The sequence below is a fragment of the Marmota flaviventris genome, chromosome 2 (assembly GCF_047511675.1).
Source record: "Marmota flaviventris isolate mMarFla1 chromosome 2, mMarFla1.hap1, whole genome shotgun sequence".
Taxonomy (NCBI): domain Eukaryota; kingdom Metazoa; phylum Chordata; class Mammalia; order Rodentia; family Sciuridae; genus Marmota; species Marmota flaviventris.
Window position 1 is genome coordinate 177,451,378 of NC_092499.1, and position 144,179 is coordinate 177,595,556.

General features: G+C 43.4%; 6 protein-coding genes across 6 annotated transcripts; 3 read left to right on the forward strand and 3 right to left on the reverse strand.

Moving 5' to 3' along the window:
• Positions 1–1,104: 1,104 nt before the first annotated feature.
• Positions 1,105–3,929, reverse strand: Zcchc3 (zinc finger CCHC-type containing 3). The gene has a single exon (XM_027945341.2). It carries the CDS (start codon positions 3,839–3,841, stop codon positions 2,636–2,638), a length of 1,206 nt encoding a protein of 401 aa, XP_027801142.1. The 5' UTR covers positions 3,842–3,929; the 3' UTR covers positions 1,105–2,635.
• Positions 3,930–12,610: 8,681 nt separating this feature from the next.
• On the forward strand, positions 12,611–33,373 carry C2H20orf96 (chromosome 2 C20orf96 homolog; the record flags this gene model as incomplete). Its single annotated transcript, XM_027945255.2, has 9 exons — positions 12,611–12,719; positions 21,117–21,232; positions 25,796–25,954; positions 27,833–27,932; positions 28,898–29,055; positions 29,135–29,236; positions 29,383–29,469; positions 29,768–29,886; positions 33,316–33,373. Coding segments are annotated over 9 exons (1,008 nt in total), but the record flags the coding sequence as incomplete, so codon positions are not given.
• LOC114100505 (MORN repeat-containing protein 4) lies at positions 17,057–18,051 on the forward strand. The gene has a single exon (XM_071607374.1). It carries the CDS (start codon positions 17,526–17,528, stop codon positions 17,964–17,966), a length of 441 nt encoding a protein of 146 aa, XP_071463475.1. The 5' UTR covers positions 17,057–17,525; the 3' UTR covers positions 17,967–18,051.
• A 6,414-nt stretch (positions 33,374–39,787) lies between the features above and the next one.
• On the reverse strand, positions 39,788–62,336 carry Defb132 (defensin beta 132). The gene is made up of 3 exons (XM_027945109.2): positions 62,279–62,336; positions 60,935–61,117; positions 39,788–39,852 (listed from the first exon to the last, which is right to left on the reverse strand). The coding sequence occupies exons 1-3, from the start codon at positions 62,334–62,336 to the stop codon at positions 39,788–39,790; spliced, it is 306 nt and encodes a 101-aa protein (XP_027800910.2).
• Positions 62,337–92,820: 30,484 nt separating this feature from the next.
• Positions 92,821–95,022, forward strand: Defb128 (defensin beta 128). The gene is made up of 2 exons (XM_027945166.1): positions 92,821–92,869; positions 94,778–95,022. The coding sequence occupies exons 1-2, from the start codon at positions 92,821–92,823 to the stop codon at positions 95,020–95,022; spliced, it is 294 nt and encodes a 97-aa protein (XP_027800967.1).
• A 15,386-nt stretch (positions 95,023–110,408) lies between these two features.
• On the reverse strand, positions 110,409–112,143 carry Defb127 (defensin beta 127). Its single transcript, XM_027945110.2, has 2 exons — positions 112,095–112,143; positions 110,409–110,668 (listed from the first exon to the last, which is right to left on the reverse strand). Exons 1-2 carry the CDS (start codon positions 112,141–112,143, stop codon positions 110,409–110,411), a joined length of 309 nt encoding a protein of 102 aa, XP_027800911.2.
• Positions 112,144–144,179: the final 32,036 nt, after the last annotated feature.

The window sequence follows — 144,179 nt, forward strand, 5'->3', positions numbered from 1 at the left end:
GGCAGGGGCTCCCACGAACAGTGAAGAATTGTAACTTGGGGGCTGCCTGATCTGGGGAGGAAGCCGGGGGAGGCTAGCTGGGCTCCAGCCCCTGGCTCAGTCCCTGGGTTGCTGGGCAGGCGGCCCTGGAGCGGATCCTGTGGGGGATGGGCAGGGAAACAGTTTCTTCCCCGGCTGCTCCTGGAGAGTGGGGGGCGGAGCGCGGGAGGGAAGGTCCCTTCCACCGTGGCGGTGTCTTGGCGCTGAGCCAGCTGCACGGAAGGGGGTGGGGAGTCTGGTGAAAGCAGGCTTTCTCCCGGCCAGCGGCCTCCAGGGCTGTCAGAGGGAGGGAAACTGCTGGCGGAGGAGGGGGAAATGGGGGAACCGGGAGGGCGGGTCTGGTTGCTGTGGGACACAGGAAGGAGAGGGGCTGAGCTGGCCCTGGAATCTCAAGAGCCTGCCTACCAGGCCCCAGATCAGCTCAAATCACTGAGCCAGAGAATCAATATACTGGAAAAATTTTAACTCTTTATCAGAGCTAGAAAGTCCTTCGGAGGGTTTTTCTAGGGTCTGCAGAGAACTGAACCCAGGAGTCCAGACGTGGACCCTATTCTGCCCACAGGCCCAAAGGTCTGGGAGAGGAGTTCGCAAAAAGTGTCAGCTGAGATATTTCTCCCTCTCCACCAGAACCCCTTCTCCTGTTCAGCTGGAAGAGATGGCATTTTTCTAACAGCCAAGATGCTTTGTATCCCATTCATGGCACCTAAGATAATTGCCCACATCTCATTTTCCTCTTCCCCACTGGTCTGCAGTCCCTGAGGGCAGTCCAGTCATCAAACCTAGCCGTCCATCAGAAATGCTTGCGGAAGCTTGCTCCAGTGAGTCAGTCTTTGGACCTGGGTCGGGGCTTGAAACGTGCGTTTTAACAGTATTCCAAGTGACTGATGCTGCACTGAGTTTAGGTAAGAACTCCAGTGGGCCTGGCACAACAGTAGGTGCTAAGTGCTGCCTGCAGGGGCGGCAAATACATTTGCAGGATAAACAAATGGTGTGTAGGGAGATGCATTGAACTGGTGTCTGTGTAACTGTGCACCTAACACTTTAGAAGGAAACAGTTCACTGTGATAGCAATACAAAAGATAAATATTTATTTAGAACAAAACTTTTTAACAATTGATTTTACATTCTAAGCCACAAGGAAATAGCAAAACATATAGCAAAAGAAGACAAAAACTAAAAAGCAGTGTATTGTCTTTTCTACTTCAACTTGATAACACTTAGTTGGCCCATGCCCTCTTGCTTGGCCTATCTCCCAAGTACGTTTTACAGTTAACAGCTCACTCATAACTGGTAAACCGCCTTTCTCCTGAGGGTCAGGAGGTTGCAGATGAGCTCCAGCTAGCTCCTTCTGTAGGGTTCCTAGCTACTGAGGCTAAGGTGCAAATGTAAACCTTTGGTAGGTGTCTTTACTCAGGGGCACCCCCGTTTCTCACTGGTGTCAATGAATGAGGAAGGAGGAGGCTTCCAAAGGACCTGGCACATTTAATTCAGATATGACCCTCCAGGGAGCAATGAATACACCGTGGAGTTTGTGCCTTGGTCCCTTCCCTATCTTCCAAATATTCCAAAAACCCTGCCAAACCTTCTCTTTCTGTTCCCTCCCCCAGATTGCTCAGCTTTGCTCTGGGTTTGTCACTGTGGAGAGATCAGACTTTCTGGGCCCTCAAGTGTTGAGGAAATTGTTGTGAAGTGTGAGAGGTAGTGGGATGAGCACCGGGCTTGGGGTCGGGGGACTCTACTATGGGCTGGCTCTGGCACCAGACAGCTATGCAACTTTGACCCAGTCATTTAATCTTCATGGGTATGTTTCATCTGCTGAAAAACCAAGGAATTGGTCTAAACCAACTCTGAGGTCCTTTCCAAGTAGGAAAAATTCTAGATTCCATGACTCTATGAAAAATGGTTTCTGAGCCACCAGAAGAGCTGCCACAAAGTCCATGCATTTTTATGCCATAAGAGAGGCCCTCAGCCACCATTCAGAGCTTATTGGTTCAGATTATATACACTTCTAACAACACTGGTTCCACAAATTCTCAGACCACAGAGATTAGAAGCAGCAAATTAAAAAGGGGACGAGGGAGAGCTGCAGAAGGTAGACACTCTGACAGAAGCCATGGTCAACAATGTTTTCAATTCAACAAACACTGATGGAGCGCCTACCGGTGTTGGGCCCCGCACCTGATGCTGGGGCATAAAGATGGGCAAAGGCAGCCCGAAGGGTAAAAATCCGGGGAGAAAAAAAGGTATGGGGAGGGGCCAGTAAAATGTACAAGAAAAAAACAAAACAAAACCCAAAAAACAAATGGAAAAAAAAAGGAATTAAAAAAAACCTTCAAATACAAAAATGAAAATAAATTTAAAAAAAGGGGGTGGGGGCGACATATCTGCACGCTACATTTCTGGTAAGAGCCACCAATTCAGAACAGCCTGAAATGGAGTAAACTCGGTTTAAGAAGGCATAGAGAGATGTCTCTGGTAGGTTTTAAAAAGATCTCCTTCAAAAACGATAAAAAATGGTTTAAAAAAAAGTTTTGGCACTTAAGAGGGGTAAGCTGGCTGTGTGTTCACCCTGGCAGGCAGGCGAGCGGGCGGGCGTTCAGTGCCCCGCCACGCCGGTTAGCTGAGCCGCCACGGCATTGTGAACTGCTTTGGGACACTGGGCAAAGGCGTGTCCCCGCTTGCCACAGAGGTTGCACACGATGCCCTTCCGGCAGTAAGGGCTCAGGTGTCCCTCTTCCCCACACCTGAAACACCTGTCCTGCGTGCAGCTGCCGCTCATGTGGGTGCGGGAACCACACTTGAAGCACGTCTTGGGTTGCCCCTTGTACCAGCTGTACCCCCTCTCGGCCCCCAGGAAGAAAGCCCCCGGCAGGTGCCTGACCCCGCCCTCCCCCTGGCGCAGCTCGATCTCGCACTTGTATTCCCCGGTCCAGATCCCAAACCTGTCGGTCACTTTCACGGGCACCGCCAGCACGTCGCAGTGGCGCTTGAGCCAGGTCACGATGTCCTCCACGTCCACCGTCTCGTTCCGGAAGAGGATGAAGAGCGTTTTCAGGCTGGACTTGCTCCGCCCCAGCACCACAAAGTTCTCCCAGCAGTCCTCCTGCTCGCGCTTCTCCTCGTAGACGCGGAGGAACAGGGCCAGCTTCTCCGCCGAGCGGAAGCTCACGTCGAACTCGCGGCTGCCGGGGATCTGGATGACCGCGTAGATGTCGCTCGGGTCCATGCCGATGGAGCGCAGGATGAGCGCGCCCACTACGAAGTCCCGGGTCGGGCAGGAGCCCTCGTCACCCTGGAAACAGATGCGCACGAGGAAGCGACCTTTGCCCGGGCCCGCGACCGCCGCCTGCTCATCCTGGAGGGGCCGCTCGGCCGCGTCCTCCGCCGCGCCGGGCCTGGCGGGGACCGCCATGGCCGCCCCCGCCTCGGCCTTCTTCCTTCTGCCCGGCTCGGCTGCGCCCTTCTTCTTGCGGGGGTCGGCCGCCTCCCCCGCCGGGTCTCTCCGGCGGCCTTTCGGGTCCCCGCGACCGGCCGGGGGGAAGTCGCCTAGGCCCGGCGTCGCCAGGCCCGCGGGAGCGCTGAGTCCGCCTCCCGCGTTGCCGCCGCCTTCTTCCTCGCGCCGCGGCGCCCGCGATTCGCGGAACTCGCCCTTCTTCTCGGCCAGGTTCTTCACCACCTGGGCCCAGCCCATCTTCTCGCGCGTGCCCTCGGCGTCCTCGCTCCGGGCCGCGGGCCGCGCGGGGGGCAGAAGCTGCGGCCGGCCCCGCTTCCTCTCCTCCTCCGCGCCGCCGCCGGTGGCCATTTTACCTCCTTCCCAGCATCCTCCACTCGCTCCCGCAGCCAAAGGGCGCCCATCGCGCGCGCCCGCCCGCCCGGGGCTGTGGGGTTTGGAGTTTTTTTTTTTTTTGAAATTCGACGCTTCTCTCCCCCGCCCCCCCGCAGGAGTGTTTACGTGCAGCGCATATTGGACGGCGCCGGCCCCGGGCCCGCAGCGGCTGAGCCCTGTTTCCGCAGGCGCCGGCTCCGGCCCCTCCTCCCGCCGCGGGACGGGGAGCTCGGCGGCCCTGCGCCCGGGCCAGCTTGGCAGCCTCGGCCTCGCTCTCGAGGATTTGGCATTTCGCAAGCGGTCCTCGATGGTTTCATTCAAGCCGCGATGTTTAACGGCCCAGGCCGAAAGGCGGGACGGTGTAGAGGGAGATCTCGCTCATTTTGTTTGTTTTTTGGTGACTTTCAAATTTAAAAACAAACAAAAGCCACACTTAGCTGTCCCTTCCCCCGAAGTGTACCACAATGCACGATTCCCCCTCCTAACGTTGGATCAAGAGCATTTAAAAACAGAAAGAAAAAAAAAGAAACAAAGAAATTTGCCGCTTTAACAACTTTGTTATTAACTACTGGGAATTCATCCAAGGGTTGCATTACCACCGAGCTGCATCCCAGTCTTTTTTATTCTTTGAGATGGGTCTTGCTAAATTGCTGAGGCTGGCCTCCAACTTGGAATCTTCCTGCCTCAGTCTCCCCAGTCACTGGTATTACAGGTGTGCCCCACCACATCTGTCAAAACTTTTACTGTACCTAATCCCATTATCCATTTGTCCGTCCTTATTTTTTGATGCATTTTTTCAAGTAAGTCATTGCATTTTTGTTTTTAAAAACCATCTCTTGTACTTATGATGATTATGATATATTGAGTGCTTTTTAAGTGCCCCATATTACGCTGAACATACTGCATGCAGACTTTAACACATGGACTCTTCGAAATACAGTGCTGTAAATACACTTATTTTACAAATAAGAAGGCAGGAGTTTGAAGAGAGGAGTTTGATCACTTGGCAGATTTAGGCAGTCCCATGTGTAGATAACTCTCAATAGCTACTCTCAAAGGACTACTATTAATATGTTAATAACTATCATACTAATAAATTTATCTATTCATGCATTATAGGTTCAGGTGATCACCTATGTCAAAGAGCTTGGTCCAAAGTGGATTCCTAGGAAAGTTAGTTAATTCTTCCTTTCTTCCACTGTTAAGAGTCTTTCCTGTTTCTCTAAAACATTTTCCAAATTCTACTTAGCTTTTTTTTTTTTTTTTAAAGGGGATTAAATCTAGGGGGCATTCTTATCACTGAGCTATACTACCAGCCCTTTTTAATTTTTTTGGTACAGGGATTGAACCCAGGGGTGCTTAATCACTGAGCCATATCCCTAGTCCTTTTTATTTTAGACAAGATCTAGCTAAGTTGCTAAGGATCTTGCCAAATTGCTGAAGCTGGCCTCAGACTTGCAGTCTTCGTGCCTCAGCCTCTGGAGCCACTGGGAAGGATTATAGGCATGGCACTGCACCTGGCACCCCCCCCCCCCCAGTCCTTTTCAAAAAACTTTTTTGAAACAGGGTCTTGCTAAGTTGCCTAGTCTGGCCTCCAACTGAGATCCTACTGCCTCAGTCTCCCATCTTGCTGGAATTATACATATGTGCCACCACACCCAAGTTCTTCTTAGTATTTTGAGTCTTTATTACTAGCTTACCATCTTTTCCTTTGCCTCCAACACCAGGTCTCAGAAAAGTCAATAATCCCTGACTCTTGTGCCACTTGCACTTTCCAGTTCCCTTGCTTTATATCCCTAGATGCACGTTCCTCCATCCCTTCTCAGCCACTCATTCATGGTCATGTTCAGAACCTCAATATCACCATAAATATCAGTCTTAGATCCATACCTCCCACTCTCTTACTCTTTCTGCTTGCCTGCTCAAGTCTTCCCATGTGAGGATATTTACAAAACCAGCAGAACATGTATTCTAAATCACTTATGATCTTACCTAAGTCCAGGTAACAATCACATTGAAAATCCACAAGAGTCAAGGTCGGGGTCCACTGTGGCCAGATCATCCATTTCTAAAGAAGAACTTGAACTTTAGTTTCTTCTTTTATGGGAAACGTTTTTCTCCTTATGATTCTTAAGCTATATCTGGAACCTCCATATAAGTTTTAAAACTAGTCTATTAAATTCCAGAAAACCATAGCATTTTAGTTGGAATCACATTGCATTTATACAGAACTGGCATTTTATAATGCTGAGTCTCGTCATCTATGACCCTACTTGATTTATCGTTTATTTAGATCTCTTTTTTATGAAAAAATTTTTTTTTTGTATTGGGGAATGAACCCAGGGGCACTCAACCACTGAGTCACATCCCCAGCCCTTTTCTGTATTTTATTTAGAGATAGGGTCTCACTGAGTTGCTGAGCTCCTCGTTTTTGCTGAGACTGACTCTGAAATTGTGATCTTCCTGCCTCAGCCTCCTGAGCCACTGGGATTACAGATGTGGGCCACTGCACACAGGTTGAATTTCAGTAGCATAGTTTTTTTTTTTTTTCCCAGAAAAATCTCTTTAATTTTGGGATACGTTCCAAGATGTTATATGGATTAGATGCTACTGTAAGTGAAATTATCATAAATGTAAATATATTGTTTGTTGATGGTAGTTAGAGGGAACACAATTGAACTTTGAGTACTGACCCCATATTTAGCAACAAAGGTGAAACCTGAAAAATTTTCCATGGTTTCTTTCTGCCTCCTTTTTGTACTGCCATAATGGTGTGCATGCAGGTCCTAGCTGATGCTCTCAAGAGCGTTCACAGAGCTGAAAAGAGAGGCAGACGTCAAGTCCTTATTAGGCCACGCTCCAGAGTCATCTTGGGTTTCTGACTGTGATGAGGAAGTGTGGTTACATTGGCAAATTGGAAACCACTGATGATCACAGAGCTGGGAAAATGGCTGTGAACCTTACACATAGGTGGAACAAGCGAGGAGTGATCAGCCCCAGAGTTGATGTGCAGCTCAAAGACCTAGAAAAGTGGCAGAGTCACCTGTTCCCTTTTTTTTTTGGTACCTGGGATTGAATTCAGGGGCACTCAACCACTGAGCCTCATCCCCAGCCCTATGTTGTATTTTATTTAGAGACAGGGTCTCACTGAGTTACTTAGGGCCTTGCTAAGTTGCTGAGGTTGGCTTTGAATTTGGGATCCTCCTGCCTCAGCCTCCCAAGCTGCTGGGAGTGTGTGCCAGCCATACCCGGGTCACCTGCTCCCATTTTGTCAGTTCAGGTTCATCCTATTGACACCCTCAGCTGGCATCCTGGACCATGAAAACATAGGAGGGATAATCCTGAGATCCTTTTTCCAGGGATGTAAAACATACATACAAATTAAATGCCTCAATGAAGATAAATGCCTCAAAGTAGGTTCCAGTGGTTTTGGAATCTGCTTTTCTATGTTAACAGTCCTGTTATCTGTGAATAACGAAGGTTTTGTTTTTCTTTTTAGTTGTCATGCTTTTTCTTGTCTTACTGCATCAGCCAGGACCTTCCATACTCTGCATATTTTGGACATTTTTTGCATCGTCTCTGACTTTAAAGATATCCATTTGTTGTTTGAAGAGATTTGACTTGTGGATTGGGTTCACTATATCTTTTTTTTTCCCCCCAGTACTGGGGTCTGAACCCATGCCTGAAATCTGAGGGACTTGGGAGGCTGAGGCAGAATGATTGCAAGTTTGAGATCAGTCTGGGCAACTTAGTGAGACCCTGTCTCCAAATTAAAAATAAAAAGGGCTGGGGATGTAGCTCAGTGGTAGAGCACTTATCATGTGCAAGGCCCTGGGTTCATTCCCTAACACCACAACAAACAACAGCAACAACCCAGGACAGACAGATGTGTGCAGGCTAGGCCAGGCCAACAAGTTTGCCATCTTTGGCTAAGGTATCATTATTTCCACTTTACACAGGAAACTGAGGGGGTAAAGGGACCTATCTCAGGAGTATCTCTGAGATCTTTGAGATCTAGGCCATGTCTTCCCCTCTGTCTTCACAGATGATTGCAGGGGAGACAACAGTTACCTAGTGCTCTGTAAGCACTTATCGACAGCTGGTTTTTGAGTTCTTAGGAAACTCACTATGTTAGAAAATTCTAGAATAATGGAAAGATAAGAATGAGACTACTCTCTATCATAAGTCTGGAGGTACACAGCTCAGACCTGGTGTTGTGGCTTCACAGTCTCAGGAACAGGCTGGAGCCAAGCAGACCCGATCCGTCCTCTGTCACACTTCACCTTCACACCTGCAGGAAAGAAAGGCCACTTCATCTTGCCCAACTATGGTGAGATAGGAGATAAGTACAGATGGGCTGTATCTTCAATCTTAGTTCCAACATCAGCTTTGATGTTACAACAGTGATCATCAATGGCCCCTCAAATATGTTTTGGCCTTGATTACAAGGGCAGCATTTTACACATGCTTAAGTGTATTCATTTCTAAAATGTGAAAATGTTTATTTTGAGACAGGGTCTCGTTGAGTTGCTGAGGGTCCCAAACTTGGAATTATCTTGCTTCAGCCCCCTGAGTTGCTGGGAATACAGGCATGTGCCCAGCTGGGAGTTTACTTCTTTTTGATGAAACGGCATAGAATTTGGCCGGCAGGCAGCGTAGGCAGCTAATTGTATGTTGCAAGATTGTCAGGGGCCCAGATTTCTTCTATCTTGATCTTCTATATGTAGACTTTAGTAGGATGTTTTTGGCCTGCACGTGTCAGAAAACTCAACTCTAAATGATTCACCTAGCAAGATGATTTGTTATTTAATCTTGAGTAATTTCTAGATAGGTGACAGCGTTGGCTAACTTAATGACCCAGAAACACTATCAAGGAACAGGTTTCTGGGGCTGGGGATGTGGCTCAAGCGGTAGGGCGCTCGCCTGGCATGCGTGCGGCTGGGGTTCAATCCTCAGCACCACATACAAACAAAGATGTTGTGTCTGCCGAAAACTAAAATAAATAAATAAATAAAAATTCTCTCTCTCTCTCTCTAAAAAAAAAAAGGAACAGGTTTCTCCAACTTTCCCCTGTACCATTCTCAGTATATCCTCTTTGGCCAACTCTCCTTACAATTCCACAATCCAGGAATCCTGAGAAGACATGACAATATTTACTAGCAGATAAAGGATGATTTTCTGCACCTTTTTTTTCATTTTAGGTTGACACAATATCTTTATTTCATATTTATGTAGTGCTGAGGATTGAACCCAGTGCCTCATGCATACTAGGTGAGCGCTCTACCACTGAGCCACAATCCCAGCCCCTCTGCACTGTATTTTAAAAAGAGTGTTTAAAACCTTTCCCCAAAGTCTCTGAGTAGACTTCTCTCCCTGCCTCCTTGGCCGGACTCTGATTGCCTATGACTAGCTCTGAATCTGGTAAGGGTAATGGGCCTACAGAGCCTATCTCAGACCAATCATAACTACTGGAGCTGGGACTGGGGCTGGGGCCACCTTCTCTAAAAAAAAAATGCATAATGGACAAGGTCAGGGTCTATTAATTGGGATGGAGTAGAAAACAGTTGTTGGGTAGGCCGCCACCTGGGTCTACCATATATTGCTAACTGCTTTTTTTTTTTTTTTCCTTTGGTACCAGGGGTTGAACTCAGGGGCACTTGACCACTGAGCCACATCCCCAGCCCAATTTTATATTTTATTTAGAGACAAGGTCTCACTGAGAGTCTTGGTACCTTGCTTTTGCTGAGGCTGGCTTTGAACTCACGATCCTCCTACCTCAGCCTCCTGAGCCACTGGGGTTTTAGGTGTTCGCCACCACGCCTGACGCTACTTGCTATTTTTTAATGGTTTCCTGGTACAGAGAGCTTTCCAGTCAGAGTGCTGTAGTACAGTGGGCTCTGCAAATGGGAGTACCCCAAATAGTGATTCCCTCACATTCAGGGGCAGCCAAGAGGGGCCTGGGTAGCTGGAATGCCCAGGCTTGTTGCTTTTGCCATAGTAGCCTTTTCTGTTTACCCTGGTGGGCAGTGCCATTTGAAACATTCTCCCAAGATTTTTACTTTTTTTTTTTTTTTGATACTTGGGATTGAATCCAGGGGTGCTTAACTACTGAGCCACATCTCCACCCCCTTTTTGTATTTTATTTAGAGATACAGGCTCGCTGAATTACTTAAGGCCTTGCTAAATTGCCGAGGCTGGCTTTGAATTAGTGATCCTCCTGCCTCAGCCTCCAAGGCTGCTGGGATTACAGGCATGCACCACCATGCCCGGCTTCTCCCATGATTTTCAAGAGGTATAAAGGTTGGAGCTGGCCATAGTGGTGCACGCCTTTAATCTCAATGACTTGGGAGGGTGAGGCAGGAAGATTACAAATTCAAGGCCAGTCCAGCAACTTGAGGAGGCCCTACGCAATTTCGACCTCATCTCAAACAAACAAGCAAGCAAACAAATAAACAAATGGGCTGGGGAGGTAGCTCTGTGACAAAGTTCTCCTTTGTTCAATCACCCCCTTTTGCATGTGCAGGTTAGAGATTTCTATTAGACACCCAAGTGGAGATGTCAAGTAGGGGGTTGGATGTTCGTGGATGGAATTCATGGGGGAGTTCTGGGCTGGAGAAGTGAGTTTGTGTGAATACAGATGACATCCACAGTCAAGACCCTGGAAGGGAGCAGGAATGAAGTAAGAGAAAAAGAGGGAGAGGGTGGAGACTGAGCCCTGGGATGCTTTAATAATAAAAGAGAAGGAGCCAGCAAGGAAACTGAAGGGAGAGTGACTTCCTGGACACCACATAAAGAAAATATGTCAAGGGAGGGAGTAATCTGCCATGTTCAATGCTGAAGGCAGGCTAAATTAGGGGAGAACTGGAAAGTGACCAAGGGATTTAGGAAAGAGGAGGCCACTGATTTGTTGACAAGGGTAATTCCAGTGATGAGGTAGGGAGTGAAAATCCTGAATTTTGGGGAAAGGAATAGGAATCCACAGGCAAACCTCTTTAGGAGTTTTGCTGTAAAGTGAAGCAGAAAAGAGGGTACAGCTGGAGAAGTGGTTCGTATTTATTTTTTTCATTCTGTTGGAGGGATGAACCCAGGGCCTGTGCATGCTGGGCAATCACTCTACCACAGAACTACAATCCCACCTCTCACTGTTTTTTTTAAATACAAGAAATGAAAACATTCGCTATACCAATGGGATGATGAAAAGGAGACGGAAAACGATGATGCAGGAGAAAGAGGGGGCAAATGTTGGGCTTATGTATTTGAGAAAATGACAGTGTGTAAGATTAAGTGTAGAAATAGGTTTTAGTAGGCAATTAATACATAGTTAAGAAAAGGAGGCTGCAGGTATGGCTTAGGGATACAGCGCTTGTCTAGCATCTGTGAAACCCTGGGTTTGATCCCCAGCAACACACACACACACACACACACACACACACACAGTTAAGAGAAGGGAGGCAAGTGGGAAGGTAAATGAAACGTGACTTTGTGTTTACTATTTTCCACGATTTTCTTAGTAAAATTGGGAATGAGGATGAGGGAGAAAGTGATGGAAGTTCGATGAGAGTGGAGAAATATAATTTTTTAGAATTGCGGGCGGGGCAAGGTGAGAAATATTTGAAACCGAGCTGCGATGAATGCGGGGTGTGCTATTAGCTTGCGCGATTAGTCCCTCTAGGCACTCCGTAGTCGGTTTCCTTGGAAACCGAGACGCGCGAGCGCGAGAAAGCACACTGTGGGAAATTTGATTGGCTTGGGTTGCCGCGATCCGCTCCAGATAAAAAAAGCTGGAGAAGCCGAACAGGCATCTCAGAGATCAAGGACCCACGGACTCAGAACTCTACACTTTTCCTCAATGGAGTACGACTTTCAGAAGTAGAAAGGAGCGGGGTGGCGGCGGGGGTGGACTGCGCATGCGCATCCCATTCGCTAACCCCGCCTTCTCCTTGAAGGGCCCAAGTCCTCTGGCCACGCCCCCACCCCGCCCACACCTGAGAGCCCCGCCTCGCTCATTCTGGCGATCTCCCAGCTCTGCTCCGCTGTGGTACCTGGTCCCCCGGGTTGTAGGGTAGAGACTGCACACCAATTTCAAGTGTGTTGCATACTCCTCCTTGGGCTGGGGATGATGGAAGTTCTTTCTCGCCCCAACTCTTTCCAGATCTAGCCAGAATGGGAGTCAGTCCAAACCCAAGTCCCACGTTCTGGTGAGTCCGGGAGGTCTGGGCGGGAAGGGAGGGTTTACGATGCTGCAGCCCGCCTGCCTTCACCTCCCACGGCTGGGACTGCCCGCGTGGTAGGGTCTGGAGACCTGAATTCCGGTCTCAGCTGTGTCACACTTTTGCTGTGGGACCCTGAGCAAGGCTCTGAACCTCATTTTTCTCTAGTCACTACTTTATCAGAATGTAAGGGTATATTCATGTCTACTCTTCTGGTTCCCTAAGAGGTGGGTATTGGGTCTTCCCATACATTCTGTTTCTTGGCACCTCACAGCCTGGATATGCTCAGTAAATTCAGGGTGACCCATAAAATTTATGGAGCACGCACTACGAGCTTTAAGAATATCATCTCTTGGAATTCTTGCATCAACCCATAGTTAGGTTGTGTTATTAGATCCACTTTGCCGACGAGGAAATTGAGGCTCAGAGAACTAACATCACTTGCTCGAGGTCATGGATACCTATAAAGGGTAGAGTGAAACTTGAATTCACCGTGCTGTGTGACTGATTGTGTTTTGTCTGGTTGCATTGGGTCCCATGGCAGTGGTCCACGCAGAAAACCAAGCCATCTACTCTACCTCCACTTGGACAAGCCAGCATCCACGCTAAAAGAAAAACGAAGAGTTTGACTAAAGTCCAGTCAGGTGAGCAGAGGCACTTGGGGGCTGGTGTGGGTAATGGGGACAAATTAGAGTGGCTGCTCTTGGCCCTTGGTGACACTATTCATATTAAGATAGGCTCACTGATGTAACAGACAACCTCCAGATTTCAAGTATTAATACAGAAGCTTATTTCTTATTAAGGTCAAAGCACCTTTGAAGATCCGAGGAGAATCTATTCCATGTGGTCTTCTGTTCTCCTTGACCTTATACCTCTGATATTTTATGAGGCTTTGAAGTCGTCTGTAGGATATTTCTGTGTCTAGTTGGTAGAGAGGGAAGGGAGAGGGCAAGAACTTGAATGGTTTTGTGGGTAGTTGTTTTAGGGGCCCAGACATGAAGTGACCTATTTCCACACATGTCCCAGAGCCATAACTCAGTCACATGACCCCTAACCATAAGAAAAAATGGGAAATGCAGTCCAGCTGTGTGTCCAGGAGCAGGGAAAAGACAGGGTTTGGTGAACTCATGGGATCATCTCTGCCATATTGTTGTCATGCTTTCCAGGAAGTTTTGAGGCTTGGGATCAGACAGGTGTAGGTTCAGATCTTGACTTTGAAATTTAAACATTTAGAAAGTCACTCATCTCATTGAGCCTCAGGCTTCTCATTTGTGGAATGGGGACACCAAAAGGTTTGTATTAAGAATATCCATGTAAAACATTATTGCTCAGCCTTATCACACTCAACATTCCTTTTAATAACAGATATTTTGAAATTTTTCTTTCTTTTTTTTTTTTTTTTTTTTGGTACTGGGATTGAACTCAGGGGCACTTGACCACTGAGCCACATCCCCAGCCCTATTTTGTATTTTATTTAGAGACAGGGTTTCACTGAGTTGCTAGGCACCTCGCTGTTGCTGAGGCTGGCTTTGAACCTGCCGTCCTCCTGCCTCAGCCTCATGAGTTGCTGGGATTACAGGCATGTGCCACCATGCCCGGTTTGAAATATTTCTTGAGTATCCTGAATGAACTGCATACTTGTTAAAACCTACCTGTGCACACCTGCATGTACAACTGCTCACACCTCCTCACTGCCCCTGAGTGAGGAACAGAAGGTCAGTTTCCTGGGGCAACACTGATGTCTACCACCTTGTGCCTTATTGATGCTGCATGGGGGTAGAGGCTCAGATTCCCACTGGGCTCTGCTGACCTGTGGGCAGAGGGAAGGAATGAAGCTCAGAGGTGACAAGTCTTACCTCACACCACTTTTTTCAGTCTCCTTAGTACTAGGTAGGAGTAGAGGCTAGAATTCCTGCTGGACCCTGTGATGCTACCCTTAGTCAGCACCAAAAAACCTGCTTCTGCCATGCTGGGGTTAGAAGCTCAGTTGCCCAACCAACTCTGTCAGCGCTGTTCCAGGTGAGGATTGCAGCACTTCCAGGCAGGGGTGAAGGATCAGCTCTCTGCTGTGCCCAGCCAGCTCTACCCAGGGAGGGAAAGGGAATGCCTCCATACAAATATGCTCCACTAATTTTGAAAAAGGTGCAAAAACAATTCAGGGAGGAAATAATTCAGATGGGGTGGAGCAATTGGACTTCTATGGACAGAAAGAAGGAACCTCACCTTTCCCAGACCTGTGAACCTCAAGTTAAGCCTCGCTACTTAATAAAAAAATTAACTCAAAATATAAATGTAGAAATGCATAAAAATTAAATGTAAAACATAAAATGTTAACCTAGAAAAAGGCAGGAGAAAACAATCTTTGGAGCCTGTGGCTAAGTGAAGAATTCTTGGACACCACACCAGCAGCCTAGTTTATGAACTGAAAAATGAAAAATGGAAAGTGGGCTTCATCGAAATGAACAATTTTTGTTCTATGAAAAAAATAATTTTTAACCTTTATTTCATTTATTTTTATTTTTGTGTGGTGCTGAGGATCAAATCCAGGGCCTCACATGTGCTAGGCAAGTGCTCTACCACTGAGCTACACCACCAGTACCCCCCACTTTTTCATGGTACTGAGGATTGAACCCAGGGACGCTCTGCCCCTGAGCTGCATCCCCAGCCCCTCATTTTATTTTTTATTTTTTTTTTTGAGACAAAGGGTGTTGCTAAGTTGCCCAGGCTGGCCTCCAATTGGTAACCCTCCTGCTTCTGCCTCCCAAGTCACTGATATTACAGGCATTTACCACTGTGCTGGGCTTAAAAAATCCTTTTACGTGAATGAAAAGACCACCTACAAATCTGGAAAAGATATTTGCAAACGATGTATCTATAAAGGACTTGTATTTGGTAGACTATTATCCAGAACTCTCAAAACAGTAAAATAGCTGGGTGTGGTGGCGCAAGCCTGTAATACCAGCAGCTCGGGAGGCTGAGGCAGGAGGATCACAAGTTCAAATCCAGCCTCAGCAACGGCAAGGCTCTGAGCAATTCAGTGAGACCTTGTTTTTAAATAAAATACAAAACCGGGCTGGGGATGTGGCTTAGTGGTTGAGTGCCCCTGAGTTCAATCCCTGGTACCTATTGCCCTTCCCCCCAAAAAGATCCCAGTAAAATAGACATTTCAATTAGACAGTTGGCAAAAGACGTGAAGAAACATTTCACCAAAGAGGATTTGCTGATAGTAAATAAGCACATGAAAAGATTCTCAACGTCATAGCCACTAGGGAAATGCAAATGAACCACAATGAAATATCACTGTGTACCTATCAGAATGGCTAAAATAAAAATAGTGAAAACATCAAATGCTTATGAATGAGGAGAAACTGGATTGGGCATAAATTGTTGGTGGGGCTATGAAATGGCTCAGGGAATGAGTATAGTAGTTTCCAACACAATTCAGCATGCGATTTCCAGATGACCCAGCAATTGCACTCTTGGGGATTTATTCCAGAAAATTGAAAGCTTCTGTTCACACAAAAGCTGGTCCATGAATGCTCGTGTCTTAGCACCCTTATCCATAATCCTCCAGTCTGGGTTGGACATCTCCAAGCCCAGATGACCTTCCATAGGTGAGTGTGTGGACAGACGAAGGGGGCTCTGTTCCATGGACTGCCGAGCAGCAGTCATCAGGAAGAAGGATGATGCCTTCAGCAACCCCCATGACTCTCCAGAGAGTTCTGTTGAGTGAAAAAGCCAACCAAACCTTCCATGTTGTATGATGCCACTTATGTAACATTGTGGGAATGACACTCTTATAGAAATGGAGAGCGGATTAGTGATGGCCAGGGGTTAGGGACAGAGTTGGTGGGGGGTGATAATGGGAGGGGAAGTGGGTGTGGTTATAAAAAGCCGCAGTTGGGACCCTCCTGGTTATGGAAGAGTTCTGTCTGTATCTTCATGTCCATATCCTGTTTGGGATATTGTACTGTATTTGTTCAAGATGTTTGTTGCCATTGGGAGACTGGGTAGAGTGCACAAAAGATCTCTCTTTTTCATTTCTTAAAACTGCAGTGTTGGGCTGTAGCTGTAGCTCAGTAGTAGAGCGCTTGCTCAGCATGTGTGAGGCACTGGGTCTGATTCTCAGCACCCCATGTGAATAAATGAATAAAATACAGGACCATCAACAATTAAAAAACAAAAACAAAAACAAAACTGCCATGTCGCACTCCTGTAATTGTAGCGACTCAGGAAGCTAAGACAGGAGGGTTGCAAGTTAGAGGCCAGCCTCAGCAGTTTAGTGAGGCCCTAAGCAACTTAGTGAGACCCTGTCTCAAAAAAATTAAAAAGGGTTGGGGTTGTGGCTCAGTGGTAAAGCGCTCCTGGGTTCAATCCCCAGGACCAAAACAAACACCTCTCCAAGGCCCCCCCACCAAAAAAGAGCCCCAAACCCCAAACAAGCATGTGAATCTGAATTTATGTGAACATAAAAAATTTAATTATAAAAGATAAGTCATGGGGCTGGGGATATAGCTCAGTTGGTAGAGTGCTTGCCTCGCATGCACAAGGCCCTGGGTTCAATCCCCAGCACCACACACACAAAAAGATAAGTCATGGCTACTTAGTAGTGATAAAAATAAGCAAATAAGTATTATTAAATCTACAAATCTTCCTTAAGCATTTAGGAAGATTTAGAATCTTATAATTTTTATAAACACTTGTAAGAGGGATTTTGGAACTTGGTTAATTAAATTTCCCTAAACCTTTTTAAGCCACATTAAAAAATTTAATATTTTAATTTTCAAATAGTTCATGCATGTGATTAACAAAAACCATTGGGTATTTAAATAATTCTTGTTTATCTAATAAATAAACTTCTAAATATGGGTAATGTTATGTTCTCTTGAAAGTTTCTGTAATTTATACACATTTAATTATTAACTTTAAGGCAAAAATCTCATTTATACCTTTAAGATTGGAATCATAGGGAAGGGGGAGAGCCAGGCGGAGTCAAGGTCTCTGCCGCCGAAGCCCCGCGTTGGGGCGTGACAGTAGTCCCGAAAGGCCTAGCCCCAGTCGGCTGGCAGCACGGGTGAGAGGGGGCTGCGAGAGAATGGTCAGCCAGGTAGGGACAGAGGAGCCAAGCGGAAGACCCGGGCTGGGGAGCGCGGCTTCATCCTGATGCCCTGACCCGAGGGCGGCTGCCTGGGGTGGGTACCAAGCCCAGCTCGAGTTTAGACCACTCGTCAAGTCTTGGGAGAGCGCGCAGCACCCGGGTTAGCGGTCAGAGCATGAGGGGCTGCGTCTGGAGGGAATGACAGAACTGTGTGAACAGAAGAACCTGCGGGGCTGGAGAGCAAACCCAGGGACCTTATACTAGTTTCTCTGGAACAAGATGGGATACCACTCTGGAAGTTTCGTGTAGCCTTTAGGAAAAATTTCATCTTTTTCTTCTGTAAGCTGTCACCATGACCCTGACAAAAGGTTCTTTCACCTACTCCAGTGGGGAGGAATATCGTGGAGAGTGGAAGGAGGGCCGCAGGCATGGTTTTGGTCAACTGCTGTTTGCAGATGGTGGGACCTATCTGGGTCATTTTGAGAATGGGCTCTTTAATGGCTTTGGGGTACTGACCTTTTCAGATGGTTCAAGGTATGAGGGGGAGTTTGCCCAGGGCAAGTTTAATGGCGTCGGAGTCTTCATTCGGCATGACAACATGACCTTTGAGGGGGAATTTAAAAATGGTAGAGTAGATGGTTTTGGCCTGCTGACTTTCCCTGATGGTTCTCATGGAATACCCCGCAACGAAGGTCTATTTGAGAACAATAAGCTGCTGCGGAGGGAGAAGTGTTCTGCGGTAGTTCAGCGGGCCCAGAGTGCCTCCAAGTCCGCCAGAAATCTCACTGCTTGATGAGGCAGTGGGCACAGCTGGAATAGTGTCAGTAAAGCCCATGACCACCTGAGATGAACAGAATGAGCCAGATTTCAGATGAGATGAGGATGACCACGGAGCCAAAGCCTGTGATGTGCCCCATCACCTGCCAATCAGCAATTTGATCACAGAAAGTGCTAAGGATTTTGGCCAAAAGACCCCTCAGTGGTTAGCAGTTCTGTCTTTTCTTGATGCTTATTTGCTGAAGACAGGAGCTGTGTTTTCTTACTTGTCGACATTTCCTATTCCTGAGACCTGGGGTTACCCAGTACAGAGTGGCTGCAGCCTTCACTCCATTTACTGCCAAGTGATTCAGAATCTCCTCATTCTGCCTATGTTTGGGGCACATGACCCTAGCCCCCATAGGGCCAATGCTGTGTGCTGCCCTGGCAAAATGAGGTACAAGATAGACAGTACAGTGACCCTGTGAAAGTCGGGCCAGAACTTCTCTGTACATGAGCCCCTCATTCAGTGCAGTTTGAATCCTGACTCCAGGCTCCAACTTTGTCTGATCAGACTAGTCTTTGTGTCTGCTTATTTCCCCTGTGAAGGATCTGGTAAGAGTGTTGTTTTCTTCTTTCTTGACTTTACAAGTCATGTTCCTTACCTGAGTTAGGGCATATAATCCAATCTCCATTTGTGTCTCTCCGTTCTTAGAGTCTATCAGAGAGAATTCCTTTGTGGCATAGTCAAGAAAGAAACTGATGTAATAGTAACCTCATAAGTTGTATTCATTACTCACTCCAGGTCAAGGGGCAGACATATCCAGCCTCAAGGCCTTCCTGGGGAGTGGACTAAGTGCTGGGGAAGGCCTGCATCGACACAGTTCTTTCCCTGTAGGTGGTGGATCAGACTCACCTACACCCCTGGGTGTAGGTAGACTTACACCCACCCTGGGACTGTGGTGAACTAAAAGCATTGGCTGTTCCTCGCATTTGACTTGCTATAACTCTCCCACCAAGAGCCTTGATCTTCAGGCCTTGGTCAGATTTTGGAAGGTGGAATCCCTATACAGTTCATCATGAGGCCTCCAGTTACCACAGGACCCAGACATACCCCCAGCTCCCATCCTCACACCGAATCTCCCTCAACAGCAGACTATGGTGGAAATTATAACCGTGTGCCTCTATTTATTCTGTGAACTGTATTGTAGAATCAAGTGTTCATAGAAATAAACAAATCACCAGATCTGCCTATAAAAAAAAAAAAGAAAGATTGGAATCATAGGATTTAACCTATTAGTAATTGTGTCCCTTAAAAATACAATTAAATCCCAGATATGTACAGATAATTCATACATTTGACAGAAAATTAATTTATTTCATGATTTCAGTTCTTTTTTTTTTTTTGGTAGTTGCACACAATCCCTTTATTTATTTATTTATTTTTTGTGTGGTGCTGAGGATCAAACCCAGGGCCTCACACGTGATAGGCAAACCTCTACCACTGAGCCACAACCTCAGCTCCTTCAGTTCTTAATTTTAAAATATTCCAGGATTAAGGATCTTAATCTTTTCTGGGCTTTTAAAAAAATATATATATTTTTAAAGATTTGATGGACCTTTATTTTATTCATTTATTTATATGCAGTGCTAAGAATCAAATCCAGTGCTTCACACATGCTAGGCAAGTGCTCTACCACTGAGCCACAACCATGGCCCTTTTCTGGGCTTTAAAAAAAAATATTGTTTTGGTGCTGGGGGATTTGAACCCAGGACCTCATGCATGCCAGGCAAGCACCTGACCAGTGAGCCCCATCCCCAGCCCAGGATCTTGAGTTTTTTAAAGAAATAATAAATTCTTTCCCCAAATGAACTGAGTTGTACCTGGAATCGAGGTTTTGGTGGAGACTGAGAAAGGAGCTGTAGCCATCTGGGTGGTTTGTCAAGAGTTAGTTTGCGACAGGCTGCAGGAAAGCAGGGATCCTAAGGACCTGCCCTCCAAATTCCTTTATTCCCTGAAGGGAGAACTGCAGCTTGTACAATGCCTTGTCTGATGCTGTGGTCCCAGTTACCAGGTCACTGGAAATAATAGTGTGCCCAGCGTGGAAGGCGTGGCAGGCACTGTCCCTAACACCTTAAGGCACAGTAACTTAGTTAATCTTCAAGACAACTCCAAGAGGCAGGCATGACGATGATTCCCATCTTACAGATGGAGGAACCCAGGGACAGAGAGGTCTTGTGACCCCTTGGGTCATAGAGCTCTTAGAAGGCTCTGTCTTCTTAATTAGTTCTTCATTTTTTTGGTGGGGAGTACTGGGGCTTGACCTCAGGGGCACTCGACCACTGAGCCACATCCCAGCCCTGTTTTGTATTTTATTTAGAGATAGTTGAGTTGCTTAGCGCCTCACTTGTGCTGAGGCTGGCTTTGAACTCAGGATCCTCCTACCTCAGCCTCCTGAGCCTCTGGGATTACAGGCGTGCGCCACTGTGCCCGGCCCTCAATAGTTCTTCTTTACTCCAAACTCACCTGGCCTGTTCCATCAGCCAGGTTGGTGAGAGACCAGGTGTTCAGAGCTGGGCCACCAGGCTCTGGTCTCTGGCTGTGCCCAGCTGCATCAGCAACTGGCGGAATAAAAAAGGGGGCGTTTCCAACTCTCTACCTGGAAGCCTCAGAGTGGCCTTCTGTATAATGCAATCAGCTTTTCATAGAATACAGCACCTCTGTAGCTCTCTCTGAAAGGGGCCGACCCTCTTTAATGGAGATGCACTGTGGAAGCTCCCTATGAAAGGGGATTCTGCCCTGGCTGCCTGGTCTTGCTACCCTCATCCTCCCCTCTGGGTATCCTGTGGTCTCTGCTTTCCCTGGGCTCCTCCCTCCTTTATATCAAGGCTCAGGGTGGAGCCTGGGAACTTCTTGGTGGGTGTGACTTTCAGCCTCTGTCTAGTGTCACCGTCTCAGGGTCTGGGCCTGGGGTCTGGGCTCCCTCTCCTGCATTCTCTGGGAGGATGGACCTTCTTTCTTTCTTTTTTGTTAATATATATTTTTTGGTTGTTGATGGACCTTTATTTTATTTATTAATATGCGGTGCTGAGAATCGAACCCAGAGCCTCACAAGTGCCAGGCAAGTGCGCCACCGCGGAGCCCCAGCCCCGGCCCTGGACCCTCTTTCTTTCCATATGTCTCCAGCGACCTACTACCAGCCCACGGTGGTGACGACATACCAGCCGAGGGAGCCAGAAGATTCGCACCTGAAGGACAAGTTCAACTCTGGGAAGATTCAGGCCAAAGTCCGGTTCATGAGGGTATGAGGGGGCCTCTCCGCAGGCCCCTGAGCAGGGAGGGGCACCGAGGAGGCTCAGCGACCAGCTCTGAGCACCTCAGGGGGCCAGACTCACTTCTGCCTCACAGCAACTCCTGGGCACTCTGATCACTCCTGTTTTACAGGTGGGGACACTGAGGGACAGTAAGGTAAATGACTTGCAGCATGTCACACAGCAAGAAAATAGCATCCTAGGGGTCAAAGTCAGTTAAACTAAGCGCTTGCTCTTGTGATGAGACTCAGGGAAACAATCAGAATCACCTTTTATTTTGGTGCATTAGGAATCCCATCGAGTGGCTTTTTAAGGAATTTCCCATATGTTAACCTCATGGGTACAGTGAACACTGAGGCCCAGCTTAGAAGCTGACCCTTAAGATGTCCAATCAACTGATAGCATGGTCGTTAATTAATATTCCCATCATAGATTGTTTTGTGGTTTCTTTTATTATCTGAACAGCATTTCAAAGTATTTGAAAATGACTGAAGAGAGAGGAGTCTGCAGTATTCACAGCAGAAAGGGAAACACTGTTTTATAAATAGTACAAAATACTGCAGAAAAATTCTTTTTTTTTTTCTTTTTCTTTTTTGGTACCAGGGTTGAACCCAGGGGTGCTTAACCACTTAGCCACATCCCAGCCCTTTTTATATTTTATTTACAGACAGGGTCTCATTGTTGCTTAGGGCCTCACTGAGTTGCTGAGGCTGGCTCTGAACTTGCAGACCTCCTGCCTCAGCCTCCCAAACCCTGGAATTATAGGCGTACAACACCATACCTGGTTAGAAGAATTCTTACTTCTTCAAGATTTTTTTTAATAGTTCAATGAATGATGACTATAAAAGAAGAGGGAAAATGTATTTGTTTTAAAACCACTTTTTGCACTTTAGGGTTTAGTTTTGCAAAATTGTTTAGAGGGGGCCCAGCATTCTCAAAAAGGAGGTTTGTAGTTTCTGATATTACTTTTATCCTGACTTTATAGAGGTTTATTGTTTTTGTCCGATACAGAATGTGAATTTAGACAATTTAGCTGTAAAACTTGGGCTCCTAACCAGTTGATAACACTGTCTCTCAATACTTTCTCATTCATTTAGTCAAAAAATATTTATTGAGCACCTGCTATGTGCCAGGCCTTGTTCTGAGTACGAGGACCACCAGTGATGTGGCCTCTGACCTTAGGGAACTGACATTCTCCTGGGGGACACAGATGATAACCAGGGTGGATACGTGATGTGTCGTGATGATGAAAGCTATGAGGAAGCATGAGAATAAGATTAGGGGACTGGGCACAGTGGCACTAACCTGTAATCCCAGCAGCTCAGGAGGCTGAGGCAGGAGGATCGTGAGTTCAAAGCCAGCCTCAGCAACAGTGAGGTGTAAGCAACTCAGTGAGACCCTGTCTCTAATAATACCAAATAGGGCTGGGAATGTGGCTCAGTGGTTGAGTGCCCTGAGTTCAATCCCCAGTACCAAAAAAAAAAAAAAAGAATAAGGGGGTGGCAGTGACTGTTGGACAGGGTGCTCAGGGAAGGCTGCTGAGGTGCTCACCTTTGAGTTGAGACCTGAAGGAAGTAAGGAAGCAGCCACGTGCACATTTGAAAGAGGAATGTTTCAGGCTGAGGAACCTCAAGTGCAAAGGCCCTGGGGTTGGCATGGCTGGAGTAATTTTTGGTGAGGCCCGATGGTGTGTTGGGGCAGAGGGACGCATGGCCCTGTAGTCATGATTAGCTCTTAAGTTCTTATGCTAAGACGGCCAGAATCTGGGGGATGTGACCTGATTTAGATTTTCAAAGGAATCCTTGGGTCGCTGCTGCCCTGTGGAGAATGGTCTGTGGGGCGAGGAGGAAGCAGGGAAAGAGCAGAAGTTGCCCAGGTGACTTGTTTTTAGAGCTAGGTTTTCAGCTGTCTTGTCCCTCAGCGTCACCAGGGGGATTAGTCATTCCATCCCGTGGAATGTGCCAGTGTTGGGATGCAGCCACCAACAAGGAGCTGAGATTTGTGCGGCCTCAGGGCTGATCCTTTTCCTGGGAGACATCATAAATGAATTAAAGGCCCCATAGAATAGTTGCCCATTCACTTACCCTACTGCAGGCATGGTTTACACGCTGGTGACACAGCTGTGACAAGACAGAGCCCCTGCCCTCCAGGCCGTGATATGCCAGGAGAAGGAGACAAGTAAGAAGAGAAAAAGAAAATGTCATGTCAGGTGATAAGTCCTAGGAGAAAAATCAGTTGGGAAAGGGGGAGACATAGTTAGGAGTCGGGTCGAATAAGTGCAAATTGAGATAAGGGTCAGAGAGAGAAACTGATCTGCCTTAGATCTGGTGGTCAGAGAGATCCTTACTAGAGCAGAGTCATTGCATTCTGTTTCCCAGGCTCACTCTGGAGTGGGTGTGTGATAATCATGCAGATTGCTGTGGCCAGCCCCATGGCGCAGGCTCAGTGGCCCGGGACTAGGAGATTGATGTTACTCCAAGACCTTGGTGGATACTTGGGTCTGGAGATGGGGAGGCAAGACAGCCAGAGGACAACAGCCCTGCTATGTGTGACCTTGAGTACGTTACTGAATCTGGTCCACGGGTTCCACTTTGTAAAGTGGGGCTAATAATAGTCCCCATCAGGGTCACTGAGGGGTGAGTGGCATGAAGTGCTGGCCTCACCCCAGACATTAGCATTATTACTGTTGTCATACAGGAGCTGAGGGCCAGGAGGGGCAGAGAAAGCAGGAGGAAAAGAAGGACTTGGAAGGAAGCCGGTCATGGTGACGCATGCCTGTAATCCCAGCAGCTCAGGAGGCTGAGGCAGGAGGATCATGAGTTCAAAGCCAGCCTCAGCAACAGCGAGGTGCTAAGCAACTCAGTGAGACCCTGTCTCTAAATAAAACACACAATAGGGCTGGGGGTCTGGCTCAGTGGTCAAGTGCCCCTGAGTTCAATCCTCAGTTACCCCCTTCCCCAAAAAGGACTATAAAATAGAGCAAAGGTTGTGCCCGGGTGGAGGCCCAGAGACCGCGATCAGTACTGTTCACTGAGCGCACCTGGGCCCTGCCATTAAGTGACTTGACTGTGAATTTATCTTCTTTCTTCTTTTTTTTTTTTTTTGGGGGGGGGAGGGGTAATTGGGGATTGAATCCAGGGATGATTTGCCACTGAGCTGCTACATCCCCAGCCCTTTTTTTAAAAATTGATTTTGTTTTTTTAGATATACAACAGTGGAATGCATTACAATTCTTATTACCATATAGAGCACAATTTTTCATATCTTTTATATAAAGTATAAAAGTATAAAGTATAAAGTATAAAAGCCAATTCATGTCTTTATACATGTACTGTTTGTTTTTTTTGCATTACAATTCTTATTACACTTATATACCACAATTTTTCTTATCTCTGTTTGTATATAAAGTATGTTGACACCCAATTCGTGTCTTTATACATGTACTTTGTATAATTTTTTATTTTGAGACAGCTCTCACTAAATTGCTTGGAGCCTCACTAAGTTGCTGAGGCTGGACTCAAACTTGGAATCCTTCTGCCTCAGCCTCCCTTAGGGTGCTGGGATTACAGGCGTGAGCCACCACACCTGGCTTCCTTTATGTTTCATAGCAGCTCTCTGAAGCAAGTCTTAGTTTCTGGCAGCTTTAGAATGAGTATAACCACGTTTTGGAAAGTTAATTAACATGTCTAAATTCCCTGAGATGGTAAGTGGCAGAGATTCGAACCAAGGTGTGTCTCGGCCTAATATCTAAGCCATAGTCACTGGTTCAGCCACTTCTTGCAGTTTTAAGCCCACTCAGTCCTTACCTTAGTGTAGTGAAAAGACCCTCTGTTTCCAATGCCAGAAGCAGCATTTCTTGGCTGTGTGACATTGAGCAAATCACTTAACCTCTCTGAGCCTCACTGAGCCTTCACAGCAAAATAGAATTAATAAACAGGGATGCTGAAGGTTGAACTGATACTATGTGCCACCTGCAGACAGGGCTCAGTGCAGAGAGGCATGCGATGATTGCTACTGATGCTGTTATTACTGTGGATTTTATGTGCCCAAGGTTGGCTGTGACCTCGGCAAGTCACTAACCTCCCTAGCCCTCGTCGTTTTCACAGGTGTGTTGCTTGAGGCTGGGGATAGTCCTTATCGTCATCCATTCTGCCCCTCCTTCCCCCGCAGACCTGGCCCATCACCTGGGGCGTTTATCCCTGTTATTTCTAGATTTCATTGATTTAAAAAGCCATGGATAGTAAGTGCACCTTTATTTTATTTAGTCACTAATGAAATCTGTCAATGAGAGGGTGACATGCCACCAACTGTAAGACGCATGCCCCCTTCAGAGGTGTGACTATGGGGAAATGTGCATTTCCGGACGGACGAAAGGGAACCCGGCCCGGGACTTGCAGGCGCTGGGCGGGCGGACAATGGGAACCTGGGAACCGCCGTCCTGCTCGGCGCACCGACCCGGGGAGGCCACAGGGGGCGGCCGATGGCGGCAGGCAGCGGTCCCCAGGTCCCTGGGCTCCGGCGTAGCGCCGCTCCCTTGCCGGCCCCCTCCCGCAGTCGATGGTCAGGAACCAGCGGACCTCGCTCCTGGAGATGCGCCAGCACAAGTTCTTCCTCGGCAAGCTGTGCGACAAGCTGGTGAGAGCCATCCAGGACACCGAGGACAGCACGGCCTTGCGCGTACGGGCGATGCTGCAGCAGCAGGACACCCTGACGGTGAGCCCGCCCATCGCGCCCTCGCCTGGTCCCCCGGGTCCTTTACAGGCCGCTTCCTCCATCCAGATGGCGCCTCTAACACGCTTGCCCCCCCGCCCGGGTTTGGAATCCCAGAGCCTCCCGTCCCAGGGCCAGCCGGAGCGCACTGGCTGACCTGTTGTGCAGGGCACAACCCAAAGCGGGTTGCAGCTGGCACACGTGGTACCCGTGCAAGAGAAGGATGTGCCACCATTGCACACAGTCAGCAGCCCTCACAGGCGACTGCCCTGTTGGGTGGGTGCTATTATTATCCCATTTTACTAAGGACCAAATGGAAAGGCAGAAAGGCTGGGTCGCCGGCTCTAGGTCACCCAGCCACCAAGGGTCAGAGTTGGAATTGGAACCCAGGCACTCTGGCACCCCCATCTGGGCCCTTCCCATCCTGCTCTTGTGAGCACCCTCAGCCCAGTGGTGGCTCTTGAGGTCCGTGGGTGAAGAATGACCTGTGGAGAACCCAGGGAGCTTCCTCGGCCTCCTCTAGGAGAGGTTGGTGACACTGTAGTGAGAGGGCAGGAGGAGAGTTAGAGAAAATGGTTGAATGGACTCATGTCCCTCAACTGTAGTCTGTCTCCCTCGGGAGGAGGGGAACTGAGCACATCCAGAGTCTGAGAGAGAAAGTTCAGACTTCTTGGGGACCCTGTTGGTCGTTGGGACTGTCGTGATGAGATTCTGTAGACCACCAGTTTATTTTCTCACAGTTCTGGAGGCTGGGGGTTCAGAACCCAGGGGCCAGCAGGCGTGGTCCCCTGCTTCACCTGGACTGGAGGTGAACCCAGGGGTGCTCCATCACTGAACTGGATCCCCAGCCCTTTTCATTTTTTAATTTGAACAGTCTTGCTAAGTTGCCTAGACTGGCCTTGAATTTGCGATCCTCCTGGCTCAGCCTCCCACGTAGCTGGGATTCCAGGCGTGCATCCCCATGCCCAGCTGGCAGGGCTGGCTTCTGGCGCAGCCCCTCTTCCTGGTTTGCAGATGGAGGTCTTGTTGCTGTGCCCTCCTTTCCTCTATGTGCAGGGAGAGTGAGCACTGGTTTCTCTCCTTATAAGGACACCAGACCTGTCGGATGAGGGCCTACCTTTGTGACCTGGTTGAGCTTTAATTACTTCCTGAAAGGCCCTGTCCTGTCTCCAAATATAGTCATTTGGGGGCTGGGGTTCTAATCTGTGAATTTTGGGGGTAAACAGTTCATCTTATAACAGGGACCAAGGCCAAGGACGTACACTTATAAGGAAACTTGGTAGAACCTTCTTCAGACCTTCCTCGGCTGGTCTGTTTATGCATCTTTTGTTCATCTTGGATGGTCCCGTGGCTCCTTGGGAATGGCCAACGGGAGACACCCTGTCTATGTCAAGCTTTTCCTTCCACTGGGGTCCCAGGCAGTTAGAAAGCCTGGAAAGTAAGAGGTAGGGGACTGGGGAACCCGGAGAGGGCCACTGACTGATACATGGGAACATTAGGGAGGCTTCTCACAGAAAATGATTCCTGAGCTGAAATCTGCAATACAGTTATGAACTGGTGGAGACCAGGTACGTGTTGCAGGCACAGAAAGAGACCTGGGAGGAGAGGGATCGGAACTGGCCCAGGAGCCATGTGAGGTGGTTGACAGTAGGTGCCAGGAAGAAATCTCAGGAGATGAGGTGGGTCCAGGCCAGATCAAGGAGGGCCCTGTCAGTCAAGGAGTCTGTGTGGGACGGGTAGGAGCTGTTCTCCAGCTTCTGGTCAGGTGGCTGGGCTGAGGAAGTGCTGGATGGCCGCAGCCTGCCATGAGCCTGAGCCAGCAGAGGCGGGCGGGGGGGGGGGGGGGGGAGGTGAGTTGACCCCACCCCACCACTCCCACAGAACATCATCGACATCCTGGAGTACTCCAACAAGAAGAGGATACAGCAATTGCAGTCTGAGCTCCAGGAGTGGGAAGATAAGGAGGAAAGCAAGATAAACTGTAAGAAGCGTTGGGATCAACGCCTTGTGCTCACCCCTGACCCCTTGGGGAGGACAGCTGGGGCATTCACCTGCACCCGCCTTTCAGAAGTCACTGGGCCCGCCCCTCCCTCCTAGGCCGATGGAGTTGCTCAGGGGTAGAGCTGATAGCTTGCTATCCAGCTCTTAGCACTTGCTAGGCCTCGTGTGTCTGCATTTTTCTGGGTGCACTCTCACACGGCCACTATAACCACCTGCAGAATGGGCTGCGTTCCCATTTTACAGATGAAGAAACCGCAGCTAAGGGAGGCAGAGTAGCCTGCTGAAGGTCACACAGCGGGGAGCCAGAACCCAGTTCTAGCCTGGCTCGCTCCATAAGGTCCCTCTGGGAGCCAGTGGTGGGCTAGGACCCAGGTCTCCTGGCTTCCAGCCCGCAGGGCTTTGAGCAGCCTAGAGGGGGCAGGGAGCAGTGTACCACGTAGGCTTAGACTTGGGGGCACCCCTCCACAGAGGAAGCAGGACAGAGCACTGGAGATTGTGTCCTGGGAGCCAGCGTGTCCTGTCTCCCTGGTCTCGGCTCCTTGGGAACATGTCTGAGGAGGTTGAAGTTCAGGGAGGAATGAGCTTGGGGGTGCCATGCCCGGCCAGCAGGGCTGGACTGCTCTAGGGATTTTTGTACGAGGGATTGAACTCAGGAGCTCACCCACGGAGCCACATCCCCAGCCCTATTTTGTATTTTATTTAGAGACAGGGTCTCACTGAGTTGCCTAAAGCCTCACTTTTGCTGAGGCTGGCTTTGAACTTGCAATCTTCCTGCCTCAGCCTCCCCAGCTGCTGGGATTACAGGCGAGATCCCCCGCAGATCCCCTGGGTCACTCTCTAGGGATGTGACTTTTCACCTCTTCCCAGGCTGTGTGAGCTCCTCTTAATGCAGACCCCAGCCTTTTGGCCTCCTGCCCCTCTGACTTTCCTCTCCACCCCTCCCAGGCCTGGAGCTGCAGGTGGAGCAGCTGAATGCCAAAGTCAAGAAGACCCAAGAGGAGGTGAACTTCCTGAGCACGTACATGGACCACGAGTACCCGGTCAGGTCTGTCCAGATCGCCAACCTTGTGCGCCAGCTTCAGCAGGCCAAAGACGACCAGCAGGTGGGGAGAGCCCTGGCCCGGCTGCGCTGGAGCCTGAGGGAGGCTGGGCGGGCGGCCAACCCCCTTGTGCTGGCCCCAGGATGAGCTGGATAACCTTGCTGAGATGCGCAGAATGGCCCTGGAGTTGCTGTCCGCCAAGATTTGGAAGAAGAAGGAAAAAATCCTGAGGTCTCTGGCGATGGTGAGTGGCCAGCTGTGGGGGGTCTCTGGGTCCCACCCCAGCCCTGCCGCCTTCCCAGTCCTCTGCCTCCAGCACCTCCATCCCTCAGCATGGCGCAGCTGCCCTGGAAGAGGTGCCCAGGGCCCAGGCCTCTCCCTTACCCACAGAGAACCCTGCAACCCCACGAGGAGGCCCTTCTGCAGAAGACCCAGGACAGCCAGTATAGGCAGAGGTGCAGAGGGATGGTCATGGAGGTGAGTGGACAGGAAGGTGATGGTCCCTCTGAGGGGTGGGGGTCCCCAGAGCCGCCCCCTGCAGCTGGTCCCTGTGCTCACTACCCCCTCAGCGTTTCCTCACCACAGGACACTGCCACTAGCTGGTGCTCTGGCCCCGTCCTGAACAGGGAGGTCTCCTCTGGAGTCCAGCCCATCCTGGGGACAAAACCCACATCGTGTTCCCAGATGTCCTTACTCCTGTGCATTCGCCCTTCTCTCCCTTTCATTGGGGGCCACCCGGCCTCTCCCTCCTCCCCCGCCATGCCCCACCCCTCAGTTCATTGACGAGCTGAAGGGGAGACTGCCCGAGCTGAAGGCCGAGGTGGAAGAGCTCCGGGCCCAGAGGCAGGAACCCCGAGAGGTCGTTTTCAAGGACGTTCTGCTTCGGAGACCCAAGTATGTGGTGCTTTTGCAGCTGGCCGTCTTTGGGGCTCCAGGAGATTCTCTGTTCTCAGGAAACTCAGCCTCGTGTGGATGGCAGGACCCGGCACAGGGAGGGAGGAGGCCTGGGTGTCCCCCTTGGCTCTGCCACTGGCCACAGGCCGACGGGACCTTTCCCATCGCGGGGTCTCATTTTCCCATGGCTAGGCAATCCCTAAGGACCCATCTGCTTCCCAGAGTCCAAGTGTCAACCTTGTGGGCTGTCGAAGAAGGCAGAGTTGAGGGGGGTGGTTGGTTGTGTCACCACGAGGAGACACGCTTGTCACTCATCCGGGAGGGAGCTGAGGCTGGAGACACAGCCTGAGGAGAGAAGGATGCCCCCAGTCCTTTCAGGCTTCTTCCCTTCCAGAACCAATTCTCTGCCTGCTCTCTTGGACCAGGCCCTCTGTGGTTGGGCTGGGGGTCCCCCGGCCAGGCTTCTCCATGTCAGCACTACAGGACTCTGGGTGGTAGAGCTGGTATTGGAGAATTATTTAATTTTCCCTCTTCATCTCTATGTCTTCATCTCTTCCTCTTCCTGAGTTTATGAAGTGCCTGTGAAGGCACCATGTGAATGAAAGGGACCTTTGGTCCTGCCACCATGGAGTTGAGGAGGGAACCAGACAGACATTAATGGACAATAAGACACAGATGTAGCCAGGCACAGTGGTGCACACTTGTAATCCCAGTGACTCAGGAGGCTGAGGCAGGAGGATTGCAAGTTCGAAGCCAGCCTCAGCAATTTGGCAAGGCCCTCAGCAACTTAGTTAGACTCTGTCTCAAAATTTAAAAACTTAATAAATAAAAAGGACTGGGGATGTGACTCAGTGATAGAGCACCCCTGGGTTCCGTCCCCAGTACCAGGTAACACCACCACCACCAACAACAACAACAAGACACAGATGTACAGAACTGTCAAGGGGAGAAGTCCATGGTCCTGGGAGAGTGTGTCCCACGGTAGTTGGCCTGGGGCAGTCGAGGAAGGTTTCCCTGAGGATGTGACATTGAACCAAGGTCTGAAGTTTGTGTAGAAGCTCACCAGGCGAAGGGCCGGAGAGGAAGCGACTCTTGGTGGCCGTGCTGGGGTCTCTGGGGTGGCACACGTAGGTGCCCACTGCCTTGACCTGGGACCTGCACACATTGAAAGGAGAGTGAGGGGGCGAGGGTGATGTGGGCTAGGGTACCAGGTTTTTTTTTTTTCTGCTGAAGCTGATTTAGAGAATGTGGCTTATATTTCCAGCCACGTTGGCTTCTGAATACTGAACCCAAAATTAGGCAGATGGAGCCACCTGGCCGTGGTGGAGCTGGACACGGGCGGGGGGGAAGCCAGTCCTTGTGGGCAGCTTGTTGCTGAGAGGAGAGCGGGTAGCCCTTGCTGTGGGCCCCCCTTGCCAGGCTCACCGTCCAGGTAGACCTACCCCCTCTGCAGGAGCAGAGGAGTAAAGGGGCAAAGAGGCCGAGGGCAGTGCCCCCACCCACATCTTCCTGAAGGAAGACACCATCAGGAACGCCCAGCAGCTTTCCCTTCCCAGAGCGTGGGCACGGCGGGCTGCCCAGCAGACATTTTCAAACTCGAAGATGCGCAGCCATCACCTGCACACCTGGACATTTTTTTTTTTTTTGTACTGGGGATTGAATCCAGGGGTGCTCTACCACTGAGCTGTATCCCTAGCCCTTTTATTTTTTCATTTTGAGACAGGGCCTTACTAAGTGGCCCAGTCTGGCCTTCCATTCTTGCGATCCCCCTCCTCAGCCTCCTGAGTAGCCGGGGTTACAGGCAAGCGCCTCTGCACCCGACTCACCCAGAGCTCTTGTTAAAAAGCAGATTCTAAACCAGGAGGCTGCGGTGGGCCCTGGGTTCTGTATCATGGAGAAATTCTTGGGTGATGCTGCTGCTGTCCCCAGCCAGTGGGCCACGGGCAAGGCTGTGAGGATCGGGTAGGCACCTCCTGGGCATTTATGCCAGGAGTGCAGCTGGAATTCAGAGTGATGGGGAGAATTTGGGAAGGAGTCAGCAGCTGTGCCCCTGGGGGCCTCCAGGCAGGGCCCAGCAGGCCACGGTTTGTACCTGATCCTACAAGCAGAGGATCTGTATCCCCAAAATGTCATTTTGAAAACAGCACGGAGGTTGGAGAAGAGCCAGAGTGGGAGCTGGGAGTCTGGCTGGGTGTGGTGGCAGTGGTCCTGGGGAGCGCTGGGAGTGGCCTGGCCAAGTGGGTGACAGAGGAGAGGGGAGGACTGGGTGGGTTGGAGAAATGTCTAAGAAGGGAACATCTGTAGGACTGGGGGTGTCTGGGAGTGGGAAGTACAGGGCGGGGAGACACCAGGAATGACCCCCAGGTTCCTGGCTCTTCTAAGAGTGGCTGCTGGTGCTGAATCTGGAGATGAGGAAGGCCAGGGGTGGGCGAGGGATGGAGGCGTCAGGGCAGCCGAGAGGTGACCTGGATGGGACCTGCACGTAGAGCCATCAAGCAACAACTGAGTAGATGAGTGCAGACTTCAGGACAGATGTGGGGAGATAGCGATTTGGGTGTTGCCAGGGTAGAGATGCACCTTTTAAAACAATCAGGACAAATTGTCCAATATATAGAAAAGCAGAGAGAATGAGACAAAGAATACCCAGCTCCCATCTCGGTTTAGAAATAGTCACATTTTTGCCATGTTAGCCTCATCTTTATTCTTTCCTTTTAAATTTTGGCTGAAGTATTGTAAATTGCAGACATCCCGACATTTCACACCTAAATGCTTTTGTGTGTGTCAAGGGATGATTGAAACTGAGTGGATGCTCTGCTTGGGAGACAGTGGAGAGAGGACCTGATCCTGCAGCCTCTTACATGGCCATTCGGTCACTGTGACAGGGAATCTGCTGCTGATGGCAACCCCCCTCTCCTGCTGCTTTCATGGGAAGAAGACTGTGTCACCTCCACTGAACAGTTGCTGTAGGCTGACACATAATTTGGTTTCATTAAATCTCTTGCCAATGACTGAGCTTGGACTTACCACCCCCACTTGACAGATGAGGAAACCCAGGCTTGCTTGTGTTCTGGCACACAGGTGCTGTCACCTTGGTGCCGACTGAAGGAGTGAGACTCCTGGGGGAGAAATAGCTCGCTCGAGGTGACACAGGGCGAGTCCTGACTTCGAAGAGAGTGGTTGTCCTGAGGAACCTCAGTGCATCTGAGTTGAGCTCCTGCCCCCTCCTGACCTTGGTCCTCTGTAGTGGAACATTAGTCCTGCCAAACTCATTTCTTCTCCATTTTTGATGTGTGTGTGTGTGTGTGTGTATGTGTAGCTGCGCACAGTTGGTCTTGGGGTGCCCCACCCCGTTCTGAGGGTTTGCTGTCCCATCCCCCAACTCTGTCCCCCGGTTGCCCTTCCACACTCCTCTTTGCTGCTTCCCTCCAGATGCACCCCAGACATGGACGTGGTCCTCAACCTTCCAGAAGAAGAGCTCCTCTTCTAGAGGATGCCGCGGCCGCCCTCCGCCCCCCTTCCCAGCACCTGGAGCCTGGATGGGTTCACTTCCAGCCTGAGTCTCCGTTCAGACCCTGCTCTGAGTCCTTCCTCACCCTCCTCCCCTCCTTTCCTGTATACAATGATTTCTTTCCCTTCTCTTTCTCTCCCTTTTCTGCAGTGGCCCTGCCCCCCAGGCCAGCTGGGGATTCCCAGTTAAAATTTCCATTCCTTTCTACCAATAAAGCCGGGTCTGCATTGCTCTGTGCTGGTGTGTGGGGTCCCAGGCCTGCAGAAGGCGGGATAGGGATGGATTTTGCCTTGAGATGAAGGGTGGCCAGCCATGGTGACTGTACTGGGGTTCAGGACTTCTCCAGAAGAAGTGCTGGAGTGACACCTCCCCTCCACCCCCGCCAGCTCTGCATCCCCATGGCTGCCACCTGGTGCAGTGGGAACCCGGCTTCCCTTGTAGTTTGTGCCTAGAGCTGCTGAGGACAGTGCCAAGGCAGAGGGGAGGCTCCTTCAGTTCAGCACACCTGGGAACTTGTCTACACGACTGGTGGCCACGCAGTCCAGCCATCTGACTGTCCACCACCTCTGCCCCAACTGCGGAGGGACACAAACCCAAACTCACGCCCAAGGGCAGAGCTCTGTGCCGCTGCAGACCCTGCTGTGGTGGACTTGGAGATGCATGGCCTGGGTCCCCCTTGGAGCAAGCACTTGAAGATCCTGTTGGCAGGTATCCTAGGCAGCCAGCCAGACCCTCAGAGACTATCTCAGCTGCAGAGAGCCACTTGCCCAAGGTCAACCCTTCCCACATCCAGTGACTGTGCAATGTGCAAGGTCAAAGGCCCAGATATCTTAGTCCAGCTTGGAACAACTCGGAGGGAAGAAATAGCTTGCTCAAGGTGACAGAGCAAGGCGTCCTGACTCCAAAGAGGATGATCGTCCTCAGGAACCTCAGGAATTGAACTCCTGCTCCTCCTTTTTTTTTTTTAATATTTATTTTTGGGGCTGGGGATGTGGCTCAAGCGGTAGCGCGCTCGCCTGGCATGCGTGCAGCCTGGGTTTGATCCTCAGCACCACATACAAAGAAAGATGTTGTGTCCACCAAAAACTAAAAAATAAATACTAAAAATTAAAAAAAATTATTTTTTAGTTGTAGTTGGACATAATACCTTTATTTTTTTTATATGGTGCTGAGGATCGAACCCAGGGCCTCGCACGTGCTAGGCGAGCGTTCTACTGCTGAGCCCCAGCCCCAGCCCTCCTGCTTCCTCTTGACCTTAATCCAAATACTTAAATGTTCTCGCCCCAGAGCTGCCTGGAGGGTTGGCAGAAGCTGTCCTGGGTCTGTGCTGCTGTCCAGCCTGTGTCTTCCTCAGCTGATGCCCAGGGTGCTGAACCACCTGCACCCTCCACTCCATCTCAGAGGACCCAGGTGCCACAACTAGGAGCTTCTGTCCTCTCTCACATCATCTTGTACATTAGGAGACTTGGTTAGAGAGAACAGAACAACTGACTTGGTCTAAATGATGACATAATCAGGCTTTATCCAGAAGTTGAATGATGGCACCAAGGACCCTGTCCAAGGTGTCGTCCTTTTTAAAAAAATTTTTTTTTTTTTTTTTGGTACTGGGACTTGAACTCAGGGGCACTTGACCACTGAGCCACATCCCCAGCCCTTTTCTGCATTTTGTTGAGAGACAGGTTCTCACTGAGTTGCTTAGCTCCTCGCTTTTGCTGAGGCTGGCTTTGAACTTGCGATCCTCCTGCCTCAGCCTGTGGAGCTGCTGGGATTTCAGGCATGTACCACCACACCAGGCCCGAAGTGTCCTCCTCCTAAGGTTGGTGCTGCTGGTGGTCCTAGTGTGCCAGCATCTCCTGCAGCTGTGCTGTTCCTTGTTCAGCCCTGCAGGAAGAGAAAGGATGCTCTGCCCCAGACTCCAGCCAACTGCTTCTATTACATGTCCATCTAGAGAGGGTGGAGGGGGGAAGGTCTAGTCCAGGTCCCATGCTCTGGAGGCCAGTAGGCCTTCTCCAGAACCATCCATCTCCAAGCAAATTGACAGTGTTGAACATAATAGCAAATACTTAAATGGAACTGACTCTTCTGTACGTGTATCAACTCACTAAATCCACAAGAGCAACCCTGGGAGACAAACATTGGTCCCGCTTCTGTTTTTTAAATGAAGAAACCTGAAGAGATGAAGTAACCCCCACCCCCCCCACCCCCACAAATCACCACTAGTAAGTGGTCGAGGCAGTTTGCTTTAACTGCTGTGCTGTCAGGAGCTCATGTGAGCTGGAGACTGTCTCTTAACACAAGCGTTCTTGACCATTAGAGTACTGCTGTGGTTTGAATGTTTGTCTCCCCCAAATTCATTGAAAATTTATTCCTAAAGTAAAGGGCTTTTGGGGAGTGGTGAAGCTATGAAGGTCTGCTCTTATGAATGTAAGTAATGCCCTTAGAAAAGGGTTTGAGGGAGCTGGGTATGGTGGGGCCCACCTGTAATCCCAGTGACTCAGGAGGCTGAGGCAGAAGGACTGCAAGTTCAAGGCCGGCCTCAGCAACTTAGTGAGGCCCTGTCTCAAAAAGATATAATAAATAGTTGGGGATGTAGCTCAGTGGTAGAACACCCTTTGGTTCAATCCCCAGGATCAAAAAACAAAGGGCTCGAGGGGAACAAGTTTGTCCCTATTGTGAGGACAGGGTTTGCCCTTTCTTTCATGAGAGGATGCAGCAAGAAGACACCATGTTGGAGAGCAAGCCTTTATGGCTGCTGAATCTCTGGCAGCAGAGATTCATCGTCAACTTCCCAGCTTCCCAGGGCTTCCCAGAACTGAGAAATAAATGTCTGTTGTTTATAAATGACTCAGTCTAATTAAAAAAAAAAATCAGCTGGGTGCGGTGATGCATACTTATAATCCTGCAGCTCCGGAGGCTGAGGCAGGAGGACTGCAAGTTTGTAGCCAGACTCAGCAAAAGTGCAGTGCTAAGCAACTCTGTGATCCAGTGCCCCTGAGTTCAATCCCTGGTACTTGCAACACCCCTACCTCACCACCACCAAAAAAAATCCACCCTAATGGATCGAGACAGGTGAGCTGAGTATTTCCAAAATCATGAAGTCCTGGTTTCAGGTCGACAGTTCCTCCCTCAATTTCTCTCTCTCCTTCCACATAAAGAAGACAGCAACCTTCACCTCCAGAACATTTCTTGGAAATCTTCTCATGTGAAATATCCAAGGTCATCACTTATCCAAGTTGTACTTTCCACATAGCAGGACACAGTGCCCTTCAGCTTTCGGCCACTATATCATAACCATCTCCTTTCCTCCTGTTTCCAATAAAACATTTCACATTTTTTTTCTGAGTCCTCCCCAGTAGCATCTTTACCATCTCATTTCTACAGTCTGTTCACAACAGTTTAGATATCTTCTAAAGGGACTGAAGTCTCCTCTGCTTTCTCGCTCTTCTGCTTTTTAAGACCAGGCACAATTGCCTTGGGCCCCCAGATAGTCCAGGAGGGTCTCAGTCATCCCACAACAGCCTTAATTTTACCTGCAACCTCAATTTCTCCTTGTCTCAAAGGTCCAGGGATTAGGATGTGAGCATCTTGAGGGGAGCGTTAATCTGCCTGTCACAGCCCTCTGACCATATCTCGCCTCAAAAGAAGCCCCTCTCCTCCACGCCAGGAGTCTCTTGTCCCCAAGGCCCTCCTAAGGCTCTGGAAACCTTTGGGGGCCTCCCGGGTCCAGGCTGGCTGGTGCCCTAGACCTTGGGCCAGGTCTGGGACACACCCTCCTTTCCTCTCTTGCTCTGCAGCAATCCAAGTTCCCAGCATCACAGAGACAGGACTTTGCCCCAGATAAATCACATCTAGATGGGCTTGTCAAATGGCGCTTGGTTTTCAGAAGTGCCACTCCCACACACCCTCTCATGGACAGTCAGGGAGCCTGCCTATATACTTCTTTTTGTTTGTTTGTGGAAACACTGCTGGGGATGGAACCCAGGGCCTTGCACATGCAAGGCAAGCTCTCTTCCGTTGAGTTATACCCCAGCCTCTGAAATATGATTGTGCAAAGCCTCTAACAGGGAGTCATCAGCTTGGGTTGGTCCACCATTTTTGTTTTCCCTTCTGTGCATCCACTTGGGAAATCAAGGTGGGAATTCTGTTCTCAGTTGCACAGAAGTGCTGAATAGAAAGGCACTTTTGGTGGGTGGTAGACACGTAGTTATAGGCTAAATGCAGAAGCTGAAGCTTAAATATGTAACGGCCCAACAGTGTCTATATGAGGCAGCAGGGTTGCAAGACAGTTGTGCCTGGATGCTACTTGTTCTGGCTGAGTATGTCTGCGCTGGCCAATGCAACCAATGGGAAACAAATGCAGATGGGTTGGGGAAATACCAAGCAACTGATACCAGTGTCACCTTGAAAGGAAAGCCCAACAGGCGGAAGAGTCTGTGGGGGGGAGGCAGCTTACATGGGGCTTGTCAGGCAGGGTTTTTTTTTAGTCCAAGTTAGGATCCCAGATCATGGTGGGGGCCCCAAGAGAGGCTGTTTCATGCACAGCCTTCTGGAGGGGTGGTTTTATCTCAGAAGTCCCATGGGTGGATAGGTGTTGTCATCTCAGGTACCACGGTTCAGAGTCTAAGTCTTTAGAATCTAGTGGGATCCAGCGCCAGAGGGGCAAGGAGAGTTAGCCTCCTCCAGGATCTTGAGGCAGAGAGCTTGGTTAGGCAGAAGGTCATAGTCATGGACACATTTACTCAGCATATTAATGAATTTGTCATTTGATCTCCATTGTTGGGAGGTCATTCCCTTAAGGGGCTCCTGCATGGGGGGGTCTTAGGCACTGTAGTGCAACTTCCAGGTGAGGTGTGGTTTCTGGTATGGGGAGGAGGAGCTCATCTTCTTGGTTCTAGAGTGTGACCAGCCCAATAAAACCTGATATCAGTGAGGATGAAAGATGAGTGTCCCACGCCCATGTCTGAAGCCAAATGAGTCCCAAGAAAGCTAAACATGGCCCACAGTTTATGCAATGACATTTTCATGGTCTTGGCCATTATGGTGGACTTCTTCCTTTTTCCACCATTTTTTGGGTGCAGAGGAAGGGAAAAGGGGGCATGGGGAGTTGTCCCTGGTTCAGCAAGAATATGGATTGGGGTGACATCCCTTTGTGGGGAGGTCCAGGGCTGTGGTATTTGAGGGTATTTCTCATGTATGTCAGTACCTATTCCATCTTGTGCGCTTGGCAGGGTACTATGACCTCCACCTTTTGTGAAAGTTCATCATTGTTATTAGCTAGGAGTTGACCCTTGTACTCACGGAATTCATGCAAAGCTTCTGGCTAGGCAATTTGGGATCATTAGGACTCTAAGTCAGTATACTTGGGGCTGTTGGGGTGGGCACTCCTTAATTAAAGGATCCTGCCCTATTATCTGTCCACCTTTCTTCCCTTTAAAAAAATGGTGTTGGGGATTGAATTCAAGACCTCACGCATGGTAGGCAAGTGCACTATTAATGAGTGACACCTCCAGTCTGCTGGCCTGTTTACTGGAGTATGGATGGCAGCAGTATCATTACGGTTTGGACGTGTGGTGTCCCCCGAAAGCTCCTCTATTAATAAAAGAATATTTGGAGGTGAAACGATTGGATTGAGAGAAATGTAATCTAACCGGTCCATCCTAGTTTGAATGGACTGATCAGGTGGTAACTGTGGGCAGGTGGGCGTGGCTGGAGGAGGTGGGTCCCTGGGGGCTGCCCTGGAAGGGAGCATTTACCCTGTGGCCCCTTTTCCTGCTCCCTCTCTCTCTGCTTCCTAATCCTGCTGGGGAGGGCTGAGCACTTCCCCCACGGGCCCTTCCTCCATGATGTGCTGTGCTGCCTGATCTTGGACCTCCAGCACCGGAGTCAGCAATCTATGGACTGAGACGTCTGTAACTGTGAGTCCCCCACGTTAGCTTCCCCTTCTCTAAGTTGTTCTGTTGAGTATTTTGGTCACAACCATGAAAAAGCTAACCGAAACAAGGAGTGAGAAAGAAGAGGTGTCTGGGGGAACTTTAATGGCAAGAGAGGCAATGGGGTGAGGGCATTTGATAAGATGCAGAGCGCCCCCAAAGTGGAGCATTTAGCATAATCAGGATTGTGGCAGGCAGGCCCCAGGCGCGAGATGAGCAAGCGTTGGTTCCTAATTTCGGTTGGAGTGTTCCAATGCAAGTTCCACGCATGTCCCTATTCTAAAGCCCATCTCTGTGTACTTTGTGGGGTGAAGTGTGAGCCTTGATCTGCGTGTGCTATGTCTGGGACACCAGTGGGAATCGGGAGGGTTTTGCCAGTCCCTGAGCCACAGCGTCCAACAAAGCACTCGGCCCTTTGCGAGTCCCAGGACGTGGTATACCGAGTATGGCCGGCAGATGGCGGTCAAGGCCGGCAAAAATCCATCAGATCGCGGCGACTCTTCAGGGCGAGCTCCAGGGGGAAACGTCCTGGTGTAAACCGACAAAGGAGCGTTTATTCCAGAGTTCGCAGCTGGAGATTGGTCATTAGTGTGGCCAGAGAAAGACGTTGTTTGCTCCCCTTACTATTGCCCGGCGCCCCACCCGGAGCTGGCCTCCAGCCTCACCTCCATCGCTCGGCTCCGCCCGGGTTTCTGCCGGCTGGAGCCCTCCTCCTCCACGGTCCGGCTCCTTGACTGCTGGCCTTTGCCCTGGCTGTCCCCTGCTCTTCACGTGGCCTCGGGGTCCTCCTCGTCACGCCGTCAGAGGCCTCGGCTGACCACCATTTCCGACCTAGTTCTGCTCCTTCCCCAGCACTCAGCATCCTTCAATCTGCCTTATTTTCCATGATTCCCTCAAACATAATATAATTTGCATGAGGGTGGCAATTTGTCCATCTTGTTTTCTGCTGTCCCCAGGGTAGGGAGCAGTTCCTGGCAGTAGCTGGTTCTCATGATATTAAATCACTGAATTAATGAGGTGATTCTGTCTATTGTAACCTGGTATCATTCAATACCAGATTTGATTTCTCCAACATTTTCAAATTTCATGAAAAATTCGAAAGAATTTTAAAGTGAATACTCTTTCCTTCACCTCTGAGATTCTACTCTGAACAATACTGTTTTTTTTTTTTTTTTTTTTTTTTGTGTGTGTGTGTGTGTGTGTATTACTGGGAATTGAATTCAGGGGTACTTAACCACTGAGCCACATCTCCAATCCCTTTTTTTATTTTTATTTATTTTTTTTGCATTTAGTAAATGTAAATTTATTTTCACTGAACATCATAGGTTAGCAACACAATACACCAGAGAGAATTGTTATGTATCCTCATGATCATATTACAGACTGGGTGCCATGCCATGGGGCTGCTTTCTATCAGAGTATCATATAACATATCACTAGGAAAAGATAAAAATTCAAAATTCAATGTATAATTTTGATCTCATATATATTGCCTTTCCGATATTATAAAGATAAAAATAAACACAAGTTGAATCATTGTAAGTTGAGGTAAATCTATAATTTGTCTTAATTTTTTTTTCCTTTGGATTCATTCTAGTCAAAGATTTTGGAGCTTCTTAAATCAGTACGTACTTTTCTTTTTTTCAGATTTAGAAGTGTTGGGATAAATTTCTTCAAATAATCTTTCTCTTTCTTCTTCTGATATTACCATAATATGTATTATTCTGCTGGATAGTGTCCCATAAACACCTTATGTTCTTGCACCTGTCAGCTTGGTTGTAGCTGGTGGGTTTTGTTCCCCAATGCCACAGAATCTCCAACAACACATGACTGACTAACCAATGGCTTTCAGTTTCAGGCCTTGGAGTCCAATCCCTTTTTTTTATATTTTATTTAGAGATAGGGTCTCGCTGAATTGCTGAGGGCCTCCTTAAGTTGCTGAGGCTGGCTTTGAACTCGAGATCCTCCTGCCTCAGCCTCTCAAGCCGCTGGGATTGCAGGCATGTCCCATGGCTCCCTGCTTGTATTGCTTTAATAGATATCTTGCCATCTGTCTACACCTTATCCATCCATCCATCCATTTTCTTGATACATTTCAAAGTAAATTGTATAATCAGTACTTTTCCTACTAAATACTTCAACAAATCATTATTTGCTAAAGGTGGATTTTTAAAAACATATTTATTTTTTAGGTTTAAGTGGACACTATCTTTATTTTACATTTATGTGGTGCTGAGGATCGAACCCAGTGCTCATGCATGCTAGGCGAGCACTCTACCACTGAGCCACCACCCCAGCCCTATAGGTTGATTTTTTTTTTAATATTTATTTTTTAGTTTTCAGCAGACACAACATCTTTGTATGTGGTGCTGAGGATCGAACCCGGGCCGCATGCGTGCCAGGCGAGCGCGCTACCGCTTGAGCCACATCCCCAGCCCCAAGGTTGATTTTTTATTGTCTTCTTCTTTTAAGGTGAATTTACATTCAATGAAATGTACAAATCCAAACATGTTCACTTGGTTTTGACAAATTCATACACCTGTACCGAACCTCTATCAAACACTTCATCAGAGAAGATATACAAATGGCAACTAAGCATCTGAAAAGAAGTCTAACATTATTAGTCATTATGAAAATGCAATTAATATCATGATGAGATACTGCCATGCACCTATTAGAATGGCTGAAATAAAAAATACTGACTTCAGGGGATATAGCTTAGTTGATAGAGTGCTTGCCTAGCAGGCACACAGCCCTGGGTTCAATGCCAGCACCACATACAGAGAGAGAGAGAGAGAGAGAGAGAGAGAGAGAGAGAGAGAGAGAGAGAGAAGAGAGAAGAAAGAAAAAAATACTGACACTCTCTGGGCATGGTGGTGCATTCCTGTAATCCCAGTGACCCCAGAGGCTGAAACAGGAGGATTGCAAGCAAGATCAAGACCAGACTGGGCAACTTGTGAGATTTGTCTCAAACAATAAAAGAAACTGGGGTAAAGTGGTAGCTCAGTGTAAGTGCCCCTAGGTTCAATCCCCAGTACTGCCAAAAACAAAAGAGAAAAAATTACTGACACTACTAAATTTTGGTGAGAATGTGAAGGAACTGAATCTCTTTGATATTGCAGGTGAGAATTTTAAGCGATTCGGCTACTCTGAAATTGAGTTTGGTAGTTTCTTTAAAAGTGAACCATACACTTGCTGTGTGCCCCAGCAATCACATTCCTGGGCATTATTCCTAGAGAAATGAAAACTTCTGTTTACACAAGAACCTGTACACAATGTTTATAGCAGGGTTTTTTTTTTTTGTTTTTTGGCAATATCCCAAATCTGGAAATAGCCTTAGTGTCATTCAATTGGTAAATGGTTAAACCAACTGGGATACCTTCATGAAATGGAACATTACTCAAATAAGAAGGAGCTAACTACCGACATGAGAGGCAACGTGGATGGATCTCAGAGAACTTACGCTGAGTGGCAAAAAAGCCCATCTCAAAAGGTCACCTACAGTAGGCTTCCCCTTAGACAGCATTCTTCAGATGACTCAGTTAAAGAAACAGAGCAGGGACCCAGGGCTCTTGCATGCTAGGCAGGCGTTCTACCACTGGGTGGCGCCCCAGGCCAAGGTGTGACTCTCAAAGGGCCTTCCTTTGTGGTCTCAGAGGTTGTGATGTTGGGTAGGAATCCGCATGTGTTCACATATGAAGCTAAACACAAAGAGGTGCACAAACGAGTCCACATGTAAGCTGGTGACACCTGAGTAAGGTCTGGAGTCTGTTGTGACACTGTCAACTTCCTGGTGTTGATGATGTGTAATTACAGATGCCTCCAAAACCACTGAGATTTTTGAGACTGTGACTTGGATGTTCCCAAGTATGGTCGTTAGACTCCTGGGGGTTCCCCAAACTACTTAAAGTGGCCCTCAGAGTTAGACTGTTTTCCTAATCACTCAAAGATGTTAGTGGCCTTCTTTGCTGTGACGATGTTTGTGCTCATTTTTGCATAAGACTGCTTGCTCCATGGCAAGAATCTGGCAGCTGTACCACGTTCTGTAAAAACACAAGCAAGGTCAAGACTCAAGCAAGCCAAAAAGCCACCTACTTTTACTTAAGAATGTTTTTGATGAAAGTTCTATTTCTTTTTTGGGTACCCGGGATTGAATTTGGGGGCACTCCACCCCTGAGTCCCATCCCCAGCCCTATTTTGTATTTTATTTAGAGACAGGGTCTCACTGAGTTGCTTAGCACCTGGCTGGCTTTGAACTCGCCATCCTCCTGTCTCAACCTCCCGATCTGCTGGGATTATAGGCATGTGCCACCATGCCCTGCTGAAAGTTGTATTTTTTAAAATCAAATTTCATCCCTCAAGAATACGCCTTCTTGGCTGGCTCAATCACTGAGTTACATCCTCAGTCCTTTTATTGTTTTAAGTTTTGAGACAGGGTCTTGCTAAGTTGCAAGACTAGCCTGATTTGTGATCCTCCTTAGCCTCCTGGGTTGCTGGGATTACAGGTGTGTGTCCCCCACACACCATGCTTTTTTTTTTTTTTTTTATTTTTTTTTTAGTTATCGGCAGACACAACATCATTGTTGGTATGTGGTGCTGAGGATCGAACCCGGGCCGCACGCATGCCAGACGAGCGCGCTACCACTTGAGCCACATCCCCAGCCCACACCATGCTTTTTGATGAAGCAGGATGTCCACAGAGAATTATTTGGAGTATAATGATCATCTCCAGGGAAACACACTAGTGCCGTTGTTTAAGCTGTGAGCTGACAGTCACTCTTCATGAAACTCTATTTTTACTTGAATGAGTAACTTTTGAACAAACCATGGCTATTCAGACTTTGGTATTTTCATAAATGACCTCTGTGAGCCAGCCAATTCAAGGAGAATGACTGTCAGAATTTGGGGCAATGATAACATTCAAACTGTTCATAGCTCTGAGGTCTTACAGACTTCTACTGAGGGAGGGGTGATGTGAACACATATGATATTTAATATAGTGTTATGAAACTTATCAAAAAGTGGAAGATCTGCATAACTCAGCGATCCAGTATTTTCTGAATGATCAAAGCATGAGGTGACCAAATCATGTGTGATTAACAGATGATTTAAAGAACAGGATAGACCAATGGATTTTATTTATTTATTTTTTTGGTACCAGGGATTGAACCCAGGGGTGCTTTACCTCAGAGCCACATCTCCAGCCCTTTTTTAAAATATTTTATTCAGAGACAGGGTCTTGCTGAGTTGCTTAGGGTCTTGCTGAATTGCTGAGGTTGGCTTTGAACTTGCAAACCTCCTTCCTTAGCTTCCTGAGCTACTGGGATTTCAGGTATGTGCCACTGCACCTGGTGCAATAGATTAAAAAATTTTTTTTTTTAGTTGTAGATAGACGGCATGTTTTACTTTATTTCTTTATTTTTATGTGATGTTAAGGATTGAACCCAGTGCGTCACACATGTTCTACCACTGAGCTATAGCCCCAGCCTCCCAATGGATTTTTTTTTTTTTTTTACCAGGGGTTGAACTCAGGGGTACTTGACCACTGAGCCACATCCCTAATCCTATTTTTTGTATTTTTATTTAGAGACAGGGTCTCACTGAGTTGTTTAGTGCCTTGCGTTTTACTGAGGCTGGCTTTGAACTCGTGATCCTCCTGTCTCAGCCTCCTGAACTGCTGGGATTATAGATATGCGCCACCACACTCCGCTCCCAGTGGATTTTTAATGTGACAGAGGATTAGAAATTTCATCAGTGTTATTTCAGATTCCGTGTTATAACTAACCTTGTTTGCTTTGGTGTAATATCAAAGAATATTATCCATAACTTTCCGAAGAGACTTCTACCCTCCTCCTCCTCTTCCAACCACACATATTTCAACCAAACAATGCCTGGTAGCAGATGGAATACATAAATGCAGGGATCCCACTTTCTTCTGTTAAATCTACTAAAGAAATTTGTAGAAATATAAAACAAAACTGTGTTTCTTATCCCATTATTTTCAAAATATGCTTTTTTTAAAAATAATGCCTTTATTTTCTTTCTTTCTTTATTGTTTCTAGGCCCTGGGGTTTCAACAGTGAATACAAGGTGGAATTTTACATTTTAGTCTATAAAGGGGAAGCAAAAATTTAAAAAAAATATGTGGCTTATTTAATGTGTTAGATGGCAGTAAATCTGTGGAGAATAATAGAACAGGAAAAAGCAGGGCTTCCTAGCTAAGAATTTTCAATTTTATTTTTTTTAATTGAAAACTGTTTTGAATTCAAATTTAAAAAATTTTTGGGGAGGGGCTGTAATGTGGGTCAAACTCAGGTCTTGGGAATGCTTGGCAAGCCCTCTACGCCCCAGCCCAGGACTTTTGGGTTTTACTGAGTGGTCAGGGACGTCATCACCAACTGACATCTGACCCAAGATCTCAGCGAAGTGAGGAAATGGGCCTCAGGAATGCTCCGGAAGGATCAGCTCAGTAATAAGAAAAGGCCCCGGACAAGGAGTACATCTGGTGTGTGCTTAATGGTACCCAGGACTGGGGACGTATCTCAGTGGAGGGCGCTTGAGGCCCTGGGTTCCATTCCCAGCACTGCCACCCCCACCAAAAACCAAACCAAAACAAAAACAATATCCAGCTCCTCCTGGGGAAGATTGAAGCTGAATCCCTGTCTCTCATCCTGTACAAAACCCAGCTCAAAATGGGCCAAAGACCTTCATGTATCTGCTGGGACTTAAGACAACTAGAGGAGACGAGAAGGGAGACACTTCAGGAGAAGGGCCCAGGCCTGGTTTCCCTAAGAACCCCAAGAGCTCAGGAGATAATAGCAAGAATCGACAAATGGGATGACGTGGAACTGAAGATCTGCACAGGGAAGGAAACCCTGGGCAGAGGGAAGAGAGAGAGAGCCTACAGAACGGGAGAATCTCTGCCAGCTACGCACAGAGGTTAATGTCCAGGAAGAGCTCAAAAAAGTGAACACTAAAACACGTAATCTAATCAGTAAGTGGGCAAATGGGCCGAACAGACAATTCTCAAAAGAAGCACAAAAATGAGCTGAGTGCGGTGGCGTGTGCCGGTAAGCCCAGAGGCTCGGGAGGCTGAGGCAGGAGGATCATGAGTTCAAAGTCAGCCTCAGCAAAAGCAAGGTGCTAAGCAACTCAGTGAGACCCTGTCTCTAAATAAAATACAAAATAGGGCTGGGGATGTGGCTTAGCCTTCGAGGGCCCCTGAGTTCAATCCCTGGTACCCCCCACCCCTCGCAAAAAAAAAGAAGTACAAAAGGCCCAAAACTTAGGAAAAGATGCTCAGCATCATTAGTCATCAGGGAAATGCAAATCAAAACTACATTGAGTTTCCTTCTCACCTCAGTCAGAATGACTGTTATCAAGAAAACAAACAAACAAACGAACAAAATGCTGGTGAAGATGCAGGGGTGTGGGGGGAGGAACACTCACACACTGTTGGTGGGAATGTAAATTAGTACGATGACTACGGAAATCAGTATGATGCTTCTTCAGAAAACTAAAACTACAGCTGCAGCTGCTCCAGCCGTACCACTCCCGGGCGCACATCTGAAGGAACCCACGTCACAGACTATGGAGATACCTGACACCCATGACTCCCGTGGCACTAGCTGCAATACCAGGTTATGAAATCAGCCTAGGTGCCCATCAGCGATGAATGGATAAAAAATGGGATGTAGGTACGTGGTGGAGTATGACCCAGGAAGAGGAGCAGAATCATGTCAATCACAGGAAAATGGAACTGGAAATCATCATGTGGAGCAAAATAAGCCAGACTCAGGAAGACAAGAATGGTGTGTGTTACGGTATGGAGATGAGGCGTCGCCCCAAGGCTCCCGAGTCACTGCAGGGATACCCAGAGGTGGAATGATCAGACTGTGAGAGCTGTCACCTGTGCAGTCCATCCTGGTTCCAGTGGGCTGACTGGTGGTGACTGTGGGCAGGTGGGGCGTGGCTGGGGGTGGAGCCCTGGGGACCCGCCCTGGAAGGGTGCATTTTCCCTGTGGCCGCTTCCCTGCTCCCTCTCTCTCTGTTCCTGACCCCACCAGGAGCTGAGCAGCTTCCCTGCCCTGGCCCTGCTTCCACGTGTGCTCCCTCACCTAGGGCCTGGGGCCATGGAGTCGGCCATCTGTGGGCTGCGGCCTCTGGACCCATAAGCTCCTCTTCCAATTTGTTGTTGTTGGGTATTTGGGTCACACTGATGCAGAGTTGACTAAAACAGCATATTTTCACTCATATGAGAAAAATCTAGAAAAAACATGACATGAATGTAGAAGGAGGGCCACCAAGGAAAAGGAGGAGGTGGGGCGAGGGGGTGGGGAGGTGGAGGGGTGAAAAAGGCAATAGGGAGGGTGGGTGAGATCAAAGCAAGTTGCAGGCATATATGAAACCGTCACACAGACTCATTGTGCTGTCAATTAGCATCACTAAAAAAATATAAGAGAAAGAGAAAAGCTTATGGGCTGGGACTGTAGGTCCGTGACAGAGTGCTTGCCTTGCATGTGTGAGGCACTAGTTCAATCCTCAGCACCACATGACAATAAAACAAAATAAAATAAAATAAAGGCATACTGTCCATCTACATCTACAAAAAAAAAAAAAAAAAGGAGGGAAAAGCTTAAAATAAAAGAGAGAGAGTGAACGTATACAGGAGGCCAGGAGGCCAGTATGGCTGGTTTGGTTTATTGGAATTGGAATTAAAGGATATTACAAGTAATAATAATATACTTTATGTACATATCCTTGTCTTTCCAATAATCTACTGGTTCCCGATTTGTATCCTAACTTTTTTTCTGGTGTAACTCGGTGAATGTTCCATTATTTTATTGGAGAATTTTGATGGACAGCATCTGTAGAACAGGACACAGGCTGTTTACCTCTGGTTGTTGAGTTATTATTCTCATCATCTCAGCAGATACTGTCATTATGAGGATACATCCCTCCGTTTTGTGAGACAAATGAGGGATCCAACACTGAGAAACATCCATGTCTTTTGTGTATGAAAGCTATGGATATAAAAAGGTTTTCATTTATCTATTCACCCATTCATTCAGGAATTTGCCTTATGCAAGGTCCTGCTCTGGGCTCTTGAGATGTATCTGGGCACAAAACAGGCAAAGAAATCCTCGGGAAGCGTGCTTATTAAGTAATGGGTGTTAGATAATAAACAATAAACAAGTAAATTACATGTTGTATATTAGAAGGTGATAAATGCCATGGGAAAAAGGTGGATAAGGGGTTCTGACTGAAGTCTTTGAAATCTTCTCACAAGGTACATAATTAAGTACAAGGCCTTTATTAATGTAGTGGCTACATTGTTTCCCTTGGATTTTGTGGCAAACGCTTCTGTGTGTGTGTGTGTGTGTGTGTGTGTGTGTTTTACTGGGTGATTGAACTGGGGGGTGCTCTACCACTGAGCCACATCCCCAGCCCTTTTAAAAATATTTTATTAGAGACAGGGTCTTGCTAATTTGCCGAGGCTGGCTTTGAACTCGTGATCCTCCTGCCTCAGCCTCCTGAGCTGCTAGGATTATAGGGGTACACCACCGTGCCCAGCTTCCCTCCCTCCCTTTTTACAGAAAATGTTTTGGTGGTACTGGGATACTGGGGGTACATCCCCATCTTTTTTTATTTTTTATTTTGAGAGATGGTCTCTCTAAGTGGGTTAACAGGAAATTTCAATGAAATTTTAGTTCACATAATTTTATGGTATTATCGTTTTTTTTTTATGTGAACCAGTTTGTAAGTTCATGAAATCAAAACACCTTTTAGTTGGAAATCTATATGAGTTTGCTACAGCTGTATAACAAATTCACCACAACCTTAGCAACTTAAAACTTTGCCTATTTATTATCTCAGAAGTCCAGGAAGGCTGGGCTGAGTTCAGGGTCCCACACGTCTGAATGTGCGGGCTGCGTTCTAACCTGGCGCCTCTCAGGGAAGAACCAGTTTCTAAACTCATCCAGTTTGACAGAATTCGGTTCCCTGTGGTGGCAGGACTGGGGTCCCCATTTCCTTGCTGGGTGCCGCTGGGGACTGCTTTCAGGTGCTGGTGAGTGCCCATTCCACAGCAGGAGCTTCTCTATGATCAAAGTAGCTCAGGGACATGAGATCCTTCCCAAGCTCGCACGAGCTCTGACTCCTGCTCCTCTGCAGTAGAAGACTCAGCTTTTGAAGGGCTCCCGGTTCGGGCCAGGCCCCTGTGGATGATCACTGTGATTAAGTCCAATGACTTGAGACTTTAATCACATCTGTGAAAATCCCTTCCCAGCAGTTCCTACATGTTTGATGGACAGGAACCTTGGGGACATTTTTAGGATTTTGCCTCCCACAAAACTCTTACATTACATGTCCTCAAGTATCATCTTAAATAATGGACAATTTAATGTCTTGTAGAGAGCTAAATTTTATCAGATACTTGTTACTGCTTGTATTGAAATACTGAGAAGAATATTTATTCTTTGGAAGAGCATACAATTGGAAAGCATTTGATTATCATGAGTAAAACAGGCTTTAGATGCCAGAGACATTAATGAACAAGGGCAAATTGTGGCAGCTGCAGTAAAACAGGCTTTAGATGCCAGGCCAAGAACATGCTACAATTGTGAACAAACAGGACATTTTAAAAGGAATTGCCCCATTGGAGGAGGGTTTAACAAAACTAGGTATCAAAGGAGTAGAATACCAGGTATTTGCCCACGATGCCGTAGAGGGAGACATTGGGCTAATGAATGCCGTTCTCAAACCACCATAGAGGGTACTCCATTATCAAAAAACGAACAAGGACCAGGTGTTTATCCACGATATCGTGGAGAAAGGCATTGGGCTCCATTGCCAAAAAATGGACAGGGGGGCCCAATGCTCCGGGGCCCAAAACCACAAATATACGGAGCACTGGAGGAACCCAGCAACCCCATCAGGGTAGTGCCCAGGACACATTGTCCATCAGATCCCTCATCAGACAAACCAGAGGGAGCGCAGGGTTGGACATCTGCGCCTCCGCTAGAGCAGTACTAACTCCAGAGATGGGAGTTCAAATCATTCCCACAGGGGTGAAAGGACCTCTTCCCAAAGGAACAGTAGGCTTATTATTGGGACGCAGCTCTTCTACTCTAAAAGGACTTATGATAAGTCCTGGGGTAATTGATCCCGATTATGAAGGTGAAATAAAAATTATAGCCAGTTCTCCAAAGGGTATATCAGTAATTTCACCAGGAGATAGAATAGCACAGTTACTAATAATACCCAGCCTACATGATAAATTTTCCAGTCGTACTGTAGAAAGAGGTTCCAAGGGATTAGGCTCCACAGGTGTAGATTGGGCTATGCTTTCTTTAAATTTAGATTCTCGCCCCATGCTAAAACTAAATATTCAAGGACATGAATTTAATGGGCTACTGGATACAGGTGCAGACCTTAGCATCATCTCTCGTCAAGAATGGCCAAAACATTGGCCATTACAACAAGCCACTCAAACGCTTCGAGGCCTAGGAGTGGCGACTAATCCCCATAGAAGTGCAATGGTATTAGATTGGAAGGATCCTGAAGGATGTGAAGGAACTATACAGCCATATGTATTGGATCATCTTCCCGTAAATTTATGGGGACGAGATGTCCTAGATCAATTAGGTTTGACATTAACAAATAACATCAACCAAAATGCACCCACTATTATGACTAGACAAGGTTTTAGGAAAGGAAAAAGATTAGAAAAACAAGAACAAGGTATAGCAGCACCAATACAAATAGATCAAGGAACAGAAAGACATGGGTTGGATTTTCAGAAAGGGCCACTGAGACAATAAAAATTACTTGGAAATCAGAAAGACCAGTATGGGTTCCTCAGTGGCCCCTGACTAAAGAAAAGATACAAGCAGCCCATGACCTGGTCAAACAACAATTAGCGGAAGGACATATACAACCTTCTGTATCTCCCCATAATACTCCCATTTTTGTCATCAAAAAGAAATCTGGTAAATGGAGATTATTGCAAGATTTAAGAGCCATTAATAATGAGATGGTTATTATGGGACCTGCTCAATCAGGGATTCCTCAGTTGTCTGCTTTGCCAAAAACCTGGTATGTTTTAGTTATAGATATTAAAGATTGTTTTTTTTCAATTCCAATTCATCCTGAGGATAGTCCACGTTTTGCATTTACTATCCCTGCACTGAATCATGAAGGGATGGCTAACAGCCCAACTATGTGTCAAATTTATGTTAACAAAGCAATCCAGCCACTTAGAAATCAAAATCCTGAACTACAAATATTTCACTATATGGATGATGTATTATTAGCACACAAAGATAAAAACACATTGCTAGAATGTTATGCCACACTTACAAACTTATTAAAAAATTATAATCTAGAGATAGCAATAGATAAAGTACAATTAAATTTTCCAATTAATTATTTAGGAGTTCTATTATCCTCAACCATGGTCCGTCCACCAAAAATTCAAATACGAGTAGATCAACTCAAATCACTTAATGACTTTCAAAAGTTATTAGGAGACATAAATTGGATAAGGCCTTATTTAGGTATACCAACAGGAGAGTTGGGACCTTTATTTGATATCCTAAAAGGTCCATCAGATCCAAATTCACCCCGAATGTTAACGCCTGAAGCAAGAAAGGCATTAAAAATCATTGAAACATATATGGAAAATATGCATTTGGATAGAATTGATATAAGTTTGCCTTTATTATTTATTGTACTACCAACAAAAAATATTCCTACAGGAGTATTTTGGCAAGAAGGTCCATTATTATGGATACATTTATCTTATTCTCCTAACACTATTCTTACTAGGTATCCTGAGGCTGTAGGACAATTAATACTCAAAGGAATAAAAGCAGCAAAGGGAGTGTTTGGAATTTCTCCCAATAAAATTATTACTCCATATACTATGAATCAAATTGATGAGTTAGCTAATGAGTTAAATACTTGGGCAATAATCATGTGCAAATCTAATGTTTCATTTGATAACCACTTACCATCTAATCCTTTATTGTCTTTTTGGTCATTGCATCCTGTAATTTTTCCAAAAATGACAAGAAAAACACCTATCATGAATGCTCCAAATGTATTCACTGATGGGTCAAATAATGGTACAGCAGCAGTAGTTACCCCTGATCAAACTTTTACATTTTTGGTACCCAAACAATCAGCTCAAAAGGTAGAGCTTAATGCAGTTTTACAAGCTTTTGTGATGTTTAAAGATTCTGTATTTAATTTATTTTCTGATAGTCAGTATGTAGTTAATGCTATAGTATCTCTTGAAGATGATGGTAGGATTTCCCCTTCTTCTACTGTTTTCTCTTTGCTTTCCACTATACAAAGTCTAATCTGGGACAGAAAAGATCCATTCTTTATAGGACATATCAGGGCACATACAGGATTGCCTGGAGCCCTTAGTTTGGGCAATGATTTAGCAGATAAAACTACACATGACATACATATTTTCTCTACACTAGAAGAAGCTATAAATTTTCATAAAAAGTTCCATGTCAATGCTAATACTTTACAAAAGCGTTTTAAAATAACTAAGGAACAAGCTAGACAAATAATAAAACAATGTCAAAATTGTGTGACCTTTTTACCACAAGTTAATCTCGGAGTCAATCCTAGAGGATTGATACCTAACCATATTTGGCAGATGGACGTCACACACTTGCCAGAATTTGGAAAATTAAAATATTTGCATGTTACAGTTGATACTTCTTCTGGATTTTTGATGGGCTCCCTTCATGCCGGAGAAAAAACTAAAGATGTTATAGCTCATTGCTTACAAAATTTTGCCACTGTGGGTGTTCCAAAACAGTTAAAAACAGATAATGCCCCTGGTTATACTTCTACCTCTTTTAAACAATTTTGCTCAACATTTGGCATTACTCATATAACAGGAATCCCATACAATCCACAGGGACAAGGCATAGTTGAAAGAGCTCATCAAACTATTAAAATGTACTTATTAAAGCAAAAAGAAGGAATTGGGAAGGGGTATATATTCCCCAAAGATAAACTTAAAATAACCCTTTTTACTCTAAACTTTTTAAATTTGGATTCATCAGGACTTAGTGCTGCGGAAAGGCATATGTGTCCAAAAAATGTGCATAAGCCCAAGGTACTTTGGAAGGATATTCTAACAGGACAATGGAAAGGTCCTGACCCAGTAATTGTCTGGAGTCGGGGGTCTGTTTGTGTGTTTCCACAGGGAGAACAGCAGCCGATTTGGATTCCAGAGAGATTAACCAAGGTCCTGACCCAGTGATTATCTGGAGTCGGGGGTCTGTTTATGTGTTTCCACAGGGAGAACAGCAGCCGATTTGGATTCCAGAAAGATTAACTAAAGCGATTTCTACAGACCAAAAAGAAGATGATTTGGCTCAAATCCATAACAACTGATATCCAAAACTCCAGTTTGGCTATTCTTACATCTGCAACAGAACCAGGATGCTTTTTTCAATATCTATTTTATTATTGCCCTTTGCCATATCATGAAGTTCTATTTTGTTTTTTGAGCTCATACAGACCTAGGTTAATGTTTTGCTGATCAGTTCTATTTTTTGACTATAGAGTTTTTAAACATTGCAATGGAGATTTCCTGTAAAAAGTTATAAGGCCTTTACTATAATGTTATGTGTTGTATGTATTATATTATGTGTGCACACTTGTGTTTTGTGTTATATGTTTGAATGTATGTATGTCCATATATCATATATGATGAGTGCTCATGATAAAATGGATCCAAATATTTTTTTTTCACCTGATTTATATGGTTTAATTTAAATTGGGTAAACAACTGTTGAGGATTGTTTTAATATGTAAACAAAAAAGAAGGTTAACAGATCTGTTTGTTTACTTTCACCTTTCCTTTTCATTATATTTAATAATTCTCTTAAAGATAATGTAAATTGTTAAGAAAATTGTTTTCTTTTAGTGCCTTCTGTAATGTTACATAATTTTTTCTTTAGCCATTATTGCCAGAATTCCTATCTTCATCCCAGTGCTGGTGAAGACAATGTAAATTGTTAAGAAAATTGTTTTCTTTTAGTGCCTTCTGTAATGTTACATAATTTTTTCTTTAGCCATTATTGCCAGAATTCCTATCTTCATCCCAGTGCTGGTGAAGTCAAAGATAAAACCAATCTACAGCTTCTACAATAGCCATCACTGAACTGCTTGCAGAACTTGCCTGGACACATTGTGAGCTCACCTGTATGCATTGTGAACTATCTGTTGGTGCAGCGACTTGTGGTAGTGTTGGGGTATTTTTGCTGATGATGTCACCGGTGGTACAATTTTTCAAAGGAGCCCTCAATTGGCTTAATGTCATGGCATTTTGCATCCTCCTCTACTTGTGATGGTCTAAAATTTGGGAGCCAACAGAGGTGAGGCAAAGAACCTCACCCCCCCCCACTGGTGCAAAGGCCTATCCACAAGTATAGCTGTATGCTGGACCGGTAGTCAGTGACGGGTATGATCCAATTGCAGTGGTACCAACCTAAGACAGGAGGCTGACGCCTAGAGGTCAGTTCATCCGATGACGGGTAAGGACCATATGTTGAATTGGACTGCCTAACAGACACGGTCCCTAAGCCACATGCTTGTTGTTTAAACAGAGAGGGGGAGATGTTGAGAGCCACAGCCGAAGGGGCCCCAGCAAACTTCCAGCTGCCAGCAATCCAGCTGCCGGCTGATGATTGGCTCACAGCGGCCCCAGCAACATCTAGCTGATTGGCTCCTCGGCCCCAGCAACATCTAGCTGATTGGCTCCTCTGCGGTGATGCTCATTGGACTGTTTCCCTGCCCTTTCAGACCACGGAGCTGCTCATTGGGGGACTTTTTGGCTCTGCCCACGTGACCTAGCCAATCGGCCTCAAGAGCAGGAGGATTGTGGGAGGTGAAGAGAAGCTTGTGTGGGAGAGACAGGCTTGTGGAAAGCCGGTGGTGGCAGTTGAGGCTCTGAGGATTTTTCCTGAGAGGCTGTTTTGTTTGGCGTGTTTGGTTCTAAAAATAAAGTTAGTTTCTTTTGACAAGTGGCTTCTGATTGTGCCCAGCCAGACTGCGGCAAATGGACAATTTAATGTCTTGTAGAGAGCTAAATTTTACAGACCATTTTGCTTTAGTGCAAAAGAGCTAATTAAAAAACAATGAAACAGGCCTTGTCTGCCACTCAAGACATTTTACATTATGTTCTCATGCGTTTCTTATTCATTTTCTCAAAACAATCACAACTATTTGTCAATAGATTTTCTTTCCACTAATGGATAAAATTAACTAATAGAATTCCAGAATGGAACGTAAGGTACTGAATGTTTGTGTCCTCCCCAAATTCACATGTTGAAGGCCTTGATCTCCATGTGACTGTATTTGGAAACAGGGCTTCTGAGGAAGTAATTAGTGTCACATGAGTTCAGGAGAGTGGGGCCCAACGCAATAGGATTAGGGTCCTTTAGGAATGAGTAGAAAATTGGAAAATGTTTTGCTAGTTTAAGTTGCGATATGATTTATAATTATCATGCCTCTGTTTGAATGCTACTTTACTTTTCTGTATATGTTTACTATAGAACAAGAAGAAAGTAAAAAAAAATTAGAAAGATAAATAATGACTAGAAATCATCATCTACAATACTCTGTCATTGTATATCCATTTATGGCCTCTCTCTCTCTCTCTTTCTTTATTTTTTGTGGTACCAGGGATCAAACCCAGAGGTGCTTTACCACTGAGCTACATCCCCAGCCCTTTAAATTTTTAAAGAATTTTGAGACAGGGTCTTGCTAAGTAGCTTAGGACCTCACTAAGTGGTCCAGGCTGGCCTTGAACTTGATCCTCCTGCCTCAGCCTCCAGAGTCACATTCATTCCTGTGTCCAGATTTATTTGGGGTCTCTTGCTATCTGAAATATATTTATGACAATAAAGAAGTCCAAGGGGAGTGAATACTAAGAAAGGTCACTGTCTGGTGGCCTGGTTAGGGATGTAAGAAGTGGAGAGAGGACACAGTGACTGTCTTATGAGAAGGAGGGCACTGGGGATGGGCAGAGAGGAGGCCTGGGAGAGGGGATGGGGGAAGGGCAGAGGGAGACCCAAAGCCTCTTTCCCTGGCTGAAAAGGAACTCAGGAAACCAAGAATGTTTGGAGGAAGCCATTGTGAAGATCTGCTGTGTGTGTTGATGCGTCGTCATAACTCCCCGCAAAGCTCTTAGTGTAAATGAGTGAGTATAACGTTTCTCGCTGACGCCTGTGGCTTTGACTCTATTTTGGGTCGCCCGGCACTTTTTCCTGAAAGGAGGGCATGATGATGGAAAATAGCAGCGATGAGGACCCCCAGGGGTGCTCTACCACCAGCCACATCCCCATCCTTTTTCTGATTTCTATTTTGAGACAGTCTCACTGAATTGCTGAGAGTGACCTCGAACTTGCAATCTTCCTGCCTCAGCTTCCGGAGTTGGTGGGATTACAGGCACGGGCTGTCATTTGGTTTTTTTTTTTTTTTTTTGACTATTTATGATATTTTTATCTTCCCCTCCCTTTGAGATTTATCTTACTTTATTTTGATAGCTTCTTGGGTATAATTGACATACAATAAAGCACTTGTGTTTAAAGTAGACGATTGAGTTAATGAACTTAGCCGTTGCTCCTCAAAGTATCTTCGTGCCCCTTTGTAAGACATCCCTCCCTCCCTCTCCACCCACCCCTCACATCTCAAAGCAACTGCTGATCTGCTTTCTGTCATTAGATCTTGCTTTGAATTTTCTATAAATGGAAAATTACAGTGTGTGTGTGTGTGTGTGTATGTGTGTGGTGACCGATTATTAAAATACAAATTAAAATTAAAATGGAACACTACCACACCTATTAGAACTATTAAAAGGAAAATGACTGAGGAAATCAAATGCTGGTAAGGACGAGGAACAACTGGAACTTTCTGCCGGTGGGCGCGTTCTATGGCACAACCATTTTGGAAAACAGTATAATATTTTCTTAGAAAGTTAAACATTTACTTACCCCGTGATCCGGTCATTCAACTCTAAGTATTTACCTCAGGGAAATGAAAGCATTGGTCCATGTAAAGTCCTGTGCATGAATGTTGGTTCAAAATTTATTTGTAACAGCAAAAACTGTAAACAACCCATTGTGTACAGCCAGAGGTATGAAAAATTGTGTTCTATATGTGTAATATAAATTGTAATGCATTCTGCTGTCGTATATAACAAATTAGAAAAAAAACTGTAAACAACTCAAATGTCCATCAACACATCAATGGATAAATGAATTGCAGAATATCTATGCAAGGGGACAGTACTCATAAATCAAAAGGAAAAAATTAGTGATATGTGCCACAAGATGGATGACTTTCAAAATGTTAAGTTTTGACATAAAGAAGTTTAATTGGGGGTCTGGGGTTGTATCAGTGGTAGAGTGCTTGCCCAGCGCGTGTGAGGCACTGGGTTTGATCCTCAGCACCAGATAAAAATAAATAAATAAAAACAAGGTATTGTGCCCATCTGCAACTTAAAGAAAAAGAAGTTTAATTTTACAATCTAATGAATTTATAATTGATTATGAATTAATCAAATTATGAATCAAAATATGAATATTGCCTTTATTGCCATGTTTATTTATTTATTCTAATTTCTTTTATATGACAGCAGAATGCATTACAAATCATATTATACATATAGAGCACAATGTTTCACATCTCTGGTTGTACATAGAGTCACACAATTTGTGTCTTCATACATGTACTTAGGGTAATGATGTCCATCTCATTCCACCGTCTTTCCTACCCCCACGACCCCTCCCTTCCCCTCTCACCCCTCTGCCCTGTCTAGAGTTCATCTATTCCTCCCATGCTCCCCCTCCCAACCCCACTATGAATCAGCCTCCTTATATCAGAGAAAACATTCAGCATTTGGTTTTTTGGGATTGGCTAACTTCACTTTGCATGATATTCTCCAGCTCCATCCATTTACCTGCAAACACCATGATTTTATTCTCTTTTATTACTGAGTAATATTCTATTGTGTATATATGCCACATTTTCTTCATCCATTCATCTACTGAGAGGCATCTAGGTTGGTTCCACAGTTTAGCTACTGTGCATTGTGCTGCTATAAACATTGATGTGGCTGTGTCCCTGTAGTATGCTGTTTTTAAGTCCTTTGGGTATAGAATAAGGAGTGGGATAGCTGGATCAAATGGTGGTTCCATACCCAGCTTTTCCAGGAATCTCCATACTGCTTTCCGTATTGACTGCACCAATTTTCAGTCCCACCAGCAATGTATGAGTGTGCCTTTTCTCCCACATCCTCGCCAACACTTATTGTCGTTTTGTTCTTAATAGCTGCCATTCTGACTGGAGTGAGATGAAATCTTAGAGTGCATTTCTCTAATTGCTAGAGCTGCTAGAGATGTTGAACTTTCTTCATATATTTGTTGATTGATTGTATATCATCTTCTGAGAGGTGTCTGTTCAGTTCCTTAGCCCATTTATTGCCATATTGTATGTCTTTATTGCCATATTTACTAAGAATGTTCTTGCTCCCAATTTAACTCTAATCAGGAATTAATTTTGGTTGATGATATGAGGTATGGAAGCAGTGTTAAATTTTTTTTGGTATGATTAGTTAGATTCCATAACTGCCTTAAATTATTTAGGCCTGACATCATTTGTTCTTGGGTAGAACACAAAATATTATACAAAATTAACAAGCATTGATTTGTAAGAAGAAATTTATGTATGACCATCTTTCCAATCAAATAAAAAAGTGATAAATTGGGGGGCTGGGTACATAGCTCAGTTGGTAGAGTGCTTGCCGTGCATGCACAAGGCCCTGGATTTAATCCACAGCACCATACACACAAAAAAAAATCATAATTTTTATGAGTTTATTGCATCATATGAATTGACAATTTTGACATAATATCAACCACAGTACAAGCTCAATTTTTTTTTTTTTTGTACCAGGGATTGACCCCAAGGGCACTTAACCACTGAGCCACATCCCCAGTCTTTTTTATTTTTTATTTTGAGACGGGGTCTTGCCAAGTTGCTTAGAGCCTCTCTAAGTTGCTGGGGCTGGCTTTGAACCTGTGATCTGCCTGCCTCAACCTCCTGAACCCTGGGATTACAGGTGTGCACCTCTGCCTGGCACAAGTTTAATTTTGGATAATTTGCAGTCTGCACCGTTATTCTATAAGCATTTCAATTTGTGTACAATTATACATTATTAGTTTGTAATATTTTATTATTTTCCCCATTTTCTCTTGAGTGGTGTCTATTTTAAATAACATGAAATTGAACATCTTTGTGCCCATAACCTTTTGTTTCTTTCACATAATTTATGATGGAGAGAGTCCAGGAGTAATGTCCAATGCCCACTGGATTCAACAAATAGAAGTTAGTTCTTTGCACTTATGACACAGATTTCCAGTCGGATCTGCCAGTTTTCCCCTGGGGGTGGACATCGGTCACCAGCATCACAAAGCCTGGCTCTCAGGGTGCCTTTCCAGTGCTGGGTCTCTGTTGTCTTATTCCCCAGAGGGCTAATGGCAGTCAGTGTCCCTGACCTGCCCTACGTTCACGTCCTGCCGCTGTGTCTCCATCCCCGTACCCTGCCACCGCCACGGGGTGTGCTGCTCACAGCTCCCTTCAAGAGAACCTGCTGAGGGGGTAGGTGGCAGGCTCTCGGGCCACACTCCCTGGTCTATGGCAGCATTACCCGTGGGCTCTTCCTGGCTGAAGGCTGAACCCAGTGGGAGAGTAGAGCCTGCCCTTCCCAGGCTGGGCCCAAGTCCTGCGAGGGGCAAGCCTTGCTTCGGGTCTTTCTATCAGCCTGGCAGAGACCTTTGTTGGGACTGAGGCTCAGCTACAGCCCAGCCCTTTTTATTTTGCGGCACGGTCTTGCTCAGGTGCCCAGCCTGCCTTGGGAACTCCAGTCCTGCTGTGCAACCTCTGGAGTCGCTGGGATTACAGGCATGCGCGCTGCTGAACCAGGTTGGAGGTCTCCTTACAACTGCAGTGCCGGCCTCCTCCTGTCCAACCCTCCTCCTGTCCCTCCCTCTCTCTCTCTTTTTAATAGCTATCAGGCCAGCACAGAGGTCAGAAGTCTCTCTGGGCTTCCTCCTTCTCCCTCTGGCCTTTGTCCATCACGGGCATTCCCCACTCCACAGCCCCCTTCCCCAATTACATTTTTTTTTTTTTTTTGCAAATCAACTTCATTTTTGCAAGTCTGATTCTGCTTTGACATTGGCTCTTTGGAGAATCCAAACGGACAGATACTCTGTGGCCGAGTCCTCGCGATGCTTGTTCTTCTTCTTTTTTTTTTTTTAATATTCTTTAGTTGTCGGTGGATCTTTTATTTATTTCTATGTGGTGTTGAGGAGGGAACCCAGGGCCTCACACATGCCAGGCAAGCGCTCTGCCACTGAGTCACAACTCCAGCCCAGCAATGGTTAATGACAGTGATGAATGAGACCCGAGCTTTGGCGTTGGGCATCCATCCAAGGTCCAGAAGGAGGTGGCCTTGGCCTTTCTCAACGCTGGGTGGGGAAATGTGAGATATGGAGATGACAGTGGCCGTTACTGGGGCAGTGTCGTAGCTGATTCTTGTGTTTTATGGTGTTTTTGATGTTTGAGGACTTGGGTAGAGACCCGTAGGGTGACACGACAGGCTCTGGCAGGAAGTTGCTTAGGACGCAGCACTGTTTGTACCTGTCACACATGAACATCGTTTGCTCTTTCTTGTGGCAATACAGCCTGCAGTGTCCTGGGAGAGCATGCCCACATCTTGTCCTGCCCCCATGTGCTGTTTGGGTGAGAAAGACACAAAGAAGTCAAGATTAGGAGCTGCACGGGGATGGGGAGGGGTCTGGGCTGGGAGCATTTTGTTAGCTATTTATTCTGAGATGTCTGCTTAGGACAACAGGCAAATGGAATACTATGCAGTCATTAAAAATGTGACGACAATGTAAGGATGCAATGTGTTTTTCCAGACTTGGGAAAGTCATGAAGAGGAGATGGAGTCTCCCTTGATTGATGGTCTCTGGGAACTCCAAGGAGGCTCTTGCTCTTCACCTGTTTCAAGCCCTTGAAGCCAGCTAAGTCCTCTCAGGGTGGTACATTTGATACCACAGAAGAGGAGGTACAGGTGCACATAGGAGGGGAGCCAGGTTTTCACTGTGCAGAAGAGCTTGAATACTCAAAAGGGGGTGTGGAGGTTCTTCTTACCCTTCTGCTCCCCTTTTATAGGCTTTTGCCTTGGTATCAGGGGATCTAAAACAGTAAATGTCCGTCAACCCTGGGGATGAAGGAGGTCAAACCATTCTCTAAAAGCAATAGAGGGAAAATAATGGTTTGCATTCCCAAACCCACCAGGATCACCTTCTGGTAAAATCTAAGGGCTTTGGTTTCCGTCGGCTCTCGGCACCAGCCCCTTCCGAGGACTCTCTTCCTTCCCTGCCCCGGGGTTCACTCTGAGCACCTTGCTCACCATCCCTTGGACACACGTCCTCTAGGGGGTCTGCTTCCTGCCCTCCCCACCAGCCCTCTGTGGGCCTGGGGATAGGACTCTAAGACTCTAAGTCTCAACTTCTCGACTCAGCTCTCATCTCTAAGATGAAAAAGGGGAAGGAAGAAGCCTGAAAAAGAGTCTTAGGAGTTTATTAAAAACTCACCTAAGGTGAAAGAGAGGATTGTGGACCAGGTTGAGGCTCTGTCATTGTAGAACAGGGAAGCTTTTGCAGGAGGTCCTATAGGGCGGTGGTGGGGTGAGGCATGGAGACCAGTGGTGACGTTGGGGGCTCCCGAGTTTACACTGGAACTCGGCGGGAGAGCCCTGCCTCCTCCTGACCTGGCCATGTGTCACCAGAGCAACCAGGTCTGCTAGCGGTCCTGACCCCGCTCTCCTTCCCCCCTCTACCCACTTTACCTGGGGCCATCTGGGCCAGGAATCCAAGGGCTGCCAGGACCAGGAGTGGGAGCTTCATGGCTGAAAGTGTAGCTGGGAGCAGGTGGTAGTGTAGCGAGCCAGGCCCTCTGTGCGATGTGCCCGGAGCTAAGGCCTTTATAAGAACCACCTGATACCAGGGAGCTGGGCGGAAGACCAGAGAGTTCTCTGTCACCTGGGGCAGTTCAATTAGATCAGAAGGTCAACTGGATGGGAGGCTGGGTTGACTTTTTGAGCACCTGTGTTCTAGGCTGTTCTGAGGGGCAGATGTGGAACAGAGTGCGTCAGTGCTCCTCCTGGACACTGGGCTTGGCAGATAGTGCTGGTGAGGTCGCGGGAAGTCGGCGCTTTCCTGTGCTGAGGCTCAGGTGTTAATCGGCTTTTCCTGGGTAGAGCAATTTGGCAATATATGTCAGAAGTCTTAAAATACGCTTTCCTTTGGACTCAGAAGTTGTTCCTTGGACTCTCGTTCAATGGAAATAATTGGAGAAGTACCTAAAGAGGTTGATTTCAACATTATTCACAAAAACAGAAAACTAAAGGCAACCTAAGTGATGATAAAACACAGATCTCATTCTACATAGAAAATGTAAGATAAGCCAGGAGTGGTGGCAGACGCCTGTAATCCCGGTGGCTCGGGAGGCTGAGGTAGGAGGATCGTGAGTTCAAACCCAGCCTCAGCGACTTAGCGAGGCACTTAGCAACTCAGTAAGATGCTGTCTCTAAATAAAATATAGAAAAGGGCTGGGGATGTGGTTCAGTGGTTAAGCACTCCTGGGTTCAATCCTCAGTACCAAAAAAAAAAAAAAGAAAATGTAAGATAAAATAGAACACCATGCAGTCATTAAAAATAACAGAAAAATGTGGGCTACAAAATGTACACCTAGTATGAGTTAATCTTTGAAAAAGAAATGTGCCCACAAACATGTATGCATGCATATGTCTGTCTGTCTGTGTAAATCGTCTTGAGTGTTCAGAAAGTTAAGTGTCACATGTGGAAGCTAGAGAGGAAAAAGGAAAAGGAAGGTGGGTCGGGGGGTCTCGTGAAAACCTAAGGGACATCAGTAGAGGAGAAGGGAGGGAGGAGGGGGAGGGAGGAGGGAGGAAGAGGGAGGAGGGAGGGGGCTACATTAGCCAAATTACATTGTTTGTTGTGAGCATGTGTGAGACGCAGCAATGAATCCCACCATTACCCACAATGACAATGCACCAATAAAAATTTTGGAAAAGAATTCTGAGTTTTGGGCGAAAGCTTGTGTGAACTTTCATGATTAGGAAAAAAAAGAGAAGATATTTCTTTTTTTATTAATTAATTTATTTGTTCTAATCAGTTATGCCTGACAGCAGAATGCTGTTGATTCATTCATTGCTCACAAAAAGAAGCTATTTCCATAGCAAACTTTTGGTTTGAGTTTTAATGTGAGTACTCTTGCTTTCTGAGTTTTGCATCTTCCTCTAAAATTCAAGGTTTCTGAGATTGTTTGCCATCTCCACGTTCCTCTCAAGAAATATTCTGCTTCTTTTCCTCCATGGTGTGTTTTGAGCTTGTTTTCCATCCTGGTTCTGGTTTCCCTGGATCCTGCGTTCCGCACAGGGCCTGGGGTGGAAGGGGATGGTCTCCGGAGCCCTGGCACTGCCTGTCCCCAGTACAGCAGAAATTCTAGCATCTGCCTTTTTCTGATCTCAAAGACCCAGGACTCAGTGGGAATGTGTTCCAAGACTCGAGGAGGTGCTTAAATTTGTAAATATCTCTTGAATTTTCTTCAATTAAATATTGGAAGTGATACCCCTGCCACACCTGCATCCCCTTCCAGCCCTTGGTAACCCTGTAGCGATGGAATCAAAGGCTTAGTGTTCCTGTGCATTTCTTCCCCACGTTGTCTTCTTGTCCCTCATTTGTTAAGCAATAACAGCACTTCATTTTTTCTTGTTTTCACTCAGCACAAATTTCATCATTAATTTGAGCCACAAGAATTTTTCCAACCCCTTGAAAAAGGTCTTTCCATTTGGAAATTAAAATTTTAAAAAGTTGCACAATTCATGGTGTACAATATCCTTTACCAGCTTTCCCCAGATCTACCTATTGTTAACATTTTATCTTTTTTGCTTCATTTTTTTACTCCCCTTTATATCTATATTTATCTTTCATTTTGTTTTTGTGGTGCTGGGGATTGAACCCAGGGCCTTGTGCATGTAAGACAAGTAATCTACTAACTGAGCTATATCTCCAGCCCTACATTTATCTTTTAAAAATATATATATATTTATTTTTTTAGTTTTAGGTGGACACAATATCTTTATTTTTTATTTTTATGTGGTGTTGAGGATGGAATCCAGCGCCCCACGCATGCCAGGCTAGCACACTATCGCTTGAGCCACACCCCCAGCCTATATTTATCTTTATACATTTTTTTCAGTACTGGGGATTAAACCCAGGGGTGCTCTACCACTGAGCTATATCCCCAGATCTTTTTATTTTTTTATTTTGAGAAAGGGCCTCATTAGGTTGCCCCTAGGCTGGCCTTGAACTTGGGATCCTCCTGCCTCAGCCTCCAAAGTAACTGAGACTGCAGGTGTGCCTCACCACGCCTGGCTCTTTCTATATCTTTATAAACCTTTTATCTCTGGAGCAGTTGAGCTTAAATTATGTGGTCTTCTATCCCTAAATAATTCAGTGTGCATTTTCTTATAGTAGGGAGATTTTCATGTGCAGTGACACTACAGTTACCAATGTCACATGTAAAAATGTGGAGTGGAATTTTAGCCTTATGACTGGCACCTAGAGGGTTGGAGAGCCATGGTCATCCGTGCAGAGGAGTGTCAATAACACAGACCTGGCGGGTGTGCACACGTGTGTGTGTGTGTGTGTGTGTGTGTGTTTGGAGCAAGCTCTGGACCTACTGCCACAAACTCCAACTTTCTTTTTTTAAACTGAGACTTAGCAGATTTTCTTGAATAAATGTGTCTCCATTTGCCACATACTTTTAAGAAACCCCTGAACTTTAAGAATTGTTTTGAATTAATTGGCTACTTAAAATATCTAGAGGAGACGGACAAGATGGCAGAATAGAGGAGGTCGCCTTCCTGCTTGCTCCATGGCATAAAAATATCTAGAAGAGAGGATTTGGAATGTTCCCAAAACACAGTCCTCCCACCACACCAAGGATTTTTACCTGAGGTGATAGGCATGCCAGTTACCCTGATCCATCACTACATATTATATTTATGTATCAACATGTCACACTGTGTCCCATAAATATATACAATAACTATAGGTCAATTAAAAATAAAAAAAGAGCTGCAGGGTAGCTCAGTGGTAGAGCACTTGCCTAGCATGCACGAGACCCTGGGTTTGATCCCTAGCAAAAAAAGTATATGTGCACACACACACACACGCACACACATGCATACACAAGAATTGTGTGTGGGAGGGGAGGGTCCACAGACCTTCTTGCACAGCCATTCTGGAAGTGCTGTCTCTTTGCAGGGCTTTATTTGCTATTTTAGAGTTCACTGCTCTTGCCTGTGGAGACCTGCAGAACTTACTGCTGTTTTTCAGGTCTTAATGCCTAACCCGGTGGTTCTCCAGCTCTAGGATATGTCAGAATTATTCAGAAGGCTTGTTAAGATACAGATCACTGGGCCTCCATTCCCAGAATTTCTGATCCAGTGGTCCAGGGTGGGCATGGGAACTGATGTTTCTAAAAGTTCTCCAGGTAAGAACACGTAACATGAGATCTACCTTCTTAACACATTTTAAGTATACAGTACCGTGGAGAGCAGCCACAGGCTGTGTGTGGGAGCTATGCGCATTTGAGCACAGGAGCGGACTAGGCTGACTCTGACTGGGCTGTGGGACGTATGTGTCCTTTTCCCTGGCTCTGCCTATGATCCCACACAGCACCTGAGATGGGTGTGGCCTTCCCAGATGCCAGTCAATCTGCTGGCCACAGCCATCACCAAGCAGCCCCCTTGGAGGGTTTCAGGTGAGCTCTCTCTCTTTTTTTGGCCTCTCTTGCCTCCTTTGTGGAAGCTGAGGTCCAGGAGCTGTCACTGAACCCCCAAAAGGTATTTTCTGTCTCTGTGTGGTTATTTAATACAAGCCCAACTCACCTGGAGTGACCCTGACTGATTCAGGACAATACTGTTGACTATGGGTTTGATGTGGATGCCAGATCTCTAGGACTTACTCTACTCGAGTAACTGAAACTTGAAGTCCATTGATACGTCTTCTCAGGTAAACTGTTCTGACCGTAATAATAAGGTCAGGTATGTGTGCACAACCCGCCCACACCGAGACTGGTAGCCCCGCCAGAGAACTCACATCTGGCCTTTTTAACCATTATCCACGTGGGAGTGACCAGATCATGACATCATTGATTTCCTTATCTGTTGAGATGGTGCTCATGTTGCATACATTCTATTGGATCTTATGAAAATTAAAAAGAAAAACACAATGGGCAAAGTTTTTTTTTTTTTTTTTCCCCTCATATAACTCCATTTACTTTCCCCTTGTTGGATTTTCCCTTATTTGAATCCCAGATGTGGTCGGACTTCTCCTGTATATTTTATGGGTATCTCGGGGGGCTCTGTCTCTTAGAAAAAAATACACCCTGAAGGAGCCCTCGCATGTCACGGGTGGGGTTGTAGGTGGGTGCAGCCACCGTGGGAAACAGCATGGAGATTCCTCAAGAAAGTAAAACAGAACCGTTGTATGACCCAGAAATCTCTCCTCTGGGTATGTACCCAGGGGAAATGAAATCGCCATGTTCACTCCACATTACATAACCAAGATATGCAAACAACCAACGTGTCCAGGATGAAGGAACAAGAAGCTATGGATATAGCACCCACAGTGGAATACTATTCAGCTTTAAAAATGGAGGTCTTGCCTTTCACCAAAACGTGGATAGACCTAGTGGACGTTATGCTAAGTGAGACGAGCCAGACACGGAAAAGAAAATACAGCAGAATCTTATTTATATATAGAATCTTAAAAAAAAAAAGTAAAGAAAAGCAAAAAAAGTTGAACACACAGAGATATAGGATAAAATATTGGGTACAGGGTCAGGGCATGGAGAATTGTAGACATTTAGAGTTCTAACATATGCTATAAAGACAATATTAGTCATATTTACATTTTTTATACCTTTATTTATTTATTTTTGTGTGGTGCTGAGGTTCAAACCCAGTGTCATACATGCTAGGCAAGTGCTCTGCCACTGAGCTACAGTTGCAGATCCCATGTTAGGCATACTGTATTGTACCGCATGTTTGTTGAAAGAGTAAATTTTAGGTTCTTTTGCCACACAAACAAAAAATGGGTAACTGTATCAGATGGCAGATATGTTAATCTGCTGGAAAAATTCATCATGTATATATATATATATATATATATATATATATATATATATATATATATATGTATTTTTTAGTTGTAGTTGAACACAATACCTTTATTTTATTTATTTATTTTTATGTGGTACTGAGGATCAAACCCAGGGCCCCACATGTGCTAGGCAAGCGCTCTACCACTGAGACACAACCCCAGCCCCTCATCATGTATATTAATATCAAAACTTCACGTTGTATACCTTAAATATATACAATTAAAAACATACTCTTAAATTGTTAACTTATCTAATAAATTAGTATTTCCTCAATATCATAAAATATACAGTTAGTATTCAAATTTCCGCATATATCTTTTTTAAAATTATTTTTGCAGATTTTTGGGATCAATTTGGATAAATCTGTAAGTTATAGTTGGTAAATATGTCTCTTAAGTCTCTTAATCTTTGTCTCTGGGGTTTTTGGAGGTGAGCCAATACTGTGATTTAAATGTCATCTCATGAAGGCAGTGAAATTTTATTCTAATGCTCCCCTTGAAGGTGAAAAGCCTTCTTCTGATTCCAGACACTTGGTCATTCTGGCCCAACATTTACTCCCCTCAAGGTTGTTCATTGCACATTGAAAAATTAATAAATTAAAGAAACAAAGAAAGAAAAGAAAAGAAAACATTTGGGAACTATTTTATAAAAGGAAAAACAATTTGGAATACATGAAAAATCGGGTTGTTTTCTTCTGGTCTGCCTTCTTACAAAGAGTTTATCTCTTGGTTTCTGGATTTTGTCACTGGAGGGCTGTCAGCACCAAGGTAGAGCCACGGGTTCACACTGTGAGGCAAGGGCAAGACTTTCCAGGAGAGGGAGCTTTCTAGAAATTCCATCTTGTCTCTCTCTCTATATATATATTCATTTTTTAGTTATAGGTAGACACAATATTTTATTTTTACGTGGTGCTGAGGGGATCGAACCCAGTGCCTCTCACATGTGAGGCGAGCGCTCTACTTCTGAGCCACAACCCCAGCCCTTAGAAATTCCATCTCATTGACTCTCATTTTTCTGATGGCTTTTCAAAAAATAACTGAACTTGGAAACTAACTCCCCTTCATGTTGGTTTGTATTTTTAGGCAGAGCGAGGCAAAGGATGGTGCTGTGTTGCAGAATTTTCTAATTGAATCCCTATGGTGGTATTTAACAATCTTCAGGTGAGCTAGAGGCTTGGTTTATTGAGAGTTTGACTTTTTTTTTTTTTCCTGGTTTTTAGGAAAACGTCTTTGAAGATGATGGTGTGTTAGGGGGTCAGATGTCTGTGATCTGAGTACCAATATTTGGGAGATGAGTGTTGGTAGCAAGGAATCTGGTTTCCTCAAGACCCACCATGAAGAAGACAGAGCAGGTAGCTCCTTCAGGCTCTCTCCCTGGGTTCAGGGGCTGGAGGGTTTTTATGGGGGAGGAGGGAGGCCTTGAGTCTGCAGATGAAGCCGAGTTTTCCTTCATGCTTTGTCCTATTGGATTCCCACTTCCTGTGGCCCGTTCTACAGGGGGTGTTACAAGGCCATCTGACCTCTGTGAATCCAAAGCTGAGGCTCTCAGAATTTAGGTTATGTGGGTGAGGACTCTCCTTAGATGTAGAACATCAGTCAAAGGAAGAGGATATCAAAGGCTTAGGAAGGAAAGATGAAAGTAATCCTTCTAAGGATGACTTCTGGTGGAGACCTCTCTGGTACCCCATTTATATCCATAGGTACACATGTCCGATTGTTCCTTTTGCAGATTTTGGCAACTATTAACGAGCACTGTCTAGATCCATTAAATTCATCAAAAGTTATGAAATGGTGATTTTTTTCACTTATTTTTTTAAATTTTTTTTTTTTAGTTGTTAATGGACTTTATTTATTTATATGTGGTGCTGAGAATCGAACCCAGTGCCTCACACATGCTAGGCAAGCGCTCTACCACTGAGCCACCACCCCAGCCCTGATTTTTAAAATTCTATCATTCCTTCCTTACTCGTTGGCTGAAAATTTTTCTGAAAAGTAAAACCCCCTCTTCAATAATTTGATTCCTCTGAGAGACTGGTTTTGCAAGAAAGCCAGGAGAGATCCTTTCTTTACCAGTTTTAAACATATTTAATATGTTTCCATTAATCGTAGTTATTTTTTTTCTAGTTCTATTGAGGTTTAGTTGACAAACAAGAATTGTGTATGTTTAAGGTGTGCAATGTGATGTTTTGATATATTGTGAAATGATCACCACTATCAAGCTAAGTAACATTAACGATCTTTAAAAGTCACTATTTTTTTTTGTGACAAGAGCAGTTAATACCTGCTCTCTTAGCAGATTTCAAGTATATAGTACAGTACTATTAACTACTCTATGCCCTAAATCTGAACTTATTAATTTAGTACAACTGAAACTCTGTATCTTTGACCATACTCATTTCCCCCAACTCCTAGCCCTTGGCAACCACCATCCCACTCTGCTTCCATGAGCTTGTCAGATTCCTGTTGTTATTGCTTGGATGTGGCTTGTCCTCTCAGGGTTCCTGTGTTGGAAGCTTGGGTCCCTGTGTGGAGATGTGAAAAGTGCTGTTGCCGATGGCAACCAAGCCAGGGAAGCTGCCTGGATCCCAGCTGGCTGGACCTAGTCACCTGCCTGCAGGAAACAAGTGAAGGATGTAAAAAAGAAGAAGAAGAAGAATAAAAAAAAGAATTTAATGCACTTTGATCAAACTGGGGAGAAGCTGCCAGGTTGTAGAAACAGAAGCCAGGAGATATGCACAGGGAGATTGAGCTAGACCGTGCTTCAGAGAACAGGTCAGTTTTAGCCTCCTGGGGGTCCTCCTGGGGGCTGGGGCCGGGTCTCAGCATGAGGAAGCTGGGAGTTCTCTGTTTCAGGGGGACCTCTGAGAGGTGGGGCCTGGTGGGTCCTGAAAACAGGAACAAGAGAGAAGCAAAAGCCAGAGGCAAGAACTTTCTGCCTGAAGGATGATGTGTGTCTGGAGAGAATGCAGCGGTGCGGGGGGGGGGGGGGGGGGGGGCGACGACACAGGGGGTAGCTATCTGCTATTTGCCTGGAGCCCCAACCTTTATTGGATTTCAAATAAGATAAAAAGCTGGGCAGTGAGCCAGATCTTTGCCATCAGGGTGAAAGCTCTGGACAGACTTTCCAGTTGGCTACTGAATAAATTGAGCACTCACAGAAAGCCAGGAGACTGGCACCTGGTGTTTGAAATGTACTTTCTGTACTTGCCAACTGTTGGCAGGGATGAGCCAAACAGGGACGATTATCCTGTTCCTGGGGGATTAAACTGCTGTAATATAAATGGGAGGGCAATTGTCAATATATATTCCCTAAATAGAACAAGTTAAGCAGAACCATGCTTGCCCTTTGACCCATAAATAACAAGCATGGAATAAAAGAACAAGTTCATGAAGGTGTAAATGTTGTCCTTCTGTCTCAGCATGACTCATAATAAGACTTGAAAAGCTAAGTGTCTAACAATAGAAAATTTGCTAATTTATGAAACATCACATTTTATCATTCCTCTAAGGTTAGAAGTCCTTTAAGATAGGCATATTCGTTCCTTCTTACAATGGGTCACCAACAAATGTAAGTCAAGCCTTCTATAGTTTCTTTGAAACTGTTGCTAAAGTATAAATGAAGTTATTCATGTGGGTCCTTTATTGTGTAACCAGCACTAAGTACATGAAGCCACAGTTTTGCTACCATTGGGTCAAGGAGACCTAGAGGTTCAGTGTAGGGGCTCTGACACTGGTCAGACGTGGAGTCAAATCCTGCTTCCACTACAGTGACCTTCAGCAATTTAACTTGAACCTTGGTTGTATTATTTATATAATGTGTGTAGCATTGTTTTAAGGACGAGATGAGATAATATTTTCAAAGTCCTCAGGGCTGGGGTTGTGGCTCAGTGGTAGAGCTCTTGCCTAGCATGCATGAGGCACTGGGTTCAATTCTGAGCATGGCATATAAATAAATGAATAAAATAAAGGTCCATCAACATCTAAGAAAAAAAATATATATTTATACTTGGCTCTTAAAATTGCTTTATAACATTTTTTTTTTGGGTACCGGGGATTGAACTCAGGGGCACTCAACCACTGAGCAACATCCCCAGCCGCTTTATATATTTTATTTAGGGACAGGGTCTCACTGAATTGCTTAGCTCCTTGTGAGAAACTGATGTGACTCAATTTTTGAAAATAAATAAATAACAACAGCTTCTACCTCAAGGCCTGTCCTAAGGAAGGGGACGTGACCGTTGTCCTTGGAAAAAGAGCACTCCTAGGCACATACCCACCCTGCTGAGTTGTCTACAAATAACAGGAGAGATATGCAGCGCCAGGTGTCCCTGACTCAGTTAGGCTAGGTGAGGACCCATAGCAACCCCCTAGCAACCACCAATCAGCATGAGACAGGGAAAATACCTGGGATGCCAGATGACCCCCCAGTAGTTTATGGTGGTTGATAACATTTGGGAAACCATGTAGTTCAGCACGTACACCCCTTGTGGCTTAAACCAATCAGTTCAAACGAAGCCCCCTCTAGTACTAACCAATCACCCCTACCCAACTTGTTCCCGCCATTGAATGTGCTAATCAATGTTAAGACTTGTTGTTTGGGGGTGGGATTGTGGCTCAGCAGTAGAGCGCTCACCTAGCACAGGCGGGACCCAGGTTCGATCTTCAGCACCACATAAAAATAAAGGCAATTGTATTGTGTCCATCTACACCTAAAAAAATAAATATTAAAAAAAAAGACTTATTGTTTGACTTTCCCACGGACCGCTGCGTCGGGAACGGTTTTGAGTCCAGGCTCGAGCTTGCAATAAAGACTCCTGTGTGATTGCATCGGATTTGGCTCCTGGAGGTCTATTGAAGTCCCGCGTATCTGGCATTACACTTGCTGTTGCTGAGGTTGGCTTTGAACTTGTGATCCTCCTGCCTCAACCTCCCAAGCCACTGGGATTACAGGTATGTGCCACCATGCCTGGCTGCTTTATAACCCTTAAATATTGTCATTATTACTATTGCCTTTTCTAGATATCTTCCTCCAGGTTGCTATTCTTGCTTTAATACTTCTTGGTCATAGAGCATTTATGAATTTATTGGGTTACCTTTGCATCAAACCTCTATTTATTGAACTAAGGTGTGGAACTCAGAATTACCAGAGGTTCTTTGTTACAGAGTCATGGAATCTCTAGATCCAAGGTGATCTGTTCTCATCAAACGGGGCACCATCACATGTTCACTTCTGGGACTGGGCTCAGATGTTGAGATCTGGGAGGGAGGACGTAGACCATGAAGCCCAGGGAATCCTGTTTCCTCTCTTTGCTGAGACCCACTCACAAGAGGAAGCGAAGTCAGCAGTATCAATGATAACTAGTCGTGGTTCTTAAGCCATTTATTTTTCAACTTAGTAGAGACTACAGCACACTGTCATCATTTTGTTTTAATTTTTGCCACAATTTGGATCCACAGGCTATGGCACAGGTCTACAATATGGTGATTGTGAAGAGAAAGTAGTTGGTATAGTAGTCAACTGTGGTCTTATAGTAAATGTAAAACTCCAGAAATAAATAACTCACAAACATATCACATGCCATTCTGAGTAGCATGAAGACATCTCCTGCTGCCCTGTCTTTTCCACCCAAGAGGTGAATCATCCCTTTGTCCAGAGTATCTATGCAGTAGGCACTACTCTCCTGTTAACTTAGCTGTCTCTATTTTTAGATGAACTGATGCAGTATCTTAATGTTTGTTCAGGTAACCCTTATCTTACTTAATAATAGTACCAACAGCTGCAGAGTACATAGTCTTCTTATCACCATTTGGAATGTTCTCATAGGTTAGGCTACAAATTAAGTATTAACAAATTTAAGAAGATTGAAATCATATCCTGTTATCTTTGCTGACAATAATGGTATAAATTAGACATCAATGACGGTGGAAACTTTGGAAAATTCTCAAATACATGAAAATTAAATAACGTGTTCCTGAACCACTGAGGGGTCAATGAAGAAATTAGAAGGCCAATGAAGATTTCTTGAGGCAAATGAAAATGGAAACAAAATATGCCAAAGCCTATAGGATACAGCAAAACAGGACTAAGAGGGACGTCTATAGCAATCGGTGCCTACATCAAAAAAGAACAGCCAGGCGTGGGTGCGGTGGCACAGGCCTATAAACCCAGTGGCTCAGGAGGCTGAGGCAGGAGGATAGCAAATTCAAAGCCAGCCTCAGTAATTTAGTGAGACCCTGCCTCAAAATACAAAGGTCTGAGGATGTGGCTCAGTGGTAAAGTGCTTCTGGGTTCAACCCTGGGTACAAAAAAAAAAAAAAAAAAAAAAAGAAAGAAGAAGAAAGATCTCAAATAAGAACCTGAAATTATGCCTTTAGGAAGAGAAAAACAAGAACAACAAACAAATAACTAAAGCCAAATTAGTAGAAGGAAAGAAATAGCAAAGATCAGAGCAGAAATAAATGAAACAAAATAAGAGCAACAGAAAAGATCAATGAAACCAAGAGTTGCATGATCTTACTCTCATGTGAAATCTAAAAATTGGATCCCACAGAAGTAGTGAGTGAGATGGTGGTTACTCAGGGCTGACATGGCAGGGAGGGAGTGTGAAGGAGATGTTGTGTCAAAGGTGAAAAAATTTTGGTGAGACAGGAGGAGTAAGTTCAAAAGATCTGTGGTACCACTTGATGACTGTCGATAATAATGTATTCCATCTATTTATTTACTTTTTGGTACCTGGGATTGAACCCAGGGGTCCTTAGCCACTGAGGTTGTTAATTCTTGAAAAATGTATTCTTGAAAAATGCTGAGGGTGGATGCAAAGTGTTCTCACGACAGAAAAGTGTGTGTGCTAATGTATATGTTAACTAGCCAGAGTTAGCCATTCTCCAATGAATACGTACCTCAAAATATTCTATTGTTCACAGAAATACATAAATTTCACTTGATAACTTAAAAATAAATTAATAACCCCCCCCCAACCCCATAAGAGATAAAAAGTACTGGAGAGGATGTCAAGAAATTAGAACTCCTTGGCTGGGCCTGGTGACGCTCGCCTGTAATCCCAGTGGCTTGGAAGGCTGAGGTAGGAGGATCATGAGTTTAAAACCAGCCTTAGCAACTTAGTGAGGCTCTAAGCAACTTAGCAATACCCTGTCTTTAAATAAAATATAAAAAGGGCTGGGAATGTGGCTCTGTGGTTAATAGCTCCTGGGTTCAATTCTCAGTGCCAAAAAAAAAAAAAAAAAAGGAAATTATAACTCCTATATACTGTTGATGGGATAGTAAAATGGTGCACTTTGTACAGAAAACAGTATGGCATTTGCTCAAAAAATTCAAGATAGATATTGTGTGCATGTATGAATATGTAACAACAAACCCCATAATTATGTACAATTATAATGCACTAATAAAAAAAATATAGAAAGAGAAAAAAAACTGTAACCCTCCCTCTCCATATTGATGAGGATGTGAAATAACTGAGACTCTAATACACTGCTAATGAGAATATAAAACAATACAAGAGTTTAAAAAAACTAGAAATAGGACTACTATATGATATTATCTGGCAATTTCAATTCTGGGTATACATACAAAGGGAGTTAAACCAGGATCTCAAAGAAACATTCATGTTCCTATGTTTATTACAACATTGTTCAACTAGTCAAAATATGGAAACGATTTGAGTGGTCATCGGCAGATGAATGATAAAGGAATACCATGGCCATTGTTCTGCTTTAAAAAAAGAGGCAAATCTTGCTATTTGCAAATCTTGAGGACATTTTGTAAGTGAAATAAGCCAGTCACAGAAGGATAAATACTGCATGGTTCTGCCTACGTGGGCCTCTAATAGTTGAGCCTCATTATAAACAGAGTATTCACGATTGCCAGGGTTGGGGAGTGGAGGAAATGAGGAGTTATTCAAGGGGTCTCAGGTTTCAGTTATGCTAGATGAATAACTTTTAGTGATCTGCAGCACAACATAGTGCCTGTGCTTAATAATAAGGTATTGTATGCTCTTCTTCACAGAAGAGGGTAGATCTCAGGTTAGATGATCACTACTATTGGGTTAAACACTGATCAGTGCCTGGGAAAGCCAGAGAGAGAAGAAGGACTCTAAAGAATGTGATAATGAAAAAAAATGGAGTTTTGGCTTCCCTTATCTTCAGTCTTTCTTTTTTCTTTGTACCAGGGATTACGTCCAGGGGAGCTCAAACACTGAGCCACGTCTCCAGCCCATTTTTTATTTTGAGACAGGGTCTCACTAAGTTGCTGAAGCTGGCGTTGAACTTGCCATCCTCTTGTCTCAGCCTCCCAAGCCTCTGAGATTACAAGTTGCGCCACCCATGCTCGATTGCTTATCTCGAGTCTTCAGGAGAGGATGTAAACAGAGCGATACTGATTGTAAAATAAGGGAATGTGCTCATAAAAACATCTGAGGAAATCCACCGGCTCAGGGCAGGCACCCTCTGCCGTATATTGCCCCTGCTTGAAGGTGTGGGTGGCCCTCCAGTATATCCTGGACTGCTGCCTCCAAGGAGTGGGTGAGTAATAAAATGTCTGAAACCTCTCTGTTGATTCTGTCCAGTTCTGTCTTTGGGATCATTAATAGTACACTGTGGCATTGGCAGCCCCCAGGTTTGGTGACTATGAAAACAATCACATGAGCCACCCCTCCGAATGAAAACCACACTAAGTAGGGGCACAAGTAAACTTTGGGATGTGATGGATACGACTATGTCCTTGATTGTCAGGGGTACAGACGTCCCAATTTATCCAGATGTGTCGTTCTTTGTGCATCAGTTACGATTACAGGAGGTTTGACCTGGGCCAAACCTGGTTCTATTATGTAACCATTCGAGTGCTTGCTTCTTCCTGGTCATGTAAACTTCAAATTCCATCCTTTTCCTGCACTCCCTCCCCTCTGAGGCTCCTGTGAGAATGATAACATTCCTAAAGCTATTGGTGCGTACACAGTGTTTATTGAATGACTGATGACAGAGGAAGCAGTTATACATGTTATTTTATAGATTGCGGAAATAGAACTTGATGTGTTAGGGGAATCTGCTTCCTCCAGCCCTGGGGGTGCTATCGGTAGGGTCTAGGGTGGTTCTGGTGGAGGAGAGGCATCAACAGACCCTATGGTTTGTTGAGTCTCTCTCTCGGTAGGAGTAGCAGTGTGAATGGTGTATCCTGTGGGGAGCACAGGGGTGGTACTGGAGACGATGACAGAGTTGTTATTGGGGAAAACGATGGTGCTTTCGATATCCAGGGGAACTGATAAAATATATTTGTTTTGTTTTACCTTAGAATCTATGTGACCAATTAGCATCGTTTCGTTTTCTATCTCAGGTATATGGGGTATTTCGTGTCGCAGGTACATGGTTATCAGTTTGATCACTTTGGGTCCAATGCAACATTTTTTCTTCTTGCATTTCTGAACTTCTTTTTCATCTTCGTTGCAGGAACTCTTGCATTTTCCAAAACCCATTAAGCATTTTGGCGTATTCCAAAGTTCTGCACAAGGAAGAGAGAAAACCATGCAGCCAAGGTTAATGAGTAGAGATGCTGTTCAAACCGCTGGAAGGAGATGGATAGAGTCAGAGGGAGTTTGTTGGCTTTATGTGTAGAGTTTAGGGATGTTGGTGGAGTCACCTGGGTAGGCCAAGAGAACCTCTGTCCACCTCTGGAATCCAAAATAAATCTGATTTAGTCTCTCTTCCTTGAGTAACTTTATTTATTTTTTTGTACCCAGGATTGAACCCAGAGGCACTTTACCACTGAGCCACATCCCTAGCCCTTTGTATTTTGGGACAGGGTCTCACTAAATCTCTGAGGCTGGCTTTGAACTTGTGATCCTCCCACCTCAGCATCCTGAGCCACTGGGATTACAAGTATGCACCACCATGCCTGGTCCTTGAGTAACTTTAAAAAAAGGGGAAAGAAGAAGAGGGAGCCCAAATATTTGCTTTTACAATAGCAATTTTAACCTCCAACTTAGCATCTTAGACACTGTGCAGCCACTCTATGAAATACCAATGAAAGTAAAATCTGTCATAAAACTAATCTAAGAAAGGATTTTTAAAGTTAAAAAATATTTCTGATTAACGTATTAATTGTACATATGAATGGGGTTCAGTGTAATATCTCAATACATGCAAACAGTATCCTCTGATCAAACCCAGCCTCCCTTTATTCTACCTCCTTCTCTTCCCAATCTCTAGTAATCACGGTTCTATATTCAGGTGGGTTTTTTTTTAATTTTTTAATTTCCACATGTGAGAGAGAACATGTGGTACTCGTCTTTCTGTGTGGCCGTAAGTAAGAAGGAAATCCTGTCATTTCCAGTAAAACGGATGGAGACTGGAGGATGTTATGTCAGATGAACTAAACCAAGCAAAGAATTTAAAAAGATTATCAACAGGACTTTCAGGAATGCTGTCTTCTGGCTGGGTGTGGTGACATACACTTGTAATCCCAGGGGCTTGGGAGACCAAGACAGGAAGATTGCAAGTTCAAGGCCAGCCTCAGAAACTTGGTGAGGCCCTAAGCAACATAGTGAGACCCTGTCTCAGAATAAAAAATAAAAAAGGCTGGGAACATGGCTCAAGAAATGCCCCTCTGGGGATGGGGTTATGGCTCAGCGGTAGAGCGCTGGCTTTGCAAGTGCGAGGCCCTGGGTTCAATCCCCAGCACCACATATAAATAAATAAATAAAGTTATATATAAAAAAGAAATGCCCCTCTGCCTTTGACAATCACCAGATCCGTGGATCCTGGGGCATGGTGTTCTATCATTTCAGCCTCTCTGAACACTGTCTCTTGGAGGTTTTACTCATTATCGAGCCTGGCCCTCCTCTCCATGGAGAGGACTCCAGTGTTGTTATCTATGGTTTAAATCTCCACTAAGCTCACTAATGCGTCTTCACCTGATAGATGATTGTCGCATCCCAACTTCTCATCAAGACAGCTTTCCTTTCTTCCGTCACTCCTTTTATCAATCCAACAAATTTTACATACATTGGAAATAATTTATTTAGCATCAGATAATGTCCAAGGGAATGTTCTCACACATTTCCTCCTCATTCTCTCACCAAATGCACAACCAAAACAATTCTTGGATTGGAAGCAACTGCATTGATGAACCCCATATACTCATGTGGATTTCGAAGCTCAAAGTGGCCAAGTAACTTCATCTAGGATGACATGGCTGTATCTGTCTATGGTGCTATCCTTTCCCCTGAGTCCCCAAATACAAACTCTGGGAACATCTTTGGCTCTGATGCTCTCCTCCCCTGACTCACTGTGAGCTGTATTCTGAAACAAGTCGCTGTGCTTTTTCAAAAACAACATTCAATCTTCTGGTTCAGTCTTTTGCCCATAATGTGTTTCTCGATGTCCTGGGGATGCTTTGAGTATTTCCAAAGGCTGAGAGAAGGGATAAGACTCTAAAAACCTGAATGTGTTGAGATGGAGAACACAGACTCATTTCTAAATCTAAAGGAGACATTTTGGAGCCCAAAGGAAAGGGCTTCTTCCTTCCAGCACCAAGGTACAAACTGGAACACTTTCTTCAAGAGAGAGTTTAAATTGGAAATAGAGCTGGAATGAGGTAGAGTCAGAGGGTGACGGATCTATAGAGGGCAGGAAGGCAGCATTATAGATTGCAGTTTCCAAATACACCGGAAACACCCCGCTTTCCCTGTAGCTCCCTGGTGTCTCCATCAGACACAGTCTGAGGTTGGGGCAGCCGGGCTGGAGATGGAGATGGGGCATGGCTGGGGCTGCAGGTCAGCTCTTCGGCCATCTCTTTGGGGACATCATCATTCAGCATCTCTTTGGGTTCTACCATCGTAAGCAGCCAAACCCCTGCTTCTGCTCACCCACTCCTCTTAAACCCAGGTGCCCACATTACCTGTATTCACCTGGTACTGTAGCATGAGGCTGGCAAAGATAGGAAAGGGGAGCTTCATGGCCAGATGCCAGAGAGGAAGGCTTAGGTCTGGGTTGGTGTTCCCAAGCTCCAGCCTTTATGGGCCTCCGCGTGGCCCTGGGCCATGAGAATTGAAGCGTAGTCAAGGCAGGTGTGCCTGCTGCTTGTGGTGGTTGTGTTTTGTCTGGACTCTGATAAATTTTTCCTGAACATCTCTCTACATTCCTGTGCTTCATCCCGGGGGATGGGGTGAGGGTACGACACAGATATCTAAGACAGGAGACAAAGAGCAAACTCTCTGCCCTTCTCCTTCTTATGTTGGAACCGGGCAAGAGATATATTTGATTCGGCTCAGTTATGGCTCAGGCCCGCAGGGTGTGGAAATCCTAAGAGCTGGGAGAGGCCAGAGAAGGGTTTGCTCGGTCATCTCCAGTGGCCAGTATGGGTACTGGTCAACAGACAAACTCAGTGCAAGTTGGTTGAATAAGTTTTTGGGAGGCAGCCCTGGGCTTGATTTTAGCTTTTGAGATTGTGATGATTTCCACATCCCCAGGAAGCAGCAATTATATAGGATGCTGCCCCTGATTCCTGGGTTGAATGATCTAAGGAGAACAGTAGAATCAAGCCCACCAATCAGGTGCTTTCCTTTGTTAATTTTTAACTTTTTTTTCCTATGAAATTCAGATAATGAATTGACTCCAAATGTCATTAATTGCTCAAGTCCCAATAGCTCCAGTCCCAAGTCCCAAGGTGTTTCCTCACCTTCTTAAAGTTCAAATCTCCCTAGGACTTCAGGAGCTATCATAGCATCTTTCCAAAAATTCTTTTGTTTAAGCTACGCTTTAAAATATATATAGTTCATCTAATGAACTTTCAAGTTATAAAATCTCCATTTTTCTCCTGTGAACAAGACAAAATAATCAAGCTAAGATATATTTTCTTGCCTGGACACCAATAGCTAGAATTAGTCCTGTCGGACCAGTCAGTCTTGAATATCACATTTTCATTGGTCTCTGGTGTCTTAAGATACGTAACATTAATTACCCCAGCAGGTCTGGCCAGTCCACAAGCAATATGACTATTGAGGGGGCCAGTAAGAAGGGAAGCTCAATTATGGGACAGAGTTAATAAAAATTGTGAAGTTATGGGGTTGGGGCTGTAGCTTAGTGGTAGAGTGCCTGCCTCGCAGATGCGAGGCACTGGGTTCACTTATCAGACCACATAAAAATAAATAAATAAAGATATTGTGTCCATCTACAACTAAAAATAAAATAAAATAAAAAAAATGTGAAGTTAGGGGCTGGGGTTGTGGCTCAGTGGTAAAGTGCTTGCCTATCATGCATGAGGTGCTGGGTTTGATCCCCCACATCACATAAAAATAAGATAAATAAAATAAAGATATTGTGTTCAAAAAAGAAATTGTGAAGTTATGAAAAATTAGGTATGTTCCATATGTATGTGGGATGAAATAATCAATCATATAGAATGAGTCCATAAAAAGATATATATGTGGGGCTGGGGATGAGGCTCAAGTGGTAGCGTGCTCGCCTAGCACGTGTAAGGCACTGGGTTCGATTCTCAGCACCACATAAAAATAAAAATAAAGATATTGTGTCCACCTAAAAAATATTAAAAAAAGATAAATATGTGCATGTGCAAGGTGCTCCTATATGTAATGGTATTTAATTGCAGGAAACCAAAAGCACTAGCTATTTAAAACAGATTTTTTTTTTTTTGGTACTGTGGATTGAAAAGAGGGGCGTTCATTAACTGAGCCACATCCCCAGTCCTTTTTTAAAAAATATTATTTATTCCCCAGCTCTTTTAATATTTTATTTAGAGACAGGGTCTTGCTAAGTTGCTTAGGACTTTGCTAAGTTTCTGAGGCTGGCCTTGAACTCACCATCCTCCTTCTTAAGCTTCCCAAGCCGCAGGGATTATAGGCATGCACCACTGTGCTTGGTTTCGGAAACATTTTTAATATGTAGAATTAGTGCTTAGAACTCTCCTAGAAGCTGACTCAAGGATTGGTAGGCCAGAATGACTGCCAAAACAATTTTAGCACATTGGCCCAACGTAGAATCTGCTACTTCTTTTATAATCAGGAAGGAAGGGGATTAACTTCAAGAACACACCACTGTAGTTATAAGAATAAGATGCCGGGCAGGTGGTGCATGGCTATAATCCAAGCTCTTTGGGAGGCTGAGGCAGGAGGATGGCAAGTTTAATGCCAGTCCCAGCAATTTAGCGACAGAGTTCAGTCCCCTATACCACACACACACACACACACACACACACACACACACAAAGAGTATTTTGCTATCCCTACTATAACTGTCTCTTGAAACCCATAGAGCTAGTAATCATTATTGAAATGTTGTAGCAGAAAACCTAAAATGAATGTAAGGATTTAATTTCTCGGATTTTCAAGTTCTTTGTGGATTATTTAAGTAATTGTTTATTTCTTTTGCATTTAATTTTTGCCACAAAGTTGCTTACAATATTTTCTTTGATCTTTTTGGCATCTGCACAGTTGGAGAGATGACCACATATTTTATACCTCATTTGAATAACGTGTTTTCTACTTTTTCTTGGTCATTTTATTCATGTAGTTGGTCTTTCCAACTGTGGGTTTTGTTAGCCATCTTTATTATATGTTTGATTTTTATTGATCATTTTCTGGTCTGGTTTTATCTTCCTCTCTTCCCATTCTTTTCTTTTATTTTTCAGGTAATATTCCTTTTTTTCCAGTTTTTTTTAATTGGTGCATTATAGTTCTACATACTGATGGGATTTGTTATTGCATATTCCTTCATGCACACAATATAACAATATAATTTGGCCAATATCACTCCCCAGCACTTTCTCCCTCCCTCCCCACCTCCCACGCACTCATCCCTTTTCTCTACTGATCTCTCTTTGATTTTCATGAGATCTCTTCCTGTCTTTCCTTTTCTTTTTCTCTCTATAGTTTTCACATATGAGAAAAATCGTACCACCCTTGACCTTCTGAGTTTGATTTACTTCGCTTAACATAATGGTCTTAAGTTCCACGTATTTTCCTACAAATCACATAATTTCATTTTTCTTTATGTTTGGATAAAACTCCTCTGTGTTATATAGACCACATTTTCTTTATCCATTCATCCATTGATGGACATCTAGGCTTGTTCTGTAATTTGGCTACTGTGAATTATACTGCTATAAACATGGGTATGCAATTATCACTATAGTATGATAGCAGGTCAATGGTGGTTCCATGCCTGGCCTTTTTAAAAATATGTTTCTTTCAATGGAATAAAATCATGGCACTTGCAGATAAATGGATGGAGTTAGAGAAGATAATGCTAAGTGAAGTTAGCCAATCCCCAAAAACCAAAGGCCAAATGTTTTCTCTGATATAAGGAGGCTGATTCATAGTAGGGTAGGGAGAGGGATCATGGGAGGAATAGAGGAACTCTAGATAGGGCAGAGGGGTGGGAGGGGAAGGGAGGGGGCACGGGGTTAGAAATGTTGGTGGAATGTGATGGACATCATTATCCAAAGTACATGTATGAAGACACGAATTGGTGTGAGTATACTTTGTATACAACCAGAGACATGAATAATAATATATGTGTAATAAGAATTGTAATGAGTTCTGGTCATATATAAATAAAAAATTAATTAAAAAATATGTTTCTTAGTCATAGATGGACACAATACCTTTATTTTATTTATTTATTTTATGTGGTGCTGAGGATGGAACCCAGTGCCTCACACATGCTAGGCAAGTGCTCTACCACTGAACCACAACCTCAGCCCCCATGCCTAGTTTTTTGAGGAGACTCCATATTGATTTCCATAGTGATTGCATTGATTTACAGTCTCACCAACAGTGTAAAAGTGTTCATTTTCCTCCACATCTTCTCCAGCATTTATTATTATTTGTGTTCTTAATGGACTGCCATTCTGACTGGTGTGAGATGAAATCTCAGTGTGATTTTGATTAGTATTTCCTTAATTTCTAATGAAGAGGAACATTTTTTCATATATTTGTTGACCATTTGTATTTCTTCTTTTGAGAACTATCTGTTTAATTCATTTGCCCACATGAGTTCATTGATTAATTGGGTGATTTGATTTTTTGGTGTAATGTTGAGAAACGGCTTGCAACGATTTTCTCCCATTCTCAGAGTTTTCTCTTCACACTCCTAATTATTTCCTTTGCTTGCAGAAGATTTTTTAATTTAATGACATCCCATTTATTAACTCTTGGCATTATTTCCTGAGCTTGAGAGGTCCTACAGGGAAGTTGTTGCCTTTGGTCATATGCTGGAGTGTTCACCCTTCATTCTTTTGTAGGAGTGCATAGTTTCTGGTCTAATTCCTAAGTCTTTGATCCATTTTGAGTTTATTTTTGTGCAGGGTGAGAAATAAAGGTCTAGTTTCATTCTTCTCTATGTGATTTTTCCTGGCACCATTTGTTAAAAAGGCTGTCTTTTCTCCAATGTATATTTTTGGCACTTTTGTCAAGGATCAGATGGCTGTAAACGTGTCTCTGTGTCTTCTATTCTGTATCATTGTCTGTGTGTCTGTTTTTATGTCAGTACCCTGCAGTTTTGTTATTATAGCTCTGTAGTATAATTCAAAGTCAGGTATTGTGATGCCTTCAGCAGTGCCTTTTTTTTTTCATTCTCAGAATTGCTTTGTCTATGCTAGCTCTTTTATTATTCCAAATGAATTTTAGGACTGTTTTTTCTAGTTCTGTGAAGAATGTCATTGATATTTTGATGGGGATTGTGTTGAATCTGTATATTGCTTTGGCCATTTTAACTATATCAATTCCACCTATTCATGAACACAGGAGGTCTTTCCATCTTCTGAGGTCTTCTTCAATTTCTTCTTCAATGTTCTGTAGTTTTCATTGTAGAAGTAGTTCACCTGAGGTGCATGTGAGATAATTTGGCATTTCTCTTTCTGCAGCTGGCTCATGGCACTTAACCTAAGTTTTCTGGTTCATCCCCCTTGTATTGATTTATTTTTATAAATAAATAAATAAATAAATAAATAAACATTTATATATATTAAATGAACTAAATATATATTATGTATATTTATATTATATATTTATATATTAAATAAATAAATTATATTTATATACATAAATATGAATTTATACATTTTATAAATATTCCACATTGCCTGAACATGTGTTCTGCAGTTGTGAGGAACATTGTTTTGACTGGACTATTAGCATAAAGTTTTTAAATATTTTTTACCCTATTTACTTTTACCTGCCTGATATATCAGTTAGGGAGCCAATTGTGTTTGTTAATACTTCCTGTTATCATGACCTGGTCTATTTTTCCTAATATTTCTGTCAATTTTTGCTCTAGATAGTTTAAAGTAGTGTAATTAAGTTACACATTTTATAATGATTACTTGTCAACTGATGTGTTTACAATGTATAATAAGAATTTCTTTATATCTGGTATTTTGACCAAAATATCTTAATATAGCTGTAACAACTTTCTTTTAGTTATTACATGGCCTTAAAATACATTTTAATTTCCTTCAATCTGCTTTAAACTTGTTTTCAATATGTCTGTGTTAAAAACTATGGAGCCAGGATTTAGAATATGATATTCAACAGTTTCAGTATTTTAATTGTTTTATCTATTTGTATTTATAGTTATAACTTCCATACTTGAAGTTATCTATATTATTTGCTTATTTTTTAAAAACATATTTTTGGTTGTAGAGGGACACAATACTTTTGTTTATTTATTTTTAAAATTTATTTTATGTGGCGCTGTGGATCAAACCCAGTGCTTCACATGTGCGAAGCGAGCGCTCCACCACTGAGCCCAGCCCTCTATTATTTACTTTGTTTTTTTCCATTTATTCCACTTTTAATATTTATTTATTTATTTTCTTGATTTCTTTTCTTTTCTTTCTTCTTCTTCTTTTTTTTTTTTGGTACTAGGGATTGAACTCAAGGGCACTTGGCCACTGAGCCGCATCCCAGCCCTATTTTGTATTTTATTTAGAGACAGGGTCCACTGTGTTGCTTAGCTTCTCGCTTTTGCTGAATCTGAGGTCTTACTGGCTTTTTCTGCTCAGGAATTCTTTGAGCCTGGTTTCCTCTTTAATTTATTTAACATTAAAAAGACATTTGCTCAAGGGATTCAATAAAATTTTTCAGTAATTTTTTGGCTTTATTAAGAATATTTGTAAATAAAAATGGCATTTTTTCTTTCCACATTTTAAATTAGTGATTTATAGTTTACATGATGATGGGATTTGTTATTAGGTATTCACACACACACATCATATAACAGCACAATGTGGCCGATAGCACTCCCCAGCACTTGCCCCCGACGCCCTTCCTCCCAGCCTGTGATCCCTTTCCTCTGTTTCACTGATCTCCCTCTGATTTTCATTAGAACCCCACCCCCACATCTTTCTTTTCTGTTTCTCTCTAGTGTTCACGTATTTCACTTAACAAAACAGTCTCAAGTTCTCCCCATTTCCTGCAAATGACATAATTTTATTTTTCTTTATGATGGACTAAATAAAGATCCATGTCTGTGTGCCCCATTCTCTTTATCCGTTCATCCATTGACGACACTAGGCTGGTGTCCTAGTTTGGGTATTGTGAACTGTGGCAGCTATAAACCTGGCTCTGCATGTATCACTGTAGTATGAAGACTTTAATTCTTTAGAATAAATACTGAGGAGAGGTATGGCTGGGTCATATGGTGGTTCCATGCCTAGTCTTTTGGAGAAACGTCACACTGATTTCCACATTAGTTGTACTAACTGACAATCCCAATAATAGTGTAAAACTGTTCCTGAAGGTGGCGTTTTTGAGACATTGTGCTGCTTGTTGATGAAGAATCCTACTTCTGGTTACAAATCTGCTCTGTTGCTTTGATTCAGAGTGAGGCACAGGCGATTTTACTATTATTGCTTTTGCATATCAGAGCCAATGTCAATTTGTGAAAAGGCAAAAGATTATTGTTATGAAAGTAGTTATTATTAGTCACAACAACAACACTGTTTTGAAATTAGTTACAAACTTGCAGACCTCTTGGGGCTACCACTGATGAGCATTGCTTTCCTTGGGTACTGGGGATTGAACCCAGGGGTGCTCTGAGCTACACTCCCAGCCTTTTTTATTTTTTAATTTGAGACAGGGTCTTGCTAAGTTGCCCCAGCTGGCCTGGGCTTATGATCCTCCTGCCTCAGCCTCCTGAGTGGCTGGTTTGCCAGTGTCCCCGGCTGGATGATCACATTCAACACACAGGTGTCTTGTAGAGATTAGAGAGCTCTGAGAAGGGTTTCAAGTGGCAGCTGAAAGAGATGAGTAGAATTGCCTTTGGGGGCCATTGCTCTGTCTGCAACGTGGAAGCTGCAGCCGAGGGTTCAAGTGGAGCTGAGAAGAGTGAGTACAGAATATGATAAACAGTTCTGCTTTAAAAAGCAGGAGGCGGGAATCATAGAAGTTTGGTTTGGTCTACCTTTTTTAAATTTTTTTAGTTTGTAGTTGGTACTATTTATTTATTTTTATGTGGTGCTGAGGATCGAACCCAGTACCTCACACATGCAAGGCAAGTGCTCTACCACTGAGCTACAGTCCCAGCCCCTTGGTCTACCTTTAATACCCTTGTTTCCATTTCCTTGCACAAGTGAACTCCTACCTACGTTTCAAGTCCCTGCTTAATTGTAACTGTCAAATAGAATCTCAGAAGCCTGGTCTACTGTTGATCCCTTTTAAGCTCCTACACATTCCATCCCTTCATCAGATATTTATCGAGCATCTAGGATGTGCTGAACACGACTGTAGGGGCTGGTAATACAATAATCTATGCCACAGAAAGTACAAGTCCCTGCCATCATGGGGCTTACATTCAAATAATGAGTAAAATGAGATTTCATTCTTGCCCTTTTTTTGGGGATTGAACTCAGGGGCGCTGGACCACTGAGCCATATCCCCAGCCCTATTTTGAATTTTATTTAGAGACAGGGTCTCACGGAGTTGCTTTTTTGCTGCGAATTTTAGTTAGAGACAGGGTCTCAGCGCCTCGCTTTTTTGCTGCGGCTGGCTTTGAACTTGAGATCCTCCTGCCTCAGCCTCCCAAGCTGCTGGGATTACAGGTACGTGCCGCTGTGCCCAGCTTCATTCTTGTCCTTTTCTTGAATGAAGCACACAAGGAACCACAGGGCTGCGGTTGAGGGCTCTGTGAAGATCAGAAATCACAATCTCAGATGTCATTAATTTGCGGTTGTGCAATTTCCACAGTTGTGCTCATTAGCCTGGGTTTGGGGAGAAGGCACTTAAAAAGATCTGGGGTTGGGCATTTTTGCACGGGTTAGTGCAGAAGAATAACACTGCGTGGGAGTGAGGATGTTGGCGAGCGAGCCCTTGAGATGGACCATGGAGTTGAGGCTGATGAAGAAGAGTGAGGAAGTCTGATTGACACATGGAATGTATTTGGGTGGAGGGAGTTTAGGTCTTGATGAATCCAGAGAGGGTGTTCCACCAGAAAAAGCAAGGGAGGATTCATTTAAGGTAGAGAAAATTCGGGCTGGGGTTGTGGCTCAGTGGTAGAGTGCCCGCCTAGCATGCAAGAGACACTGGGTTTGATCTCCAGCACCACATAAACAAAATAAAGATATTGTGTCCACCTACAACTTATATATATGAGAGAAAATTAGACAAAGAGGTTTGGGTTGTGCAGGGTTTGGTTATGGTTACCTTCCATTTTTTTTTTTTTTTTTTTTTTTGGTACTAGGGATGTTTACCCACTGAACCACATTCCCAGCCCTTTTTTATTTTTTATTTTAAAACAGGCCCTCACCAAGTTGCTGAGGCTGGCTTTGAACTTGCCATCCTACTGCCTCAACCTCCCAGACTGCTGGGATTACAGGTGTGCCCGACCGCACTGCCCGGCCCAGTGGGTGACATCGTGTCCAAAGTGTAGGTGGGTCTTCAGTGTGGTAACTTGAGTGGAAGTGAGCGGCACACAGGCTGCTTGTCCACAGGATGTCCCCTCCCCTCGCTGGACTCAAGGCACCTTGTCTTCCTCCTTCTTGCCTTCCCTTTCTCCTGTTCCTGTTGTCAGAGTCTTCGCAGGGCCACTGTCCCCTAAAACAAACCAAGCAACAAAGGAGTTGTCCTTGCAAAGGGAGATGAAGGGACAAGATCAGAGACAGCCCTTCGCCTGGGTCACGTGACTGAAGGGGCACTCAGTGATCAAGGCAGCCCATGGGGGAGGGCCGAGGGGCTCTTTAGGGAGCCACCTGCTGGGCAGAGAGGCCTCGAACTCCTTGTACCTGTGACTTTCTCTCCTTGTCCTACGCATGGGGTCTCTCCCCAGGCACAGCATGATCTGCAACCACTCACTCCAGACACTTCTGCCATGGTCCAGAGAACAAAGCCTTGGAGAGACTCCCCTTGTCCTCAGAGCCAGGGGAGCGCAGCCCACCTTATGCCTGATGCTGATAATATGCCTAGATGGTGGCGAGGTGGGACAAACAGTATGCTCCTGCAGCACCCAGAAGAGAAAACTGTGCATCCTCGTCAGAAACAAGAGAAGTTAATCTATAAACCAGGTAACAGCATAAATAGGAATACAAGTAAGGCTTCTTTTTGTTTTGGAGCAATAAACAATAAACTTTGGCTCTGCTGTAGCAAATACAGAGAAAACCTTCCACTCTGGTGCAATACCAAATACATGACAGTTTAATTTGTAACCCAAATCAGTTGGAGTCCTAGTTGTCTAGCTGCACAATTTCTTGTTCATGTAGATTTTTGAATCACTCTGATACAGATGCCTCTTCTTGTTGGCTGCTTAGGTATGCTCACAGAAATCTTTATGTTTTCTTTCTTTTTCCCCCCCTCTTTTTGGTACTGGGGATTGAACTCAGGGATGCTCTACCACTTGACCACTGAGCCACACCCCCAGCCCTATTTTGTATTTTATTTAGAGACAGGGTCTCACTGGGTTGCTTACTGCTTCACTTTTGCTGAGGTTGGCTTTGAACTCGTGATCCTCCTGCCTTAGCCTCCCGAGCTCCTGGGATTACAGGTGTGCCCTACCGCACTGCCTGGCTTGTGTTTTCTTTCTTGATGACTGGCATTTGTGCACCAACAAAAGAGCTTTTCCCCACGGCCCCCTGTAATAGATACTCTGTTTCAGTGGCTCAGAACCTTCCAGTATCCTCCCTCTACTTGCAGAATTCCGTGCCTGGAGCAGAGAAGACCAATTTTCTCTCTTGCAATTTTCATTAATGAAACACTGGAAGTACCAGGCATATACAGATAGCCCCATGTGTACACGTGGCTGGAGAAAACACTAGTTTTGATATGCTACTGCATTTTGCATAGAAGCTACAGTATCATAGCATTATTTGCCTATCAAAAACAAACAAAAATGGGATTTATTTTTATTTTAGAAGATGTCTGAAAACATACACAGCAGACAGATAAACCCACAATACTGCTTATTTCAAATACTTTAGTTTTTTGGGGGTACTGGGAATTGAACCCAGGGATGCTCTACCACTTCTGGTATTCTTTATTTTGAGACAGGGTCTCACTGAGTTGCCCCGGCTGGCCTCCAATCTATGATCCTCCTGCCTCAGCTACCTGAGTTGCTGGGATTATAGGTGTGTGTCACCATGCCAGGCTCAAATATTTTAATCTTTTAATGGTTCTGGATGAAAAAGATGGGAAATAGTCAATGGTACACTTAGAGCTAATTCCCCTATGTCTTTGGTATTTAGGCACATACAATTTTATGAACCAATATTAATTCTCACCCTAGCTGTTGTTATTCATTTATGTTGTGTTTTGAAATTGTTGACCAAAGACAAAAATAAGGGCTTACGTGTGCAGTCCAGAAAATAGAACACATGTTCTTAGTACATTTTGGGTCTTGAGAACACAGTGAAATGAGAAGGAACAGCAATGCATGGAAAATTGCAACTCCAGTTGGATCCTTAAACCTAGTTTGCAAGACAACTTATGGATTAAAAGTATAAAAATCATTGTCCTTCAAAAGAATTTCTCTTAAAGGGAATATCAGATTTCTGAATTTATATCAAAGAGGTGTTTACATGTTCCATTACTGTAATATTGTTTGCTTATTTTGTGCTAGGTGATTTGTCCCTTATTTATTTGTAGATATTCTTTATATATTTTGGTTATTAATCCTTTTATGGTAGATAATGCATATACAAATTTTATTTTACTCTGATATTGTCTATTTTTTTTGTTACTAAAAATTGAATCCAGGGCCTGGTGGGTACTAGGCAAGCACTTCACCATTGGGTTACATTCCTTTTAAAAAAATAATTATTTTGAAACAGGATCTTGTGAAGTTGTTCAGGATGGCCTTGAACTTGTGATCTTCCTGCCTCAGCCTCCCAAGTAGCTGAGATGACAGGTGTGCACCACTGCACCTGGCCTCTCTGATTATCTTTTAGTCTTATACTAGCTTATACCTTTTCTTTCCTGTATTTTATTATGAAGATGTTATGAATTTTATTTAGTCAAATCTGTCCCTTTTATCATTTTAAATAATTCTCTTCCTCCTTACTATTAATGTTATTTCCTTTGAGGTTTTATATATATATGTGTGTGTGTGTGTGTGTGTGTGTGTGTGTGTGTGTGTGTTGTGGATGAACCTTTATTCATATGTGGTGCTGAGAACTGAACCTAGTGCCTCACACATGCTAGGCAAGTGCTCTACCACTGAGCCACAACTCCAGCCCCAAGGTCCTTTATTCTTATTGAAGTTCTTCTCTTTAATGTCTATTTTCCTAGAAGTTTTGGTTGACATGTAGTTAGTCGGGCATGAGGGTGGATTAACAGGGACAGCAGATGTGGCTTCTTCTGCATTGGTATAAGTTTGCTTTTATTAACAGGTTTTTTTGTTTGTTTGTTTTTAGTTGGAGGGATGAGTATTGAGTTTGTGTGTGCATGAATGTGGATGTATTCAGAGAGTGTCAATAAGCATACTTTATTTTAAACCAATGAATGAAAAGCAAGCAGAATCACTTTGTTTTTATTTTATCTGCTATCCCATTATCAAGATGAACTGCTCTGGGGCAGCATATTTAGAAGACTAAAATGTTAATACAGAAGAGAAAAGATTGTGGGTGGTTTCTATTTTCTCCTTTTTGATAATTGTGTGTCTGATTTTTCTAGCATGAAATGGTAACTCCCCTTCCAAAAAAGAACACTGAAAGAATCATGCCAGAACTCACCTGGCCTTTGGACAAAGGAATGAATAATCTCATTTCTTACCTGGACCATCCTGTCTAGCACTTTGGAAAGATAGCATCTTAAGTAGAAGCCAGAGACTATTTCTCAGAAGTGGGACACTCTTAAATTCTTTTTATAAGTAAAGTATTAAAAGCAATTTAGTACTACTATAAATCCCCGTGGGAGGCAGAAAAGGAATAAATGGTAATAAATAATAACTATGGGTAAAAAGCAGCATTTCTCCATCTTTCCCAGCTGACTCCAGAACAACTCTATTGCTTAGCCACAAAGAGTTTTGAAAAGGAGCCTGTGGGCTTGATGTGCCTCATCAAGATGGCATGGAACCTCTCTGACATTTGTATTGACACAGAGGAATACGTTAAAGCAGGCAATCGATTTTACTTCCAAGATGTAATCATGCCATCTTTAGAAAATTAGAAATATCCATGATCCCGGCACGGGCTGCTTCCTGAGAGACGAGGACAGTATAAAGGAGCCGGGGGGGGGGGGGGGGGGGGCCGCGAAGCGCACAGCCAGTGCATTTTGCAATGAAAACAGCACCTTGTATTTGAGCATTTTGTCTTCAGTCTCCCAAAGACTGCCCCACAGCAGGCAGCTGGAGTGGTGGCTTAGCGCAGTGGCTAAGGTATCAACTGGAGATTCTGAAGTCCTCTGTTGACCAGGGTGGAGCAATCGCAATTCCTGCTGCGTGGAATTCAATCTTGAGGGAGGAAGAGTGGGCTTGAGGGGACAGAACATTCTGTGCCTGTGAGCTCCATATTTGGAGACGTAGGTGGGGTGGACTTGGATTTCCTATCTGTCCATGTGGATTAAAATCAGAGATCAGACTGCTGATAGCACTCAGAGCTCTGGCTCCTCCAAGAGAAGTGCGACACGGACCACTGGACCAGGCAGGGCACTGCGTCTTTCTTCTGGGGATATCTGTAAACATGAAGCGGTTTCTGGTTCTCATTGTTCTGCTATGTGAATTACTCAAAGGTAACTTGTCCAGACATACCAGAAAGTGGTAGGAGACATGACCGTCGCAAGTGTGGGGACAGGACCTATCAGACGGTTGATATCTGATCGATATCATCAAAAGTTCCCATTCTCCTGGGTGCCTGACTCGAGTTTGTGCCTTAGGACAGAGCAACCACGCAGGTCAGAGGAGGTCAAGGAACCCATCATCTAGAATTATCTTTACAATGTTGAGCACAGTTTTCACCCAGGAACCTGGCCATCCACTTTGCCTCTCAAATTCTTTTTCAGTTTATGCCATGACCTTAATAGGAACAGCACACAGTTCAAATTATGTCAGCACAAGGCTAAAATATGTCTTTTGCCTTGACTAGCCTACATATTGAGTAAATCATTCCCTTTGAATCTCAATTTTCTCATCTGTCAAGTGAGTGAGTGTGATTGTAGTGACTCTATATCTATTTTATTTCTTTTTTCTTTTCTTTTTTTTCCTTTTTCTTTTTTTGTACCAGGAATTGAACCCAGGGGCTCTTAACCACTGACAATGCTTTTTATTTTTTATTTTGAGACAGGATATTGCCAAGTTGCGGAGGCTGGCTGTGAACTTTCAATCCTCCTGCCCCAGCCTCCCAAGTTGCTGGGATTACAGGCATGCACCACTGCGCCTGGCTAGTGATTCCGTTTCATGTGGGGATTACATGAGTTTACAAATGTGAAACATGGAGTTGACATCAGGAGCCCTGATAGTGACAGGTCCCTTTTCTAGTGCCAGAAAGAAGGCAGGCTGTCTCTTTGTGGCCCTCAAAACCTACCTCTCTAACCCTCAAGATGTTCCTTGATTATGAAGCTTAGGATAGGGAGAATGCATGTCCATTCTCTACATTTATTCCATGGCCTCGTCCACATTTTGTGTAGGGAGGCAAATAAGGATTAGAAGCTAGGGCTGGGGATGTGGCTCAAGCGGTAGCGCACTCGCCTGACATGCATGCGGCCCGGGTTGGATCCTCAGCACCACATACAAACAAAGATGTTGTGTCCGCCGAAAACTAAAAAATAAATATTAAAATTCTTAAAAAAAGGATTAGAAGCAAGAGATTTAGGACCATCAACACATTATTCTGAACAAGTGAAAATTTGGATCTCTAAGGGAGACAGATATTTATGGAATTGAGTTTAATCCCTGGACAGCAAATTTACCTGAGATCAAGAGGAGTGTGGAGAGGAAGAGGGAGCAGGAGTCGGGCTCTAGAGAGGTCCTGCATTCTGGATAGGTGAAGGAGTTCTCACTAGTATGAGACCTGTGAGCTCTTGGCCAAGGGAGATTTCTGCTGTCCACATCGGTGAGTGTGACACACAGCCACACAGGCACCTTAGAAACTGTTGCCTGGGATGTTCTTTTTTTTCCCCTAATTAATTTTTTTTTAGTTGTTGATGGACCTTTTATTTTATTGATTTATTTACATGCAGTGCCGAGAATCAAACCCAGTGCCCCACCTGCTAGGCAAGCACTCTACCACTGAGCCCCAGCCCCAGCCCAGTGATGTTCTTTTAAAAGTTGATTTGGCTCTGAATTGTGCCTTTGATGGCAAGTTAGTGCTCTCTGGGGACAGGGGACTGAGGTGAGCTTGAGGGAATGTGCACTTGGAGCATGGAGCAGGGAGGGAGCCCCGCCAGGTCCTAGCGTGGGATGTAGCTCTCGCTGCGGGGGTCACACACGTGCTGATGTTCTCAGAGCCACCTGGGCAGTGCCAGGAGGCTGGGTTTTGAAGTCCTCAACTTGGGATGCTTTTTTCCAAGCTCTTGAGTTTTCTCTTATCAACCTAAGGTTCACTTTGGGATCACAGGGGGCCATGACTGGGGAGGAACCCTGTGAGCCTTCTGCCTTCCCTCAGAAACTAACCTTGGTGTGATGTTGCTTCCTAGGTGCAGACGCCATGCGGCCCAAAAAGTGCTTTAGTAATGTGACAGGCTTCTGCAGGAAGAGATGCAAATTAGGGGAAACTTCTGACAAGGGATGTCTCCGTGGGAAATTCTGTTGTGTTAACCAAGAGGAAAACAAGAAGTACAAGAAAGCCCCGGAAGTTCCAGATCAACCTTTTACGCAGAATGAGAAGGACAAGGTGGAGGAGTTGGTCATCCTGCCCACGGTCACACTCATCACCATCATCTTGTAGGCTGACCCTTGCTTCCTTGATCTCCACTCATCCGTAATCAGAAGTGCCATCTGACCCGGCAGGCGGCTGCCAGAGACTGCTCTGTTTCTTGATTCTCCATGAAATAAAGTCCTGTGCTTTGGCTTCGATGTATTTATTGAGGCACATGCTCAGATTTTGAACACCTTGGGCATGAATAGCTGCTGTGTTCAAGGTGGTACACTCGTGAAGTGGGGGATATGAAGATTAGTGAGTGATGGGGAAGTGAGCATGACACTTTCTATGCAAGACAACAGTTCATAGAATTTCAGGTATTTCTCCTGTTTTCTCAAAAATTCAATTTCATACATAGATTTAAGATCTAAATTCCCCAAATGTGTGTGTGTGTGTGTGTGTGTGTGTGTGTCTGTGACTGTGTGTGGGGGAGTGGTGTATGAATGAATACAAAGTATTTGGCTAACAACCAAAAATTCATTAGAGGGAAGAACAATATTTGAACATTTCCATAACATTTATTGGGGGAGATCTGATAAGCAGTGAAAACAGCTAGTGATAATTTCCATATATCATTTGAAACTCATTTAATATACATCCTCTGTCTCCTTTTTCAGTAGCAATCTGGGGAACATCTAGTTGACCTAATTTTTAGACAAATACTGTTAAGACTTTGCAAGTGTTGCATATTCTGTTTGTTCCCATAGGGTGAAATTGAAAGTTGTGTAAATGAGGGGTCATATGTAAGAAGCACCTCACTAACTAGATAAGATTGCAATAGCCAGGTGTTGTGGCACATGCCCATCATCCCAGTGGCTCAAGAAGCTGAGGCAGGAGGATCACGAGTTCAAAGCCAGCCTCAGCAATAGCGAGGTGCTAAGCAACTCAGTGAGACCCTGTCTCTAAAGAAACTACAACATAGGGCTGGGGATGTGGCTCAGTGGTCGAGTGCCCCTGAGCTCAATCCTTGGTACCAAAAAAAAAAAAAAAGAAAAAAGATTGCAGTAGATCAGAAACTTCTGTGGTGTCATCTATGGCTGTTTCTTTGTTGAAAGCATTGGTCATAAATAACTTATGAGCTACCGATTCCTCATATGGGGTAAAGAACAGGCCCTGTTCTTCCATGAGTAGCTCACCATCTGGTTTCAATGGGAAGACAGAAAGACAAATATATAGATGGAGATGTCAAAGTTTCAAGAATAGACAGACTTTCCTTCCGGTAGCAGTGGGTTTTGAGAATTCTGGAGAAGTACATAAGAAACAAGGACTGAACTTGATGGCAGAATTTTGGAAATTTTCTTGGGCAATTTCAGCACCATGGAAGCTACTGTATGATTATGTTCAACCTAACTTGGAGAAGGTTTTAAAAAGAAGGTTCACATAATGTCCTGTATGGTAACGTTTTCTTTTTCAGTATTCCACCACAGTGTCACAGGAGCATTGCTTTTTTTTTGGGGGGGGGGGTTCCATTTCATCATCATGACGCAGAGGGGGCTGGTCTATTGTCTTTAATCTGCATGAGCCACCAAAACATTAGATACAAGAATCCATTGGCTGAGTTAGTGTCAAACCAACCAGGGAAGTGCCTCTCATCAAACAGATTGATTAAGCCTTGAATGTTTTAATAAATATTTTCTTTTTTAGTTGTAGACGGACACAATACCTTTATTTTGTTTATTTATTTTTATGTGGTGCTGAGGATCAAACCCAGTGCCTCACAAGTGGACAAGCACTCTACCACTGAGCCACAACCCAGCCCAAGCCTTGAATTTTGACGGTGACAGGATACACCCATCTTTGCTTTGGCTTTTCCCCTGTGTCCCAGGTCCCCTCTGCACTCACAGGAGAAATGGGTGTGGTCAGTACATTTAGGTGCACGTTTATTTGCTTCTCTTATTTTTACATGCACAATGAAGTAGAAAGCCTGTGTTTTCATCACGCACCCTTTAGGTGCCTCAGTATTTTGTATCTTATTTTTCTTGGAGCTCTCTCAGAGCAGTCTCCAAAATCCTACTTATAAGGCATTTTAGATTATTTTGTTTTATTTTTGAGGAGGAGTTATTTTATATCTGTTTCAAACATTATATGCTAGTTTTTACATTTTTCTTTTATTCTTTATTTTTTTTAATATTTATTTTTTAGTTGTAGTTGGACATAATACCTTTATTTTATTTATTTTTTTTAATGTGGTGCTGAGGATCAAATCCAGGGCCTCACAGGTGCTAGGCGAGCTCTCTACCACTGAGCCACAATCCCAGCCCTTATTCTTTATTTTTGATCCATGTGTAATAATTGTACATACTATAGGGTGTGTCAACACATATATATTGTAAACTGGTCAAATTAGGGTGATTAGCATTTCATCTCCTTATCATTCCTTTATATCTGTAAACTCTGAGTTCTTCTCTTCGTTCTTTGCAAAATATATGACAGGTGATTGGGAATGTATTCACCCCGCTGTGCAGGAGAACACTAGAATTTATTCCTTCTGTCTAACTGTCTTTTGGTTTACATGACCCAATCTCCCTCCAACTTCTCCCCCACTTCTCAACATCTAGTAATCACTATTATATGTTTAAATCAACATTCTTTTTAGCTTCCACCTATAAGAGATAATATGCAGTACTTGTCTTTGTGTGTCTGGTTTCTTTCTTTCTTTTTTTAAAGTCTCAAGCCTTAGGCTTTTTTTTTTAAAGAGAGAGAGAGAGAGAGAGAGAGAGAGAGAATTCTAATATTTATTTTTTAGTTTTCGGCAGACACAACATCTTTGTTTGTATGTGATGCTGAGGAGCGAACCCGTGCACGCATGCCAGGCGAGCGCGCTACCGCTTGAGCCACATCCCCAGCCTCTGGCTTATTTCTTTTAACATAGTATTTTCCCAGTTCCATCCATTTTGCTGCAAATGAAAGGATTTCATTCTTTAATTTATTTTTGAAATTTTTATTTGTTCCTTTTTAGTTATACATGACCATAGGAAATATTTTGATGTATTTATACAAGCTCAGAATTTATCTTATTTGAATCAGGACCCCGTCTTGTGGATGGCTGTACCTGATGGTGAGAGCTGCTGTGCTGTAGTCATATGTGCACAAGGAAAGTCATGTCAGGCTCTTTCCACTGACTCGCCCATTTCCATCCCCCTCACTTCCCTGCATTCCTTTTTGTTTAATCCAATTAACTTCTAGTCTTCCCCTCTCTCCTTGTGGTAGGTTGGCATCCACATATCAGAAAGAACATTTGACCTTTGGTTATTTGGGGTTGGCTTATTCCAGTTAGTATGAGAGTCTCCAGTTCCATCCATTTACCAGCAAATGCCATAATCCCATTCTTTATGGCTGAATAATATTCCACTGTTGTATATGTACCACATTTTCTTTATCCATTCATCTGTCAAAGGGTATGTAGGTCTGTTCAATAGCTTTGCTATTGTAAATTGAGCTGCTATAAACATTGATGTGGCTGTGTCACTATAGTATGCTAATTTTAATTTGGTTATATACTAAGGAGTGGGATAACTGGGTCAAATGGTGGTTCCATTCCAAGTTTTCTGAGGAATCTCCATACTGCTTTCCATAGTGGCTACAACAATTTGCAGTCCCACCAGCAATGTTTTTTGAGTGTACCTTTTTCTCCACATCCTTGCATTCTTGATAATTGCCATTCTGAATGGAGTGAGACGAAATCTTAGTGTAGTTTTAATTTGCATTTCTCTAATTGCTAATGATGTTGAACATTTTTTTCATGTATTTGTTAACTGATTGTATATCTTCTTCTGTGAAGAGCCTGTTCAGTTCCTTTGCCCATTTATTGATTGGGTTATTTGTATTTTTGGTGTTAAGTTTTTTGAGTTCTCTAAATATCCTTGAGATTAATGCTCTATCTGAGGTGCAGGTGGCAAAGATTTTCTCCCATTCTGTAGACTCTCTCTTCATGCTCTTGATTGTTACCTTTGCTGTGAATAAGCTTTTTAGTTTGATACTGTCCCATTTACTGATTCTTGACTTTACTTCTTGTACTTTAGGAGTCTTGTTGAGAAAGTCAATTCCCAAACTGACATGATGGAGAGTTGGACCTATTTTTCCTTCTAGTAGGTTCAGGGTCTCTGGTCTAACGTTATGGGACAGTATTCCTAATTTCTCTTTCAGCTGATTCATCATTTAAATGTAGGAATGCAATTGATTTATTGATGTTAATTTTGCTACTTTGCTGAATTCATTTATGAGTTCTAGAAGTTCTTTGGGTTTTTTTTTTTTTTTTTTGGTCTCATAAATATAGAATCATGTTGTCAGACACAGATAATTTGAGCTCTTCTTTTCCTATTTGTAATCCTTGAATTCCTTCCTTCCTTCCTTCCTTCCTTCCTTTTCTTTCCTAATTGCTCTGGCAAGAATTTAAAAGACTATTTTGAATAGAAGTGGTGAAAGAGGGCATCCCTGACTTGTTCCAGTTTTTAGAGGAAATGCTTTCAATTTTTCTCCATTTAGAATTATACTGGCCTTGGGTTTGTCATGTATAGCTTTTTAAATGTTGAGGTGTATTCCTTCTTTCCCTAGTTTTTCTAGTGTCTTGAGTGGATGCTGTATTTTGTCAAATGCTTTTTCCTGCATCTATTGAGATAATCATATGATTCTTTAAGTCTATTTCTGTGGGAAAATAACACTTATTCATTTCTGTATGTTGAACCGACCTTTTATACTTGGAATAAACCTCACTTGAGCATGGTGCACTATCTTTTTACTTGTTTTTGTATGTGATTTGCCAGTATTTTTTTTTTAAAAATAAATTTTGCATCTGTGTTCATCAGAGATATTGGTCTGAAGTTTTCTTTCCTTGATGTGTCTTTTTCTGGTTTTGGTATCAGGGTGATACTAGCTTCATTAGAATGAATTTGGAAGGGTTCCCTCCTTTTCTGTTTCATGGAATAATTTGAGGAGTATTGGTGTTAGTTTTTCTTTGAAGGTCTGGTAGAACTTGGCTGAGAATCCATCAGGTGTTGGGATTTTCTTTGTTGGTAGGCTTTTGGTGGCATCTTCAATTTCATTAAATTGAAAATGATCTGTTTAAATTTTCTATGTTCTCTTGGTTCAATCTGGGTAGGTCATATTCTGTAAAAATTTGTCAGTGTCTTAAAGATTTTCTAATTTATCGAAGTATATATTTTCAAAACAGTTTCTGATTGTCCTCTGTATTTCAGTAGTGTCTGTGGTGATATTTTCTTTTTCATCATGAATTTTATAATTTAAGTTTTCCCCTCTTTCTTTGGTTAACTTGACTAAGGATTTATCATTTTCTTTAAAATTTTTTTTCAAAGAAACAACTTTTTTTATTGATTTTTGGAATTTTCATTTTAAATTTCAATCTCATTGATTTCAGCTCTGATTTTAATTACTTTCTGTCTTCAACTGATTTTGGTATTGATTTGTCCTTTTTCTAGGGCCTTGAGATGTAATGCTAGTTATTTATTTGGTGTCTATTCTTTTAATAAATAAGCTCACTGCTGTGAATTTTCCTCTTATAAGTGTCCCAGAGATTTTGTTAAGTTGTATCACTATTCTCATTTACCTCTAAGTATTTTTAGTAACTTCTTCTTCTTTTTTTTTTTTTTTTTGTCACTGAGGATTGAATGCAGGGTTATTAACTGCTACAGTCTGGCTGGGCACAAAATCACGAGCCACTCACAGCCTTGTAGATTCAAACAGCAAGTCTTTATTCCCGACCTCTCACCGGCACTCTACACGCACGTTCTAGGAAAATCCACACCTCCACCAGGCTCTGCATCCCAAAATACTCTCTGAATCCCACGAGAACTCAACGGGAACTCAAGGAGCTGGCGGGCACCTGAGGCAGCAGGATACGCCCTATTCGCAGCAGGATACACCCTAAACCTGGACCCACCCTAATCCAGCAGGATCCTCCCTAAACCCGGATCCACCCTGGTCCTTGAGCAGGGTCACCTTTCTCAAACATTCATGCAATGTCACTGCAAATGACCTGGGTCCAAGGCAAGCCCATTTCCACAATGGAGAGTCCTCCCTCTAAGCAACATTGGGTAGGCTGACAAGGAAATTGCCATGCGTCATTCCTACTTGGCAATGGCTCTCAGCAATTAACCACTGAGCCACATCCCCAAACCTTTTGTATATTTTATTTAGAGACTTGCTAAGTTGTTACATGCCTTACTAAGTTGCTAAGGCTGTCTTTGAACTCATAATCCTCCTGCCTCAGCCTCCTGAGCCAATGGGATTTCATTTTTTATCTTATAGTTAATTTCTATTTTCATTCCATTATGATATGATAGAACATAAGGTATTCTTTTTTTTTTTTTGTATTTGCTCAGAGTTGCCTTGTGACCTAGGATGTGGTATATTTTAGAAAACGGTCTCTTCTCCATGGTCAACTTTATTTTCAAGATGATTTATTTTGTCTTCATTGTCTGAAACTGTAGCTTCCAAGTGGTCAAGTCTGTTAGTGATACTTTCTTTTTTTAAAAATTAATTAATTTTTTTTGCATTATAATTCTTAATACACCATTATACCACAACTTATCATATTGTTAGTGATACTTTCCACTGAATTTTTAATTTGGCTTATTGATTCCTTCATTGATTCTTTTTCAGAAACTCTATTTCCTTATTGGAGTGATCTTTCACTTCTTGGGTTTTCTCTCTGATCTCACTCCTGACATCGTCTTTGACCTTGTGGGTCAGTTTAACTACGAACTTCCTAAATTCCTTCTCTGATGTTTCCTTCCCTGTGGTGTCACTGGATTCTGTTATTGGGGGGTTTTGGTTAGATTGGGATGGTTTGTTCCCTGGTTTTTCATATTGTTTGTGTGTCTATCCATCTATTAGTATGAATCTGGGGCAGCAGAGCTTCTACCTTTTGAACTTATAATGTCCCTGAAAGTTTCCTGTACCCCACAGTTTAGGGGGAGACAAATAATAACAACCACCAATGCAAATAGAATGCAACATTAAACTAAATACTTAGTTGCTATTATGACATCCACAATGTTCATTGGCACAATGAACAGAAATGGTATGAGCACTGGCAACAGTCAAAACAGTAAGTTTGCAGAAAGGTTTGCATTTCAGAAGGTGAACAGAGAATGCAGAAGAGATGTAGAATGTGATGATTTTGAGGGTGGAGGAGAGAAAACAGAAGTAAAAAATTAAAGGACGTATGAAAGAGAATGTTGGCTGTCAACAAAAGAAGAGAGAGAAAGAGAATCAACAGACCCAGGCAAGTGAAAAACAATGAAAAACAGAACCAAAATATATTAATCAAAAAACCTCAAAACCTCAAAAGACAGAGTCAGGAACCTTGATAAATTGCTGAGGCTGGTTTTGAACTTGTGATCCTCCTGCCTCAGCCTCCTGAGTCACTGGGATTACAGGTGTGTGCTACTGTGCCTGACCTTTTCATTCTTTTTAATTTTTTTAAAATATATATATTGTTGTAGAAGGACACAATACCTTAATTCATTTATCTTTATGTGGTGCTGAAGATCGAACCCAGGGCCTCATACGTGCTAGGTGAGCGCTCTACCTCTGAGCCCCAGCCCAGCCCAACTTTTCATTCTTTCTTCTTTTTGCCTTGTTGCCACCTGAGTGTTCTGTCTCAGCAGCTACTTTCAAGCTCTGATGTTCTTTCCTCTGTTTGGTTGAGTCTGTTGTTGAGATTTTCAGCTTTTAAAAAATTTTTAGTCTGAGTTATTGAGTTGTTCCTTTCCAAGATATTGGTATGTTTCTTTTTCAAATTGCTTTTTCTTTATCAAATTGTTCATTTACATCCTGCATTGGCTTCCTTATTCACTTGGCTGTTGTATTCTCTTGGATTTCATTGGGTCTTTAAAAATAAATCATTCTCTGAACCCTTTCTGGCACTTTGTCCATGTGGATGCCTTCCCATCTGTCACCACAGAGCCATGAACTTCAGAAGCTGTCACATGGCCTTGTTTTCCCACATTCCTGTATATTTCTGTGTTGAGCTTTGGGCACTCTTGTGGGCGGGTCCCTTACACTGTTACCTGAGGACTTGTTCGTAAGCAGCCTTCTCTTGATGACGTGCCTGGGATAGAAGTTGGTCGTGTGAGTTTAGTTTCACAGCACAGCAGGGAGCCACAGCCTACAACAAGGTGCGAATCCTGGCCCGTGGTGTTCCCTGGGACTCTCCCTCTTTCTCCTCTGTCACCATAGAGGGGAGATCCCCCTCCTTCTGCCACACTCCTGTGGGATCAGTGCTGGGGCAGCGGTTTCTCCCTCTGCTCCACTATCCAGGGTCTCCGGGTTTCTCCAAGTCTTTGTCCACCATTGGGCTCCAGCCTTCCTCCACGGTCACCCACCTCAACCGGCAGTTATGTTCTACTTGTTTTAATTCTATTTTATGCAGTTGCAATGACTGCTGGGTGCCCTAATCTACCATCGTGGGAGGCTCTGCGATGCACTGTTTCGTTAATATTAGTGGCATGAGACGTCAGGACACATATACAATGTGGAACCATCAAGTTGGGGTAATTAGCATTTTCATCTCAAAATGACTTATATGTGTTGGGAATCGTTGAACTCCTCTAGCTGTTTTGAAATATATAAACCCTGTAGACTGTAGCTACCCTCTTGTGCTATAGAGCACTAGAAGTATTTCCTGTATTTAACTGTATTTGGTATTCCTTACCCAACCTCCTTTCATCTCCTCCCCCCACCTCCTTCCTAGCCTTTAGTGACTACTGTGCCCATAAATATGTACAAATATCATATGTCAAATTAAAAACAACGTGAAATGGAAGATTGTGAGATAATGCCTAGAATCATTCAGCACTGAAGCTGGCAAGGGGAAATGCCTAATTGATCATAGATATTATTACTATTACAATGAACTGAATCTGAGGCAAATTCTCAAAAAGGAATTAAATAATAGTAGTATTATAAAAATTATGTCTTTAGATATGTTATTTGCATTAACATCTTATCCTCATAAGCTTATGACATATACTTTTGTTATTCGTCTAAACAAATAGCTGAAATTTGTTATTCTTTGCTTTCAATAAAGCTTCCTTTATTGAAAAGAATAAGTGGTAAATATTATCGTGATGGGAAAGGAATTTAGAACCCCCTGACCATGTTGAGAAAGGAGCATATTTCTTTTTTCTTTGTTCTTTATAGTTATACACGACAGTAGAATCCATTTTGACATAATTATAAAAGCATGGAATATATCTTGTAAATGTGGTATATATATACACAATGGAGTATTATTCAGCCATAAAGAAGAATGAATTTCTGTTGTGAATGGTGCTGGTATAAACATTGATGTGGCTGTATCCCTATAGTATGCTGTTTTTAAGTCCTTTGGATATAGACTGAGGAGAGGGATAGCTGGGTCAAATGGTGGTTCCATTGCCAATTTCCCAAGAAATATCCATACTGCTTACCATATTGGCTGCACCAATTTGCAGTCCCACCAGCAGTGTATGAGTGTACCTTTTTCCCACATCCTCGCCACATTTATTGTTGTTTGTCTTTATAATAGCCGCCATTCTGACTGGAGTGAGATGAAATCTTAGAGTGGTTTTAATTTGTATTTCTCTAATTGCTAGTGATGATGAACATTTTTTCATATATTTGTTGATTGATAGTATATCATCTTATGAGAAGAGTCTGTTCAGGTCCTTGGCTCATTTATTGATTGGATTATTTGGTTTTTTAGTACTTAGCTTTTTGAGTTCTTCTAGAGATTAGTGCTCTGTCTGATGTGTGAGGGGTAAAGATTTGCTCTCAACTTGTGGGCTGTCTATTCACCTCACAGATTGTTTCTTTTGCCAAGAAGAAACTTTTTAGTTTGAGTCCATCCCGTTTATTACTAAACTGTGGAACCAACCTAGATGCCCTTCAGTGGATGAATGGATAAAAAAGAATGTGGCATATATACACAATGGAATATTATTCGGCTATGAAAGAGAATAAAATCATAGAATTTGCAGGTAAATGGATGGAATTAGAGAAGATAATGCTAAGTGAAGTCAGCCAATCCCAAAAAACCAAATGTCATATGTTTTCTTTGATATAAGGAGGATGATTCATAGTGGGATAGGGAGAGGGAGCATGGGAGGAATAGACAAACTCTAGATATGGCAAAGGGGTGGGAGGTGATGGGAGAGGGCAGGGGGTTAGAAATGATGGTGGAATGTGATGATCATTATTATCCAAAGTACGTGTATAAAGACACGAATTGGTGTGAATATACTTTGTATACAACCAGAGATATGAAAACTTGTGCTCTATATGTGTAATGAGAATTGTAATGCATTCCTCTGTCATATATAAATAAAAAATAGAAAAGGAAAAAAAAAGAAGAATGAATTATTGACATTTGTGGGTAAATGAATGGATCTGGAGATGCTCATGCTAAGTGAAATAAGCCAGTCCCCAAAAGCCAAAGGTTGAATGTTTTCTCTCATATGTGGAAGCTAATCCACAATGAAGTGTGGGGGAGTGAATAAAAAAAAGAAAAGGAGTTCAGTGAAGTAGACAGAATGGGAATGAAGGGAAGGGAGGAGGAATGGGGTGAGGAAAGACAGTGGAGTGAATCTGACACACGTTCCTATGCATATAAATGAACATACCATGGGAATGTCACCATCGTCTACATCCACAAGAAACTGATCAGAAAGGAGCATATTTTAAGTAACTAGTAACATGTGCATGACCACCAGCACACACATACCTTGGAGTCTGTATAGTACCTAGCTATTATTTTTAATTTTTTTTTTATGTTTAGAAGTTTACAGAGTATAGTGAATCACCAGAATTCATCAAAATTAAAACCAAAGACACAATCAAGGCCAACGAAATTGCAAATAGGACTTTCCAAGCCTCATCATCTTGCAGAAACATCAGTCTGAACAACTATTCATGCACAAAAATACTCCCCAAGAGCTAAGGAAACCTGGTGAGAGACATGGCACCAGTGTGTAGCACAGAAATCAGACAAGGGGAGAAGGGACGGTCTCACCATCCCACACTGCTCACACGTTCCTCCCCCAGCTATCCTCAGGCAGCACCGGGGAGAGGGCACCTCTGGGGGAGCAGCGAGAAATGAGCAGCAGACATTGCTGCAGTCCCCAAAGCAGGACTGCCCAGTAAAGTCCAGGGTAGGCCCACAGCCTGGCCTCAGGCTCCAGGCCTTCCCAGGGCTTGGTGTCCAGTCCTGGCCCCACCACTGCCTGACCCTCCTGTTAGCCTGACTTCAGGTCTGCCTCAGCTCTAGGCATGCCCAGGGCCTATCATCAAGCTGGCACCTGCTGACCCAGCCTCTGGGCTGGTCCCTGAGGACACTGGCTGTAGGCCCACTGGTGCCCGGCCTCGTCCTGCAGCCCCAGGCACCAGGCTTGTTCTTGGGGACTGAGCTAAATGCCACCCTGGTGCTCGATGAGACCCTGCTGCCTGGGCTCAAGGTCGGCTTACTCTCTAGGCCTGGCCTAGCTCCAGGCTGTCCCCAGTGACTTCTGGCTCTAGACAGGCCCTGGTGCCAGGCTGGCCCCAGTGGCCCCTCGGATAGGGGCTGCCCCCAGCCCTGTGGCCCCAGACCTCAGGCCTGCTATAGCGCCAGGCCAGCTCCTGCAGTTCTAGGTTGTCACCGTGAACCCGGCCTGTAGACACAGGCTCCAGGCCTTCCCAGTGCTTTCCCTATAGACTAATTAGATTAATAAGTGAATGGTGAGAGTTACCAAGGACAGGAAAAAAAAAAAAAGGAAATACACAAATAATATCAGAAATGAAAAAAGAAATGTCACTATAACTTACAGACATAAAAAATGGTAAAAAGATGATATTATGAAATATTTCAGGCTCACAAGCAGGAGAATCTTTTAAAAAGATTAATTTTAAGATTAATTGATTAAAAAGAAATAGAAGATCGAATTGCCCTTTAACTTGTAAAGAGACGTGACCTATGACAGTTAAGACTTCCTGTAGAGGGACATTCATTTCCGGTTACTCTTGCCACTGGGTTCTACCCAGCATTTAATAAAGAAGTGATGAGAGAAGTTCTTCCGAGGATAGAAGATCCTCCCTCAATTGATTCTGTGTTTCGTTTCCCAAGATAATAAACTTTTGTTTAAGAACAGTTTTAGATTTTATTTTCATTTATACATGACAGCAGAATGCATGACAATTCTTATTACACATATAGAGCACAATTTTTCATATCTCTGGTTGTATACACAGTATGTTCACACCAATTCATGTCTTCATACATGTACTTTGGATAATGATGTCCGTCACATTCCACCATCATGGCTAACCCCCTGCCCCTCCCTTCCCCTCCCACCCCTCTGCCCTGTCTGGAGTTGTCTGTCCCTCCCATGCTCCCCTCCCTACAGTGTTAGATTGATAGAAACATTGCAAAGTCAGTCCAGCGAGCTCTGCCTGCTCCCCACCCCACCTCTGCTACTCACATCTATACCCCGAGGTGCACTGTCCCAGGGAGCTGCATCGCTCCCAACAAAACTCCACACTTGGGCCTGCAGGAGTGTCTCCCAAGTGTCCCCATCCTAACCTGGAAGTCCATTTGGGATGCCACCTGGTCATTGTGTCTCCTCAGCTCCTCTGGCCTGTGACGGGTTCTCAGGATATCCTTGATTTTGATGAATCTGACAGCTTTGTGCAGTCTGATCACACATTTCTGATTAACTTCTCATCCAATTTGAGGTCTTTTTCCCCCCAGGTGTTTCTCATTGCTCATCTGTGGTCATGGATGCAGGAGGAGAGTGACACAGGGGATGAGCACTTGCAGCATGTCATACCACAGGCTCACGCCATTGACACGGCTTCTCCTGCCAGGTTTCCCCAAGGAAGGTTACCCTTCCCTCCTTTCCATATTCTTTTCCTTGGAAGCAAAGCTCATCTTCAAGGGAGAGGGAGGTCAAGTTTTATCTCCTTGAGAAAAGGACTAGCTAGATAAATTATTTGGAGTAATTCTACATGGGAGATCTGTCTTTTCTTGCCAAGTCATGAATTCGTTCAATTGTTTAGCATGGACTCAGATATTATTTTATATATTGTATTATGATCTGGTGCCAGGCTATTCATTTTTTTTTTTTTGGGGGGTCGGGGGTGGATACCAGGGATTGAACTCAGGGGCACTCAACCACTGAGCCACATCCCCAGCCCCTATTTTGTATTTTAGAGACAGGGTCTCACTGAGTTGCTTAGTGCCTCACTGAGTTGCTGAGGCTGGCTTTGAACTCACGATCCTCCTGCGTCAGCCTCCAGAGCTGCTGAGATTACAGGCATGCATCACGGCACCTGGCGATGCTATTAATTTTATGGCTCAGATTGTCTCAACTTTGGTCAGTGAAAGTTCCCTCACATCGACTCCTCTGTCCCTTTCACATCCTCCCCTTCTGAATTTCTGCCTTACTTTCTACAGTACAAGATGCTCTAGGCTCATCTTGCACAATCCTTGCCTCCGCCCTAGAATAAGAGATAAAAAGAGAATTAAAAGAACATATGTCACTAATTAGTGAGGGAGATGCCAATGAACATGTGAAATCTCAAAAATGCCTGAAATTATTATGGTGACTTGATACAAGAAATAAAACTCGGGCTGGGGTTGTGGCTCAGTGGTACAGCGCTTGTCTAGCACGTGCGAGGCCCTGGGTTCGATTCTCTGTATTACATAAAAGTAAATAAATAAAATAAAGGTATTTGTGTACATCTACAACTAAAAAATAAAAAAAAAAAAAGAAATAAAACTGGAAAATGAATTGAAATGTGGTTAGAGGAGAAATATTTCATGTTGATTGTGTCCAAAGGCACATCTTTAAGAATGAAGCAGGGTAGACACATGCATTATTCTTGCCTCGTCTTGCATATCAACTCAACAATAAAATCTCAGAGGACTGCACTTTGGACCAGTTTCTGTTGTAGTCATTTATTTACCTCTTCATTTTGGTTTTCCCTGCTCCCTGCCCGTGCACACATGGCAGCTTAGGAAATCAGACTTGCCCCAAGGTCTCCTTAGAGTATTCTGTTTTTCATTCAAAATACATACATAATTCCTGAAATACCCAGGGTTTTCTGATTTCCCTCCATTTGTTGATGTTCCCTTACTTTTTAAAAAATACTTTTATTAGTTGTTGATAGATCTTTATTTTATTTACTTATTCATAGGTGGTGCTGAGAATTGAACCCAGTGCCTCACATTTGCTAGGCAAGTGCTCTACCACTGAGCCACAATCCCAGACCCCATTGTCTTTTTCTTTTATTTTATTTATTTTTTTAATATTAGTGTCTCAAAACAACTCAAATTTATTGTATTAAAGTTATAGAGGTGAGCTGGGTGCAGTGGCAACACCTGTAATCCCAATGGCTCAAGAGGCTGAGGTAGGAGGATCACAAGTTCAAAGCCAGCCTCAGCAAAAGCAAGGCACTAAGCAACTCAGTGAGACCCTGCCTCTAAATAAAATACAAAATAGGACTGGGGATGGGGCTCAGTGATTGTGTGCCCCTGAATTCAATCCCCAGTCCCCCTGCAAAAAAAAAAAGTTATAGAGGTGAGAAGTCTAGGGTGGGTTGTAGTGGGCTAAATCCAAGGTGTTAACAAGCCTGCATTCTTTCAGGAGACTCTAGGAGAAAATCTGTTTTATAACCTTCTCCAGCTTCTAGAAGTTGCCCAAATTCCTTGATTAATGGTTCGTCCTTCATTTTCAAAGATAACAGCAAAATATCTTCAAATCTCTTTCTGATATTTAACCTCCTGCCTCTCTTTTCCAGGGCCTTTTCTACCAACACTTGTTTGTTGAAATCCTAATTATCAGCCTGGTGTGGTGGCACATGTCTGTAATCCCAGTGGCTTGGGAGGCTGAGGCAGGACAATGGCAAGTTCAAATCCAGCCTCAGCAACTTAGCAAGGCCCTAAGCAGCTTAGCAAGATCCTGCTCTAAATAAAAAAACGAAAAAAGGCTGGGGATGTGGTTCAGTGATTAAGCACCTCTGGGTTCAATCTCCAGTAGCAAAAAAAAAAAAAAAAAAAAAAAAATCCTAAATATCTCACCAGGCATCACCTTAAACATGAACTCACCCACCAGGTTTCCACTGAATACTTGCTTCACTTTCCCTGCTTCTAAATTACATTGTCAATTTCCTGAGTTTTTTTTTTTTTTTAAGTGCACTGGTTGTAATCCCTCTAAACCGAGGTTCTATGTTGCCCTTATCAATTCATTACCTGGTCTACAGGAAGTGCTCAGCACCCGGGGAAAGAATATATGAATCAGAAAACCAATAGTGAATCTTTATGAGAATCTGTCTGAAGGTTATTCTGGAGCTTAATAAACCAGAAGGGAGAAGATGTGATTCTCATCCACTTAGTTTATTGGAATAGGTTGAGAAATAACGAACAGAAAAACTGGACTTTAATTTACATATTGTCTGTCTTGGGAGCCTGAGGAAGGTGTGATTTCTACATCTTTGTACGGAGGAAAAGTGGCTGCAAATGTTGGTGGCTTGGGACGAGGCCGCACTGTAACTTTTTTCCGTTCTTCCAGTTGTTTGATGTTAAGGCAGCAGTATCTCCTGTTCTCACAAAGCACCTCCCGTATTTCAGTGACTCTGCAGACCTTCCTGCAGTTTCCTTGAATGTAGTGACCCCAGCATTTCTTAAGTTGTTCAGTTTCTGTGCATAGATGAGAAGAGTAGCCAAAGATCAGTGTTTGAGGCTGGAAGCAGCTTTGGTTCTGGGGAAGGCAGCGGAGGTTGGTAGGGTCTATGGGGATGGACTATCCAAAAGGTGTAGTCTCATAATATCCCAAAGAGGACTTTCTGAGGGGTGAGTCTCCGTGTTTATTTTTAACTGACTCACTTATTTAGATCTTGCATGGTTTGGGGCTTCCCTCCAATATCTGATAAATGCTGCCCAGAACATCAAATCTTGTTTGAGAAAATGAGGAGATCCTTACAACTATGCTCTATCCAGGAACCTTGGCAAATCTGCCTCTTCCTGCATGCTTCCAGGGTGCTGTGCCCACCTTCCATGCCCAGAGAACAGCAACTTGTTACTATGTATTAATAGCTGAGTCCAACTAGGCTCTTGGTTTCATTGCCACTGTCATGGCCAAGAATCACTTTCCTGTTATCTAGTTAAGGAACTCTTCTCCCTTCATAATCTCCCCCTTTTGTTTACCTTAGTATTATGCTCTGCTGCCAATGCCCATCTCCTAATCTGGAGGTCCTTCTAGTTCTTGGACCGCTTCTATTCCTCGATGACTTCCCGTTCTCCCCCAGAGGCAAGAATTCCTCCAACCTTCAGTCCCAGAACTCTGCTTACCTTGATGTATATTCCCTTTTAGTAACCCTAATACTTTCAGGGATCTAAGAATTGGGATACTCCGATTTTGACTTCTGTTAATTGGAGATGATCCCTCCAATCCTAAATTCTAGAACCTAGGATATTTAGGGGGCATGGATAGACCACCTCTATTCCTATATAATTAAGAGATGAACATAAGAGTTTTGGTTTTTGAAATAGGAAACTAATTTTCAAATTCTTTGTATGTGCCAAACACTACGCTGGGTGCGTCCCAGACGTTATATCATTTAGTGAAACCTCTTCTGTTGTCATCATCTCCACAGATGAGGAAACTGAAGCCCACAGAGTCATCACTGCTCAAAGTTGACAAATTAGTAGACACTGAAGCTGTTTCTTAAACCTGACTCCAGAGCTTGTGCTTCTTCCACTGAGCACACTCGGTAGCATCATAGCCTAGAATGCAAATTCGAATGGAAGAAAACACAGCTGAGTGTCAGCAAATCCTGGACTCAGAGAAGCAAAGGTAACCAGAGACCTTGGGCTCTTTCCTTTTCATTATGAGGCATTGCTAGAGGAAATTACAACCTCCTTTAAGCTCTAGGAATACTAATGTCAAAGGACAGTATTGTGGTAGATGGTCCAAGGAAGATGGAGTGTCTAATATTGGCGATTGGACTTCTGTCCTCCCTGGAACTCTATTTTCCCATACTGAGGAGTACAAAACTCGCTTGGGCTCTGGAAATGTGCCATCCCACAGCTGGTTTGAGTGAGACCCTGGAAAGCTCTGGATTACCTGTGGGTTTCTGGAATAGCAGAATTGCAACAATCAGGAAGAGACTCATAGCCAGGCTTCCCAGAGGTGGTGGCATCCAAGAGTCTTGGTCCAGCAAATTGCATGCTATGTCACCTTCCTCAGTCTTGGATTCTTATGCACCAAATCAGAACAAAATGGTATGATACGCCCCCAAACTTCTAAACTGTGGGCAGTGCATCATGTGGGCAGATACAGGAAATTTGAGGTCACTTACTTCCCCCTTCCCCACAGGATTTAGAGACACAGCCTGTTCTGCCCATCACCCCTGATGCCCATCTGTAGGCTGAGGTGGGAGGAATGTGCTCATTCCCTCCTTTGGCTGCTGCCCAGCTGGAAGGCAATCATGGACTTGCCTCTAAGAACAAATAAGACAATATAAATTAAGACCTAAACCCAAAAATCCAACAAGAAAATATCTAGAAGTTTGACCATGCTAAGTTTCTTTCGTGTTTGGAAAGATGATATAATGTCGGTGTGACTGATTTGGGGTGACCTGCACCACATTTTAGAATGTTTAAATTTTTTCAACAAGAAGCAGAGCTAGAGTACAAAATAAATGTTCTTTAGATTTCATTCAATGACGTTTATGTTTACAGGAGAGAGAGAATGCAAGCAAGAATTGTTCCCTACCTGTGCATGATTGTCTTTGGAAAGTCTTATTTTAGTTATTCTAGATATCAGCTACTTGATCATAGCAACGAAATCTCTGTGAATCAGGAGTCTCACAAGTTCTAAAATATGCCACATGGGTGGGAGATTTTCCTTATATCTTCCCAAATCTTGACATCTGTTGTAGTCAGCTTTTTCATGGCTGAGACCAAAACACCTGACAAGAACAATTTTAGAGGAGGAAAAGTTTACCTGGTACTCAGGAGTTCAGAGCCTCAGTCTCTAGGTGGCCAACTCTACTGTATTCTGGCCCCGAGGGAAGGCAGAACATCATGGAGGAAGGGCGTGGAGGAGGAAAGCAGCTCAGGACATGCCACTCAGTAAGCAGAGAGAGTGTTCAGCTCACCAGGGAAGAAATGTAACTCCAAAGAGATGCCCCCCATGACTGTCTCCTCCAGCCACCCCTGCCTGCCTACAGTTACCACCCAGCCAATCTATAACGTGGGTTAATGCACTGATTATGTTGAGACTCTCAACCCAATCAGTTCATCTCTAAACTTTTTTGTGTTGTTGCACACATGAGCTTTTGAGAGACATCCCATTTCTAAACCATAACCACATCTGGATACCACTGAATACATATGTAACATCAAAACTCATGCTGACATAGATCATATGTATTAACTGGAAGAGTAAAATGTTCAAGAAGAATAAGGAATAAGGGTGGCATCTCTGTTCAACAGAAAACTATAACCTAAGGATGATCCTCTACATAAGCATAGAGAGTAAAGGCAAAGGAGCTTTTTTTGGTACTGGGGATTGAATCCAAGGGTGCTTAATGAGCCATTGAGCCACATCCCCAGCCCTTCTTTTTTTGTATTTAGAGACAGAGTCTTGCTGAGTTGCATAGGGCCTTACTAGGTTGCTGAGACTGGTTTTGAACTTGCGATCCTCCTGCTTCAGCCTCCCCAGCCACTGGAATTACAGGGTGCATCACCACACCAGGCCTTTTTTTTCAAACCAAGCAGATCTAATTCTCTGCACACACACAGTGGAAAGACCAGTAGAGCTCTCCCAAGTCCAGTTGGAACACAGTTAAAAAAATATAAATGCATTTAACTTATTATGAAAGGGTATAGAATATTTCTGAAGAAAACTTGTTGTTCTTACAAAGGAACTGATTATAATTCTTGTTCATTTTAGCTAAGAAATTCTCACTCACTCAAGAAACATTCATTGAGATCCTGTTACGGACTAAGAACCTTTAAGGGTCTGGTAATAAAATGGTGGATAAGATAGAAATCTCGGAGTTTCTGGTTCAGAGACTCACTTCGGAGCAAATAGAGACACAGCAATGTCCATGGAAATCCTGGTCTTAGCCAGCTCATCATCACTCCGGGTGGACAGATCAGTGGAACAGTCCTTTGAATGGTCAGTGACATGCTAAGTAGGTGGCAACACCTGGCAAGCTGGGACAATGTCCCTTGGCGTGCTGCGTGTGCTCTAAGTTGGTTCTGGATGTTCCCTCTTCCAATTGCCAGTGTCCGGGGTCCAGGAGTCCCAGGGCAGGATGAGAGTGGCACCACTCACTATTATCCCCTACTTGTTCACTAGCAAATATATATATATTTTTGCTTCCTGCTTTCCTTACGGGAAGACTCTGTTGGTCTGGAGCTCTGAGCTTCAAAAGGTGGCCTGCTTCCATGAAGAGACACAACCAAGAGTGCCACTAGCCACTCTGGACTCCTTATGCCTCTGAATCAACAGGAAAAAACGACCTATTATCACGACTGAAGTTATCAAGGGAAACCGGGTCACCACTACATAGTGGGGGGTAAGAAAGAAAATGTCTGGAATGCAAAAGTTTCCTTATGGGGCCACATAATGTCCCCATGTTCTGTGACTAAAGTCAGCGGGAAAACTCCAGTAACACAATTCAGGTGGGACTGCTGAGGGCCTAGACCGTTTTGGAATGAAGGTTTAAGTCAACTAACCCGAGGGAAAAAACTGCAACCAACTAACATGTTTGCTAAGGGTGAAGTGAACATGGAATGGGTCACGGGAGAAGGTGGTCATAGAGCCCAGTTGTGATCACGTGACCTGATGGAGAACTCAGGAGTTCAATCATTATCCATACTTCCTCCTTATTTTGTTATTGTTATGGAAGAAAAGAGCTAAGAGCTCCAAACCAACAGAGTCTCCTCGTTAGGAAAACAGGAAGCCAAAAAAGTGTGTGTGTGTGTGACAGAGAGAGAGAGAGAGAGAGAGAGAGAGAGAGAGAGAGAGAGAGAGAGACTTGTAACTGGTAATCTTGAGAAGCTAAGGTATCTGACTTTGACTAGTAAAGTGTTTACACTAGGGGGAGATGTTTGCCAAGATTATCCTTAAATCATTGATTGCATTTTTCAAAAAATTTCAATCATGTTGACCATTAAGAAATAATGATAGGGCTGGGGATGTGGCTCAAGTGGTAGCGCGCTCGCCTGGCATGCGTGCGGCCCCGGGTTCGATCCTCAGCACCACATACAAACAAAGATGTTGTGTCTGCCGATAACTAAAAATAAATAAATATTAAAATTCTCTCTCTCTCACTCTCTCTCTCCCTCTCTCTCTCCCCCTCCCTGTCTCACTCTCTTTAAAAAAAAAAAAAAAAAAGAAATAATGATAATATAACAATAAGCCAGTGGCATGGATGAGCACTGCCTGCATTGAATGATGGTCACATGGTGTTTTACATGGGATTATCATATCTTTTACATTGGAAAAAATTGACATGGAAGAATTTTTTTTTTTTTTTTTTGTACTCAAGGGTGCTTAGCCTCTGAGCCACATCCCCAGCCCTTTTTATTATTATTATTTTTTAAATTTTGAGACAGGGTCTCACTAAGTTGCTTAGGGCCTTGCTAAATTGCTGAGACTATCCTCCTGCCTCAGCCTCCCAGGTAGCTGGGATTACAGGCATCATGGAAGAAATCATTTTTGGAGGCAAAATCTCATCCATGTAGCCAGTGTTTCCTGACATTGTATGTGTGGTCCTTTTGACTGCAAATAGAGACATGGCAGATTTTTTGTTTTGTTTCTGGGTTTCAGAAGTTTTATTACGTTATGTCTCACGATGGATTCCTTTGGATTGATTCACTTTCTTGAATTATAGACATGCATTTTACCAAGTAAGTTTGGGATATTTTTAAGTCATTATTTGAATATTTAAAAATATTTTTCTAGCTCCCCATTCTTCTTCTCTTGGGATTCTGTTCTGGTGACCTGAATATTGGATTTTTGTATTCTCTCCTAGGGCTCTAAGACTCTGTTCTTTTCTTTTTCTTTTTCAGTCTATTTCTCACTGTTAATCAGATTGGGTAATTCTCTAGATGTATTCCCTCCCTTGACCATCTTCAATGTATTGTTGAGCCCATTCTGTGAATTTTTCTTTTGTTTCACTTTGGCTATTGTATTTTATAATTTAATAGTTTTTGTTAGATTCGTTTTCATATTTCCTATTTCTTTACTGATAGTTTTCTAATTTTTAAGTTTCAAGTCCCCAGAGCCCCCACTTGCCTACTTTTGCTTTTGTCACTGTGATTTTGATGTCATATCCAAGGAATCTTTGCCTAGACCAATGCCTGTGTTTTCTTCTACGAGTTTTATTCTTTCAAATCTTACTTTTAAATCTTTCATCCATTTTGAGTTGCTATTTGTATAGTGTAAGGTAAGCATCCAATTTCATTCCTTTTTCATGTGGATATCCAGTTTTCCCAACACCATTTATTAGAGAGAATATCCTTTCCCCATTATGAATTCTTTGTACCCTTGTTAAAGATCAAAATGAAAAACCTTTGCAGCAAAGGAAACAACCAACAGAGTGAAAAGATAACCTGGAGAATAGGAAAAAAAAAGTCCATAAACTAAATATCTGATAAGGGGTCAATATACGAAATGTATGAGGAACTCACATGACTCAATAACAAAATGCAATTAAAAAATGGGAAAAGGGCCTTGCCGCAGTCTGGCTGGGTACAATTCACAAGCCACTTGTCAAGAAGAAATGAACTTTATTTTTAGAACACATGCAGCACCACAGGAGCTCTTCAGGAATTCCCTCAGAGCCCAACTGCCACCACCGGCTTCTCCAGCAAGCCTCTCAACCAGAACTCTTCCTGCCCTTGAGGCCAATTGGCTGGGTCATGTGGGCGGAGCCAAATGAGTCCCCCAATGAGCAGCTCTGTGGTCTGAAAGGGCGGGGAAACAGCCCAATGAGCTTCACCGCAGAGGAGCCAATCAGCTGGAAGTTTGCTGGGGCCACTTGGGCTGTGGCTCTCAACAGGGCCTGAATAGAAAAATTTCTAAAAAAGATTAAAAAAATGACCAACTGGAATATAAAGGATGCTCAACATCATGAATCATCAGTGACATGCAAATCAAAACCACAACTGGAATAGACCTCACTCCTTTTAGAATGGCTGCTATCAAAAAGGCAGGAGGTAACAAGTGGTGGTGAGGATGTGATGAAAGGGGACCCCTGATCACTGTTGGTTGGTAGGACTGGAAAGTGACTCAGCCATGATGCAAAGCAGTTTGCAGCTTCCTCCAAAGATTAAAACAGGAGTACCCCCTGACTCTTCCATTCCTGTTTTTGTAATTCAACAAAGGAAATGAAATGATCACCTTGTAGAGATGCCTGGGCTCTCATGTTAATTTCAGCATTATTCACGACAGCTAAGAGCCCAAATCAATCTGAGTGTCTACTCGTAGATGGATGGATTAAAAACTGTGGCTCACACACACAACAGAATATTATACGACTGTTCAACACAAGGAGCTCCTGCCATTCAGGACAACACAAATGAACTTGGAAGACATTATGCTAAGTGAAATAAGTTGGACAGACAAAAAGTACTGCATGATCTCATTTATGTGTGGAATTAAAAAAAGTCCAATGCCTAGAGGCAGAGAGTAAGATCAGTGGTTAGCACTGAGGTGGGGGAGTCGGGGCATGTTAGAGGGTACAAAGCTACAGCTATGTAGAATAAAGAAATCCAGAAAGCTAATGTACTGCGTGAAAAGTAGAGTACAAATACACCTCTGTATACACGAGGATTGCTAAGGGTATATTTCAGGTGCTCTTACCCCCCAAAATATACTACTATGTGTGGAGATGGGAATGTTCTTTTGTGTGACTATAATCATTTTATTATGTCTACATGTATCAAAATATCATGTTGTTTTACGTGAAGTAAAAAAATGTATTTAAAATTTTGTATTTTAAAAAAAATCTGGGTTCAGATTTCATATGTGGGTTATTCAGGAGTCTGCCCAGATCTTCTTATTCAGTTTTAAAAATCATGGTAAGAACATTTAACATTGTTCAAGTTTAAAGACACCCATCCTCCAGCACCCTCCTATCCTCTATCGCCCCTCACTCTCTAGTTGGGAGGAAGGTTGGTTCCTGTCACTGCTCCCTGAGGATCAAAGTGGAAACCTCCCTGGTCTCAGGGACAGTGAGCTGGCTGAGAAGAGGCGTGCTGTCCTTTGTGCTACTAGGTGGCACTGTGGGGAACAAGTCCAGTGTCTCCATTTGGTTTTCACGGACATGGCACCAGCAGGGAAGGGAGTTCTGCCCAGGTCTTTTTTTTCTTAAACTCTGATTGGAGGATAAGTCACTGGACTCCAGCTGACTCTACTGCATCATCAGGAAAGGGGAGGGCTGCTCGAGGCTCTTGATACAGCTGGGAGGGTTCAGAGGTCCAGCCTTTCTTCTGGGTCACCACTGCCAGCAGGGGAGATGAGTGCCACCTTGGCCTATCTGCTACCCTTGTATGGGAGGAACTGTTCAAATTCTCCATTTGACTTCCATGGACATCTCAAGGGGCTGAAGGTCCATGGTGCTTGGCCAGATTAGGGGAGATGCTACCAAAAAGTGTCCAGGAGAGAAGTCCAGCTTTTGAGTGAATATCCAGTTAGGATCAAGTACCAATGACCATTGAAATTTAAGCCTCTTGTCATTTATTTAAGGCAAAGATTTATTCAAAGACACTAGAGCCTGAAGGCACATGGGTGCTTGCAAAATTTGCTTCATATATATATATATATATATATATATTTTTTTTTTTTTTTTTTTTCCTCCTTTTTGGTACCGGGGACAGAACCCAGGGATGCATCACCCCTGGGCTATATCCCCCAGTTTTTTTTCTTTTCATTTTGAGTCAGGGTCTTTCTAAGTCACTTAGACCATTGCTAAGTTTCCTTGAACTTCCTCCTGCCTCAGCCTCTCGAGTCACTGGGACTACAGCCGTGAACAGTGTGCCCATCAAAAATAGGGTTGTTTTTGTGCGAGGTTCTTTTCTTCTTTGAAGCTCAGAATTTCAGATTGTATTCTTAAGTTTTCATGGTTTATGTCCACATTTTAAGCATTTTGTGGGTACCAGGGACTGTGGTGCTTTCTGTGTCTTATCTGCTAACTTTAGCATGATTCTGGTATTCTACCTTTCTAACCAAGGAAGAGATTGAGATGGAGACCACGTGTTGACTGTGTGTGTGTGTGGGAGGAGCAAACCTACATGTAGCCAGAGATGTGTTTTGCTCCAGGCCCCTCAATTTTAACCATTAGACTCCATTAGTCAACCCCAAAAGGTTATTTGCCACCTGAATTCCAGCAGGGCACAAAGGACAGTGAGGTGTCCAGCAAGAGGGCAGGACGGCAATGTCAGGCTGAGATTATATTTCTCATCCAAAGTGATCATTATGCCAAGATACTTTCAAGGTAATGATCAAGGTAATCATTGAAGAGAAAGCACAGCAAGTTCCACCAGGAGCCTTTAAAACCCCATCTGCTGTTCAAAGAGATGCCACGGCCCTGACCTTTGTCACTCTCTCCTGCTTGGTAATGAGTTTTCCCCCAGGTGAAGCATGGCTTGTAATACCTGTGCGCAGCAGCCATGGTCCAGCAGGCAGGGCCTCGGGAAAAGCATCTTACTGACCCTCACCTGGGAACCAGCCACCTACTAGCTAAGTCCCTATGAGGTGATTAGCTTCCATATACTGTTCTTGCAAACATCAGTGTAACTTCAATGGAAATAAATATTTTCTGTATTTTTCAAGTTCAGAAATATAGGCTCAAAGATGGGAAACCACTTGTCTATAGTCCAAAAAGTGAATATATGGTGGAATCATGAAGGACTTCAGACACATCTGACTCAGAAGTCTTTTTTCCCCTGACTCTCCTCCTCTGGTACAATGCACCCTTCAAATCTCCTCCACTATGTAATGGCATAGATCATGGATGTGCCTTGGGAGGAGACAGAGACCTGTTTGTAGGGAAGATAAGTGCAGGTGAGATTTCAGTAATACCCCCAAATCTTCTGGGTCCTCAAGAATCCCCTTTACTTATTCAACAAGAATCAATATAGAATCTAGTTAGGGAATGATAGGAGATAGAGAAAATTGTTCCTCTCCTTGAGCAAATGTCCAGTAGGGGAGAAGACATAAGCAAATATCTAGAAGACCACCTGTTAAAATGATGTCATAAAATCCTACATAAACCATATAATGGAGCCCAAGAAGGGGCAGGAGTATTTTGGATGGATGAGTTTAGTTATCAATGTCCTCAAGAAGAAAATAAGGATTTTTTTTTTCTTCCAGGCAGGGGAAAGGAGAGAGAGAAGAGTGTATCCAAAACCTCAAAGCCCAGAGGCAACCTGGTGAGTCCAAATCAATCACAAATAAGTGTGGTGTGGCGGAAGTGCCAGGTGCCCTTGGGACACAGATAGGAGGCAAAACTGAGAAGGTAATCTAGGTTCTCTACTCAGGGAACAAGGAAGTCCGGACCCAAATGGAGAGATTAATGGTTAGAGCTGCATTTCAGAAAAGAAACTCTGGCTATCATTGTGCAGGAAGAAGGAGTTGGTGTGAAAGGAAAGCAGAGTCACCAACGGGGAGACTGTGGCCGTCATCCCACAGTGAGTCTCCAGGGCTGATCCCCCACGGTGCCGTGGAGACGGACTCAGGGCACACCTCAGAGGTGGTAGAATGCACAGGGATCTAATAGTCACCGGATGGGGATCAAGAGAAGAAGGGAAAGGACTCTACCATGGCCCTCATAGACTTGGGGCTATAGTGGAGATGACCCTTCCGTGAAAATTTCCTCCCACTTTGAGGCCCTATGCTAAATCTTTGGCTTCTTATGAGCTCCGGGGTGAAGTGGACCCCACAAAGTCTAAGTTGAGCTCATCATTTTAAAGGGGAAGGGTGGGGAGAAAGCTGTTCAGGCCAAACTTCTCCTTTCCTAATTGGCTGACGGAGACAGACAAAGGCAGACAGGGACCGGGAAAGCGCAGGCAACCACATTTCCTCTTCTCCCCGACCCGTTCTTGGGAAAGTGGGCCTGAGGTGTGGATGGACAAAACTGCGATGTACCCCGCCATATTCCTTCTGGGTGCAGGCAGAGCTCTTCAGGGAGGAAATTCTGAGTGAGCACCTGTCCCAGGACTCAGGCCACACTCCAGAGTCCTCGATATCCCTTCCTTCCTAAGTTGGAAGCTGAAATTGAGAATTTCTAGGGAGAGGAGAAAACTAACTGCACACCCTCTTGGTGTGGTCGATTTAGACTGTCCCAGGTTTCTAATGCTTAGAAGTCAAGTTTCCTCTTCTCTAAAATAAGATCATAATATCTATAGTCGGAGGCTGTCGTAAGAAGTCTAATAAAATTGATTATCAAAATATTTTGTGGGTTGCATTTGTGGTACTAACCACTTCAAAACATATAGGAAGTGTAGCACTGTATCCATAGGAAATCACACCCACCCGAGGCCTTCAATCATTCTTTTCTTTGTTTGTTTGGTTTCTGCTACTGGAGATTGAACCCAGGGACACTTTACCACTGAGCTACGTCCCCAGTCCTTTTTATTTTTTTATTTTGAGGCAGGATCTCATTAAGTTGAGGCTGGCCTTGAACTGGTGGTCCTTTTGTCTCAGCCTCCCGAGTCCCTGGCATTACAGGCATGTGCTCTGGTTAGGCCAGTGGTTCTTACAGTGGGGCCCCTGGACTAGGAAACTCTAGCATCACCTGGGACTGTGAGCCAGGCAGAGTCTCAGGTTCCACCACAAAACTACAAACTGGAGCTCGGGCCCGGCCATCTGTGTTGGCAGTCCCTGTAGGTGGTTCTGAGACCCACTGAAGTTGGATAGTAATCGTTACAGGCAGAGTGTGGGTCTGTGACGGTTGACAAGGACGACAGCTCTTCCATCCATCAGTCCCGAGTGGGTAGTTTGGGCACACCCCCAGCTGTGCCTGACTCTCCCTTATTTGTGTCCCTACTGTGGAACTGCTGGTACAAGACAGATGTGGCATCTTTACAGGCACGACTGAGTGGGAAGTGGGGTCAGAGAGAAAACCAACACTGGAAAAGGCCTCTCGTTTTAATGAACCACAGACGCTGGGGTCAGGAGACAAAGGCGAAAATGTTCACCCGGAGGCAGCCGTGGTGCTGGCCACAGAAGTGCTGGAGGCTGTCATTGCTGGGGAAGAAGCAAGTGTCGTTCCAGCATTGGGCAGTGCTGTTCCTCCTGAGCCTCCACCTCCTGGGCCTCCACATCCTGAGCCTCCACCTCCTGAGCATCCACCTCCTCCTGATCCTTGACTTCCACCTCCACCTCCTCCTCCTCCTCCTCCTGAAGGTTTTGAGTTCCCGCCACAGGTGTCAGAGGACTCTTGGCTGACCAGCAGGCAGCACACCTTTCCTTTGGGACACATTCCCGTAGCAGGCACTGTGACCACCTCTCCAGATCTGCACGTCCTCCTGCAGTTTCCTGTTTTGTTGGCGCACTTCCTCACATACCAGCCTCCTGCATCGAGGAACGACAATGTTAAACCCGAGGCGTTGGTCACAAAAAATATAAAACTCATTTGCTGAGCGCTGATTTTCCAAGTCTCTTACCGGTTGTTTTGTTCCATTTCTCTTAGTCATAAAACACTGCTCCGAGCATTCAGGGAGATTTTACAAATATAGATACACACAGAATTGTTGACATAGGGTTGGGAACCTCATTTCAGATTCCTGAATGCAAACACCAGGTGCCTACTTCCCGCGATTTTAAGTGGGAAATTTTAGAATTTTTCTTTCTTTCTTTTTTTTATACATATGAGCAATAAATCTGTCACCAGATATAACCAAAGCACACATAAACATTTGAGTAGGAGTAAAAATCGTCATTTTTAAAATAGAAACTTCTCAGATCATTGCTATAATTCTTCTTACCATTGTCAAAACACACATGGATTTCAAAAACTTTTATTGGTGCATTACTTACACACAACAATGCAGTTCATTCTGACATATTCACAAATGCATGTAACAATTTGCTCTTCTTCAGACACCAGTGCTTCCTCGTTCCCCTTCACAAATCCCTTCCTCTATTCTATTAGTTTTCCTTCTGTTTATTTATTTTTTAAATTGATTCATTATAGGTATATATAAAATGGAATGCATTGTGATTTATTTAAACACCTACAAAGCATAATTGGGTCAACTTCATTTCCCAGGTCTTCCCTTTCCCTCCATTCCTCCCTTCCCTTTGGTCCACGATTTTTATTTATCTACCTTTTACTTTTACAGGATCCTTTCTCTCTCTCTCTCTCTCCCCACCCCCTCTCTCTGGTACCAGGGATTGAACCCAGAGGTGCTTAACCACTGAGCCACATCCTCAGCCCTTTTTGTATTTTATTTAGAGACAGGGTCTCGCTCATTGCTTAGGGCCTCACTAAATTGCTGAGGCTGGCTTTGAACGCATGATCCTCCTGCCTCAGCCTCCTGAGCTGCTGGGATTACAGGTGTGTGCCGCAGTGCCGGGCTCTTATTTCCCTTTAGCTTCCGCATAGGGGAGAAAACATTTGACCTTTGACTTTCTGAGTCCGGCTTAACATGAAGACTTTTTATTTTGTTGATAGCTTGCAACATTTTCGAAATGTTTTTACATGTTTCTGAGGTCCTGCAAATTATATTTAGAATACAACTCTAGCCTTGACTTATATATTGTCTTGTTGAAAATGTTGCAAGTCATGGAAAAAATAAATAGAAAATTTTCAAATATATTTCTATCTACCTCTTTCTATGTATACCTATATGATATTGTGATATAAGTGTATTCTACAAAATTGTGGGATTGAAAGAACAAAAGCCATACCACTAGGAATATGTTTATCAGGGAGGTGCCTTATAGGTGCAAGGGGTGCCTGTGTAGGTGCTCATAATTTATGTGTAGGATATCTTACTACATGTTCTAACACATAGATGCCCTAAAGAGAAGTTGGAACTCTTTCTTGCCTTGCTGTTTTAAGTTTCTCTCTCTCTCTCTCTCTCTCCCCCTCTCCGTGGTACCGAGGATTGAAGCTTAGGGCCTCCTTCAGGCTGGGCCAAGTGTTCTACACTGAGCTCCATCCCAGCCCTTGCTCTGTATTCTTAATCCATCTCTCTATTCAGTTAACAATGAATGCCCCCCATGTCAAGAACTCTGCAAGATGCTGGGACTAAAGCAGTGAACTGGGAGACAAGGTCTGAGGACCTTAAATTGGCGGGGTGGGGGGGGGTGGGCAGGGTGGGCAGCTGAAGAAAGAAAATAAACAAGTGAATAAACAAAATAATTATAGGTTGAAATAAATGCAACACATGAAAAGAAATAGTGTGACATATTGGACAGTGGGTGAAGAGGCATCCTTTTTTTAAAAATATATTTTTGAGTTGTAGGTGGACACAATTCCTTTATTTTATCTTTATGTGGTGCTGAGGATCGAACCCAGTCAGTGCCTCACGTGTGCTGGGCGAGGGCTCTACCGCTGAGCCACAACCCCAGCCCCAAGAGGCATCCTTTTTGAGTGCTGATTATTTCCACTACTAATGTCTGAGGTCAGCAGTTTACTCCTCATGCATGGGCATACACATGGTATCTACCACTTGCTCCTGAAATCAGAATTCTGCATGGGATCATTAGCCTTGAGGAAGTGACATTCCAACCTAGATATAAAGGATGAAAAGACGCCGCTAAGTGAAGATCTCGAGGAAGGGTTTTCAAAGAAGAAACAGCATATGCAAAGGTCAGTTGCAGAAGAACTTGCCATTCCTGCAGAGCATAGAGACTGGTTGGCTTTTCTTACTTGGCCTTACTTTCTCCAGTGTGGTCATTGGCTTTAAACTTCCTCTCCAGCCCCTCCTTCTGTGATCCCCTTCTTTTTTGCTGTCCCAAGCATCTCTATGGAGGTAGTATTCATATGTTTTTCTTTAGCTTTCTACAGTTGGGAACATGTGGATGGAAACCTCACATCCAGTTTTCTACCTTTCTGTCCTTGGGTCCTGGTATCCTATTGTGCCTATGCCTTCAATTCTTGAGGTAGACTTGGCTAATTGCACAGCATGATCCTGAATTGCTGTTTGTCTAGAAAGGGGCAGGGGGGGTGCGGTTTTAGGGTGTTTAAGTTTAGAAAGAAGACACCCTGCAGGTACATGAGGTACGACACCAATATTCCAGAGACAGAGGTGAAATTCATGTGGTCAAAACTCATAGAATTTTGAAGGTGCAGTTGGCCTGAAATAACTTCTAGGGAAATCCTCACAGAATTACTTATTTACTCTCATCCATCATCAAGTTGGACAGTTTTGCGAATTCTCTACATAAATTTCTAGAGGGAGTAATGTTATACAGCTCTCTACCTATTGGGAAATCCTACTCAGAAGAGTTAGTTTCTCACTTTGTGCCTTATAAAAAGATGGTATTGAATCCAATGTGGAAAACAGACTCATTAAAATGGGGCTTAGCTGGTCTCAATGTGGAGAAGAACTTTCTAAATAAATGGAAGATTGCAAAGGAAATACTCATAGACTCAACCTCAAGAAAATGAAACTTCAGTTCCTTAAATAAGAAAATCTGGATGCGACCAATATATTAGAAAATATTTGCAAGAAATATGAAACAGAAAAGTTAAAAATACAAATATGCTAATAGAAACAACTGGTGATATAAGCCAGTTAAAATAAATGCTATCATAGAAATAAGCAATGGAATCTAAAATTGACCTTCAGAATCAGAGACTCTCACAATGATAAATCTACAAGGTTGTGCATTGTTATTTATAGCTGTCACACATTAGGAAAAAATACCTAAAGGACACAATAAGGGACTCTTCAAGCTAGTATTGAACTCTCCAAGTTATTATTGGAGAAATATGACAGAATAGTAAGTACTTACTGCAAATTATTACTTTCAAGGAATATTTAAAGATCTGTAAAAATTTTACTAATATAATCTTAAGTTAAGAACAAAAAGCTAAAAAAGTTCACCTAAATCTAGGATAGCGATTCATCAAGCTTGGAAGGGTGAGCGATTGGTAGAAAAAGGGAAGTTGGATTTGATCAGTGCATGCTATATGCATTTATGGAAATGTCACCAGGAACCCAATTAACATGGACAATTTTTTTTTGTGTGTGTGTGGTCCTGGGGATCAAACCCAGGGGTACTTTACCATTGAACTTCAACTCCAGTCCTTTTGTTTTGAGACAAGGTCTTGCTAGATTGCTGATTTGGGCCTTGAATTTGTGATCCCCCTACCTCAGCCTCCCGAACTGCTGAGATTAAGATATGTGCCGCTGCACCCAGTAACATGAACAATTAATACACGTTAATCAAAGATAAAATATAAAAAGCAGGTTATGAACTCATATACCAGTTGGTCACAGTTTGAACACTGTAAACAGGGATGAAGTTGTAGCCAATTCCTTTATTTCTAAAACACTTCCATTGCTCTTGTCTAGGTTTTGGAAATATAAAGTATAGAATAATAGTTAAGTAGGAAAATTATGTTCTGGTTTTCTATTGCACAGTATAGTTAACAAAAATATATTGTATATTTTAAAATAGGTAGAAGAAGCATAAAATAATGATAAATTTTAAGGTGATGGATATGCTGATTACCCCTTATTTGACCATTACACAATGAATGCATGTATCATATTGAGGCAGTGGAGACTGGGGGATAGCTCAGTTGGTAAGTGCTTGCCCTGCACGCACAAGGCCCTGGGTTCAGTCCTCAGTATTACACACAAACAAACCAACAAAAAACCCCAGCATGTTGTATCCCATAAATAAATACAATTGTGTATTAGTCAAAAATAAAATAATAAAGCAAAATAAAACTAAAAAAAAAATAAGGAATGCTTACCCAAATGAAGCTGGGATCTGATACAGGCTTCTAATAGTTCCCCATATCCACCCAGATTATTTTCCTTCCCTTTTCCAGTCCTAGAGTATTTAGAACAGCCACCCCTGTCGTGTTAACCACGGGGGGAGGGGGGAATCACAGATGTTCTTTGTAAGACCAACAAAGTTTGGGGGAAGCATCATAGAGAATCGTGACCCCAAGAGGCAACCCTGGGGTGGTAAAGGAGGTGAAGCGAGCCGTAGCCGGGCTGGCTGTCCTTCAGTGATAAGATGGCGGAAGCTTGGAATGTCAGGGCCATCTCTGCCTTTGGGGGGACTTTGAGGCTTTGCATTCCCCTGCCCAGCTGCTGTCAGAGATACTGGCCTCCTGGGACAGAAGGAGGACAAACCTCAACCCCCTCCCGTGAGAACTCTGACCCTGTTCCCACAGATCACCTGGGGCGAGGGCCTCAGGTGCAGGACCCTGTTCTAGTCTGGCTGGTGTTTCTTCTTCCCCAAGATTCTGTTTACCTGAGGCCAACTGGGTCAGGAGCACAGAGACTGCAAGGGTGAACAATAGGGACTTCATGGCTCCTGCAAGACAGCAGGCAGTGGGTTGTATGGAGTCCCCGGCTCTCTCTTCAGTGTGACTCTGAACACAGATCTTTATGGCCCTCCTTAGCTGGGGTTGGCTCAGCTGGTAGAACAGGAGGATATAGGGTACTGTGCCAACCCTAACTTCAGTCCATTGGCCAGCAGCTCTAAATGAGACACCACTGTCCAGGAGCCCTGTGCTTCGCATGCCTGGAGGGAAGGAGAAGCCTTAGACAGAAGGTGCGAGTCCCACTGAAGTGCATGGCAGTTTAGAAAGAAAGAAGAATTACAGGAAGAATTCATGCTGATCCCCCCAGGTTGGGTACCCTGCTGTTTTGCCTCCTGTGTTAGCTCTGTCAGAGTGGTCATCTCCCTGCATTAGAACACCCTGTTCACCTGTCTGTCTCTCTTCCTGAACTACTGACTACACATTATTCTTTTCTGTATGTAAATTCTACATATGTCTGTGTGTATCTGTCATCTAGAACTACATATGATTCTTTCTGCGCGTTATTCTTTTTAGAGAAGGATCTATGTCATTGTTCATTAAATAAGTCAATACTTTGCTGATAAACTGGGGATTCTGAAAAATGTTTTAAATAAACAAATCCATGCTCAAAGATATGTGCACAAAGATGTCTTTAAATCCACACTTAATGTTCAACATCTTCAGCAATTAGGGAAATGCAAATCAAAACTACACAGAGGTTTCATCTCATTCAAGTTAGAATGACAGACATCGAGAATACCAACAATAATAAATGCTGGAGAGGATGTGGGGATAAGAAGGAACACTTTTACACTGTTGGTGGGATTTTAAATTAGTACAACCTCTATGGAAGACCAGTCATGGAACCACCACATGACCCAGCCAGACCACTCCTCAATATGTATCCTAAAGATTTAAAGTCAGCATACTAAAACAATACATGCCTACCCACGTTTATAGCGGCATAATTCACAATAGCCAAACTAGGAAACTGGTTAGCTATTCATCAATGAATGAAAGGATAAAGAACATGTGGTATATAAATGCAATGGAGTTTAATTCAGCCATGAAGAAGAATGAAATTAAGCATTTGCAGGAAAATACATGGAACTTGAGAACATTGTGTTAAGTGAAATAAGCCAAACTCAGAAGTTCAGGGGTTGTATGTTTTCTATCACGTGTGGAAGCTAAAGAGGAAAGAGGAAAAGAAAGGGGGATGGAGCTCATGAAAATCAAAGGGGGATCACTAGAGTGGGGGACAGAGACAGGAGGAGGGTGGAGGGGTGGGAAAGGGAAGCTTGGCCAGATTATCTTGTTATATCAAGTGCAAGTACAAATACATAATAAAGAACCCACCATTGTGCATAATTATAATGAGAATGTGCCAATAAAATGTGGGAAAAAAGACAAAAAATCCACATTTAAGTTCATCTATAGACATCATAAAATGAGGTGCACTTTATGATTTAACTCTATGCTTCTGTTAAAAACAGCACATCAGATTTTTGTCTAAATATATATATATATATATATATATATATATCACATAATAACACACATATAGCACATTTGTTATATAAGTTAAGGGGATTCTTTGTGATATTTATATATATGCCTATGTCACATCATCATGTCCGTCCTACCCTCTTCTCTTCATTTCTCCTCTCCCCACTGCCATCTGCTTTTTAGTTCCTAGTCGTTCATCTATCTCTTTTCTACTTTTATTTTCTGGTCAACTTCCGCCCCCCCCCCCCCCCCCCCCCCCCGCAAATTTCCACCTATAAGAGAATACCAGCAATACTTGTTTTTCTGCATCTGACTTATTTCATTTAATATGACATCCTCCTGTCTCATCCATTTTCCTGCAAATGACATCACGGTTTTATTCTTCTTTATGGCTGAATACTACTCTATTGTGTGTTTTATCAGCCAGCTTCTCATTGCTGCACCAAAAATACCCGATAAGAACAATTTAGAGAGGAACGGTTTGTTCTGGCTCATGGTTTCAGAGACTTCAGAGGTTCATTGCTCTGAGCCTGGGGTGAGGCAGAATATCATGGTGGAAAGAAAGGAGGAGGGGTGCTCCTACATTTATGGTGGTCAGGAATCAGAGAGAGAAAGGGGGAAGGGGCAGGGAGAGGAACACTTCTGCGGCCTGGCCCGGTGACCAACCTCCTTTAGCCAGGCCACACCTGCTACGGTCACCACCCAGCTTGGGTATAAATAACATTCATCACTTCACCTCTGAATTTTGCCTCATGAATACAGGGGCTTTTGAGGGCCACTTCATATTCAAACCACAACATGTATATGTACCGTATTCTCTTTATCTATCATCTCTTGGTGGTCGCCTCAGCTGGTTTCCTTGCATGTTCATTGGGGTGAGACAGACCCTCAGTGAAGTTTTGGTTTGCATTTCCTGGTGGCTAAAGATGTTGAACATTTTTTTCGTCTATTTATTGGCCATTTGGACTTCTTTTGAGAAGCGTCTGTTCATGTCATCGGCCCATTTTAGAACTGCAGTCGTGTCTGTTGTTAAGTGTTAGATTCCTTACACACTCTGGGCAATACTCCTGTGTCACATGAATAGGGGGCAGAGAGTTTCTGCTCTTCAGTAGGTTTGCCTTCCTCGCTGTTGCTTTGCTGCTCAGAGCTTTCCAACCTGATGAGATCTCTGGTCAATCCCTGGTTTGTTTTCTGAGTCCTATTCAGGAGCTCATCACCTGTGCCAGGATCTTGGAGTGTTTCCCTTGGTACTTCCAAGACTCACATTAAAATCTTTGATTCATTTTCAGTTGATTTCTGTCCAGGGTGAGAGAGCGGGGTCCAGTTCCAATCTTCCACATGTGGCTGTCCAGTTTTCTCAGCACCAGAAGTCTGTCCTTCCTCCAAAGTAGAAGGAAGTCTGTCTTTCCTCCAAAGTAGCTGTGGTGTGTGGGTCCATTTCTGGATTCTTTGTTCTGTTCCACCGGTCTGTGTGTCTATTTTAACGCTATGCCCTCCTGCTCTAGGTACCATGGCTGTGCGTACATTTTAGAATCAGGTGTTGTGATGCCTGCAGCATTGCTCTCTTTGCTCAGGGTTGCTTTTGCTGTTTGGGGTCTTTTTTGCCTTCGTGTGAATTTTACAGTTTTTTTCCTTGTTCTGTGAAGAAAGTCATTGATAATTTGACGGCGATGCATTGAATCTGGATTGTTTTCAGGAGTATGGCCGTTTTAGCAATATTTATTCACCCGACCCTCGAACATAGGAGGTCTTTTCAGCTTCTAGTGTCATCTTCAATTTATTTCTCCAGTGTTTTGTGATTTTCATTGCAGAGATCTTTCACCTTTTTGGTTAAGTTTATTACTAGGAATTCATTTTAAGACTCTTGTGAATGGATCACTTTTCTGAATTCTGTTTCAGTGAGTTCATTACTGGTGTGCAGAAAAACTATTGATTTTTGTCTGTTGATTTTTGTATCCTGCTACTATGCTGAATTGATTAGTTCCAAGAGTCTTTTGGTAGAGACCTTAGGGTTTTTTTTTTTTAGTGTATAGAATCATATCATCAGCAAAAAGGAATAATTGGACTTTCTCCTTTCCTATTGTATGAGTTTTATTTCTTTCTCTTACCTTATTGTTCTTGTTAAAATTTCAAGTACTCTATTGAATAAGAGTGCTAAAAATGGACACCTTGTCTTATTCTTGGTCTTAGAGGAAATGCTTTCAGTTTTCACCATTCAGTATGATGTTGCCTGTGGGTTTATAATATATAACCTTTGAAATATTAAGGTATGATTCTAATTTGTTCAGAGATTTGATTATGAGGGAATATTGAGTTTTATCAGATGCTTTTCTGCATCCATTGAGATGATTATGCTCACTGTTTATATGATGCATTATGTTTATTGATTTGCTTATGTTGAATCATCCTTTTATCTCTGAAATAACCAACTTGATCATTTGCAAGAATTTTGTTCAGAACTTTTGTTCTATGTTTATCAGGGATATGGATCTATAGTTTTCTCTCTCTCTCTCTCTCTTTCTTTCTTCCTTCCTTCCTTCCTTCCCTCCTTCCCTCCCCTGACCTTTCTTCCTTCCTATCAGGTTTTGGTAGCAGAGTAATGCTGACCTCAAAGAAAGAATTTATAAGGGTACTCTCCCTTTCAGTTCCATGGAATAGTTTGAGAAACTTGTCATTAGTTCATCTTTAGAAGTTTGGTCAAATTCACCAGTGAAGCCATCCAGTCTTGGGCTTTTATTTGTGGGAAGACGTTTTAATTATTATTTCAATTTTATTGCTGTTATTGGTTATTGTTATTTAGGTTTTTGCATCTTTTTGGTTCAGTTTTGATGGTTGTAAAAAATCCAGAAATTTGTCCATTTTTTCCAATTTACTGGCATGCAATTTTTAAAAATAATCCCTCTTGATACTTTGTATTTCTCTGCTACCAATTTTAATGTCTCCTTTTTCATATTTAATTTTATTTATTTGGGTCTTCTCTTTTTTGGTTAGTCTAGCTAAATGCTTGTCAACTGTATCTTTTCAGCTCCCCCCCCCATTAGTCCTTTGTATTCTTCTTTTGGTCTCTATATCATTGATTTCTGCTCTGATTTTTATTATTTCATTCCCTCTATTAATTTTGGGCCTGCTTTATTCTTGCTTTTCTAAGAACTTGAGATGGGTTATTATGTCATTCAAGATTTTTTTTTGATGAAGGCACTTATTGCTTTAACTCTTCTCTCCCTACTGCTTTAGTTGTATACCACATGGTATGTTTTTATTTTTACTTGACTCAAGAAATTAAAGAAGTTCCCCTCTACTCCTTCAATGACCCACTGTTCATTCAAAAGTGTGTTTTTCAGTCTCCAGGTGTTTATGTGATTTCTAATTTCTCTAGATATTGATTTCTAGTTTCCTTTTATTGTGATCAGAAAACATACAGTATGTGGTTTGTTAAAAAATTTAAAATGACTTTGCAGCCTAATGTATGTTCTATTCTGGAAAAAGTTCTGTGTGCTGAGGAAAGAACCATGTATTCCACATTTGTTAGATGGAGTTGTCTGTAGGTTCCTGTTAAGTCAATTTGATCTATAGGGTAATTTAACTTTGATGTTTCTTTGTTGATTTTTTTTTTTTTGGGGGGTCTATTGATAAGAGTGGGATATTGAAATTACCCACTATTATTATGTTGAGGTCCATCTCTCCCTGTATGTCTAGTAGTGTTTTTTTAAAAATAAAATTGGGTGCTCTGATATTAGGTACACGTAGATTTATACATCATTTTATCTTCTTGATGAATTGAACCCTTGATTATTATATAATGACCTGTCTTCTAAAAATTTTGTCTTAGAATCTATTTTGTCAGATAGAAATACAGCTGCTCCTGTTCAGTTTGGAATGTTATTTTGCATCCTGTCAAGTCTATGTGTATCTTCACTGATGAAATGAAGATCTCTACTGATGAATTGGCAGCATACTAATGGGTCATGGTTTTTAGTCCTCTCACTCTCTCTCTTTGTCTGAGAATGTACCCAGCCAGTCTGTTTCTTTTCATTAGAGAATTTAGTCTGTTTACATTAAAGGTGAGAGTTGGTAGGTAAGGAATTCTCTTGACATCTTGTTGATTTTCTTCTAGTTGTTTTGCATATTCTTTGTCCTTTTCTTCCTCTCTTGTTCATCTCTGTGGTTTGATGGTTTACTGTACTGATAATGTCTGGTTTCTTTTCTATTTCTCTTTTTTGTGTCTCTACTCTTCTAGTGGGAGTTACCCTTTCCCCTACTTTCATGATGATGGTTACCTTTCTTTCACTTCTGGATGGAAGACTCACTTACACATCTTTTGTTAGGGCTGATCTAATGGTCATGGACTCCCTCAGTTTTTTGCCTGTCTTGGAAGGTCTTTATTTCTTCTTCATTTCTGAATGATAGTCTTGATCAGCATAATAATATATAATAATATTTGCATGTAGTTTTTTTTTTCAGAACTTGGAATACATTATTCCATTCTTTCCTAACTTGTAGTGTTCCCGCCAAAAAATGTGCTGTTAGTCTAACTGTGATACCCTTAAATGGATTTGGCCCCTTTCTCTTGCAGATTTTAGAATTTATGTCTTGTATTCTTGATAGTTTGATTATAACATACTGATGTTGAAGATATTTTCTGGTTGCCTCCATTTGGGGTCCTTTAAGCCTTCTGCCCATGGTTGTCCCTTGGTGTCCCCAAATCAGGGAAGTTTTCTGTTATTTTTTCATTGAATAGTTTTCTCTGCATTTCCTTTTGTCTGGATATTTGGATATCTGTTTTTTTAATGATGTCCCCAAGTTTTGACTGGTCTCTTCCTTCATTCTTCACTTTTTTTTCTTTTGTCTGCTGGGTTATTTTTTCAAGTTCAGATATTCTTCCTTCCATTTGATCTAGCCCGTGTTAGGCTTTTGACTAAATTTTGTGTTTGACGTATGGAGCTCTTCATTGCCATGATTTCTGTTTCAACATTTTCATCTGCTGGAGTGTCTCACTTCTGCTTGTTCAGCCGCAGGATTCTATGTCTGCTGACGTTTGCATTCACGTCCCGTGTTGTTTTCCTAATTTCACTTAATTGTTCAACTGTATCCCCTTGGAAATCTCATTGAACTTTTATCATTTTTCAAAATTCTTTATCAGTTATTTCATCCATATGATTTCTTTGAGATCTGTTGAGAGTTATCATGTTCTTTTGGAGGCATTATTTTACCTTGCTTTTTCATATTTCTTGTCCTCCTACATTGACGTTTTGGCATCTGGTGGATCAGGCATCTCTACCACTTTAATGGGGTGGCCTTGAGTAAGTAGCTTCCTCCCAAAGATGTGTCTTGGGGTGTTCATTTGTTAAGAAAAAAAAGGCTGGCTTTATTTCCAGCTGAGCATCATAGTGCAGTCTTCCTGTAACATCTTTGGTGGTGGCTATTGACCTTGGTCATTGTGCATACCATGGCAGAGTCGGAGATACCCACTGTCTTGTGAGCCACACACAAGTGGAGAGAGACACTGTAGCAGTTGAGGCAGGTGCAGTGTAGACAGCAGTGGGCGCAGGGAGCCTACTGTGTGGCTACAAATTAAACAGGAGTGGTGGCCCCTGTTGGGTGATGTGGGCTTCCTCAACACTTTTGATGCTAGCTCTGCTCCTATTGGGGGCCTCTGGCCTTGGTGGCATCAGCATTGGTGAGAGACCGGAAGCATTTGTCCACTGAGCCGTCAGTAGCACAAACCCAGATGCTACACAGGGAGAGATGGTGGCAGAACCCGAGGACCCTTTCTGTGGTGCTCACACCCAGTACTGATGTAGTGCATGGTATGACAAGGTGTGGGGGCGGGACAATGGCAGGAATCACGTAGGTGGGGTCACAGCATGAGCTGTGGTGCTGCTCCTCTGTGCTGGCAGCATGCACCCCTGGGAGCAGAACACTGGCTGGTGCCAGGCAAAAGTCCTCTCGACCCCCTTTGGCCCCAGTGCCAGCTGGAGCCAGCGCATTTTTCTGCCTGACTTTTCTAGTTGTAGAACTTTCCTGGTCTCAGGATGACAGCCAGAGGCACACAGTTGCTCCAGGACCCCTCAGCAGGACCCTGTGGGTGGGACAGCAGCGGGAATCACATGTTCCTTCCCTGCCCTGTTGGTAACAGGTGCCTGAGCAGGATGCAGGTGGGAGGGTCAGTGGGGACCATTTAAGTGCCTTAAGTGTCATTTTGGTTCATCTTTGTGGAGGAGGAGTGCCAGGTGCCTCTGTTTTGCCATCTTGAATCAGGATTTTATTTTTAACTTTAATCCATCTAGAATAAAGTTGATTCAAGGTGTGGGATGATTTTTTTGAGGAATAAAGTATTCACAGTGATATTAGATTACTGCTTTAATCTCGGGTTTGAGAGGGGCAAGCAGATATGGGTTAAGGATTTGTCCACCTGTGTTTTTCCAGGTGCTACTTGGAGATGAGGGATCACTTCTTTTTTTATGGCACAGGAGATTGAATCCAGAGCCTTGCTTGTGCTAGGTGAGCACTCTGCCACTGAACTACATGCCCAGTCCCATGAGGTTTCTTTCATTGATTATGTTTTGACAACAAAAGTAAATTTTTTTTTCAGAAATGAAAATTAAAGCAAATTGAAAGATAATAACTTTCTCTACCAAAGCAGGATTTATATCATAATGTAAAACTTGGTGGATGTGTTTGTGCACACAGGTGTGTGTAGGTGATAAAGGATACATTTGTTTTTTCAACAAGTATTTATTGTGCACCTTTTCTCTATGTGTCTTGATCATGGAGCTATAGATATAGTAGTGAAAAAACAGAAATAGTTCATAGTCTCATGAAGTTTAAACAAAGTCCATAAGACTCCAAATCTGTGACTTCAAGACTCATATGAATGGTAGATATATATTTTGGTACCAGGGAATGAGCTCAGGGGCACTTACTTAATCACTTTGCCACATCCCCAGCCCACTTTTGTATTTTATTTAGACACAGGGTCTCACTGAGTTGCTTAGGGCCTAAGTTGCTGAGGCTGGCTTTGAACTCTTGATCCTCCTGCCTCAGCCTCCCAAGCTGCTGGGATTACAGGTGTGTGCCACTGTGTCCAGCTATTATTTATATTTTTGTTTGACTATTTTCAAAATTGGAATGACACTCTTCCTAGACTTATTCCAGTTAAAAATGTCTTGTTGTAACCAAAGGCTGAATGTTCTCTCTGATATGTGGATGCTAACACCCAATAAGGGGTGGGGAGGGAAGAACAGGAAGTTCATTAGACAAAGGGGAATGAGAGAAGGGAGAGGGGAGGGGAATAGAAAAGACAGTAGGAAAAAAAAAAATATATATATATATATATTTATTCTGGATGTAACTTTCCTATGTTTGTATATGAATCCATGACCAGTGTAACTCCACATCATGTACAACCACAAGAATGGTAAGTTATACTCCATGTATGTATGATATGTCAAAATACAATCTACTGTCATGTATAATTAAAAAGGATAAATAAAAAATTAAAAAATATATATATATATACTTTAATACCAAAAAAAGTCTTATTATTTCTCCTCATGTCTTAGGAAATGAACTGGAGGCATTAAGAGAATGAAAACGAGAGAAGAAAACTTGGTTTGTTAAACTGGAGAGCTAGGTCCTATACTGGTGCATCTTGTGATCTCAGTCACTCAAGAGGCTGAGGCAGGAAGATCACAAGCTCAAGGCCAGCCTCAGAAAAGGAGAATGTGGATTTGTAAAGGAAAAATGTTTTCATGTTTCACATTAAGCCAGATGTACTTTCTAACTGCTGCATCCTGAGTTATAATTAGAACATGATCTAGTGATGACCCTTAGTGATGACCCCAGCAACTTAGCAAGACCCTGTCTCAAAATAAAAACTAAACAGGGCTGGGGGTGTAGTTCAGCCGTAGAGCACCCCTGGGTTCCATTCCCCATAGTGGGGGAAAAATATGTGTGTGGGCTAAGCCTTAGATCATGTTCTAATTATAACTCAGGATACAGCAGTTAGAAAGTACATCTGGCTTAATGTGAAACATGAAAACATTTTTCCTTTACAAATCCACATTCTCCTTTTCTTATGTGCCATAAAACCCAGGGGTCTAGAACAGCTCCGCGTGCAGGAGCCGTGTGCTTATTTTATTTGTTTTTTGGTTGTACGAGACAGTAGACTTCATGATATCATTGCGTACAAGCATGGAATAGATCTGTTCTAGTTGGGACCCCATTCTGTGCATGGACGGGATGGTGGATTCCCTGTGGGGCCATGGGTTTTGCCCGTTGTTATGGACAGAGCGCTGCCTCTTGGATTCTGGGTTCCATGCAGGGGACCAAGGGGTAAAGTGAGGGGCAAAGTCAGGCCGACCACTCAGATTTGGGATCCTCGACCCTCCTTTCAAGATTCCCTCCAGGGACCCTTCGGCAATCCTACTGCTGCAACCTCATTGCCAACGTTTGGGTCACGTGTCACAGCCCTAAGTCGGAACGGCTCAAGAAAGTCCTTTCTCTGGGACTTTGCTGCTCCCACACCATCCCTGTGACACAATCCAACGAAACAAGGAGAAGTGGACATCCCTTGAGCTCGTTTATGCCTCAGCAGAGCTGAAATAAGACACCGAGTTCTCCAAGACAGTTGGCACGTCTTGCCTGCCGGGTGAACCAATGATCCCTTCCTGGGGACATCCAGATCTGCTGCGCTGGAGGCCTGCGGGCTTATTCCAGGGGCTGTGCAATCTCACAGAGGCTCAGGAGAGGAACTGCGTGTCCATACCTCTGTCCATGAAGGAGCAGGCACAGATGTGAAAGATAGCCGTGCTGGTTGAGAGGTGATCGTTGCCATTCCTGCAGTGAAGTCAGCGGAAGACTGTTGACAGGTAATTTCAGCCTGCTTCCTCTGGAGGCCACAGAGACTGCTCAAAAGCTCGCCCTCCTGGAGCCCAGTGCTTGGCCAGGGTGCACTGTTAGGTGGATGAGAAAGAATTCAGGGTTAAAATATGTTCGTGGTGGGCTGGGGTGTAGCTCAGTGGTAGAACACTCGCCTGGTAGGGAGGGGCCTTCGGCTCAATTCCCAGAGCTGCAACAAACAAACAAAACTAATAAATGAAACACTTTCATGTGAGCTGCCTATTGCCTAGCTTGTTCCTCTGGTCTTTATAGAAACCAGACTGCTTTTGTTATTTTGTTGTGTTTGATCAGATAATTTGCAAAGTAGACTGATATGCAGGTAGACTGATTCCATCTCAACATTTATAATTATAAAGTAATCAGCTTAGTGTCCATTCAAGGACGCTGTAAGATAATTGAATAAAATAACATACAAACCTAAAGTAGTCAAATAATGTCCTCATGAAATACTGCCTCAAAAAAAAAAAAAAGATAAAATGACTGTTATTATGTTGTTGTACTTGGTCACTATGACTTGTCCACTTTGATGCTATCTATCCTCTTTTTTAAAAAAATATTTATTTATTCTAATTTGTTATACAGGATAGCAGAATGCATTTCAATTCAAAGTACACATACAGAGCAGAATTTTTCATTTCTCTCGTTGTACACAAAGTAGAGTCACACCATTCGTGTCTTCATACATGAAATGAGGGTAATGATGTTCATCTCATTCCACTATCTTTCCTACCCCCATGCCCTCTCCCTTTCTCTCTCTCCCCTTTGCCCTATCTAAAGTTCTTCCATTCCTCCGATGCTCCCCACCAACCCCATTATGGATCAGCATCCACATATCAGAAAACATTTGGCCTTTGTTGTTTTGGGATTGGCTTACTTCACTTAGCATGACATTCTCCAACTCCATCCATTTACCTGCAAATGCCATGATTTTATTCTCTTTTAATGCTGAGTAATATTCCATTGTGTATATATACCACAGTTTCCTTATCCATTCATCTACTGAGGGGCATCTAGGTTGGTTCCACAGTTTAGCTATTGTGAATTGTACTTCTATAAACATTGACATGGTTGTGTCATTGTAGTATGCAGTTTTTAAGTCCTTTGGGTATAGACCAGGGAGTGGGATAGCTGGGTCAAATGGTGGTTCCATTCCCAATTTTCCAAGGAATCTCCATACTGCTTTCCAGATTGGTTGCACCATTTTTGCAGTCCCACCATCAATGTGAGTGTGCCTTTTTCCCCATATCCTCGCCAACACTTATTGTTGTTTGTGTTCTTAATAGCTGCCATTCTGACTGGAGTGAGATGAAATCTTAGAGTAGTTTTGATTTGCATTTCTCTTAAGTGCTAGAGATGTTGAACTTTTTTTTCATATCACAGTTGATCAATTGTATAACTTCTTCTGAGAAGTGTTTGTTCAGTTTCTTAGCCCATTTACTGATTGGGATATTTGTTTTTTGGTGTTAAGATTTTTGAGTTCTTTTTATATGAGATTAGTGCTCTATTTGATGTGTGTGAGGTAAAAATTTGCTTTCATTCTGTAGGCTCTTTTCACCTCACTGATTATTTCTTTTGCTGAGAAGAAGCTTTTCAGTTTGAATCCATCTCATCTATTGATTCTTGATTTTATTTCTTGCACTATAGGAGTCTTGCTAAGGAAGTTGGGGCCTAATCTGACATGATGAAGATTTGGGCCTACTTTTTCTTCTGTTATAATTATAAAGTAATCAGCTTAGTGTCCATTCAAGGACGCTGTAAGATAATTGAATAAAATAACATACAAACCTAAAGTAGTCAAATAATGTCCTCATGAAATACTGCCTCAAAAAAAAAAAAAAGATAAAATGACTGTTATTATGTTGTTGTACTTGGTCACTATGACTTGTCCACTTTGATGCTATCTATCCTCTTTTTTAAAAAAATATTTATTTATTCTAATTTGTTATACAGGATAGCAGAATGCATTTCAATTCAAAGTACACATACAGAGCAGAATTTTTCATTTCTCTCGTTGTACACAAAGTAGAGTCACACCATTCGTGTCTTCATACATGAAATGAGGGTAATGATGTTCATCTCATTCCACTATCTTTCCTACCCCCATGCCCTCTCCCTTTCTCTCTCTCCCCTTTGCCCTATCTAAAGTTCTTCCATTCCTCCGATGCTCCCCACCAACCCCATTATGGATCAGCATCCACATATCAGAAAACATTTGGCCTTTGTTGTTTTGGGATTGGCTTACTTCACTTAGCATGACATTCTCCAACTCCATCCATTTACCTGCAAATGCCATGATTTTATTCTCTTTTAATGCTGAGTAATATTCCATTGTGTATATATACCACAGTTTCCTTATCCATTCATCTACTGAGGGGCATCTAGGTTGGTTCCACAGTTTAGCTATTGTGAATTGTACTTCTATAAACATTGACATGGTTGTGTCATTGTAGTATGCAGTTTTTAAGTCCTTTGGGTATAGACCAGGGAGTGGGATAGCTGGGTCAAATGGTGGTTCCATTCCCAATTTTCCAAGGAATCTCCATACTGCTTTCCAGATTGGTTGCACCATTTTTGCAGTCCCACCATCAATGTGAGTGTGCCTTTTTCCCCATATCCTCGCCAACACTTATTGTTGTTTGTGTTCTTAATAGCTGCCATTCTGACTGGAGTGAGATGAAATCTTAGAGTAGTTTTGATTTGCATTTCTCTTAAGTGCTAGAGATGTTGAACTTTTTTTTCATATCACAGTTGATCAATTGTATAACTTCTTCTGAGAAGTGTTTGTTCAGTTTCTTAGCCCATTTACTGATTGGGATATTTGTTTTTTGGTGTTAAGATTTTTGAGTTCTTTTTATATGAGATTAGTGCTCTATTTGATGTGTGTGAGGTAAAAATTTGCTTTCATTCTGTAGGCTCTTTTCACCTCACTGATTATTTCTTTTGCTGAGAAGAAGCTTTTCAGTTTGAATCCATCTCATCTATTGATTCTTGATTTTATTTCTTGCACTATAGGAGTCTTGCTAAGGAAGTTGGGGCCTAATCTGACATGATGAAGATTTGGGCCTACTTTTTCTTCTGTTATAATTATAAAGTAATCAGCTTAGTGTCCATTCAAGGACGCTGTAAGATAATTGAATAAAATAACATACAAACCTAAAGTACTCAAATAATGTCCTCATGAAATACTGCCTCAAAAAAATAAGATAAAATGACTAATTACTAGGTCCTCATCCAATTTGAGTTGAGTTTTGTGCATGGAGAGAGATAGGGGCTTAATTTCATTTTGTTACATATGGATTTCCAGTTTTCTCAGCACCATTTGTTGAAGAGGCTATCTTTTCTCCAATATGTTTTTGGCAATTTTGTCTAGTATGAGATAACTGTATTTATGTGGGTTTGTCTCTGTGTCCTCTCTTCTGTACCATTGGTGTACAAGTCTATTTTGGTGCCAATACCATGCCATTTTTGTTACTCTTGCTCTGTAGTGTAGTTTAAGGTCTGCTATAGTGATGCCATCTGCTTCAGTCTTCTTGCTAAGGATGGCTTTGGCTATTCCGGGTCTCTCAATTTTCCAGATGAATTTCATGATTGCCTTTTCTATTTCTATGAGGAATGTCATTGGCATTTTGATTGGAATTGCACTGAATCTGTATAGTGCTTTTGGTAGTATGGTTATTTTGATCATATTAATTCTGCCTATCCAAGAACAAGGGAGATCTTTTCATCTTCTATGGTCTTCTTTAATTTCTTTAGCGTGTTGTAGTTTTCACTGTAGAGGTCTTTCACCTCTTTTGTTGATTCCCAAGTATTTTTTTGGGGGGGCTATTGTAAATGGGGTAGTTTTCCTAGTTTCTCTTTCAGAGGATTTGTTATTGATGTACAGAAATGCCTTTGATTTATGGGTGTTGATTTTATATCCTGCTCCTTTGTTGAATTCATTCATTAGTTCTAGAAATTTTCTGGTGGAATTTTTTTGGATCCTCTAGGTATAGAATCATGTCGTCAGAAAATAGTGATAGTTTGAGTTCTTCTTTTCCTATCCATATTCCTTTAATTTTTTTCATCTGTCTAATTGCTGTGGCTAGAGTTTCAAGAACTATGTTAAATAGAAGTGGTAAAAGAGGGCATCCCTATCTTGTTCCAGTTTTTAGAGAGAATGCTTTCAATTTTTCTCCATTTAGAATGATGTTGGCCTTGGACTCAGCATAGAAAGCTTTTACAATGTTGAGATATGTTCCTGTTATCCCTAGTTTTTCTAGAGTTTTGAACGTAAAGCCATGCTGTATTTTGTTGAATGCTTTTCCTGCATCTATTGAGATGATCATATGATTTTTATCTTTAAGTCTATTGATGTGGTGAATCACATTTATTGATTTCCATATGTTGAACCAATCTTGCATCCCTGGGACAAACCCCACGTGCTTGTGGTGCACTATCTTTTTGATTTTTTTTGTATTCGATTTGCCAGAATTTTATTGAAAATTTTTGCATCGATGTTCATTAGAGATATTGTTCTGAAGTTTTTTTTTTTCTTTGATGTGTCATTTTCTGGTTTTGGAATCAGGGTGATATTGGCCTCATAGAATGAGTTTGGAAGTGCTCCCTCTTTTTCTATTTCATGAGATAATTTGAGGAGTATTGGTATTAGTTCTTCTTTGAAGGTCTTGTAGAACTCAGCTGTGTATCTGTATGATCCTGGGCTTTTCTTAGTTGGTAGGCGTCTGATAGTGTCTTTTATTCTATTGCTTGAAATCAATTTGTTTAACTTGTGTAAAAAAAAAGTGTCCTGATTCAGTTTGGGTAAATCATATGATTTACCCACAGAACTTTGTTGATGACTTCAATATTTTTATTTTATTGGAGTACAAACTTTCAAAATAATTTCTAATTATCTTCTGTATCTCTGTAGTGTCCATCATGATATTTCCTTTTCCATCACAGCTGGAAATTTGAGGGGTTTTTTCTAGTAATTTGAGTTTTTTTCCTCCTTTTCTTCATTAACATGGCTAAGGGTTTATCAATTTTATTTATTTTGTCAAGGAACCCACTTTTTGTTTTGTCAATTGTTTCAATTATTTCTTTTGTTTTAATTTCATTGATTTCAGCTTTGATTTTAATTATTTCCTGTCTTTTACTCTTTTGCTGATAATTTGTTCTTCTTTTTCTAGGGCTTTGAAATGTAAAGTGAGGTCATTTATTTGTTGATGTTTTTTTCTTCCTTTAAACAATGAACTCCATGCAATGAACTTTCCTCTTAGTACTGCCTTCATAATGTCCCGGAGATTTTGATATATCTTATCAGTGTTCTCATTTATCTGTAAAAATTTATTAATCTCCTCTTTGATGTCTTCTGCAATCTATTGTTCATTCAATAGCAAATTATTTAATTTCCAGGTGTTGAAGTAGCTTCTATTTTTAATTTTATCATTGATTTCTAGTTTCATTCCATTATGATCTGATAGAATACATGGTAATATCTCTACTTTTTTGTATTTGCTAAGAGTTGATTTGTGGCATAATATAGGGACTATTTTAGAAGGATTCATGCGCTGCTAGGAAAGTGTATTCACTTATTGATGGATGGAATATTCTATATGTGTCTGTTAAGTCTAGGTTATTGAGTTCTATAGTTTCTCTGTTTAGCTTTTGTTTGGAAGGTCTATCCAGTGGTGAAAGAGGTGTGTTAAAGTCACCAAGTATTATTATGTTGTGGTAGATGTTGTTCCAGGATCTTCTAGCTTTCAGGGTCTGGGTTGAGAAATCTGCAGAGATCCTAATTGGTTTCCCCAATTCCCTTATATGTAATCTGATTCCTTTCTCTTGTGGCTTTTAAAATTCTCTCTTTATTCTTCATGCTAGGCATTTTTATTATAATGTTCCTTGGTGTAGATCTGTTATGATTTTGTACATTTGGTGTCCTGTAAGCCATTTATATTTGATTTTCCATTTCATTCTTCATGTTTGAAAAATTTTCTGGTATTATTTCATTGAATATTGTTTATTCCTTTGGTTTGGAACTCTATGCCTTCCTCTATCCCAATAATTCTGAAATTTGGTCTTTTTATGTTATCCCATAATTCTTGAATGTTTTGCTCATAGTTTCTTATCATCTTCACTGTGTGGTCAACTTTATTTTCAATATTATATATTTTGTCTTCATCAGCTGAGGTTCTGTCTTTCAAGTGATCTAATCTGTTGGTGATGCTTTCTATTGAGGTTTTAATTTGGCTTATTGTTTCCTTCATTTCAAGTATTTATGTTTTGTTTTTAGGACTTCTATCTCC

Coding starts and splice junctions, on each gene's coding strand:
- Zcchc3 (XM_027945341.2), bottom strand. CDS start 3,841: ATGGCCACCGGCGGCGGCGCGGAGGAGGAGAGGAAGCGGGGCCGGCCG.
- LOC114100505 (XM_071607374.1), top strand. CDS start 17,526: ATGACCCTGACAAAAGGTTCTTTCACCTACTCCAGTGGGGAGGAATAT.
- Defb132 (XM_027945109.2), bottom strand. CDS start 62,336: ATGAAGCTCCCACTCCTGGTCCTGGCAGCCCTTGGATTCCTGGCCCAG. Junction 61,118..62,278: donor CCTGGCCCAGATGGCCCCAG/GTAAAGTGGGTA, acceptor ATGCTCTCCCAG/GACACTGCAGGCTGTATTGC. Junction 39,853..60,934: donor TCAGCTACGACACTGCCCCA/GTAACGGCCACT, acceptor GGTTTACACCAG/GACGTTTCCCCCTGGAGCTC.
- Defb128 (XM_027945166.1), top strand. CDS start 92,821: ATGAAGCGGTTTCTGGTTCTCATTGTTCTGCTATGTGAATTACTCAAA. Junction 92,870..94,777: donor GCTATGTGAATTACTCAAAG/GTAACTTGTCCA, acceptor TCCTAGGTGCAG/ACGCCATGCGGCCCAAAAAG.
- Defb127 (XM_027945110.2), bottom strand. CDS start 112,143: ATGAGTCTCTTCCTGATTGTTGCAATTCTGCTATTCCAGAAACCCACA. Junction 110,669..112,094: donor GCTATTCCAGAAACCCACAG/GTAATCCAGAGC, acceptor ATCTATGCACAG/AAACTGAACAACTTAAGAAA.